Source organism: Girardinichthys multiradiatus, chromosome 14, assembly GCF_021462225.1.
Source record: "Girardinichthys multiradiatus isolate DD_20200921_A chromosome 14, DD_fGirMul_XY1, whole genome shotgun sequence".
Classification (NCBI taxonomy): domain Eukaryota; kingdom Metazoa; phylum Chordata; class Actinopteri; order Cyprinodontiformes; family Goodeidae; genus Girardinichthys; species Girardinichthys multiradiatus.
This window is the reverse complement of record NC_061807.1, coordinates 41850851-41977577: the sequence shown is the minus strand read 5'-3', so window position 1 is coordinate 41977577 and position 126727 is coordinate 41850851. Positions and strand designations below refer to the sequence as shown.

At 40.5% G+C, this 126727-nt stretch overlaps 2 protein-coding genes across 8 annotated transcripts; one reads left to right on the top strand and one right to left on the bottom strand.

Moving 5' to 3' along the window:
• Positions 1-9769: 9769 nt before the first annotated feature.
• Positions 9770-60366, bottom strand: mtm1 (myotubularin 1). Of its 4 annotated transcripts, none has more exons than XM_047386122.1 (16): positions 60250-60366; positions 43154-43234; positions 37068-37140; positions 31448-31542; positions 27704-27814; positions 26423-26524; positions 25746-25829; positions 25397-25546; positions 24426-24614; positions 21795-21977; positions 21528-21683; positions 21394-21441; positions 21119-21211; positions 20485-20598; positions 18876-19052; positions 9770-13729 (listed from the first exon to the last, which is right to left on the bottom strand). In XM_047386122.1, the coding sequence occupies exons 2-16, from the start codon at positions 43208-43210 to the stop codon at positions 13538-13540; spliced, it is 1824 nt and encodes a 607-aa protein (XP_047242078.1). In that variant the 5' UTR covers positions 43211-43234; positions 60250-60366; the 3' UTR covers positions 9770-13537. The 4 variants fall into 4 exon arrangements, with proteins under 4 accessions (XP_047242078.1, XP_047242076.1, XP_047242077.1 ...); XM_047386120.1 differs by having other exon boundaries at positions 9770-13732; positions 60250-60364; XM_047386121.1 differs by lacking the exon at positions 60250-60366 and adding an exon at positions 54507-54531 and having other exon boundaries at positions 9770-13732.
• A 12725-nt stretch (positions 60367-73091) lies between these two features.
• On the top strand, positions 73092-122146 carry LOC124881104 (histidine N-acetyltransferase-like). 4 transcript variants are annotated; one of them, XM_047386609.1, is made up of 6 exons: positions 73092-73265; positions 92579-93000; positions 116032-116254; positions 119262-119486; positions 119607-119950; positions 121107-122146. In XM_047386609.1, the coding sequence occupies exons 2-6, from the start codon at positions 92912-92914 to the stop codon at positions 121333-121335; spliced, it is 1110 nt and encodes a 369-aa protein (XP_047242565.1). In that variant the 5' UTR covers positions 73092-73265; positions 92579-92911; the 3' UTR covers positions 121336-122146. The 4 variants fall into 4 exon arrangements, with proteins under 4 accessions (XP_047242565.1, XP_047242567.1, XP_047242566.1 ...); XM_047386611.1 differs by having other exon boundaries at positions 73095-73265; positions 92579-92716; XM_047386610.1 differs by having other exon boundaries at positions 73095-73265; positions 92579-93564.
• Positions 122147-126727: the final 4581 nt, after the last annotated feature.

Here is a 126727-nt window from a genome sequence, read left to right as displayed (position 1 = left end):
GTGGCTGTCCTACCCAGATTACTCCAAGAGCACATCCACAACTCAGGAGGCCACTTTAGGAAGAAAAGATTGTCATGATCTCTGGTGCTGGGAAAGGATTATAATGCAGACAATAACTCAAATGGAGCAGGACTTAAAAATTAAAACAAAGGGAAATGTACAAGTCTTGGCATGAGAACAGGACATGGAACCAGAGTGCAAATGGAAGAATCCAGCAAAGAACAATGAAGCCAGGGAGATAAAAAAAAAAAAACTGAGGAGGAGTGAAGAGTGACGTTGAAATCAAGTGTCTAATCAAAGGTATGCAGAAGGGCTGGCGGATGATCCTTGCAGAGAACTGAGGGAATGAGACAACATAGAGAGAACACAGAGGGAGATTAACTATATATCTACAAACCAAAAGGAAAAATGTCTCACACTTACGTAAGAATCTAAACCAAAATACAATAATAAAAGAACACAAGAAAGAAGAAACTCAACACAAAGAAATAAACTTATATGGAAAGATCTTAACTACATTATTAACCAAAAAATGATCAGAATGCAAACACAAATGAAAACCAAAACACAAACATCAGTGGATCATGACAGAGACATGTCTCTGTCTCCTCTCAATCAATGGAGACCAACTGGCACAGTATTTTAGATCTTCTCTCCACATCCTGTCCACCATGCACACATGTCACAACAGATGTAATATCAGAATACCTCTCTATGTGGCAGGACTTTGACTTGTACCTGAAGTTTAATGTGTAGAGGTTGAAAAGTAAGAGAGCTCAAAAAGGCTTGGCAGTGGGAGCTACTGCCGAAGTGGGGGTACAACATAAAAAAAAAAAAAAGATGGACTGAACTTATATAGCGCTTTTCCAGTCATACAGACCGCTCAAAGCACTTTACACTAGAGCCACATTCACCCAATCGCACTCTCTAACGCTCACACATTCATACACCGATACACAGATCGGTGGGCAACTTGAGGTTAAGTGCCTTGCCCAGGGGCACACCGACATATGGCAGGAGGAAGCTGGAATCGAACCCACAACTTGGCATAGAAGGCAGCATAGCAGAAGCAGCTGGAGTGGTAGAGATGGAGAGAGCAGTACCAGAGGTGGAAAAGCCACATTATTAAATCCGTTGTAATATTGTTATAGAATTTTGGATCTATTCAGATAATCCTCCACAGATTGAGAGTTCTTCACAGCAACACCCTCCCACTACTCAGAAAGCATGTGGAACCAGTAGCAAATCCCCCTTAAAACTTCCTTTTAACAGAAAGCAACCGTCAGTTCCCCTATGGTGACAAAGCATCTAAACTATGCAGTGAACTGAAGAGAGGAAGTGACATCTCCTGCTGTACTGCATGTACGGTTTATGGACATATTTGTGATCTGAAACAAATTAAATCCTTGTTCAGGGTCTGTTTTACAGCTGCAGCATGTCATACTCTCTCATCCATTTTTTTTTGTACTGCTGTGTTAATTTCATGTATACAGAGCAACATGCTGATAGCCTCCTGCCAAGATACTTTACCATTTAAGAGCTGGAAAGGATCTTAAAACCACATTTACACAAAAAACATGCCAGATATCCAGAATAGCATTTTTGCATCCACAATGGACACTTTTTTGATCTCAAACATCCTTCCTGAGAAAAACAATGTAATGTTTTCCATTTATATTTTCTGGGTTTGCTGTACCAATCCACAAATCATTCTTAGAATGAATGAATCGTAGCTGAAACTGAATTCTTATTAGGATAAACTCGCCCCATATATCTAAAATTCAAATGGCAATTAGAGATGGGTGTATTTATGTATTATCAAATATTAAAATTGCTTTCCATACTGACTTACTGCTAATATTGGACAGCTTCTTGTGATAGTGCCCCAAACCAGTAGCTGTTGCAGTTTTCTCTGCTTTCAAAGGTGCAGTGTCTAAGCCAAACAAATCCAACTAGGTCTCATGAACATTCCTAGTGCAAAAGTGCCCTTATGCATGGTGGTGGGGGTGTCATGATTCAATTCAATTCAGTTTATTTATATAGCGCCAATTCACAACACATGTTGTCTCAAGGCACTTCACAACAGTCAGGTACATACATTCCAATTAATATTAACAATTGAACAGTGCAGTCAGAGTTACCTTTTTTTCAAATTGGATAAAAAGTTTTTCTATCTAAGGAAACCCAGCAGATTGCATCCAGTCAGTGACTTGCAGCATTCCCTCCTCCCGGATGAGCATGTAGAGACAGTGGACAGTCACTGGCGTTGACTTTGCAGCAATCCCTCATACTGAGCATGCATGTAGCGACAGTGGAGAGGAAAAACTCCCTTTTAACAGGAAGAAACCTCCAGCAGAACCAGGCTCAGTGTGAGTGGCCATCTGCCACGACCGACTGGGGGTTTGAGAGAACAGAGCAGAGACACAAAAAGAACACAGAAGCACTGATCCAGGAGTACTTTCTATGGGAAGGAAAAGTAAATGTTAATGGATGTAGCTCCTTTAGTCGTTTCACCTAGAAAGAAAGAACAGATAAACTCTGAGCCAGTTTTCAAGGTTAGAGTCTGAAAGAGAGTACATATAATTAGTTACAGTTAAGCTCAGTCAATTGCCATGTCTAGGAGAGAGAAAGGGTTAAACACTATAAGACAGGGCTATGTGGATCAATGGTAGAGGGTGTTGCCAGCAGAAGCTCGGATGATTCCCCTCTCCAGAAAGGTGTCACTGGTAGACACAGAGCCAGGCCAGGTGTAGCTTCTAGGAAGAGAATAGAGAGAACAAGGTTAAAAGCTGAAATAACAGCAAATAATGCAAAATTGGAGAGTAGTGTGAGAATGTAGCGAAGAGGGTGAAAGTAGTCATTATGTCCTCCAGCAGCCTAAGCCTATAGCAGCATAACTACACAGATAGTTTCAGTTCAGATTATTTAGTTAAACGGCGCTTATTTACAACAATGTCGTCTCAAGGCACCTCACAAAGGGTCCCACTGATGGTCATCGTTAAACTAAAAACCACAAGGATTGGGATACCTCTCTCTGTCAGACTGATTATAACCTGGGGCATGTTGGGCATGATTTGGGCATGTATGACACCCACAGGTACTGGAAAACCTGTCTTCATTGTAGATGCACCAGACGCAGACAGAAGCTTCTATGCACTCATAATGGCCATAAATAACATATAACTTCAGTAATTTTTTTTAAAGAATTGAATGCAAAAGATTATGTAGATTTAGAGCCAAATATACACATATGCCCACACTAATATTTAAGTTATTGTTTAGCAAGCCGCACCTTGACCAAAGTTCTTCTTTGTATCCATAATAATCTTCTAACATAAGTTTAACTAGAGATTTAAACACCTTTCCAGGCAAAATTGGTAAGAGTTCATTTAAATATGGAGATTTACCTGAATGGAGTTTTTAGATGACCGGGTGAGGTTTGGGCTTTGAGAAGGCCATTTCAGAAACTAAATGAAGGCTTCATCTGGAGTCACTAAGGCAACCACTATGAGCAGCAGTCTCAGTAATGATGCCCAGACTTCCCTCTCCTTAGACACTTCCTGTAGCTCCTCTGGGGGAAGCCTGAAGCGTTACCAAGCCAACAGAGACATAGTCCCTCCAGAGTGTCCTGGGCCGTCCCCTGGGCCTCCTCTCGGTGGGTCGGCCTGGACCAGTCAATGACATTAAAGTTACTACTGGTGTACTGGTGTCTGAACTGTTAGATTTAATTTTACAGCTAGCATGCATAGATACAAAGCAAAGAAAGCTCAGAATCAAAATTCCAGTCAGAACAATTACATTTAATAAGAAATATTTACACTTAAGACATAATTCAGGAAAAAAAACTGAAAAGAAAAGAAAATTTCAAAAAGAAATATTAGAAATGTAAGCTCTTATTTGTTGATGCCCCATAATTCCTACATTTCCACAACCTGAAATCATACCCATGACATCACAGCTGTCACACTGAGCTGAATAAAGACAGATGATATCTGAGTCACTAAGGAGCCATCTCAAAGCCAAACATGCAGCATGACAACAGGAAGCACTTTCTGATTCCCTTAATCAGAAAGAATAGGAGCAAATACAGGTCCTTCTCAAAGTATTAGCATATTGTGATAAAGTTCATTATTTTCCATAATGTAATGATGAAAATTTAACATTCATATATTTTAGATTCATTGCACACTAACTGAAATATTTCAGGTCTTTTATTGTCTTAATACGGATGATTTTGGCATACAGCTCATGAAAACCCAAAATTCCTATCTCACAAAATTAGCATATTTCATCCGACCAATAAAAGAAAAGTGTTTTTAATACAAAAAACGTCAACCTTCAAATAATCATGTACAGTTATGCACTCAATACTTGGTCGGGAATCCTTTGGCAGAAATGACTGCTTCAATGCGGCGTGACATGGAGGCAATCAGCCTGTGGCACTGCTGAGGTCTTATGGAGGCCCAGGATGCTTCGATAGCGGCCTTTAGCTCATCCAGAGTGTTGGGTCTTGAGTCTCTCAACGTTCTCTTCACAATATCCCACAGATTCTCTATGGGGTTCAGGTCAGGAGAGTTGGCAGGCCAATTGAGTACAGTGATACCATGGTCAGTAAACCATTTACCAGTGGTTTTGGCACTGTGAGCAGGTGCCAGGTCGTGCTGAAAAATGAAATCTTCATCTCCATAAAGCTTTTCAGCAGATGGAAGCATGAAGTGCTCCAAAATCTCCTGATAGCTAGCTGCATTGACCCTGCCCTTGATAAAACACAGTGGACCAACACCAGCAGCTGACACGGCACCCCAGACCATCACTGACTGTGGGTACTTGACACTGGACTTCTGGCATTTTGGCATTTCCTTCTCCCCAGTCTTCCTCCAGACTCTGGCACCTTGATTTCCGAATGACATGCAGAATTTGCTTTCATCCGAAAAAAGTACTTTGGACCACTGAGCAACAGTCCAGTGCTGCTTCTCTGTAGCCCAGGTCAGGCGCTTCTGCCGCTGTTTCTGGTTCAAAAGTGGCTTGACCTGGGGAATGCGGCACCTGTAGCCCATTTCCTGCACATGCCTGTGCACGGTGGCTCTGGATGTTTCTACTCCAGACTCAGTCCACTGCTTCCGCAGGTCCCCCAAGGTCTGGAATCGGTCCTTCTCCACAATCTTCCTCAGGGTCCGGTCACCTCTTCTCGTTGTGCAGCGTTTTCTGCCACACTTTTTCCTTCCCACAGACTTCCCACTGAGGTGCCTTGATACAGCACTCTGGGAACAACCTATTCGTTCAGAAATGTCTTTCTGTGTCTTACCCTCTTGCTTGAGGGTGTCAATAGTGGCCTTCTGGACAGCAGTCAGGTCGGCAGTCTTACCCATGATTGGGGTTTTGAGTGATGAACCAGGCTGGGAGTCTTAAAGGCCTCAGGAATCTTTTGCAGGTGTTTAGAGTTAACTCGTTGATTCAGATGATTAGGTTCATAGCTCGTTTAGAGACCCTTTTAATGATATGCTAATTTTGTGAGATAGGAATTTTGGGTTTTCATGAGCTGTATGACAAAATCATCCTTATTAAGACAATAAAAGACCTGAAATATTTCAGTTAGTGTGCAATGAATCTAAAATATATGAATGTTAAATTTTCATCATTACATTATGGAAAATAATGAACTTTATCACAATATGCTAATATTTTGAGAAGGACCTGTATAAAATGTATATCCACAACTTCTCAGTCACTACTGCTTTCATTTATTCCTCCTAACTCAAATATTCTATACTAAGGTAAATTACAAAGAGAAACAGGTTTTGATTGAGCTAACTACATTATAGTGAAAAATAAATAAGACAATTACGTCTCTCCTTAAAAAGATAATTTTGCAGCAACAATCATTTGTTGTAGCTACCTAAACCTTCCATCAGGCTGCATTCCCTGATCCGCTCATACAGACTCCAGCGATAGCTCAGAAACTCCATCACAGTCAAATCTAATTGGGACTTTTGTTGTTCTGTGTTAACCTTCTCAGTGTCTGCAGAAGGTGGCAGTGGTGAGCATCTCTTGTAAAACTCCCATTTGAAAGATGAAGAGGTAGAATGTAGGCAGGCAAATAGAACTCAGTGCTGGTGATGAAAGTTAGACAGCTCAACATCTGCGTGAAACAGAAAGGCACAAGTAAACTAACTTATTAGCTAATTGAAAAGTTGACCCGGGAAGTGAAAATAAGAATTCCTGCAATCTGGTCAGTGTGAACACATGTGACAACCGTGGAAAGGAATCACGAATCTATGAGTAGATAAGGACATTTTGTTTGGGGGGTGGGGGTTACATTTAAAAGAAAAAGCACTTACAAAAGGAACTTTCTGTTCAACGTGTTAGCAAAACTGTAAACCTGTTCATTTTTACACAGTTGCAGAAGGGATCAAAATAAAATCACCTTACTAAACAATTTAACTAACTTCACTATCAATCTTTGATTGTGGGAGACCTTTAGAGCTTTAACTGTAAAAGTCAAGAAGAAAAACATAATTCATGATATGATCTACTCAAAATCCCAATTTTAAAAGTTCAATTCAAAATATCTTGTATTACAAAATAAATCAAAACATTTTTATCTTCCTCTGGATGCCTTCAGTGGCAAAGCAGTCAGCATTAGTATGTCTGAGGTGTTGGTCATTCTTATAGGAAACAAGGCACGGTGTGGCTCCTGATCTAAAGAACATTTTATAATAAGGAATCATGCTATGATCTGAGGGGTAAATGTTTTAGAATCATATGTAGTTTTAACCTTCTGGACTCATCAGAAAGCCAAGGCTTCTGTAAAATTTCAAGGTAGGTGAAATATTTGGGTAGTTGTATAAACACCACTAGAAGAGGAAGAAACAGGACTGTGTGGCAGCTTTACCTTTGGGACAAACAAAGTTGAGCATCTGTCCAACTGTCCAGTTTTAGTGAAACATCTTCCTCTCAGGTTTCTTTTTATGTGAGATACCAGAATAGGACTGAAAGCTGTATAACCCTCTAAAAATATATATTGTTTCAACAGTACAATTTCCCCCCTCTCCCAGGTAATACACATCCAGACCGGTCCAACCGAGGCCATCTACCAGCCTCAGTTATTTGTGAATCACTTTATCCAGAAGTCAACCTAGTCACTGTTAACTAAATCACATCATCTGTTTACACCCTGTCTTCTGAACTTCACTTTTTGCATATATGTTTGATAACTAGATCCCAACACAAACTTTGGTTTCTACAGACAGGTGAGTGCCAATATTGAAAGGACAGAAAACATTACCAGTGCTAACTGCTAGTACCATGCTGACCTATAAACACTGCATTCATCTCACCACAAGTGCTCTACATCAGATAGGGATGTCTTCTGAAAATCACTAGGAGCAGCCAAACAATGGCCGACATCTAAGGAAGGTACAGTAGGAAGGTCTTTAATACTAAAATATGCTTCTCCTCTCTAACAATATATGGACAAATGTTTAGCAAATGTGTAACTAGTGACAGTAAATATAACTGGCAAAAGGAGAACTTACACCATTAACATCAGAGACAGCTGTCAGAAAAATAGAAATATTGAAATTGAACCAAAACATACAAGAGGTCATCTGATTGGTTTACACCTTTTAGGGTAGTGTTTATTCCAATTCTGGCTTCACTTGATTTTTAAAAGTCCTGCCATAAGTACCCTGGTTCGAATCCAACAGCCTGCCACTCTGGGTCCCTGAGCAAGACCCTTGGCCCCAGAATGCTCCCCGGGCGCCGCACAATGACAGCCCACTGCTCCCTAAGGGATGGGTTAAATGCAGAGGACAAATTCATTGGAATGTACAACTGCAAAGCAAATAAAGATTATTATAATAGTTGAATTTTCATGATAGACTAAGAACATGCCATGATATGTACAGGTCCTTCTCAAAATATTAGCATATTGTGATGAAGTTCATTATTTTCCATAATGTAATGATGAAAATTTAACATTCATATATTTTAGATTCATTGCACACTAACTGAAATATTTCAGGTCTTTTATTGTCTTAATACGGATGATTGTGGCATACAGCTCATGAAAACCCCAAATTCCTATCTCACAAAATTAGCATATTTCATCCGACCAATAAAAGAAAAGTGTTTTTAATACAAAAAACGTCAACCTTCAAATAATCATGTACAGTTATGCACTCAATACTTGGTCGGGAATCCTTTTGCAGTAATAACTGCTTCAATGCGGCGTGGCATGGAGGCAATCAGCCTGTGGCACTGCTGAGGTCTTATGGAGGCCCAGGATGCTTCGATAGCGGCCTTTAGCTCATCCAGAGTGTTGGGTCTTGAGTCTCTCAACGTTCTCTTCACAATATCCCACAGATTCTCTATGGTCAGGAGAGTTGGCAGGCCAATTGAGCACAGTGATACCATGGTCAGTAAACCATTTACCAGTGGTTTTGGCACTGTGAGCAGGTGCCAGGTCGTGCTGAAAAATGAAATCTTCATCTCCATAAAGCTTTTCAGCAGATGGAAGCATGAAGTGCTCCAAAATCTCCTGATAGATAGCTGCATTGACCCTGCCCTTGATAAAACACAGTGGACCAACACCAGCAGCTGACACGGCACCCCAGACCATCACTGACTGTGGGTACTTGACACTGGACTTCTGGCATTTTGGCATTTCCTTCTCCACAGTCTTCCTCCAGACTCTGGCACCTTGATTTCCGAATGACATGCAGAATTTGCTTTCATCTGAAAAAAGTACTTTGGACCACTGAGCAACAGTCCAGTGATGCTTCTCTGTAGCCCAGGTCAGGCGCTTCTGCCGCTGTTTCTGGTTCAAAAGTGGCTTGACCTGGGGAATGCGGCACCTGTAGCCCATTTCCTGCACACGCCTGTGCACGGTGGCTCTGGATGTTTCTACTCCAGACTCAGTCCACTGCTTCCGCAGGTCCCCCAAGGTCTGGAATCGGCCCTTCTCCACAATCTTCCTCAGGGTCCGGTCACATCTTCTCATTGTGCAGCGTTTTCTGCCACACTTTTTCCTTCCCACAGACTTCCCACTGAGGTGCCTTGATACAGCACTCTGGGAACAGCCTATTCGTTCAGAAATGTCTTTCTGTGTCTTACCCTCTTGCTTGAGGATGTCAATAGTGGCCTTCTGGACAGCAGTCAGGTCGGCAGTCTTACCCATGATTGTGGTTTTGAGTGATGAACCAGGCTGGGAGTTTTAAAGGCCTCAGGAATCTTTTTCAGGTGTTTAGAGTTAACTCGTTGATTCAGATGATTAGGTTCATAGCTCGTTTAGAGACCCTTTTAATGATATGCTAATTTTGTGAGATAGGAATTTTGGGTTTTCATGAGCTGTATGCCAAAATAATCCATATTAAGACAATAAAACACCTGAAATATTTCAGTTAGTGTGCAATGAATCTAAAATATATGAATGTTAAATTTTCATCATGACATTATGGAAAATAATTAACTTTATCACAATATGCTAATATTTTGAGAAGGACCAGTATATTGCCAGGTTTGCACATGAAGACACTGGAATCTTCAACTCTGAAACCTGTAGGCAATGCTGCTTTCATGAATTACAATGTATAAACAAAGCCTATTAGGATAACTGCAGTGCTCGATGAAAGTCTTCACATTTCTTTTTACATTTGATTACAATAGGACTAACATGTCCTATCGAAAAGAAATATGCAATTCATTTTTCTCTCAATCTACATACAGACCATTTTTTTTGTTTTAATAAAAAACTACTTTGTTGAAGCACTTTTGAATGCAATCAGTTCAGTTTATTTACATCGCGCCAATTTATAACAAATGTCTCAAGGCACTTTACAAAACAAAAAAAAAAATGATGCAATTTATACAGAGAAATATATAGTACATCCAATCCAATTATACAAATCAATTCAAAGTCCATTACATTCCAATTCGATCCTAGTTGCAGTCATGTTCAGTTTATTATTCAGATGGGTAAAAAGAGTTCTACAAGTAAACCCGGCGGGTTAATGACTACAGAAAGCCGTCCAGGTGGTGACAGTGGACAGGTGATGGGATGGTGTCATTAACTTTTCAATCACAGCCTCAAGTCAGCTTGTTTCAACAAGCGTGGCACAGCTGCTTTGAGGTACATTATCCCATTGGTTAGCATTATTAGGCAGCTATTTATTTTTAGATCTTTCCAAATGGACTTAAATCCAAGCTCTGGCTGAGACAATTAAATACATTTCTGCTCTTTTTCATGGGCTCTACTCTGGCCGGCTCCACTCCACTCAGCCCATTTTGTCACCGTTTCCATTACTAGCTTTTCTGGCCCAGTACTGGGTTTTTCGGTATTTGCTCCGGGTTGAAATGAGAGTGCTGTTCACTGATTGGCTGTGAGCGTGTTGAGCCGTATGTCAGTGGCATGAGAAAGTGTTCACTGAGGTAGAGGACAGAATGACAAGCCACGGATTTCGTTTGTACTTCAAACTTGTCTCAAGTGTGATAGGTTCACACCGAACCATAAGACAGTAAGGGTTAAATAATAGTACAGCGCTGATGGTTGGAGGCGGGGCTTCCTGCCATAACTCAAGCTGTCAGTGAATCATTGGAAACAACAGCTTTCGTGTGGAGTGAGATCGAGCGGAACGGAGGCAAGAATGAAAAACGGCCATTAGAGACTGAAGTCCTTCCTTTGTCATTTTGAATGTGAGCTTCAGGTCACTCGTGTTGGAAGATCAATATTTGCCTTATTCTGAGGTCCGGAGAACTCTGAATTTCTTTATATCTGGCTGCTGTCTCTATGCGGACTAAACACCCAGTTCCAGGAGAAAAACACTGTTGGAACTGTGCTCATCAGACCAGATCATTTTGTTTCAATTGGTCTGATGATGTCTAAGGCGCATTTCTGCAAAATGCAACCAGGTCAATATGGCCACTCTATCAGGCTTGTCTAGTAGAATACATTAGCAACGTCTGACCTTCTGGATGTTTTTTTCAACATGGGAATACTGACGCCCTGCCTTGGTGACTACTGGGTGTTCTTGGTTAATTTCCTTACCAAGGCCCTTCTCCCCCAAGTACTCAGTGAGGTCGGGCAGTCAGATCTAGGGAAGGTTACTGGCGGTTGCAAACTTCCACTTCCAAATAATCAAGACCACAGACCTTTTTGGGATGTTCAAAAGCAGCTGAGTTTTTGTATCCTTCATTAAATGTGTGCTTTGATACAATCTGGTCTCAGAGGTCTACAGACAGTTCCTTTGACTGTATTGCTTGGTTTATGCACCAATATGAATAATCAACGATGAGACATGGAGCCTAGTGTGTTCCATTCGAAATCCCATTCAATCAACTGACGTTAGCACACATGGAGTCCAATCAAGCTGCAGAAACATCAGAGCAATGACATTTCTGGGTCATTGCTCTGATGTGAACAGGATGCGACTGACCTTGGGTTTAGGTTTCACACCAAAGGCTGTAAATACTTGTATATGTAATTGTTTTAGTTTTTTATTTTTAATCAATCTGACAAAACAAAATTAAACACTTTTTTTCCCTTACACACCGATCACACCTAAAGGCAATTTTACTAGTCCTTTCACCCAATAACCACTGAAGACAGGCACCAGACCCCAACCCCCTCCGCCCTCCCATGAAACCTTGCAAGGACAAGCGGGCACATCCAATAGATGGATGAATGGATTTATTTTTCTTTCACTCTGTCATTATGGGGTTTTCTGTGTAGAACTTTAAGAGAAAAATAACTGAATCAATTTTGGAATAAGGCTGCAATGTAATAAAACGTTCAAAAACTAAAGCGCTGTGAATACTTTCCATATACAATGTCCAAAAGATCATCTGCACATATTTCATTGGGCTTCGACAGAGGAAAGGGGTAAGCATGTTATTGCTCAATAGTTGTTGGAAATAAATACCTGACTAGCAAACATCATAGGATAACCAGAAGCCACTAATAAAAAACACACAAGTCATCTCTAACAATATTAGGTGATTAATTGGAAAGTATTAAAATAAATTACTTCATTTTAATGATCGTGTAAAATTATTTCCAGTTAAATGTACACATTTGATGAAGGAAAAAAAACATGATTTATGAAAACAGAATTTTACAGTTTTCAATCAAATCTGTTTCTTTTCTGCTCCAACACTGAAGCTTGGCTGCTTCAAACATTACTGACATGGTAAAGGGTCAGGGCTAGATCTTTCATTTAGAAAACTATACAAGATTGTCCAGAGCCAAGGGCCACCAATATATGTCTGTAAATCAGAAAATAAACTGTGTAACCGCTGCGCTCACAGAGCTTAATTATTTCTGATTCTGCTCTGAGTGCAGAGCTGAGCTAGGTACAGTCTTTTTCAGACAAAGCCCATGGCCCTAAAACAGGGAGCTTAAACATAATTATCACCTGTGCAGCTGCTGGAAGCTGAAACATCTGCAACTGTCCAGAAAAATCTGACATCAGTACAAATTTTACTGTATGGAAGCTCAAATATCCCTATTCTGGTAAATTGCTTGTGAAGCACATGTAATCAGTTCCCTTTCATCTGAGGTTCCAAAGTGCTTGTGGGTAATCTTTAATTCTGCATTCAGTGGCCTGCAGTAAAACCACAACCAGGATGAGAAACAGCTTCCTCTCTGCTGACAGCCGTAGAACCAAACAAAACCCCTGAAAGTCCCTTTACTCCAAAATAATACAAAAACTTCAGAAAAGTCTGTAGGAAAATACAAACAGTGTAGGAATACATGTGTAGGATGAACTTCCTGTATAGCTCTGGTGGTGAGGAAGAACTAGCTAAATTGCATCACCTGTTTAGGATTACTGTGACTTGCCAACAAACTAGCAGCTGGGGCGATTAAAAAGAAAGTGTAGAAGTGGGAGTGGTACCTCAGAGAGCCCAAAATACCAAGACCTGTACCAACAGGAAAATGTGCTGAACCTTCACAACACCGAGTTGTCTTTGTTGTTAGCTGGTCTGAGGACACTCAACATACCAAATAACAGTTTCCCTAAACTGTCTCTTATCATTTCCCTCATATAATCATAGTCTCTATCAGTTAATATATTATTCATAACCAAGTAGTTAAAAGCTTCTGATGAACTAAGTTATGTTAAAATAAATGATGGTTTGGGATAAATAAGACATTTTAGACCTGCAGAGGCTGTGTGTGTGTGTGTGTGTGTGTGTGTCCTGTCCTCTCAAGCCCTTAGACCGCAAACATTGAAATTCTTCAAAGCTTTGCTGTGTAACGTGTGTATAATGTGTATTTAAAATATTCTGTTAAAAGTCTAATAGGATACATTTCATAAATCAAACATTTGACTACTTTTCTATTAGGTGCAAATGAAAATAATTAGCATTCTTCGTTATTCAAAGGTGGGCTGTTTTAAAAACAAACTGAGACACTGTGCAGTGTGTGTGTGTGTGTGAGATTTAGAAAAAAACAGAAAGTCAGAGAGGAGCATCGATGAAAGAGGACATGAATAGTGCAATTAGAAAAGAAGTTCTGCTTTTTGTCTGTGAACAATGTCCTTCAGAGTGGAGTCTGTAGGTGTGTGTATTGCTGTGAAGGTGTGGAGGCTGTGGATGAGGTGGTGTTTGGGGTGGTGCTGTTAGTAAGCTGATAGGAAGAAGAGGAGTCGGACAACTGAAGCTGCTCCAGTTTCTTCAAGTATTCTTCTCTGAGGGCCAAAAGCTCCTTGTACCGCTGCTCGACTGGACTCTGCTGCTGAACACACACACACACACACACACACACACACACACGTACATTAGTACATAGCACGTCTTTAAAACACCTGACAAATTCTATAGCTGTATCTTCGGTATTTTAGCATTTCTTTTATTTTCTTTACTTAGTGTTTAACCTGAAATCTTCAGTGGATCCATTTGTCCATTAGAGGAAGAACAATCAAAGAATAAAGTAACATTTAGCATCCACTGTAGAAAAACTGGTATAAAATATTTTCTTCCCCTGACAGTAACTGTTAGCTCATTTTCCCCACAGACAAACAGTAGAGTGACTATCTGCAAACATGTAGCAGTCTTGAATAGGAACTGATGGCCAAGGCTTGAAATAATCCCTCCAGGGTATGATCTGAACAACTTCAAACACAAACTGTGTGATCTTTACGTTTCTCACCATCTACCTTCACAGTAATTAAAAGGCCCTCTTTGACTGGGCCACCTGGTTAAACGTAATAGTAGTAATGCTACAGCTAATATGAGGTGGTTGCACCACATCAACTGATGAAGACTATTCTCTGCTAACTGTTCAGCTTGTGTGTACGTCAGCTTCTTATTAACCAGCCTGATATTCATGGGTTGGTTTAATCTTGAGATCCATTTCTCCATTTGTCCAACCTTCATTAAATGAAGTGTGCCAGTACTATATGATGTAAGACAGACCACATCATGATGTCCTGGCATTCCTTTTCTCCGTGTACTACTTATAGCCTAATTCCCCCATCTGTTGGTGGCTGGTCTGGCCTTCTTCTGCTGCTTGAGATATTCATTTAGCAGTTTGTTCCTGGTGGCCATCATCTTGATGTACTCCTTGATAGTATTCTCCATCGTGGAGACTGGCTTTGATACCAACTAGTTTTTGATGTACCTCCTTCTGCTTGGCATACAGTCTCAAGGTTTTGGACTGAATGCCAGCACCCTGAAAAGGTTTCCTTAAATAGATCACTTATTTCTCCTCCATTTCAATGTCTCTATCTGTTGCTTTTAACCAGTTTATGCCTGTGTCTCTCACTTTTCTGAAGGAGCCTATTGATCTAACAAAACCTTCTGGTTGCCGCAGTGATCCTATGTCCCCTCACCTTTCTAAAGTTATTTTGAATACCATTGGACCTTCTGTCCTGGCCATTGTCAATAACATTATTAGTGACAAATGTGGTCCCTGGGGCTTTAAAGCAAGCAGTTGTGCAACCTTTGATTAAAACAACAGGTCCTGATGCATCAATTTCTTTCATATTTCAGTCTAATCTCCAAACTCTCCTTCCTTTCAAAAGTAACATTTTTACACAATTAAATTCATTTTTAGAGAGAAATGGTATTCCTGAGGTGTTTCAGTTTTAACAGCACAAAGGGTTTGTAGCTACTGGCACTGGTCATTATGTTGTCCTAGTGCTTTTAGATCTTTCAGACCATTACTTGTAGAGTGGATTGTGGCATTTTAATTTCTCGTCTTGAGCATTGGGTTTGTGTTAAAGGCGCAATTTATTTAATATTTTTACTTTATCTCTTAATGAACAGCACTTTGGTCAACCACTTGGATTCGACTGGACATTACTCGCCTTTTGACCTTTTTGCACTGGCTGTGTATTTTAGAATTGATTTTAAGATTTGATTGTTCATTTTTAAATCTTAAAATAGACAGCCAGCCCGTTAGTGCTGTTAACTCTACATACTCCAGGTACATGCCTGAGACCTGCTAAACATTATCTTCTAATTGTTCCCAGGTCTAGGATGAAACATAGAGGAGATTGAACGTCTGCAGTAGGTGCTACGAAACTGTGGAATAAACTGCCCTTGATACATTGTAAAACCCCACATGTGAAAACATTCACTGACCTTTAAGCCTGTCTAAAGTGATGCTTTTTCTATCTGTGATATTATTCTATTTTCCTGTGTTATTCTAGGAGTTGTACATCTCTTTCATTAAGCGTGCTTCTTAAACGTAAACTGACTAGGTTGCAGTTTGTGCAAGAACAAGATATGTGTGATTGCCTTAAGTGCCTCCAACATGCCGTCTAGTGATTTGACTCCTTTGGTTGTGATGATCCTTTCTCTCTTGCACACTAGTCTGCCACACCAATTCAGTCCCAACAACGCTGATCTATATACTGACTAGGCTGATCAGTAAGTCCAGTGAGCCCTAAATGTGTATTCTTCCATTGCCATTCTTTGAGCTATGTTAAAACATGTGTTGTGCTGGATCTTCAGGCTATATTAAAGTGCATTCTTACAATAGGAAACCTTCAGAAACAGAAATCTAAGTTCCAGGGAAGGAACTATACTCCAGAATTGAGTATGTTAGCAAGGTAATATTTAGCAGATTTCTAACAGACTGCTAAGCATGTCTGATCCGTTGAGAGTTTGCAGCATTTTAAGTGAACCTTTCTGTCTCTGTTGTCTCACTGCAGGACTAAACAATGGGGATGTGAGCCTATAACCTACCGCAACGTCCAACCACCAAACCACTGCCGGCCCACCAACCGTTAACACATGCATACAGACAAAAGAGGTTGCAATGACAATCCTTTTATGCGCCAACTCTTTAACCTCCCGCGTTTCAGTAGAACCTTGACAACATCAAAGCATCTCACCCAATTTTCTGAGCTTCAATGACAAGAAAACCGATGTATTTTTTTCAGTCCTAACAGTAATTCACACACCCCTCTTCCAAACCTTGGTGATCTGGAACCATGTGGTTTTTTTTAGCCATGTCAGGTTGCCAAACTGAAACCAGTCCGGTCTAAACATGATCTGGTGAAAATAATCCATACTTTATTTTACAGCTCAACTACATTGTTGCAATTCACTTTATGTTGGGTTAAGTCAGGTCTCTAATTCACTCCTTCAGTTTGTTCAGAATGATGCTGCTAGTTTTTTAACCGGTACACACAAACATATCTCACCTGTTCTATCATCTCTCCACTGGCTGCCAGTGTGCCAAAGAACTGATTTTAAAATACTTCTCTTGGCTTTTAATTGACTTAATGGTCTTGCGACAATGGCTCAGGTGGTAGTGATTCGTCCTGTAACCAGTGGGTTGCCGGTTTGAACCCTCGCTCTGGGGTCTTCAAACCAGCTCAGTCGTTGTGTCCTTGGGCAACATACTTCACCCATCTTGCCTGCTGACGATGGTCAGGGCAGCTTTACTTCTATCAGTCTGCTCCAGGGCAGCGGTGGCTACAGTGTAGCTACGACTGTCAGTGTGTAAATGTGTGACTGAATGGATGGATGACTGATTGTACTTTAAAGCGCTTTAGGGTCTCTGGGGACTTGATAACTATACACTATACAAGTGCAAGCCAATTACAATTTTACCATTTGCTCCTTCATACCTCTGACCTGCTTCACTCTTGTGTTTCACCAAAGGCCCATCAGATCAGCTGACCAACTTCTGTTGGTTGTACCTACAACTAGATGGAAGCTCAGAGTAGACTAGGTCTTTCGGGTCATTGTGGCTCCAAAATTATGGAACAAGTTGCCATTAAATATTAGACAGACTTCCTCTTTTGCTATTTTTAAGTCTTTCTTAAAAACACACTTATTTTGGTGGCTAGTTTGTTCCTGTTTTTATTATAGTCATTTCAGTATTTGTAGTTTTATGTTTTATTTCAGCTTTTATTGTTTTTCATTCTATTTGATATTATTTATGTCTTGGGTACCCATGTCATCAAACGACATTAAAGAACCACCCCCTGACCGATGGCATATAATTCCCAAACCCTTTCTGGGTTGCTCCACGGAAAGAGGATGTAGTCCGCAGACATGGGGGCGTGGTGGTGATTGCTCCTGCTGTGGCTGACTGCATGCCGACTGAGCAAATCCCAAGCGCATTAAACACCGGTTTTCTCTTGAAACCTTTGAATCGTTCCATCATACCTTTGACTCAACAATAAGCTTTTTTATTTGTTTCATTAATAGCAGTATTTGATTTAGTTTAACCATTTAGAATTGTTGTTTGCCACACTGCTACCGAGATCACAAAACCCCATTAGAAAACAGGCTGTTTTCTAAGGTAAAGTTTCATTTAACCCTTCTAATTATGCTGGTCATAATCAGTGTGCACATTAACGAACATTTAAGGATGTTTTCTTGTATTCGGCCTAATGGCCTAAATGATGATTGTTTCTGATTAGAGAACTTGTTCGTGGCAAACACGCTAACCAAGGCAGCATTTTGTCTGTATAACTGTGTAGTTAAATGAATGTGTTTTCTTTACAGAGTATTGCATTGAATGCTAGATACTATTAGTAAACATGTCTTGTATTAGAATGGTGTAAGGGAATTAATGATTGATTTTGAACTGTTATTGATTATTGTTCGGCCCATTTACAGGTCAGGTTTTATTTCTACCCTTTAAAGAACATTTGAACTGACGGTGAGCTGGTAGGACCTGTTTTTTCTCTTTTTCCTGCGTTTGAATCCCGAGCAAATGGATTTAAACTTTGGAAAAACATAAAACACAACATAAAGAACTTTGAAACAAAGTCTTGAACTGAACTGAAATCCTGAACTGTATCACAAATGCTGTGAATATTTATTGTCTGGATATTGTTTATTGGGTTTTTTGTTTTAAAAGTTTGGTTCTCATTTCTCTTTTTGCCTGATTTAAACTTAATACATGATATTTTTTTTCTTATCCATTGTCTGAGGTCATTATTCACCTTGTTCAAAGAACTGTTCTTCTGCCCTCTAGTCAGATGCGTCAATCATACATTGTATTTTACATGGCCCTAATAGAAAAAATACTAATAAAATATTAGATCCCAGGTTACACTTGGTTTGATCTGTTTTCTAAATAAAATGAATTTGGATTAGATGTTAACAGCAGGGTGGTTTGATGGGTGAGGGACTAGGGTGACCCAAGCACCATGTTTAGCTAAATGTGATCATTCCATAATAATATAATTTACTATCCAGGAACTTCCAACCTATGATCAGAATCCTGCAACCGTATCAACCCTGTTTCACCTTAGAGTCACTAATGGTCTCTGACCAGTGCTGGCCATTATTGTGTGTAAACTGATGGCATGTTTTGGTTGGGAAGAAAACGCTCATTGCATTTACCTAAATTTACCAAAAACCAAGAAAACATCGAGGCACATATCAAACACGCATGCTGGGTGTCCTACCTGGTGTCTTATACGTGGGTTCCAGCGGATGTAGTAGTTTACCCACAACTCTAGGTGGCGCATGCTTGCCACGGGGTAGAGAACCTGTCCAGACTCTGGGGTGTAGAAGGGGTTCAAATAAAGATCCATCTTACTGTTGACCAGAGACCACAGAGACGTGGTCTTGGATCTCAGGTCCTGAGTGAGAGACAAAGAGGGATTGTTTAAAGAACGGTCTTCAGTACAGGTAGGTATACAACTTTAAATATGTTGAGATTTCTTTGTGGAGAAACTAAAAACATTTTTAGATGCATGGTTCGATAAGACAGGCTAAACCTAAATAAACTGAAACTGTGTGACATGTGTGAAATACATGTACTTGGTGTGTGAGAGTATAGAGGAACAGGAAACAACTTCACACACCATGTTAAAATGAGAAGATATTAGTTTAAAGGAGCAGAGCCTGCTAACGATGACTGAATATGATAGAGTCAATGATAAACACATCCCATTTTTCAATTTTCACCTTTGCAACGTATTTTACCTTTTACCTGTTCACACAGTCTCAGTACAACCATTGTACGTGTGTGTGTGTGTGTGTGTGGGCGGGGCCCTAAGACCTGTTGTTACGGTACACGAATACAAACTACTTAAATAGGTGATCATGACTACTGTTTTTGAACAATAACTGTCAAAGTAAGATTGATAGGCCCTAATATAACTTAATTTTGGGTGATCGGTCGATACACTACCGGTCAAAAGTTTTAGAACTCCTTTCTCATTTCATAGTTTTCTTTATGTCTCTGACTATTTACATTGTACACAGATTCTCACTGAAGGCATCAAAACAGTGAATGAACATATATAGAATTATGTAGCAAACGCAAAATTATAAAAGAACTTTAAATGTGTTTTATATTTTAGATTCCTTAAAGCAGCCACCCTTTGCTGTAATAACTGAAATATTAAACTTTGACCGTCTCTCAATGAACCTCTAAGAAGTTATTTCAAGACTCTTTAGAAAACCATTCCAGGTGACCACCTCATGAAGCTCATGGAGAGAACGTTAAGAGACCACAGTCGTAATCAGAGCAAAGTGTGGCTATTTTGTAAAAATCTAAAATATATATTCATTTTTATTAATAATTATTAATTCCATGAGTGTTCAAATACAGTTTTGTTGCCTTTGGTGAAAACCAACAATGTAAAAAGCCATGATAATAAAGGGACTCGTTAAGTGAGAAATTTTGGCCAATACTGTACATGTGAAAACCAATCTTATCCACTGATCTTATCTACCTCTGCAAAGGTCTGAAAATCCCCCACCGTCACCTTTTGCTCTGCTGTGAGAGTGGGCTGACTGACCCGCCAGGTCATGTCTGCACATGCGAAGTTCACAACTGTTGACAACATAAGACTGGAACATTAAAGGTGTGTGTTGCGATCTTATGACACCTGACAGTGTCAATTATTAAGAAAATCATTATCGGCCAAAATCAGAATCAGCAGTTCAGGCTTTTTAAAGATCGTAATCATGATCGGTCAGAAAACTGCAATCAGTGCACACCTAGTAATAAGTTGAGTTTTTTAGCGAAGCCCCAAAAAGAAGGAACCCTTGATGGATGCTTACATGTTGGTCTCGTGCATTCTCACAGTTGTAGAGGAACGTCCCAAAGCGACAGTTGTAGAGATGATCCAAGATCGAGAGCAGGAGGTGCTCATTGAACTCAAAGGCTGTAGGAAACTGAGGGGACAGAATCAGGTTACAGGTGACCAACAGACATGTTTCTATGCTCCTGCTCCCTAAATTCTCTGTTAACCTTTATAACCATTCCACAGCCACAGCTTAACGGGTCACGAGCAACAAAACTTTCTGTCTACTGAGGCTAAAATGACCCACTGGTACTTTACACTAAAGGTACGACAACATTTAGCCTTTTCCATTTTGTCTTCTGAAAAAGGTCCCAGACTCCTTCTAGCTTGTTAAATCTTACCATCTGCCCAGAGCCAACTAGAAAACTCTAGAAACTGTTTTCATCCACTTTGTTGAGTCAAACTCTAACTAGTCTAATTAATATTTGCTCAATTAAGATATAAAACTGTTAAACTGTAAAAGTTTACAGGAGAAAAAAATCTTCTCTCCATAACTTCCTCTGTTATGATTTGCACAAATACATACAATTCAATTCATCTTACAAAAGATCAAATAAGAAACGCATATTTCTTCCTGAGAGCATCTAGAAAATGACTTGTGTTTAACAAACCTGTTTGGTCATCTGCCACACACAGTCAATGAACTGAACAAATATTGGTGATCTGTCCTGGTCTGCATGGTTTTTGTCACCGTGACCTATCCTCTAAACACACAAACACACAAATGATTAACAGTAAACCGAACTTTAGTTTTAATCAGTCATCTGTGCAATCAATCAAAATTAAATTCATTCATGTGGATATTTCTTTGACATATAATAAGTATGATGAATTTCCATCAACAGAATGTAGAGCACTCTGTAAATGCACATATCAGACATCTTACTGATGCAAATTTGTGACCAAAGCTGATCCATTCCTTTTCAATCAGGACCTACAAAGAAAAAAAAGCACATTGAGTGTTTGCCAGTTCTTTGAAGATAAGGAAAATCCAGCAGTTTTCCCTGTGGAGTTACTAACCTGGAATCCCCTTAGAGTGCGATAGTGGCTGTCTAGCATCAGCATGGCCAGTGAGGTAAGTTGTGCAGTCCGATCCCAGCCATCACTACAATGTACCAGAACTGAATTCCCACTGGAAACCTTGTCTGCCACTTGGATGGCCCCTGACAACACCAGCTACACACAAGGAGCTTTCATTACATGTTCGCAAATACTCATTTTTAACAACAGTTAAGGTAGTGTCCTTCAGAAAAAAAACATTAAAACTAAGATTTTTTCAGTGCTTACCTTGATGTGTTCTAACCAGTGTGTAGACTCTAGACTGGACAGCCAGTGAGATTCCTCCACATTTGGGTAGACAATATCTTTGAGTTTCTTAAGGGACTCCCTCATGACATGAATATTCTGAATGTCCAGAAAGACAAGCTCAGCATTTACGTATTCATCCCCTTCATAGCCCCCTCCAGTGGCCTGAAATTGCAAAGACAATGTAGATCTAAATTAACATTAGCAAGAATTACAAGAACATTTTCGGCAACAATCCCCCTAAGGGCTGAACATTCACGGCTTTTATTAATGGGTTAATGTGATGCTAGACAAATGGTCAGACCATCAGCAAAACCTAAAGGATTCTCTGAAACTACTAAAATACATTATGAGTCATTTATAGTTTTGCTAGAAGCTGAAAAGCTACATAAAAAACAATGTTTCCAACTGGCTAAAAATGGGAAATCTGCTCCATCAGAAGAAAATATTTGACATTATTTTTAACTTCAAAATTAATAGCAGTCATTTCTCTTCCAAATATCAAGTCAACAAGGGAGCATCATGTCATGTGTCAATTCTGTACCTTACCATTTAGTGTGGTAAACTGGTAGTAACTATTAGTTGATTGTAAGGTAATGGTTTAAAAGTAAAACGTTTTACTCAGTAATCCTGTCAGTGAGATGTGGAAACACTGCCTGTGCATAGAGGAGGCCTAATGCCAACCAGCTGCACCTGTACAGATGGATTGGCTGAATGTTAATGAAAAGCCACATCAGACACATCTAATCATGGAAGCCCAGCCACTCCACGACTCAACAAAGTCTAGTGAACTGATCTGTCTCAACGTAGCAGAGCTCGGTCTAATGTGTGTTATCAAAGAGGATTGGTGCACATTAAATGTTCTACCATGGCGGTCCTGTGTGTTTTCATATAAAATCGCTTGGCCAGCGGGTCATACACACCTCCCTTACGGCTACATTAAACCCCCAGCTGTGAAGCTGGCCAACCCTTACTAAAGTTGCACATTTCCTGAGCTGATACATCAGCCACCTTCCTGACCTTCTTCACAATGTCCATGAATCTTTTCTGGGGTCTTCCTAATTTCCTCCTCACCAGCAGTTCCATCTCCAACAAACTCTTTCCAATATATCCACTATTCTTTTTCAGAACTTGTCGAAACCATCTCAACGATGTCTCTCTAACTATATCTCCAAAGAGTGTGAGTTTGAACTCATCTGCTTTCACTACTTCTGCTCCTTCGGACCTTCCTTACCCTCATTCTCACATATGCATTCTGTGCTGCTTTGCTGGCATCCAATCCTCTTCTCTCTAAAGCAAATATCCATCTGTCACATGAAGGGGCTCAGAGCTGATTTCTGGTGTAACTCCAGCCTACCTTGAACCCATCAGTGACTCAGACTGCCACTGTCTCACTCTCTTCATTCATGCCCTGTGCTATGCCACATTCTCTGCCACTCTTGACTTCCACATGCAGTGCAACAGTTCCTTATTGGGCACTTTATGCTTTTTTTCTACATCCTCAAAGACACAGTGCAGCTCACAAGACCTCTAAAAATTGCATCTCTGAAGCACTTTTTAGACATGAAACCAAACTGCTGCACAGATCTGAACCTCTAGTCTTAGCTTTGCTTCAACCTCTCTTTCCCAGAGCTTCATTGTGTGCCATCATCAACGTTAACCCTTTGTAGTTAAAACTCAGCACATCTCCCTTTACGTGAACATTGGTTCCAGCACACTCCTCCTCCAGACAGTTCTTCTCACCACCTTAGCCGTTTCCACCCTCTTAGCAAAATTTACAACCATCTGTCTTTCTGTGTTCCTCTACTTTACACTATACCTACCTCGGACATCCTGGTCACCTGTTTCCATTGCCAACGTGTCTATTGAAGTCTATGCCGATCACAATTCTCTCCCTTCTAGGGACACCTTCTATCCCCTCATTTAGTATCTAGTGCCACCTCATCGGATATCCAAACCGTGGTATTTATGCACTGACAACATTCAACAACACGCCCTCAACTTCTACTTCCGAAACTCTACTCATATCGAAAACGCTCTTCACAAGGCTTCATTTCAAGTTATATCTACTCCATTCCTCTTTCTATCTAACCCATGGGACAAACGTTAGAATCTTCCACTGACACTCCTGGTTGTGTTTCCCTTCCATCTGGTCTCCTTATACACATAAAATATCAACACTCCCTCTGTCCATCATGTGTCCCAGCTGTCTAGCTTTGCCTGTTATTGTTCCTTAATTCAAAGTGGCTACTCTAACTGTTACACTCCTGCCTTTCCTTTTGCCTAGCTCCTCCTTTTAACATGCTTTCCTCCTGTCCTTCTCATTGGTCTTCAGCCAACAGTAGTCCAATTTCCTTAAGCACCCTGTTGACCAACAAAGGAGGTGGTATTTTTTTGACACCAGATCAGGTTAAAGGCAGTTAGGTTTGTCATAGGCAAGCTGTCCTAAAATGTGATAAATATTTGTTAACGTTAGTGACAAAGAAAAAAAGCATTTTCGTGCCCAGGATGTTGTAAGACGGAGCACACAGTAACAGACCGTTTCATTTGCATTGCTGAAGTGTGAAACCAAGTTGGGAATTATCGTTTAGAGTACTTCGTTTTTCTTCTGACCTTGTTGGCAACTGCGTTGACGTTCGGCCGAGCATCATAAATAGTGAGCTTTTTTGTGGTGTCATTTGCCTCTCTGATCAGGTCCAGATATCGCTCATCATCTTTATTTCTTTTACCAGACATTCCAACAAGCGGTTGACTGCAGCGAACAATCACTGCTTGATTTTCCCGGTGGATCCATGACAGAACCTAGACCAAAAGCAAACATTGGACAGTTCTGGATGAAACAAGTATTGTAGTAACTGTACATGGCAACAAAAGGCATGACTCAAGTAACCTAACTCCTGTAAGGCATGTTGGAGACATCAGAAAGAAAAGCTGAGCATGATGAGCATGTAGAGACAGTCGCTGGCGTTGACTTTGCAGCAATCCCTCATACTGAGCATGCATGTAGCGACAGTGGAGAGGAAAAACTCCCTTTTAACAGGAAGAAACCTTCAGCAGAACCAGGCTCAGTGTGAGTGGCCATCTGCCACGACCGACTGGGGGTTTGAAACTACTGAAAACTATTCAGCAACTCAGAGAAACAAGGCAGGGCCCTTCCTAGTTTGTGCCTGGTGTGTTTCTGTGGGTGATGTCGCTATACTGGCTTAATGCATTTAAGTGTGAAGCAACCAAGACAATGTTTTAACTCCTCAAAGTCTGGGAGCAAATTTCTGCCTTAACAAGAGGACTTTGTGTCCCTAGGTGTATTTTCTTGGAAAAAGATGGGAGAGATTGATCAGGGCTTTGTCTCCAGTAATAAAGTCCCAGCTTCAATCTGTGGTGGCAAAGATGGAGAAGAGCAAAGAGGCATAGCTCCAGACTAACTGGTTTATCGCATCTTATTGCTTTTAGAGATGTATGTTATTTGACTTGTACCACATTGCTAAAAGCAGAAAAAAAGCTGGTTGAACAAAAACTATTTTTAATTCATGCATACTCTTCTTTCATACAGAATCTAATGCAGGAAAATGAACTCCAGCTCTTACCGGTATGCGCCCTCTCGACCGGAAAGCAGCCACTTTTCTAAGGTCTTCTTCTGTACATTTGAAAGGGACTGCAAGGAGATTTGGGTATGTGTCACACAGTTCATACCGCTTATTGATGAATGTTAAACGCCACTTGTTATTTGGTAAGCCCTGTAGGAGAAATATGAAATGATTAAAAACCAACTTCAACACAGTGCTGTTTAGATTTTACATAAACTCAAGTTAAGTCAAGTCTTGATAAACAATGTTTTTGTTTCGACTACCTCACAAATATAATACTTCACTTAAATAACTGGGATAAATATGCTAAAAATAAACAACAGACTATAACTCAAATCGTTTTATTTACCTGACGTCTAAACTCCTCCATAGCTTTGTAGACGTTCCAGCCATTCTCAGCAAACTTCTCCTGGTTCAGATAGGCAAACAGAGCCTGCAAAAAAGGAACCATGGAAACTCATTTTCAGTCTACATCTAAATATGTAACAACCCACGAGATCCAGGCAGCTTCTGATCAACTACCCCAACCACCCACCCAAAGCTACAAGCCAGCTCTCCATTCATGTTCTCTAATCTGCCTGATTCCATATGCTAGATAAGAAGAGAGAATGCTGGGGAGCTTGTGCATAACTAGATTAATAAAAAAAATACTTTACTTATTTTTTGACAGAACCCTGCGCTGATCTCATTCATGAGAAAACACAAACATTCTGTTTTAGTAGCTCAAGCCTTTTACCCTCATCTTATTTGGACTTCTGTCAGCCTTCAAGCCAAATATTTAATTGCACACCCAGTTTGACTTTTTAAGACAACAAGCAAACAAACAATGTATTTGGACATGATTTTAGATAGGTCTGCAAGGCGCCATAGGCAACACTGTTGCAGCAAGAAGGTCCTGGGTTCAAATCCATGGCTGGGGTCTTTCAGGATGGAATCTGCATGTTTATGCATGGCTCCCACAGTCCAAAAACATGATTGTTAGGTTATCTGATCTCTCTTAATGTTATCGGTCGCAGTAAGACTTACCAAACCATGTGAAAGAGGGAAGGCATATCTGAAGAGCATATCAAAGATTCCTCGTCTGCTATGGCCCTCCTGCTTCAGGGCGAACCTCAAATTCCTCATGTCCTGGAGACACAAAATCATGTACTACCATCATCATAGAAACAAAAACAGGGATAGACATTCATGTCTAAACTTTTGAATGTTCAAAGTGTATAAATTGGACTAGTTTGACAACTGATGTTTTTAATAAGCAGATCAAATGTTTTTGCTTCTGTTTTTACAGAAGATGCAGGCTTTCTGTCCACCCAGTATCTTTGTGCTTCCTAAAGTCTCCTTCTTCTTGAGAGCTCGCATCATCGCTGGTGTCCACCAGTGGGTCCTATGGTTGCAACAGGCACCAAGGACCTTAAGGCCACAACTCCTAGAAGCTACATTTTCAACAGAAGCCTAGAGCGTGGCCCAATCAGCTTGCAGAAATGGACAAGCTGAATCTCCTGCCCGTTATCTCCTCATCCTTCCTCGGAAAATGAAATAAACTTTCCCAGAGGTGGAAATAAAAGCTCTCAAAGAGGATATGCTGCTAGATATTCATACTTCATTGTCAGCACTTGCTCTGCTTAGCAGCACCATATCCAGCTCATTACCAGGTGGTGATCAGCTGACTGTGTCCAACACGATGTTGTGGATCTGATTATATGATTCTAAAACCTATTACTGGCCTTTGGCCCATGGTGGCTTGGTAGCTAATAAACTTATGGCTCACTCTGTGCTCGAACACAGAGTGAGCCCCAAGTTGCTGCCTCTGCCTCGGTAGGTTTGGAGTATTTCAGTATATATCCTGAAAACTAACTCCTAGTTTCTGCAGGATGTTCTGCTGTCACAGCAGGCACCAAGCTTACTCATGTAGTGACAGAGGGGCAGGGAGAGCAGGGCTTACAAGGCTGGACTAAAGGGCCTAAACTGAGCTGTATTATTACTGCCCTACATGCCTGTTATAGTGCTAATCAGATTTTATTTTGTGGGTCAGATAAAATTATGAAATGGGCAGAATTTTAACACGTCTGCCATAATACAAGGTTCTATAAAATATGTACAATCTTATTAGCTGTTCCCTTTGACAGGAGAGGATTTTCTCAGCCAAAGTTATTTCCCTCCGGAGGACGTGTAAAATATTTTATTCAGAACAAATTCCCTACAACTGTCAGAAATGGATGTGACAAAATGGCATTTCTCCAAACTTCTACATTTGGAGGCGTTTAAGTAAAACAAAAAAACAGATGAACAAAAGAGCACTGTGCACACCTTGCAGGTGATATCCAATCCATATGAGTTTTCTCCTCGGCTCGAAGCGCCACCCATCTTCTCAACTCGACTTATGACACCCAGAGGAACATCCAGTACCACTGGTACTTCCTGCCAGAGAGAGTGTTATCTCATCAACACAGAACATGGAAGGAGATAAGTTACCGTTCAGATACACTACTGATCAAAATCTTAGGGCCACTCTTTTAAACACAGCAGGATTATTAAACTCATCAAAACGACATCACAGAACATGGTTACTGAATTTATTTGAAAGATTTTTGTGCAACAAACTCCATAACGTAAATACTGTGTTTTTCAGAAGGGTTGCAATCGAGATTAAATCTGGATGTTTATAGTCAAGAATAAATAAAAATATTTCTTTATCAACAAGTTGATTTTCTGCCGTTTATATTAAGTGTTAATAATAATAATTCTTCTTTCTGTGGATGCTCTGTACATTAACGACCAATAAATGCTACTAGGTTTCCATTTTTATTCATTTTTCATTTTAATTTCATTGTAAGTCGGACCATATATATCTAGTGACAAATATTAATGTACAGTAAGTACTGTTTAAGAGTGCAAAAATGATTTAGTACAAACACAAAATAACAGACCCCATAATGTCTGTCTTATTATATTTTATCATTGATGTTGTCATTTTCTGTTACTCAATAAAATATTAACACTGTCTAATTGCCTGACGCTACTTTTCAACAAGCCATTTTTAATAAAATGCAAATATAAATGTAAGCATTATTTTTCTAAATACTGTTACTTATTTTACATTGTTATATCAGGAGATCAAAAACAAGCTCACGGGTTGAATTTAATTTATTTTACATCTTAATCAGACAGTCCTAATGGTTTCTAATGTTACTGGCATGACAAGGTGTTCCACACGGCACAGAGGAGGAAGCTCCATCATGATCTGAGGAGCTTTTTCTTTAAGCTGTCCAGTTCAAGGCTGTGCAGGGTCATCAAACCACTGATAGCTGTGCAGAGATGGTGCTGACATTATTCCTGTTGACTAAGGGTCCTCATCTGTGCAGTGATAACTGGGTCTGCAGAGCTTTACAGTGGGACGCAGATGCGATGAAATAAAATGACCTTAATTGCAAACGCCACACTTCAAATAAACGCATACATGAGTTGAGTTAACTAATCCTGACCTCGTTTGATGGTGTTCTGTTTGGGGGTAAATGAAACATTAACACTGTGTGTTTTATGGACAAACTCTGGATAGTTCACAGAGCAAAAGTCACAGCCTTTCCCCTCAAGGTGAATGCCCAGTCTGCTGAGTGTCTCTGGTGTACCCAGCAGACAGTTCAGCTCAGTGTGGACCTATATTGGTAATTTTCACCAAAGTATCTCACCTGGCATTAAACTTGATTATGTCACTTTCGACTTTGCTTTTTACGTAAGAATATTAACTGAAGGGTCAAGTTCCAATACTTAAAGCTTTCGGGTTACGCTGTAGTTTGTTCTTTACTGTCGTTCTTTTTTGTTCGTTAATTTTTTGTTTATGGAAGGTAAATAGATTTTCTCTCTCCAACCATCCTGTGGTTAAGTAACTAAGAGAAAAACTGATATATTTCATTAATATAAATTGTGGTGTGTAACTCCCTTATGGCCAACATCAGTTTCCTCTACTGTTATACTGGAGGGCTGTCCCACCCCTTCAACAAAATATTAAAAGAAAATAGATGTTGCTATGACCAACCTAACTGTGCAGTGAGGCTGAGGTCAGCGCATATATCAATAAGAACAAATTATTTTCGGTGTGTGCCTTTAAATCTCAACATGCTCGCTCAATACATGTTCTGGCCCGTGTTCAACTCTGACTCTCCTGCTCTGTCTCTGCGTTTGCAACCTGACAAAGTAAATGTAAATGAACCTCAAAACCAGCAGACAGGTCTTTTTCATCCAATCAGTATTCTTTGCAAATACTGCATTTGGTTGGATGAAAAACAACCCACCGCAACCAGCAAATCAAAATTCTGCACCAGGTGCAGAAATTACATAACAAAATGGAACAATTGAAGAAAAACACAAGAGAAAATAATAAAATAAAGACTTCAGTTTTGTAGCCTAATAATATTTAGTTAATCATATAAATATAATCACTTACTTTGCTCGTTTAAGGTCATATTTCTACATTTCTTGAGCAACTAAGTTAAAAGTGCTTTTGTCTTATTTTCAGGATTTTATTTCTTTCAGCTCCTCAGAGGTGATTCAGAACTCTTTTTGGTACCTAAAGACTGTTTTCCCTTATAATTGCACCATTTCCATGCATTATTTTATATTTACCTAAAAATGGCCTGTCAACATTTATTCACACTCTCCACAATAGTAAATGGAAAAGCCATCATTGGCGTTATGGCAAGGAAACATTTCTTGTAATTGGTGGCAAGCCTTTTGGATGTTTCTGGTATTTTTCACAAATTATCATTTACAAAAGGCACAACGTCTTTGAGTTTCGAAGGCCTCCTTGCATCACCTTAATCTTTAGCTCATTTCCCAGATTCTTTATCTCATTCAAGTCCGGACTCTGGGTGGGATGTTTTTACTTAGGAGAAACATGTTGGTAAATTAAAATATTGCTTTTAATCTAAACTTGCCAGGGATATTAATGTTTTGGGTTGACTGTAACTCAAGCTGGTGCAACACCTACAAATGAAGGTAAGTCTAGGGCAAAAGGACACTATATTGCCAAAAGTATTCGCTTACCTGCCTTGAATCGCATATAAACTTAAGTGACATCCCATTCTTAATCCACTGGGTTAAATATAACATTGGTCCACCCTTTGCAGCTACAACAGCTTCAACTCTTCTGGGAAGGCTGTCTTCAAGGTTTAGGAGTGTGTTCATAGGAATTTTTGAACATTCTTCTAGAACTATATTTGTGAGGTCATACACTGATGTTGGGCAAGAAGGTCAGGCTCTCAGTCTCCACTCTAATTCATCCCAAAAGGTATTCTATCAGGTTGAGGTCAGGACTCTCTGTGCAGGACAGTCAAGCTCATCCATACCAAACTCTCTTATTCATGTCTTTTCAAAATCTCTTGGTGTGAAATATATATATATATATATATATATATATATATATATATATATATATATATAAACATCTGCATTATGACACATTGTTGACCAGTTACACTATACATTTAGACCAATACAAGTTATTCGGTGTCAGTATCTCTGCAGACAAATAAACAAGTCTAAAAATATTTCTTACTATTACTGCGTGTGCACTGTCTACAATAATATCCTGTGTCTTTCAAATAATCTACATCTGGTCTGAAGAGATCATAACAGTCATCCAACGTTTTGGCCTGTGCTTACAAACTATGAACCTCTATAGCACCAGTGCTATGAGGTAAAAAGTTAACAAAAAACCCTGACATGTTAACAGGACAACCAAGAGGTTTATAACGGCCATCTGACAAAGGACCTTTGAACAGTTTTAGACGACCCTGCATATTCTTCTGAAGTAAATCCCACTGAAAAATCTGCAGATGGATGGCAAGGGAGGTTTACAACAACAGGCGAAGCCATATTTACCATTTGTTTCTGTATTGTACGAAGCATAATTCTAAAATTCTGTGTTGCCCACAGAAGACCCACAAGGAGACCTCGCGGACAAGTACGTCACACCAGCTATTTGTTGTCCTATTTAAACCAACTGTGTGTAGACTGACAGCCAGCACTGACAAATAAACAACTTATAAAACTTACAGCATCTGAGCTCTTGAAGTAGAGTCTGTAGTTGGTGATCAACACTTTCCCTTTCACAGCTCCACTGAATGGACACATGTAAATGATCTCTTGATCTGAAAGTAGACACAATGTCACATTAGTGTCATCTCTTCTCCATTTTTCACTTTGTGTACTGTTTGACCTTGTTATATATAAAAAACACAAAAAAAAAACAAATTAGGTATGAAAGAAAATCCCATGGTTACTTATTTCTAATTTTGCAAAAACAAAGTAGTAAAATAAGTGACAATAAACCCCAGTATATTCATAATGAAAATGCCACCGCTGTTGACACTTCCAGGTCATTTCACCCTGTTACCAGTCTCTAGCCGTGTTACGGTCTCACACATTCTTTCTTTTTGAATTCATCAAAAAATAATTTTGTTCTCATATATTAAGACCATAACATAAGTATGTTGATTTAAGTTGGTTGTAACAGTTTGGTTGAAGTTTTTAATACCTCCATCAGATTTAGGTTTAAAGTTGGGGTGGGTGATGGGGTAAGAACACTGTATCTGTGCCGCCCCCTGTCAGAATTAATAAAAGGTTTTCATAATGGTTGTAGTTGTTTTGTATTAGGTCATTCTTTCACTTCCTGTGTGAGGCTGGTTATTTGATCAGGTGACAGGAAGTACATGTCCTTTGTTCTTGTATCCAGCTAGTGGTGGTAGCTCCTGGGTAAAGGTTGTAAATTTTTCAAATCTTGGCTAAAGCAGGGTCCATTATTATGATTCTTATAAGAAAGTTTTGCAGACAATTTTTAAAATCTCAGCCATGTTCCAGTTGCAGAGCCATATGCAGGTTAGCATTAATGATGCTAAGCTAAATAGCCATGTGTTTGACCAAGGCCCAGTTTCAAGTCTAGATATTCATGTGCTTACCTTTAGTTGTAATGGCTTACCCAAGCTTTATGTTTGTAACCATGCTTTGTGTGTGACAGCGTGATGTTGGCATGTAAACCAAAATTCCATTGTTTTTTTTGTTTCAGTTTTACAGATTCCCGAAATAAATGCCAGGAATATGATTTCTCTGTTCTGGAGTTGATAGCTCGCAGCTTTGGCTCGTGATGCAACGTAATATCGTTCTTTTTCTGTAAAATCACATTCATGATTATATTAAGAATCCCCTACATAAAAAGGCCAAAAAGCATTTCTCAATAGATTTCACAGACTGGCCAAATTGTTTCAAGCAGAAGTGAAATTTAATATGTTGGTATACTTAAGGCTTGAAAAACAGTGTCTACTCAAAAAATGTATTAAACCTTTTAAACATAGCACCACCACTCAGGTAAAGTCCACTCTTACTGTATAAAATGCTTTTAACAATATGAAAACTTGGTACTAGCATTACCATTTGCAAAATCAGAGTTATCAGTATAACTGCAGCAGTTGTGATATATTTAATCATTTCAACACTACACTTTACCCTAGAATGTCTTCTGCATAACATATCTGCCAGGGATAGATTAATATCTTACAATGCACCCAGCATTCAGACTGTTGCGATATTATGGGCAGAGAGAATATTATGAGCATATTTAATTAGATTTAAAGAGAACCACTTGAAGTTCAGAATACTTTATACACTGAACAAAACTATAAAGACAAAACTTTTGTTGTTGCTCCCATTTTCCATGAGCTGAACTCAGAGATCTAAGACCTTCTCTGGGGGGGATCTAGAACCCACTCAGTATCGGGTGTCACCATCATTTGCTTCAAGCAGTGCAACACATCTTCACATAGAGTTGATCAAGTTCTGGCCTGTGGAATGTTGGTCCCTCTGTTTTCAATGGCTGTGTGCTGCATTTATATTTTTGTAAATTTTTCTGAAGCATCTATGGTAGATGGTTAAGGCTCTAACTGAGGTTTACTGTATTGATGCTAGAAAACAAATGAAACTGTTACAAAGAGCGCAAACATCCAGCTAAGTGTTTACTGACACACCATTAGTTGCCAGCAGGCATAGCTACCACTGAGGACACCGAGGTCCAGACCCCAGTATTTTTCTGCTGTGTATAAAATAAAAACATTAATCAAAACAATGCTTTCGAACGGTGTGGTTCTCTGAGTAGCTCCACCAGGTTACTGTAGGAGGCGGTGCAACTGTGTAATGCAGCCAAACTCAATTTCTACGAAGAAGAGTGCAGCTTTGCATACCGTATTGCTAAAATAAAAACCAGAAGAAGAAGAAGAGTGCAGCTGACAGTGAGATATAACAGCAGTAACTTGCTAAAAATATTCTACTTCAATTTCATTCTTCTCCAAATAACAGTTCACTAGTCTTCAGCCTTCATAACACTGTTTACGTTTAGTCAGAAAAGTTGTGTTGGTGCATTGTTTGTGAGCAACTTTGACAGACTAATGTTTCTATTTCAAGAGCTAATGTTTCCGTCCATTGAATTAACACACACAAACTTTTTTTCCCAAAGCTCCGCTTTGAGGGGAAGAATGTGATGAAAAGACAAAGGTAAGAGAGATAAATAGACGGCTGCTGTCCATCCGCTTCAGCCACGATGCGTTGCTGAGACCCAGGTCCCTGTGTTGTTCAAAACCAACAAAAACTGACTGGCCTTTAGTACATTCACTCTAGATTACTACTGGCCACGGATAGCTGTGTTAAGTTATTACAGTGATACCCAGGCTAAACTTAACTGCAAAGAATACAGTACAAAATTACAGTTTCACTATTAAATGTGTGCATTACTTAATAAAGCACGCTTTAATTAGGCCCGAGCAGGAAGCCTGCAAGGGCCTAATGTAATCGTAGTAATGTATTCTGGTGCCTCTTTGCGGGGCAATTTGGGGACTTTGCCAAGCCCTTAGATGCACACGATTTTAACCAAAAGTGTCCCCTGCATGAATTGTTTTCCCCTTAATGTCGTTGTCAGTGGGCGTGGCCAAACCTCCAAACGTGAGATAGGCTGAGCCGTAAGTCGTAGAGATCTGAAATTTGGCACACTGGTAGAGCTCCTCAAACCACGAAAAAAGTCTGTTTGGGATATGCCCTAAAACGCACAAGAAGTCGGCCATTTTGTATTAAAGGCTACATTTTGGCCATTTTTCACTTTTACTCACCTCGAACTTTAACGAACTCCTCCTAGGGGTTTTGAGCTATTGGCTTCATATTTTTTGATCAATATGCAGTTAAGGTATGGAGGATTAAAAGTTTTCAAAATAGTGAGTTTTCGACCATGATTAGGGGGCGGGGCCAGGGCACGAACTTGGCAATCATGCCCAAAGTGAAAAAATGCAATAACATTCCGAAAGAAACGTCAAATCACACCAAACTTGGCATGAAGGAGGACCTTTGGGTTCCCAACGATCCTATGGGGTCATATGCTGACATCATCTAAGCCCTGCCCCCTCAGACCAGGAAGTCTTTTTTTTTTTTCTGGCAAAGGTTGCTATCTGGCTGTCTACATTCAATCCGCCTCAAACTGTATCAGGTGACTGATAACTAGTTGGTCTTACTTCGTCTGAAGCACAGTGACTTTTCATAAAAGGGCGTGGCCGTGATTGCGCAGAGAAGTTTGACGTCACGCCATGGCCATACGTTTGGTTCTAATTTCCACATAGATCATCTGATCTGCATCAAATTCAATATGACTGTTCCTAGTCCATTCCACAAGAGATCTGATTAGATATTTGGCGTGGCCTAATTCTTCCAAAGCGCCCACTAGAAAAAAAAACCCAAAAAAAACAGCCCCAAGCCATTCTTTGTCCAAGGATTGTGAAATTCGGTACACATATGTAACCTCTCAGGACCTACAAAGAAGTCTCTTGGAGCGCTGGTCCAAACCACACAGGAAGTCGGCCATTTTGGATTGAAGTTGCAATTTTGGAATAGAACAGCGGCCTCGTCGGTGGCGTGTAGGCAGCGGTGCCAGGCTCCCACGGTCACTGCACAGGCTGAGCTACGCTGAGCTGCGAAGGCCTACAATGCTGCTTGCAGCTTTAATTATACACTGTTCAAAAAAATAAAGGGAACACTCAAATAACGCATCCTAGATCTGAATGAATGAAATATTCTCATTGAATACTTCGTTCTGTACAAAGTTGAATGTGCTGACAACAAAATCACACAAAAATCATCAATGGAAATCAATTTTTTTAATCAATGGAGGCCTGGATTTGGAGTCACACACAAAATTAAAGGCCACCACTCCCCATGTTTTTGCAGTGTGAACAATCAACATTCATATAAACTAATTCATGTCATTTAAGTAAGTTATCATTCTTGTGCTCCGAGTCCCTGCTGCTTCAGATTATGTGGTTCCCCATGGGTTCACACACACACACACACACACACACACACACACACACACACACACACACACACACACACACACACACACACACACACACACACACACACACACACACACACACACACACACACACACACACAAAAACATGTCACATTCAAGTCGCTTATGTTTTAAAAAAATGCTTCCATTTTAATTAAGTTTTGGTCTTCATTGTAACTGAAGTGCAGGTGGACCTCAGTATTTTTTAAAGTCTGGCTATGGCCCTGGCTGCCAGGCAGCTAGTAGCGGCTGAAGGAGAGAACAGCTCCAGTGGTTTCTTTCTGCTTGTAGTGAGGACAATTAGGCTGTATTTTCACTGCTTTCTGTTCGCGTCTGTAGCAACACATCAGAGCTGATGCTTTTAATTGCAAAGTAACTGATGACGACTTTAATGGTAATTTTTAAACAATACTAGCTATACCATTACTATACCCCAACGAGGCTAAAAAGTAAAATTAGAAATATGGGTCCCCTCATTTTCTATGAGAAACAAACCTCTTGGTTGAATGAAAATATTTCTAAATCTAAGTCTGCAAGAAGTTCAAATAATTTGAGTTTAACGGCAACTGTTACAAAACTACAATTACAAAACTGCAGAAACTTTATGCATAGTTTCCTCCAACTGAATAATATTTTCCTATGAAATTCTTTTCTGTTTCTTGTAATTCTGATCCCTAATGAAGGAAATAGGGTAGGTCTCTGAGCCAACTCCTAACCATCTTATAACCACATTCCCTTACAACAGACATGAACAGATTATAGAAAAGGAGTCATAGGTTGTCAAAGCAGGAACAAAACATTTGAAACAGTCAATTATGACTTGCTGACTGATTGCTCTTCTATAAATAACCAGTCTCATCAATAAACAGCCTCTTTAAAAACTGTTTTTTCTAGTCCTTCACATTACAGGAGGAATGCAAAGTGATTACAGCAGTACAGGTTCACAGCTTCCCCTTGTAGTCAGCGGTAGAACCTGAATACCTGAATGGTTCTCCCATTTGGATTGCAGACCCGCCATTGCGGGTTCATCATGTCAAAGCACCACTAACTAAACTGACCCACGCTGGGCTTAAGGCAGGCGCTAATTTTTACCCCTAAAGGTATCCCATAAGCAAATGATGAGACATGTCACTGTTTCACATATAAGTTAGTTTGAAGAGGAATTAGTGAAGGTCATAACCAGCAGTGGTTCATGCAGTTATGGTGATTCAATTAAAGAAAGATAGATTTAATTATTTTCAGCAGCAAAAAAATTGTATATGCTTAAATCAGCGAGAGTTGCTAAATCGTTACCTGTAATTCGATCTTCTCCTGGAAACAGAGAGACATCAGCCAATAATTCCATCTTAAGGGAATTTCTTCCAGTCTAAAAAGAAAACATTAAAGATATCAATATATTTAAACTTTATAAAATGACAATTGGGATTTTTGAGGTGTTTAGTCACTGAAAGATGCACATATATACAGTATCTCACAAAAGTGAGATATTTAAAAAAATCTTTTATTATATCTTTTTATGGGGCAACACTGAAGATATGACATTTTGATACAATGTAAGGTAGTCAGTGTACAGCTTGTATAAGAGTGTACATTTGCCATTCCCTTAAAATAACTCGACACACAGCCGTTAATGTCTAAACCACTGGCAACAAAAGTGAGTATACCCCGTAGTAAAAATGTCCTAATTATGCCCAAAGTGTCAATTTATTGTGAGCCACCATTATTTTCCAGCACCACCTTACCTCGCTTTGGCATAGAGTTCACTAGAGCTTCACACATTGCTTCTGGAATCCTCTTCCTCTCATCCATGACAACACCATGGAGCTGGTGGATGTTAGAGGCCTTGCGCTCCTCCACATTCTGCTTGAGAATGCCCTACAGATGCCCAATATTGTTTGGCTCTGGAGACATGCTTGGCCAGCACCTTTACCTTCGGTTTCTTCAGCAAGGCAGTGGTCATCTTGGCGGTCTGTATGAGGTTGTGATCATGTAATACTGACTTGTGGCACAGTTTGTGAAGGGAGGGGATCATACTCTGCTTCAGTATGTCACAGACAATTTTGGCATTCATGGTTCCCTCAATGAATCGTAGCTCCCCTTAGCTGGCAGTACTCATACATACTCAATACATACTTGTCTTTGTACTCCTCATCTGGTTGTGGCCACATACGCTTGACACCATATGAACCAAATATATTTATCTTGGTCTCATCAGGCCACAAGACATTTTCCAGTAGATCATGGTTTCGTAGTTCGCATGTCTTCTGCAAACTATTTCTTGTGCATCATCTTTAGAAGAGACAACCTCTGGATATGACGCTGAGCACATGCACTCAACTTCAGTCCTGTTAAACCTCTGCATGGTCTTGGCCAACGTGCTGCAACTCAGTTTCAGAGTGTTCGCAATCTTCTTATAACCCAGGCCATTTTTATGTGAGTTTTTTTTTTTTTGCCATGAGGTGTCATGTCAAACTCCCAGTGACCAGTACAAAAGTGAGAGTGATAACACCAAATTTAACACATCTGAGAACTTGTAACACTAACAAGTCACATGACACCAGGGAGGAAAAATAAGAAATTAGGCACAATTAGGACATTTTCACTTAGGGGTGTACTAACCTTTGTTGCCAGTAGTTCAGACACTATTGGCTGTGTGTTGAGTTATTTTGAGGGAGCAGCCAATTTACACCACTATACAAGCTGTAGAGCCTATATTGCAAATGATGAAATGACAAAAATACCAGTAGAACATGCAAAATGCTTCTCAGCAATGTAAGTAGTGTATGTTTGCTGTGATGCCAGTAAAGATTTTCCAGTCATTATTAAGCAGCGTATCAATAATTTGACATGTCATTTGTTGGTAAAATGTAAAGAAAATAACTTTTTTAAATGACAGTTTTTCTACATCGTCTTACTATCTTTATCTGCGACCGGGTCGTGGGGACAGGAGGCTCAGCAGAGACACCCAGACGTCCCTCTCTCCAGATACCTCCTCCAACTCCTCCGGGGGGAGCCCAGGGAGTTCCCTGGCCAGCCGAGAGACAGTCCCTCCAGCCTGTTCTGTACTGTCCCCTGGGCCTCCTCCCAGTGGGACGTGCCTGGAACACCTCCCGAGGAAGGCGTCCTGGAGGCATCCGGTATAGATGCCCGAGCCACCTAAACTGGCTCTTCTCGATGTGGAGGAACAGACACTATACTCCAAGCCCCTCCCGGATGGCCGAGCTCCTCACCCTATCTCTAAGGGAGTGCCCGGCCACCCTACGGAAGAAGGTACTTGAACCCCTTCACGTGAAGCAGGAACTCCCCTCCAACCTGAAAAGGACAAACCACCCTTTTCCAGTCAAAAACCATGGCCTCGGACTTGCAGGAGCTGATCTTCATCCCAGCTGCTTTACACTCGGCTGTGAACCGCCCCAATGCATGCTGTAGGTCTTGGCTAGAGAGGGCCTGCAGGACCACATCATCAGCAAAAAGAAGAGACAAAATCCACTGGTCCCCAAACCAGCCCTCTCCAGCACCTAGAAATCCTGTCTATAAAAGCTATGAACAGGATCGGTGACAAAGGGCAGCCCTGCAGTCAGTCCAACATGCACCGGGAACAGGTCCGACTTAGTGCTGGCAATGCGGGCCAAACTCCTGCTCCGTTGGACGGAAACCGAATGGCCCCTAATAAAGGGCCCCCGACTCCGTACACCTGGAGCAGCCCCCACAGGGCACCATGAGGGACAGAGTCGAATACCTTCTCCGGGTCCACAAAACACATGTGGACCGGTTGGACAAACTCCCACGAACCCTCGAGTACCCTGCAGAGGGTATAGAGCTGTTCCAGTGTTCCACGGCCGGGACGAAAACCACACTGCTCCTCCTGAAGCCGAGGTTCGACTATCGGCCGGACTCTCCTCTCCAATACCCTGGCGTAGGTCTTACCAGGGAGGCTGAGGACTGTGATCCCGCAGTAGTTGGAACACACCCTCCGGTCACCCTTCTTATGTAGGGGGACCACCACACAAGTCTGCCAGTCCAGAGGCACTGTCCCCGACCACCACGCAACGTTGCAGAGGCGTGTCAACCCTGACAGCCCCACAACATCCAGAGACTTGAGGCACTCAAGATGATCTCATCCACCCCCGAAGCCCTGCCACCTGAGAGCTTTTTAACCACTATGGTGACTTCAGCCTGGGTGATGAAAGAGTCCAACCCCAAGTCCCGCAGCCTCTGCTACCACTGAGGTATGCGTGACGCCAGGATTGAGGAGATCCTCGAAGTACTTTTTCCACTGCCCAATAATGTCCCCAGTCGGGGTCAGCAGCTCCCCATCCCCACTGTAAACAGTGTTGGCGAAGCATTGCTTCCCCCTCCTGAGGCGCCGGACAGTTTGCCAGAATCGCTTTGTGGACAACCGGTAGTCCTTCTCCATGGCCTCACCGAACTCCTTCCAGGCCCGAGTTTCTGCCTCTGCCACAACCCGGGCCACGACACGCTTGGCCTCATGGAACCCTTTAGATGGCTCAGGAGTACCACAAACCTACCACAGCCGATAGGACTCCTTCTTCAGCTTGACAGCATGCCTTCCTGCTGCTGTCCACCACCGGGTTTGGGGATCTTCGCTGTGACAGGCACCGCGGACCTTATGCCCACAGCTACGGGCAGCAGCATCGACAATAGATGTGGAGAACATGGTCCACTCGGAATCTATGTCTCCAACCTCCCCTGGAATCAGGTCAAAGCTCTCCCGGAGGTGGGAGTTATATAAATCCCTGGCCGGGGGCTCTGCCAGACGTTCCCAGCAGACCCTCACTATACGCTTGGGCCTGCCAAGTCTGTCCGGCTTTCTCCTCTTCCAGCGGATCCAACTCACTACCAGGTGGTGATCTGTGGACAGCTCAGCCACTTCACCAAGTGTCCAAAACATATGGCCAAAGGTCTGAAGACACGACAACAAAGTTGATCATCGACCTCCTGCCTAGGGTGTCCTTGTGCCAAGTGCACTGATGAACACCCTTATGCTTGAACGTGGTATTCATTATGGACAATCCGCAAAAAAGTCCACTAATGAAACACCACTGGGATTCAGATCGAGGAGGCCATTCCTCCCGATCACACCTCTCCAAGTGTCACTGTCGTTTCCCACAGCGTTGAAGTCCCCAGCAGAATAATGGAGTCACCGGGAGGGGCACTATGCAGCATCCCCAACAGGGCACCAAGAAGGCCGGACACTCCGCACTACAGCTTGGCCCGTAGGCCGAAACGACTGTCAGAGACCTGTCCCCAACCCGTAGGCGCAGGGATGCTACCCTCTCATCCACTGGGGTAAACCCCAACATGAGACGGGGGGCAACAAGCAAACCCCACCTCAGCTCGCCGCCTCTCCCCGCGGGCCAATTTAGAGTAGAAGAGAGTCCAGCCTCTCTCAAGAAGATGGGTACCAGAGCCCACACTGTGCGCGGAGGTGAGCCCGACTAGTTCTAGTTGATATCTCTCGACCTTACTTAGCTGCTTTTTTCTTGCCATAATACAAATTTTAACAGTCTATTCAGTAGGACTATCAGGTGTGTACTGTATCCACCTCCTGCACAACACAACTGATGGTTCCAACCCCACTTATAAGGCTTGAAATCCCAATTATTAAACCTGAAAGGGCACACCTGTGAAGTGACTACCTCTTGAAGTTCAAAGATCAAAGCAAAAGGTGGCTACTATGAAGAACCTAGAATATAAGACATATTTTCAGTTGTTTCACACTTTTTTGTTCAGTATATAATTCCACATGTGTTAATTCATAGTTTTGATGCCTTCAGTGTGAAGCTACAATATTCATAGTCATGAAAATAAAGAAAACTCTTTGAATGAGAAGGTGTGTCCAAACTTTTGGTCTGTACTGTATGTATAAATGTATGTGCATACATATGTATGTATGCATGTACACAAAGAAATACATGGTTTTATATCAGAACACTGTGTGTGTGGTCAACTATTCTGACATTATAATATAATCTGTGATTTTTCTTTCTGTTATCCTTCACCATGGACAGATATGTCCAGGGTCTTATAAAGGTCATCGGAAGACTGCTGCAGATGCAAGCTGACCAAAGACAGGAGGAAACAAACTTCACCTGTCCTTACTCTATCAGGTCAGTTCATATTCATTGCTGACTTGTATTAGTACACTCTGCATGCTAGCTGTGATAAAGCCCTACAGAACTGCAGGATGTGTTAATAATTTTTAACAGACCATAGGCTCATTTTTCATGAGCAGCAGTATTTCTACTTAGGTTGGCATGGTCAGACTCAAAGATCCATTCCTCTGTCTGCTCCATGTGAAATGTTATTGGAGAAGACCAAGAGATGTCACACCAAGAGATGTCACACCTTCTCTTTGAATGAAAAGGTGTGTCCAAACATTTGGTCTGTACTGTATATACTATATAGAGTTATATTTTAGAGTGTTGTTAGATTTCTATATATAAAGTCAAGAACAATCCTACAAGAGATGACATAGGATATAGAGATAACATGTCTTTTCATGAAATGTTTCTCTTTGGCTTCATCTTTTGTTAAACACATACTGATAACATGGGATCTGTGGTGTGTGGTTTTGTACACTTGAGGTATGATTAGATAATTTACACACTAAAACCCTAATATGAATATCTGTACATTTCCCAATATGTTTTTCGTTGTTTGAACAGATAAATGTGGGAACTTTGGGGTGCGGCGCTGATGGTGTAGGGGTTAAGCGCGCGACCATATATGGGGGCTACAGTCCTCGAAGCAGCCGTCCCGGGTTCGAGTCCCAGACCCGGCGAGATTTGCCAAATGTCTCCCCCTCTCTCTACCCCTCTTTCCTGTCTGCCTACTGTCAAAAAAAAAATAAAATAAAAAATAAAGGCCACTAGTGCCGAAAAAAATATCTTAAAAATCGTGGCAACTTTGGGCCTCTGGAAACAGAGGTCCACTATTCTCTTCTCAATATTTGAGCAGATGTTTTATTTTGCCATTTATCAAACAGAAATAATTTTGTTAATCCTAAATGACGTAAAAGGGGGAGCATTTCGTCTGATTTACATCGTATTTTCATCTTGGTTTCAACTGTATTGTTGGATTTATCCTTATGTCAGATGTTTGTTACAGGATTCAGCGGAGTCATACTGTACAGTATATATTAACTCTGGGGATACAGGTAATTAACGAGACTTTTAAATAGCCAACTAACACAATTTGCCAGGTACAATACCTTACAATATATGAAATCAGAAAAATTGCTGCCCAATGAGAATCAAATCAATTACATCCAGGTGGGTTTCAAGACTGATTATTCAAATTATTTAAAGAAAACGTTTCAAACAGATACACAAATCAAACATACAAATTCAACCTACACTAGAGATGTGAGAGTCCAAAGCACTGGAGTGGTACTCAGAGATGGGTGAGGCCATCGCTCAGTGAGGGACTTCCACTCTCTGTGAATTCAAAACACAGGCTTGGTGGTCATATGCAAACATCACTGAAGTACATTTATGATTCATATGTGTATTTTTATTAAAAAACGTATCTTCCTGAGCAGATACAGACAGCCTGGCTGGAAATCATTACAGGGCCTCTAAACACTTGTTTTATATGCTTTATTTCTGGTTCAGTTTGGAAAAGCAATGGTCACTCATCACCTGCTTAAAGCATAGCTCAGATTTTTGGTAGTGAGTTTCGGTTAATTAGTAACAAAAAAGTCCGACCTCCCTAACAGGAATGTTTTCAGGCTTTTGACTAGTTTGGCCTTTGTTTCAGCTGTGCACACCGGGACGGGATGGGGGAACGGGGGTATGGAAAGCGGGAAGAAGCGCAGAAAAAACGTGAAAGAAGTTTGAAAAGTGTGGGATCACTTTAAACTCAAGAGAAAAGAAAACACGGCACAGTGCCTGTACTGCAAAACTTAATTAGCATTTCATAACAGCATATCCTCCATGCTGCCTGAGCAAGAAACACCCGATATCGAGTTAATCATCAACTTGTGCTTCAAAAGCAAAATGCAGTTTACTGACAGAACCCTTCTGTAAACATTTGTGAGGGAGGAAACTGAAAGTGAGGTATGTAAGGATTATGATTATTGATTAATTAATATTCATCAAGAATTATAATTTAAAATAATAATTTGAAAAATATACATTTCTTAACCAAAAATCATCACTTACAAATAGAAATCAGAGATATCCTCTGGTGTTGTGATTATGGGCTCAAAGCTCTTTAATAGTTACAAATTATTAACCAAAACCACAAACTGTCATTGTTTATTCAACCGCTTCACCGAAGTTGGGGGAACTTCAACCTTGTTTTGACAGATAAATCACTCTTGCACGAAATAAACACAAATGCTTCTCTTAATTGTAAACATGAAGATTTATTGAAGCCAAATAATCCTGATATATATAATTAAGAGAAGCATTTGTGTTTATTTCGTGCAAGAGTGATTTATCTGTCAAAACAAGGTCGAAGTTCCCCCACCTTCGGTGAAGCGGTTGAATAAACAGTGACAGTTTGTGGTTTTGGTCAATAATTTGTAATTATTAAAGAGCTTTGAGCCCATAATCACAACACCAGAGGATATCTCTGATTTCTATTCGTAAGTGATAATTTTTGGTTAAGAAATTAATATTTTTCAAATTATTATTTTAAATTATAATTCTTGATTAATATTAATTAATCAATAATCATAATCCTTACATTATGGCGTCCCTGGGTGGGCCTTAAAATGACAGATACCACTGTTGCACAAAGTAACACATTTGTGATATCCTGGAAACTCTGTTGGGAGATTTGGTAAAATTTTGCAGTTGTAAGCTGGAGGATGTATCTTGACTAATATTGGCTCAATTCTACTGCAGAGAAGTAATAATATACTCCTAATAGTAATAATAGTTTTTCTAAGGTGCTTTTGTGGACGCAAGGTTGGACGTTTTGTGTAGTTTATGGTGAAATTCAACGTAAATTGCCAGCTTGTCAAAGCAACCCCTGCTGGCTTAGAGCTGTAGCGCAGTAAGTTTGTTGCCAGAGCAACCAAAAATTCCTGGCACAGTAGGAGGCATCCTACTATCTGCCGTTGGTGTAACTACAGCTATAACTAACACTCTCTCAGTCAGGGAGGAAGCAACACCACATTCTGGTGGCCATTGAGTGAATTGCAGTTGCACCAGGATTTTCTCCGCTGCCGACAGGCGTTTAGTGCCACCTTGTGGTCACTAGTGAGAATTACAGTTGCTGCCACAGAATTTGATAAGTTTTATTAAACACAGGCAGATGATCCCATCACCGATGATCAAAGGACATAGCTTGAGCTAAAATCAAGTTATTGATCAGTTATTGCCACTTCTGCTCTGAAATTTATGCATTTTTTCTGGGTTTTTCTTGTGTGTGTGAAGCGTGTTTTAACCAGACTCGCATAACTAACTTTAGTTGTCTAACTTGGTAGGTCCTGCAAGAAAGTTAATAACCCATAGTATGCATCACTAATATTCATTTGAAGCTAAGAATAGCGTTGAATGTTTTAGTTTTATTTATCCCACCTTTAAAATTTTATTTTAAAATTTGGGTTTTGTTTCAAAAATTTTTTTGTGTGTGCTAATTGATTTTAGCGATCATTCAAAACTAAACAGCTTAGTCTGTTTGTGTTACTGCTAATTGTCACTACTGGTAATTTAGTGGTCATTCATAGCTGAACAGCTTTGTTTGTTGTTGTGCATTTTGGCCAAAGATGGAGAAAACATCCCAGACTGCAGCTGGAGTTGTGAGTCAGGAGGGCCCCACAGAAATGCAGGCACAGCAAGCAATTGGAGATTTGATTTTATTGTGATCAGAGGAGCGTAAAGCTCTTAATGATTATAGCATTGAGGATTGTGAAGCAAGGATTCAGGAATTGCTCCAGGTCATTAAGAACCTACCAAAAGACACACAGGTGGCTGATGTGTTAGGACAGCTCACTCTTTTATATCAGCGAAGGTTCAGGTTGAACGTTGAACAGCGTTTTAAACTACAGTTTATGCTGAATAATACTTTGCAGACAGCAGAGGCAACTAGGTGTGAACTGTTAGAAGTGGAAGAGAGGTTGGAAGCAGCCAGAAGGTTGGAGGTAGCTGAGCGTAGTCAGGATACACCCCCATCCCCAGAGGACTGGGGGGTGGAGATAAATCCTGTCTCACAGTTTGAAACTTCTGAAGGTGAGCCACACGTGCAGCACCCTGAGAAAACCTTCCACACAGAGCCAGAAAACGTAGAAGCTGCTCTCCAGAGACAACCTTCCCAAGCTTGTGGTTTTGCCCACACATCCACAGAGTCCAAAACAGGTATGAGTAGGCAGATTACATTCAGTGGTACGGTGTCCCACCCCACTGTAGTAGACAGCCATGAACAATACCTGGCGGTGGACTCACTAGAAGTAAATGGTTCAGGTTTTAGGGGCGAGCAACCTTCAAACTTGACTTGCAGGACCCAGCTCTGCAATCCCTCATCTCCACCAAGGCGACATGAGAGCCGTGTCGGGGACTCAGGTGGTTCATACCACCCTCAACCGCTGCCCAGGACCCGATTCCCGGGAGCACAGGGCCCACCATTGTACCATGAGCAGCCTCCAGTGCCTCCCCCAAGGGTGAAGCCTGACACACGGGGGATGCAGCAGGAGTGAACCTTCAGTTGATGACTCAGATGGGCAAGCACCAATCCCTGAGAGTGGATCGTGCACACGCCAACTTGAGTCTCTTGCCCAAGACATTGAGCGTTTTGACCCTAATAATGAGGAATCAAACATTGATGATTATCTTAGGGAAGTCGAACGCTGCCTTTTAGACCTGTGCTGCCCATCAGCACAGGAAAAATTGAAGCTCATCTGGAAGACAACCAGGAGCATCCATGTTTTCATGGAGAGCCTGCCCCCTGCAGTCCGAGACCATTATTCAACCCTCTGCGAAGCTTTAAGGGAAGAGTATTCTGTGTACATGGACTGGGCCTCCACAGCACTTGGTGCTTTGGCTATCCAGCAAAATAAAAGCGAAGCACCCAGAGAGTATTACCAGCGCCTGAGAGCCGCTTACTTCCAAGGTGGTAATGCTCCAGGCTTAGAGGAGGAACTGCTTTTAAATCTCTGTTCCTCCACAACCTTCATGAAAGTCCAATGTTTTGTCCGGCTGATCCCAAATCAGCCAGGAGTTAGAAGTTTTTCATTCAAGGCAGCTGCGGTCTGGGCCTCGCCCGACCACTCTTTTTTCTAGCTTTATTGCTGGAGATTTTCCACTGGGTTCCCACCTCAGAGTTTTATGACCCTTTGTCAAGATTTGGGGCGATCAGCTGGTTGTGGCTAAAGGGGCGTGGCCCCACCGTTTTACCAGCTGATTGCTGTGATCGAGACATCAACACGACAGGAGGATTTCTTTCCATTTAACCCAAATTACACATTTTATCCGTAAACTGCTGGTTTGATTTTCATAAGACACTAAATGCATATACTGGTCCTTCTCAAAATATTAGCATATTGTGATAAAGTTCATTATTTTCCCTAATGTCATGATGAAAATTTAACATTCATATATTTTAGATTCATTGCACACTAACTGAAATATTTCAGGTCTTTTATTGTCTTAATACGGATGATTGTGGCATACAGCTCATGAAAACCCAAAATTCCTATCTCACAAAATTAGCATATCATTAAAAGGGTCTCTAAACGAGCTATGAACCTAATCATCTGAATCAACGAGTTAACTCTAAACACCTGCAAAAGATTCCTGGGGTCTTTAAAACTCCCAGCCTGGTTCATCAATCAAAACCCCAATCATGGGTAAGACTGCCGACCTGACTGCTGTCCAGAAGGCCACTATTGACACCCTCAAGCAAGAGGGTAAGACACAGAAAGAGATTTCTGTACGAATAGGCTGTTCCCAGAGTGCTGTATCAAAGCACCTCAGTGGGAAGTCTGTGGGAAGGAAAAAGTGTGGCAGAAAACGGTGCACAACGAGAAGAGGTGACCAGACCCTGTGGAAGATTGTGGAGAAGGGCCGATTCCAGACCTTGGGGGACCTGCTGAAGCAGTGGACTGAGTGTGAAGTAGAAACATCCAGAGCCACCGTGCACAGGTGTGTGCAGGAAATGGGCTACAGGTGCCGCATTCCCCAGACCTGGGCTACAGATGAAGCAGCACTGGACTGTTGCTCAGTGGTCCAAAGTACTTTTTTCGGATGAAAGCAAATTCTGCATGTCATTCAGAAATCAAGGTGCCAGAGTCTGGAGGAAGACTGGGGAGAAGGAAATGCCAAAATGCCAGAAGTCCAGTGTCAAGTACCCACAGTCAGTGATGGTCCGGGGTGCCGTGTCAGCTGCTGGTGTTGGTCCACTGTGTTTTATCAAGGGCAGGGTCAATGCAGCTAGCTATCAGGAGATTTTGGAGCACTTCATGCTTCCATCTGCTGAAAAGCTTTATGGAGAGGAAGATTTCATTTTTCAGCACGACCTGGCACCTGCTCACAGTGCCAAAACCACTGGTAAATGGTTTACTGACCATGGTATCACTGTGCTCAATTGGCCTGCCAACTCTCCTGACCTGAACCCCATAGCGAATCTGTGGGATATTGTGAAGAGAACGTTGAGAGACTCAAGACCCAACACTCTGGATGAGCTAAAGGCCGCTATCGAAGCATCCTGGGCCTCCATAAGACCTCAGCAGTGCCACAGGCTGATTGCCTCCATGCCACGCCGCATTGAAGCAGTCATTTCTGCAAAAGGATTCCCGACCAAGTATTGAGTGCATAACTGTACATGATTATTTGAAGGTTGACGTTTTTCGTATTAAAAACACTTTTCTTTTATTGGTCGGATGAAATATGCTAATTTTGTGAGATAGGAATTTTGGGTTTTCATGAGCTGTATGCCAAAATCATCCGTATTAAGACAATAAAAGACCTGAAATATTTCAGTTAGTGTGCAATGAATCTAAAATATATGAATGTTAAATTTTCATCATGACATTATGGAAAATAATGAACTTCATCACAATATGCTAATATTTTGAGAAGGACCTGTATATATATTTTTCTTTTATTATTATTGTTAGGTAGTCATTGTTATTCCCTTTGTGTAGAATAGTGCTTGTTAGTTAGGTGTTTGGAGGTTTTTGGACCAGAATAATGGTATATCAGGATAATTTGGCTTCAATAAATCTTCATATATATAATTAAGAGAAGCATTCGTGTTTATTTCATGCAATAGTGATTTATCTGTCAAAACAAGGTCGAAGTTCCCCCACCTTCGGTGAAGCGGTTGAATAAACAGTGACAGTTTGTGGTTTTGGTTAATAATTTGTAATTATTAAAACGCTTTGAGCCCATAATCACAATACCAGAGGATATCTCTGATTTCTATTCGTAAGTGATGATTTTTGGTTAAGAAATTAATATTTTTCTAATTATTATTTGAAATTATGATTCTTGATGAATATTAATTAATCAATAATAATAATCCTTACAGGTATGATAAATAAAAGGCAAAGTTTATTATACCTGAAATTTATTTGATGCGTACCTTTTTGAAAGGTAATAATTATTTTTTATTTCTTCTCCGTTTTTGCACTAAAAAAACAAGAGGAACTTGACACTTAAGTACACTACAAGGGTCCCATTTTTTCCTGGATAACATTAGGCTTAGTCAGTCATTTTCTATACTGCTTCTTCAATAGTGGGTCGCAGGGAAGCTGGTGCCCATCTCCAGTAGTCTATGGGTGGGAGGCATAGGGGTACATTGGGCTTTTTCATGTAAAAAAAAAAAAACTATAAATCCAGAACACAATTTGTAAGTGACACTTTATGCACTTTTTTGTTTGTCACCATTTTTCTCTATAGAGGCAGCTGGCAGCGTAATATGAGGGGTCAAAGTAACAAAAATTAACTTCATATGAATGGAAGGTGTAAAATGCTGAACATGGTAAAATTGAGAGCCTTAAAAACCAACACTGATTAATATCGCCTCTGTGAAAATTAGAATCCGTGTATTTGGAGATCATTAAAATGATAAAATGGTAAATATTAATGTTATAAAGATTAAGGTGATCAAATGTAACGTTACCCGTTTTCATTCACTACCTTGATTTTAGCGCCTCCATTTTTACCACTTCATGATACGCTTTCTGTGACCCTAAATAAACTTTTAAGATGTTTTTAGGCGAGAATGTAGCTTTGTTGAACTCAAATATCTACTCGGTTTATTAAGATTCCGCTTCATTTAAAAAAAAAAGAAGAGGTTTGCCGTTTCTCTGCACCAACTCACTTCGGCAGCTGTCATCCGACCGAGCAGTTTTCCCTCCCTCTTCCGGAGAAAGCGCCTGAATCCAGGCTCATCGTGTTGAACCTACTGCTGGGTTTAACTACTAGATAGAAGCGTGGAACCCACATTTGTCATTGTCTTTTTCCTTGAAGCATACCTTTGAAAAGATATACTTTTGTTTGTATACGGACTCTTTAGAAGAATAGGTTACTGCCTAAACCAGAAACCCATGGTGAGTATCAATGATTATTTGAGTTAAGTCCTTTGTTTGGTTGATTTGTTTCCTTGGACAGATACTCACCACACACAGTCTGAAAATAATCCTACAGCATTCCACTAATATTAGCAATTTTTGAGAGTGCTATATGGCTAGTTCTGGACCCCAAGTAACAAAAATGACACTGTGAGCCTGATGAATGATAAAACTGAAGTGGTAAAAATGGAGGCACTAAAATCAAGGTTGTGAATGAAAATGGGCAACATTAAATTTGATAACCTTCAAATTCAAAACATTAATATTTACCATGTTATCATTTTAATTAACCTCCAAATTTAAGGATTCTAATTTTCACAGAGGCAAAATTAATCATATGTTGGTATATACAGCACTAAATTTGACCATGTTCAGTATTTCACACCTTCAATTCATTTTAAGTGAATTTGTGTTACTTTGACCCCTCATACGTTAAGGGCTGAGCCTTTAACATGTTGATGCTAGCTGCTCTTAAAGTTGTGTTAGCTGCAGATGCTTTTTTGCTACAAATGTTTGTATGAACATTAAAGGGAGCATATAAAAAATCACATTTTTTAGCCCTTAAATACACTTTGTTGTGCACTTGCAGTTTGTAGGAGTGCAGAAAAGTAGAATTTAGTCTCTCCAGGTGTTGTAGATATATCTTTATATTCTGTTTGGGCATTTTTTTTCAGTCTGTTTATTTTTCTCTATTATCTGTTACATTTATCCAACTGTTACGCCACAGTATTTGCTGAGAAACAGCTAAATAAGGTCTTGGACTTCTGGCTAATCAATTATGCGTATCCACCATTTTTATTTCTCGCTGTGATTTTGTAGTTTAACACTAGCACTCCCAGGACCGTCAATTTGACGGTTTTGAAAGTTTGACATGCCATAACTCTGGGTTATTAAACCTCTTATCTTCCTGGCATTCTGACTTTTTCTAAACCTCTGTCTTTTGTCTTCTGCTCAAGAGGCATTAGAAATGCTTCAAAAATTACATGATTGTGATTCTGGGGTCAAGAGGGATTCTGACGACTCTTCGTCAGCATTCAGTTCCAGTGACAGCGGGTCAGAAAGTGAGCCTCCCCCGGCAAAAAACACGAGTCGTCCCGTTAGCAGGAGGTTGTGGCGCATTATTTCAAGGAAGTAAAAGACTAGCCTATGTATGTACGATTTTATCATTTTAGGCTATAGTTTATAGATTAGTAAACTAATAATCTATAAACTATAGCAACAGTGCCACAATCAGCGCAGGTTCAGAGATAGGGAGACGAGCCTGGTACCCAGTGCCCAGCTATAAATCCAGCAATCCAGCTCACTGGCAGCAGAGAAACTAAAAAACAAGGTACTGATAATGGAAAAAGAAATAAACAATACGTTAGGTCATAGAAATAGTAGCCCAATAACAACAATCTATTCTGCGCTTTACAGCGTTTTCATCGCAAGACGAGCACACACCTGGGAAAGAGGAGGAGATAGGAAAGGATGGCGCTGTGTGGACAGTGGTAGGGGAGGAAGAAAATACAGGTCCTTCTCAAAAAATTAGCATATCGTGATAAAGTTCATTATTTTCCATAATGTCATGATGAAAATTTAACATTCATGTATTTTAGATTCATTGCACACTAACTGAAATATTTCAGGTCTTTTATTGTCTTAATATGGATGATTTTGGCATACAGCTCATGAAACCCCAAAATTCCTATCTCACAAAATTAGCATATCATTAAAAGGGTCTCTAAACGAGCTATGAACCTAATCATCTGAATCAACGAGTTAACTCTAAACACCTGCAAAAGATTCCTGAGGCCTTTAAAACTCCCAGCCTGGTTCATCACTCCAAACCCCAATCATGGGTAAGACTGCTGACCTGACTGCTGTCCAGAAGGCCACTATTGACCCCCTCAAGCAAGAGGGTAAGACACAGAAAGAAATTTCTGAACGAATAGGCTGTTCCCAGAGTGCTGTATCAAGGCACCTCAGTGGGAAGTCTGTGGGAAGGAAAAAGTGTGGCAGAAAACGCTGCACAACGAGAAGAGGTGACCGGACCCTGAGGAAGATTGTGGAGAAGGGCCGATTCCAGACCATGGGGGACCTGCGGAACCAGTGGACTGAGTCTGGAGTAGAAACATCCAGAGCCACCGTGCACAGGCGTGTGCAGGAAATGGGCTACAGGTGCCGCATTCCCCAGTCCTGGGCTACAGAGAAGCAGTACTGGACTGTTGCTCAGTGTTCCAAAGTACTTTTTTCGGATTAAAGCAAATTCTGCATGTCATTCGGAAATCAAGGTGCCAGAGTCTGGAGGAAGACTGGGGAGAAGGAAATGCCAAAATGCCAGAAGTCCAGTGTCAAGTACCCACAGTCAGTGATGGTCTGGGGTGCCGTGTCAGCTGCTGGTGTTGGTCCACTGTGTTTTATCAAGGGCAAGGTCAATGCAGCTAGCTATCAGGAGATTTTGGAGCACTTCATGCTTCCATCTGCTGAAAAGCTTTATGGAGATGAAGATTTCATTTTTCAGCACGACCTGGCACTTGCTCACAGTGCCAAAACCACTGGTAAATGGTTTACTGACCATGGTATCACTGTGCTCAATTGGCCTGCCAACTCCCCTGACCTGAACCCCGTAGAGAATCTGTGGGATATTGTGAAGAGAACGTTGAGAGACTCAAGACCCAACACTCTGGATGAGCTAAAGGCCGCTATCGAAGCATCCTGGGCCTCCATAAGACCTCAGCAGTGCCACAGGCTGATTGCCTCCATGCCACGCCGCATTGAAGCCGTCATTTCTGCAAAAGGATTCCCGACCAAGTATTGAGTGCATAACTGTACATGATTATTTGAAGGTTGACGTTTTTTGTATTAAAAACACTTTCTTTTATTGGTCGGATGAAATATGCTAATTTTGTGAGATAGGAATTTTGGGTTTTCATGAGCTGTATGCCAAAATCATCCATATTAAGACAATAAAAGACTTGAAATATTTCAGTTAGTGTGCAATGAATCTAAAATATATGAATGTTAAATTTTCATCATTACATTATAGAAAATAATGAACTTTATCACAATATGCTAATTTTTTGAGAAGGACCTGTAGAGGGAGGAGTCAGAGCCAGAACGCGTTGACAGAGCGCCAGATCCAAGATGCCCAGACCTCGTTCATCTGCTTGGAGGACGCCGAAATGCTCATCCACGTTCAGGGCTGCAGTGTGGCTGATGCCCGCAGAGTTTTAGGAGATGATTCCTCCTCGGACATGAGTGTGGAAGAGCTGAAGGCATTTTTAGCACTAGTTTATGTCCCGGGAAGTGAAAGGGGGGCGTAACATGGAGCTGTCCAGCTTTTGGTCAGATTAGTAAAGCTTTTTTTGAAAATGTACTCACTAATCTGTATTATTTTTCAGTACTATTTATAAATAATAATAAAACATAATAGGTTTTGATCAAATACTATTATTAATTCTTGTCAAAACCATAATTTTATAGCGTTAATGCGATGACGTCATCACCGCCCTCGCATCCAGAATGCTCGCCATCAAATTGACGGGCTTGGGAGTTCTAGTAGTGTTAGAATTCTGGGAGTCCTAGTGTTAAACTCAAGTATTCTTACGCTGCAAGAGGATAAGTTTGGTTCGGTTGTTGGGTGTATTAACCAACACAAATCTTTACACCGTCTTCCAGCATCAGAACCTCTATGAAGTGCCTGGTTAAATATTATTTTTCATGGAAATCTCCCAACATCAGTGGGGAAATTCCTATTTCCCCACTGATGTGCAACAACTTCTTCAACAACCTCCACCATTATCAAGAAGGATTTGCTAAAAGATTAAAGGGTTAGTTCCTTCTTTCTATGGAAACGATGGACACAGCAAAGCGGTAAGCAGCAAATAACGATGAAATGACAATAAACTTTATTTTCAACTTGAATTTATTGTGTGTGGAGTGGATGTCCTGGCCACTGTGTTGATAGCAGCTGCATTGTTCCTTCTGCTTATGTCAGTGCAGTGTGCCGTTTTTAGCTCCTTCAGGACAGAACCGTTTTGCATTGTTTTTGTCTTGTTTCTGCACCGCTACATAATAGTTATCAAACTACAAAAGTGGCCCAACGGGTTAAAGTGCAGCGCTCTTAGACCTCAAGGTTGCGAGGTGTGAAGTGCCTCAGTAGCATTTAAAGAGATGGCACCAAAACAAGTTGCTCTCAGACTCACCTCAGGTTAAACAGTAGACTGTGGAGCTCCAAGAACAAGGAGTTCAGACCAAAGCATTGCAGTTCAACTTTATAGAGACCACAACTGAATCATTTAACGGTGAAAAGGAAGGATTGAAAGGATGATATGTCCCCTATAAAGACATGTGTTACAGCATTTTAAGCATTAAAAAGTTGATTAAAAGAATTTGATTTGAAATATTTGTTGACTTGCATTTTCTCTTTCATGTATTTCTATTACTCACAGAAAATAAGCCTAAATAGTGAAATAAAAAATCTGTACCATGTTCCAATTTTTTATCCAACTACTCAATTATTAGAATAATCAATAGAATACTCGATTACTAAAATAATTGTTAGCTGTGCAGCCCAAACGATAGCGTTAGTTTATGTCGTCCAGGAGGTTTATTACTTCACTGTTGCAGATAACATGAGCTTTACTGTCCTTAAGCTGTTCTCAAACATCAGTATTTTTTTCCTGTGTGTCTGCCTCAAGGGGACAGCACCTGCAATCAACCCTTCAATTTGCCATGTCGGCTAATGAAAGTCACAGGGGTTATTTTTCTGGATGCACTCGCCAGGTTGGCAGAGTTTAAAACTTCCAGCAGCAGCTTATTGTTTTAATGAGTTGAGTGGCTGCAGGGAATACATGTGATAATGTGAATAGGTCAGTTTTTAAACAATTATGACACAAATGAGCATATTTGAATGATTTTTTTTTTTAGTATCGATTAAATCGGAATAGAATATTTTGAAAACTCAAATCTGAACTTAAATAGTGTTCTCTAAATCTAAATAAATCAACTTACAGTATCTTGTCTACCAAGAAAAACACACTTGTCTGAAGTCTTGGTGTTATGGTTGTGCATCTCTGGTCTGTGGCCGATACAATACGCATCTCTATACATTTCAACGATCCGAATCATTCTAGATACATAGATGGGAAAAAATTATTTAATGCAATGTCCTTCCTTAATCTCACACAATGCAGTTCAATTCACTTATTTTAGGGCAAACAAAGTACTGTTTGATTTGGTTTTCAACAAGACTAAAAGAAATGATATTATAAAGTTCAATAAACCTACCGTATTTTCCGCACTATAAGGCGCACTTAAAAACCTATAATTTTTTCAAAAAATGACAGTGCGCTTTGTAATCCGGAGCGCCTTATATATGGATCAATTGGTTAATTGGTTGATCCATACTGGTTGTACACGGCGCTCTGTCAAAATGTTTCAGTACGACTGGTAAACTACAAAGCCGCACCGCTTGCAGCATTACGGCTACCGTAGTCAGGGGTGTCACCGAAGTAATAGCGGTAAACACCTGTACTGTGCTTACTCCTAGTCCAACACCACTTGTGTGTGTATAATGTTTGAATGTACTGTTGCAGGAATTGCCTGAACTATATGTGATTAGAAGCTCAGTGTGTGGGGTGTATGTTTCGTGTGTGTGTATGGAAGATGTTGACATTACTCCTCCGGACAGAGGTGGCGCTGTGTGCTGCTGTAGCTGAGAATCAAGAGTGAAGGAGTGACGTCGGTATTATTGTGTGTGTGGGGTGGGTAGAGACGGCGACCGGAGCAGCGGTGTATGAGTCTGTAAGCTCTGTGTTTTTACGTGCTGCAAAGTCATTAAAAAGAACCCCGAATCTCGTCAACAACTCAGTGTTTTGATGCTGTTTCTTCATGCTCAACTCAGCAACGTATGAGTGAGGGAGTTAACCCCGAGGAAACTAGTAACTTCGGCCCTGGAGAAAGCGTCTCCCCTGTGTCATCAGACTACGGTCAGGGGACAGAAACAGGAAAGGTTAACAGTACTAACGTTTGATTTAGTGCATCAAACTGTTTCTTTTACGTGTTTACTGAATCAGGGAAAGGTTCCCTTTCACGTTTTAACTAACGTTTGATTTCAACTTCAACTTCATAGACTCCAATGCATTCCTAACGTGCGGTTGGCTCTATTCAATAGAATTCTATGTAGAGGAGACCTTACCATGAGAGTGAATGGAGTTATCAGAACGCTGGTTTGTAGTGTATTAATAAAGTTTGACTGACTGACGTATCTGACTGTTTTGTTGACATTCTCTTTAGCACAGCTCCATCTAGTCGATGCATAACGCAACCCCAGTCAAACGTTTGACTGCAGTAGCTTCTATTCTATGCGCCTTATAATCTGGTGCGCCCTATATATGAAAAAAGTTCTAAAATAGGCCATTCATTGAAGGTGCGCCTTATAATCCGGTGCGCCTTATAGTGCGGAAAATACGGTAATTAATAATGGTAATATGATTATCAAGGAGAGGAATCATGTGAAAACCTGCCAAAAATAACTAGTTTTGAGGGTAAGACTGCATACCCCATTAGAACACAGGCCTTCATCACTGGACAATAAATCACCTGAAGTCACTTTAAGGTCTGCTATCTTAGGGAAGTACACCTTGACTAAACCTATGGTACTTAACCTCTGATGTTACCTAACAGGCAAGTCTTTATTTCACTGAGGAGTAGTTAAGAGCTCAGTATGAATCTGTGGCGAGTTCTTTGCTTTATCTCATATTATTTCATTTTGGATAGTTATGTTAAATGTCGTGGGATTACGGAATAATATCAAATATGAGGCCTTATTTTTCTAGCAGATCACCAATCTTTAAAAAAGCCTGAGCTGCTAATACAGATTTTGTTTTTTACTGATACAGTTTTTTTAATAACTGACACCGTCAGGTGGAGTGGGTCTCCACTCTGCCCGGACTTCAGGCTGGGTTTGATGCACGACGAGTCTGCTGTCAGACTGACCACCTGTAAGTGCTGCAGTACGATTGTGTGCACCTGTATCAGAACTTTATTGAATAAGGCCACTTGTTCTTTTAAACTGAAACCAAGGTCAGCTAGATTTGATATGCAACAAGATCCCAATTTCCCATAATTCTTTTTTTTGTAGTCTAGCTGTCATAAAATCAAGCACTTTACAGGGCATCAGTAGTGCAAATAACACAGTTGTTATCAGTCAATTTACTGATGATGCAAGCTTGTTTCTTTAAAAGGTGGTTAAATTCTACGTTAATAACTGTCGTTTACCAAAGGTTCTGGTCTCCATATTAATCTTAAAAAGAATCAACTGTTATAATTATTAAGACTAGAAAACACCAGTTTAAAACTCTGCCACCAATTTAGACATTTGTATAAAAAGAAACCAACCCTAGAGATGTTTCAACATTTCAACCCTGGAACATAGAAAAATAATAAAATAATACATTTACGACTCCTGCAATTGTAAAATTGGTGATAAAGACTTTCTACACTTTGTATGGAAAAATCATTTTAAGGGGTCTTAATTTGGAGGATTTCACTACCATAAACTACACTTTCAAAATCAACAGGATAAGAAATGACCAACCACTTGTTAGAATATAATTCCCCATCATGTTGTTTTCATTTTTGGAGGCCTAGACCTTCCTGTTTTGTTCCTATAATATTGAAAAAGCCGCCTTGGAACTTTCATCTTTTCACAAGTAAACACTACTGACATGGTATTCAATTTATAAACACAACTTAAGCCAACACAAGGGTTTTATATGGAATAAGGAATATATTCTGTGACAAAGTTTCAGTTTTTTTATGACTGAATTAAAATGTATTTAAGGTACATCAGTTGTTTAACTAAAATGGACATATGTATACTGAGCATACACTGCTACAATATTCCCATCACTCCAAAAGAGTTGTCCAGTCTTTCTGATGCCTTCCCTTTAAGCACTGTAAGAATTAACTTGTTGTGATTAATTGTGTTTAACTTATATTAGTTATTTACCGGCTATTAACTGTGTTTAAACTGATACTATACATATACTGGTTTGTTTGTGCATCTGTTTACGTGTCAGTTTTATTGTATATAATATAACTTCTCTTTACTTTGAATTCATACAATGTTCTTAGAGCTGAGAAGCAGGGCACAAATGTATTCTCCAGTCCTTCTATCAGTAGGTCTGCTGCAATTAAATACACACCTAAGTAGAACGTTCACACTCTTTTTTTAGTACATGCCAGTGAGCCCATGTTTGCAGAGGATGGCCTAAACACAGTATTACCATGTGGTAAATACCTTCATTACATATCTAGAGGTGTGTTCTCTCCCCACTCATCTTCTCCCAGTGGAGATGATAGTGGACTTCTAGAGAACACCCCACATTGCTCCCACACGCCATCCTCAGCAACACTGGGTTTGCTGTGGATCACTTCCGGCTCCTAAGAAGCATCTTTTCTCGGGACCTGGCCCGGTCCTCACACACGAACAATGTTTGGTTCCAGCAGAGACTGTACTTCCTACGGCAACTCAAGAAATACAACCTTCCACAGAAGCTGCCGGTCATCTTCTACACTGCCATAATTCAGTCTGTCCTGTCTTCGTCCATCTCACTGTGGTTTGGCTCATCTACAAAGCAGGAGAGGTCCAAACTCCAACGAACAAGCAGGTCTGCAGAGAGAATCATCCAGGCTGACCTTCCCTCCATACAAGGACTTATATAGGTCTAGGGTCGGGAAAAGGGCAGCTAACATCTCCACAGACCCCACACATCTTGGTCTCAATCTGTTTAGACTTTTACTTTCAGGCTGGTGCTACAGAGACAGTTTCCTCCCCTAGGCTGTCACTCTGATGAGCACAATGTACACCTCACAGCCATAGTAGTCGTCTACTCCACTGGGCAATAAATAAGCATATTTGCAGTACTACAACATGCTTTCCCTCTTTTTACACATTAGAAAACACATGTAAATACTACTCCTTGTCCTTATTTAAGTAATTTCATTTGTTTAATTTAAATACTGTATGCTTAGTTTATTGCTGAACAGGTATAAAGAAATCACAGTGTTGCTTTTTTTAGGCTGACAAGTACTTTTAACTTGTCCATAATGTCTTTAAGTTGACCTCAGTGAATCTTAACCAATCAGTGGAGGACATTGTTTTTCATATTGTCATACTCAAATTGTCATATGAAAAACTTTATTTTCTTTCTGCCCTTTCCAGTGGTACTGACATTTAAATTCAATACTTACGTCTAACACAATTAAATTCAATTAAATTCAATTAAATACTTACGCCTAACACAGAAAAAGTATACAGAAAAACACAACTCTTAAGAAAAGACAACTAAACTGATCTGCCGGCAAATTATTACAATTATTCTGAATATTAATTAGGTTTAAATCAAACTGTCGCCCAAGCCCAGAACAGTTACAAGTAGCTGGGTGAACTGATGTAAAATAACAAAGTACTCTCACTTCCTCAGATATTTCTCACTTGGTCAGTCAGCAGTTCCTACATTCAACATGGTAACAAAAAAAGGCAGGTGCGAGCGCTCTGAATGCACAAAGTACATTTAAAAACTTGGATCTGGTCAGAGAGGTTGTAGAAATAAACATCCCAGCTGCGTCTAACTAACGCACATGGGCTGGAGCAGCATTTACTGAACAGGTTGTGGTCAATAACCGCCTCTAAGCTGTGAGCATAGAGCCAAAAGGTCCGGTAGATCATTTAAAAATCCTTTTAAAGTCAGCACTCAGCTGCAGGCTCAGCTGTGGACCTGGACCAGGAAACAGCGAAGGCCTCGAGCAAACGACTGCTTGTTGCACTATAATTAAAACGTTTTTCTCGCTTTCAGTTCAGAAAAACAAATATCAAAGCTCTCCTCATAAAACTTTCTCTGGTCTAACATGACGTAGGGGAACTCAAACGTCTTTACGTACCTGAAAACTGCAATTGTTTTATGGGTAAATGTCGATGTGTTCCCTTCCAGCCACAGCACCAACTCACTCTGGGTCACGTGCGAGCTGCCACAGCTCGGATTGGCTGATTCGGGCTCTCCTCCATTACAACACCGGCGCACTTGACGGCGCAGAGAAGAGATGTCTGCTGGCGCGCCCCGCCTCACCTCAAGTGCAATGCAACCACGCCGCATGTGTGATATGATAGAAAACAAACTGTGGCGGTTCTAGACCAAATGTACTAGGGCGGCAGGGTGGGGGCAGTCTTTTTTCATGGGGACACAGAGCAAAAAAAATGAAACAAAAAACCCCCACAATATTTCATCGTTTAATATATTTAGTCAGCCACTTGCATCTCTTGAGCAGCACATTGCAGGGCTCTGATCTAGCAGATTAAAACTCTGACCCTATCTCAATACCGTTAAAACTAAGGATCAGGACCAGTTCTATCCCCTGTTGGCCTATGTCTAGAACCACCCATGGAGACAAACAGAGAGACCTGTTTCAACACCATTGATATCTATAGTGTTAGAGCTGTATTGTTTCTGTGGCCATTTTGTCAGGGGAGTAATGATTGTGGACCTTCCTGGCACCCTAACAACACCCCCCACCCCCGGGTTGGACCCATCCTGCACGTGGAAGGAATGGAGGGGTGTTATGGAGCAGTGTTTTTTTTTTTTTTTTTTACCTACAGTATGTGGATGTGTAAGCTTATTTTTCAATATTTGATATTTGATCTGTTTCAGATCCTTGTTTAAACTTAGTTTTCAGCAACATTTAAAAGCTTTTGTGTATATCTTTATGATTTAATTCTTCTTCTTCTTGTGGAGTGGCACCGCACACCACCTCGTATGGACCGAGTAAGCCACAAGGATCACCTCCACAATCCAATGTGCCAGCTGTTGCTTAGAAAGGGCCTGACCTTTCTGAGAGCCAGAATAGCAGACAAAGAAGCTGTCTGTCTGCTGAATGGTTGTTAAATGGTAAATGGACTGAACTTATATAGCACTTTTCCATCATACAGACCACTCAAAGCGCTTTACACTAGAGCCACATTCACCCAATCGCACTCACTAACGCTCACATATTCATACACCGATACGCAGATCAGTAGGCAACTTGAGGTTAAGTGCCTTGCCCAGGGTCACATTGACATATGGCAGGAGGAGGCAAACCCACAACCTTCTGATTGCAAGACGACTACTCTTCCTACTGAGCCACAGTCGCCTAACAATGCCTTGTTGTGGAGCGGACATACGCCTCAAGCACGCGGACAGGGCAAGAAGGCTCAGAGGGGGTCCCAGGATTGAAAATGGAAAGCTGGAGCGGCAGTACGCTGCCAGCCACTGCAGACACTTTCGGAATAAAGGAGGCATTAGTCCACAGTGTAACACTGGAGCCATCAAGGTTCCACTGACAACATGGCTTAGAAACAGACAGAGCATCCAATTCTTCTACCTGTCTTGCAGAAGCCGTGACCAACAGGAAGGCGGTCATCAGGAAGAGCCACTTGAGATCCATCCCCGTAATGGGCTCAAATGGGGAAGACTAAAGGGCTGCAAGCACCAGTGACAGATCCCACGCAGGGACCACAGGGCGCCTGGGTGGACACAAGCACTTGGCAACCCTCAGGAACAGCGTGACATCCCTATGCTGGGCAACAGAGCAACCACTGAACCCGACGCCAGTCATGGTTTGGCCCACACTGCCCCATAGTGGGAGAAGGGAGAGCCTGCCCCTGTAGAGGCCAAAACTAGAGCTGCAAGCGGCTCGGTTTGGGGTGGAGAATCCGGCCCCCCAGCCTGGAGAGGAGATCCCTCCTGAAGGAGAGGTGCATCACCGAGCCGGAGCAGATCCTGCACAGCAGCGCAAACTAGGTCCTCTCCAACCGAAACAAGGATAACAACAGAAGCCTGTGCCCCTCCTGGAGAACCCTCAGGAGCATCTGGAAGATCAGGGTGAATGGGGGAAAGGCACAGAGAAGGGTCTAGGGCCAATTGTACGCAAGTGTGTCGCAGACCGGCATTGTCCGACACTATCTGTCAGGGAGAACCAGAGGGGACACTGAACCACATCCCTGGACGCAAACAGGTCCAACTTTGGTCTGCTGAAGGTCACCCAAATGCGATTCACCACCTCTGGGTGAGGCCGCCATTCCCCTGGAAGCAGCACCTGCCAAAACAGAAAGTCCGCTTGCACATCTGCGGACTCGGAATATAGGCCGCCCTTAGAGTGTCAAGGCGTGGCACTGCCCAGACCAGGAGCCGGCAGGTCAGGGACAGCAGTCTTAGAGACCTGGACCCCTTGATAATTTATATGAAAGACAACTGTGGTGTTGTCCGACCGAACTTTTTGCGGACATCCCATCAGGATCCTCGAAGACTTCAGCACCACGATCGCCAAGAAATGGGCCAGCTTCAACAAAGTAAAAGCCCTGCTTTACAAAGATTGCATAGCCTTTGGTGTCCTGTGTCCAGCACACCTACAGGTCACTATCAATGTACAGACGCGTGCGCTTGACTCAGGTGAGGCAGAAAGCTTTTACTGTGATAACAAAAGTAAGTGATATCACCGGATGATTTAATGGTTTCTTCAAATTTTTATTTAGTGACAATTGGACATTCATTTGAAAGATAAACAATACAATAATAAAAACCCTTCGAACATTTTGGTTTCATTTTGTTGATACTGTTGGCAACCCTATATGTGTAGGTGTAACTCATTAACCTAGAGGGAAGCAACTGCATTACAAGTGATTGTTGTTACCTCGGTGATTTCATGCTTACTCATCTGGTTGTTGGTTTTTTTCTACTAGGTGAGTTTAGGAGTTGATCATAAAGTTCATGCGCCTCTGGGCAGGTGTTATAGTATTTCTGAGTGAGGGGGTTGTATTTGGTTTAATTTTTTATTGCTTTTTAGTGGACATTTCTTTTTCTTATTTCTCAAAAGTGCAGTCCGTAAACAGCAACAAAACGGTTTTAAGTTGCTTGTTTAACCTGTCTGATGTATTTTTATCTTACATTACTCTATTCCGAACTCTTAGTTCATGATGTTAAATGGCTGTTTCTGTTTGATAGGAGGGCTGGGGTCTACTCTCTTTGTAAGTTGGAATGTGAAAGGACTCAGTGGCCCTGTTAAGAGATCTGGCTTAAGTTTTCTCTCCCTCATTCCTTTTGAAACAGACAAAATCAGACTCAAATAGGTGGCATATCATTGTTGTTGGAAGGCTTATTCAAACCCCTGTTATTTGAATTGTGTTAATAATCATCAAGTGTTTATGTGCCTTATTGGGACTATCCTGCCTTCATGGCTACTCTATTCTATCCTTAATTCTGTGCTTGGACTCACATCATCTTATTTTTTGGGGGGCTTGAATTTAGTAATTTACTAATTCCTTGACAAATCCCTTCCTAAAATGTATCTAGGTCTAAGATGGCTAAAACTCCCATCACTCTAACAGATCAAATTGGTTGCAAAGATGTTTGGTGCTTCCTTTATCCAGAAACAAAAGAATTTTTTCTTTTTCCAGGTACATCAGTCACATTTGCGTATTGACTACTTTTATTTAGACAAATTATTAGTACCATTAGTTAAATCATGTGAACCCTCAGCAATTGTCATCTGAGACCATGCTCTTCTATTTTGATATTTGGAATTATTCCCAAAAAATAAAAATAAAATCATTTTTTATCCAATCTAATAAATCAGACTCCATATCACCCTTGCTTCTGTGGGAGACTTTTAAAGCAGTAATCAGTGGTAAAATGATTTCCTATAGCTCAAGAATATACAAACAAAATAAACAAAAACAGGAACTAGTGGATACAATAGGCGAAATTGACAAACACCCAATCTCTCATAATCCCAGACTCCAAACAGAAAGACTGAAATTACAAATTGACTTTGATATAATTTCCACAAAAATAGCTGAGTGCTTATTAAGACACACAAAAACCGTGCATTATGAAAATGGGGACAGAGCCAGCTGACTGTTGGCAATGCAATTAAAACATCAATCCGGACTCATCACCCAAATCATTAATATGTCTAACACAATAAAAACCAGCCCAGGTGAGACTAATAACACCTTTGCTGTCATCGTTTTAGCAGCTGCTTTGACCCACCTGCCGAACACACTCAGGAAACAAAGAAATATTTAAGATGTTTTATTGTAAAGAATAACTTTTGTTGAAATCTGGAACCAGGAACACTTCAACTGTGCAGGAAGGACCCCAGGGAGGTTAGAATGGAGTTGAGATATTTGATGATATTGAAGAAATTTTATGCTTACAGTTGTTGAGTAGATGAACCGCCAGGGGGGAGAATGAGGTGGGTCTGGGAGTGGAGAGTTTGTCCTTGAGTGGTGAACTTGATCCAGGATTTACAAGCTGCTTGCTGAAGATAAGTGAGTTCCAGAAGGAAGACCAGAACCATGCAGGGTGGTGAGCACGGTAGAGGGTGAGCAGGGTTCATTTACCAGTATCTTGAGAGAGGAGCCAGAATGCTGTCAGCTGGGATCTTGTCCAAAAGGGTCTCTGAATCATCGTAGGAGGCTTAGAACCACAAGGAGAACTGGAGTGGAATCCAGTGAACTATGCAACCTGGGGAGGAGCACGAACAAGGTAAGATTCTTTCTAGGGAAAGTAGTCAAAGGTTTCAGTGGGCTTGAGTTTACAACTGCAGGTTAACCCTCAGGCGCTGAAGTGCTGACAGCAGGCTCCTATTATGATGAGGCTTGATGAGGAACGCCTGTCTCACCCTCAGAGACCATGCTCTGGCACCACCTAGAGGAACCCAAAGGAAACAGCAGCCAGCAGAGGAGACAGAGTCTCCCAGACCCCAACATTTGCCCAATTTTATGCCAGTTTTTACAGGTCGGAAGCCCCCTCTGAAAACTCCCCCATGGAAAATGCCTTTAAAATATGAACTTCCCTTCAACTGATAATGTATCTAAGATTGCTGTTGATGCCCCAATCATTTAAGAAGAAGTGTTTGGACCCTGAGAAGGCCTTCGATCAGGTCCAATGGGGTTACTTATACTTGGTTCTTAACAATTTTGGTTTTTGCCGAAATTCATTGCATGGGTTCAATTATTATACAGTAGTCCTGCAGCTAGCATGGTCACCAACTCCCTCCGGTTCAAAAGCTTTACACTAGCCTGCCAGTGAGGCTGCCCACTATCACCTCTTTTCTGAATCTGAGTGATGTTTCGTTATTGGACTTCTGTGCTAGTTATGTTCAAGCATAAGGGTGTCCATCAGTGCACTTGGCACCAGGACACCTAGGCAGGAGGTCGATGATCGACTTTGTTGTCGTGTCGTCAGACCTTCTGCTGCATGTTTTGGACACCCGGGTGAAGACAGGGGCCGAGCTGTCCACTGATCACCACCTGGTGGTGAGTTAGATCTGCTGGAAGAGGAAAAAGCTGGACAGACTTGGCAGCTCCAATCATATAGTGAGGGTCTGCTGGCAACATCTAGCAGAGCCCTCGGCCTGGGATGTATTCAACTCCCACCTCCAGGAGAGCTTTGACCAGATTCTGGGGGATGTTGGAGACATAAATTCCGAGTGGACCATGTTCTCCGTTTCTATTGTCGATGCTGCTGCCTGTAGCTGCAGCCGTAAGGTCTGCGGTGCTTGTTGCGGGGGCAATCCCCAAACCCGGTGGTGGACACCGGCAGTACGGGACGCTGTCAAGTTGAAGAAGGAGTCCTATCGGACACTGGAGGGTGTGTTCCAACTACAGTGGGATCACACTCCTCAGCCTCCGCCAGGGTATTGGAGAGGAGAGTCCGGCCAATAGTCGAACCCCGGCTTCAGGAGGAGCAGTGTGGTTTTCGTCCCGGCCGTGGAACACTGGACCAGCTCTATACCCTCAACAGGGTACTCGAGGGTTCATGGGAGTTTGCCCAACCGGTCCACATGTGTTTTGTGGACCTGGAGAAGGCATTCGACTATGTCCCTCGTGGTGCCCTGCGGGGGCTTCTCCAGGTGTACGGAGTTGGGGGCCCTTTATTAGGGGCCATCCGGTCTCTGTACAAGCGGAGCAGGAGTTTGGTCCGCATTGCCGGCACTAAGTCGAACCTGTTCCTGGTGCATGTTGGACTCCGGCAGGGCTGCCCTTTGTCACCGGTCCTGTTCACAACCTTTATGTACAGGATTTCTAGGCACAGCCCAGGGGCAGAGGGGGTCTGGTTTTGGGACCAGTGGAGACCAGTTTCGTCTCTTCTTTTTGCAGATGACGTGGTCCTGCTGGCCCCCTCTAGCCAAGACCTACAGCATGCGCTGCGGCGTTTCGCAGCCAAGTGTGAAGCGGCTGGGATGAAGATCAGCTCCTCTAAGTCCGAGGCCATGGTTCTCGACCGAAAAAGGGTGGCTTGTCCTCTTCAGGTTGGAGGGGAGTTCCTGCCTCAAGTGGAGGAGTTCAAGTATCTCGGGGTCTTGTTCATGAGTGAGGGAAGAGTGGAGCGGGAGATTGACAGATCGGTGCGGCTGCCGCAGTAATGGGGTGCTGTGCCGGTCCGTTGTGGTGAAGAGAGAGCTGAGCTGAAAAGCAAAGCTCTCGATTTACCGGTCGGTCTACGTTCCTACCCCCACCTATGGCCATGAATTTTGGGTCATGACTGAAAGAACGAGATCCCGGATACAAGCAGCTGAAATGAGCTTCCTCCGTAGGGTGGCCGGGCACTCCCTTAGAGATAGGGTGAGGAGCTCGACCATCTGGGAGGGGCTCGGAGTAGAACTTTTTTTCTTTTAATTAGGCAACACCACCCTTTAACCTAATAGGTAACACAAATGGAAATATCCATACTCTTTTTTGTTGTTCAAACTTTGTTTTAACCCTGGTTGAGTTTACATGTATGTATTTCAAAACAGTATCATACTTAACAGAAAATTGTCCCACAGTTACCCTCAAGATAAAGTGAATTAGTACAACTTAACATATAACAGATTAAAAAAAACATCACATACCCGACTAGATTAATTAGTCCAATTTAGGAACTAGTTTTCAAACCTGACTCAACCAGTCCTGGGCGGAGGATGGTGTCCTCCATGAAGAATCACACACACTGTTAATGCTTCTTTTCTCCCTCTCGTAGAGCCATGCGTTGCAGCTCAGAATGTAGGAAACACTTGCTGAACCAAATGTATAAAATAAAATAAAATCCTTCCTAAACAAATGCATCATGCACTATATATTTTTAAATTGTTTTGCCTCAGTCTGTTTTGCTTATTATTGGATTTGGCAGTCAGGGCCATTTCTCTGTGGAGCAGGTACCAAAGCGCCCGTTCATGGCGCCTCACGGCATATTCACTGCCACAAATAGGCCCTCTATCTGTGTTGTCCTGCTTTCTAGTGTCTTCACTATGTTCACTTATCAGGAAAAGCTTGGTTTGATTGTGGCCCTCTAGATCAGAGGTCCTGAAATAAAATAGCAGGAAGTCCACTACCTCTATCATCCAGACACGTTGAGGTCTGAACATTTTAATTCAACCGACAAAAATAATTTATTTCATTTTTATTTAACATTTAATTAACACTATATATTTTTTTTAAACTACTGATCAATTTTTCATATCAAATCATCTGCTGAACAGAAAAGTGCAATCCAGTTTAAGTACCAATATTAAAAGCACTTTGAATGGCATAGTCGAGCTGGGTCTGTACGTCTTCGTATGACAGTTCTGCTCTTCTTGTTGTGCCTGTGGCAGGCAGGGCAATTTGCTTGACCTTTTCCTTAAGTTTTTGTCCTCCTTTTCCATCTAAAAGTCTTTCTGCCACAGCTTCCATGCACCCTTTGATGATTTCCTAGTCAGTGAAAGCCTTTTTGTGTCTAAAATCCACTGTAATCACAGTGAACACTGGTATGCTCGCTGCCGTGTTGTAAGAGACTGTGAAATCAGCTGTGTAGCGCGCTCATATTGTCCCCTCAGTTCATTTTTTCTCCTTGACCTAAAATCAAAACCAGGCAGATAGCTTTGGTTGAAATTCTTTTGTTTGGTTTCATAATGTCTGTTTAGATCTCCACTCTTTATAAGCCGAACTGCATTTCCGCCATCAGCTGGCTTGGAGTGTGGACCAGACCCACTTGACCGACATTGATGCCTGTCGTGCCTGTTCATCAGTCAGACGTGGCAGCCGGCAGGAATAAAATGTCTATATCTACATAGTAAATAAGAAAATGTTTTGTGGTCCGGACAAATCACTCTCTGGGTCAGGATTTGGATCGGAGTCGGGTTTGGGGACCCCTGCTCTAGGTTTTTTTTAGCTCTGCCATTATTTTAGTCTCTGAATCATTCATGTTAGCATCTGCTGCTCCTTGAGGCCGTTTGCATCAATGTTTCCAGTTTCACCTTTGTCCTTAATTTGGTCCTGTTTGTTTTGGCATTTGCTTCTGACAGATGATGCCACTTTGTTTCTGACAAAAATCGCTGTGTTTTTCAGTTGTTTTGTTAGGATATTACACTAAATGGACAAAGCCTGGCTACTATGCTGCTGCCAGCAACATGGTGTTAAAAGGAAATGGATAACATGGCATTACTGGAGGTCCAGCTTTTCCTGCTTATTTGCTTAAGAGGAAATATACCTCTAAACAATTGTGTTTCTACTTGGGGAGCGCAATTTGCCATCGATTTTGATGTAAATGAGTATCCTTCAAGAATTCTTATTTATTATTATTATTAATTGTACTTTTGTACTAAGTATTGATTTTAACAACCCTATTACTTTTGATGACTTCATAAACGCATTAAAAAACACATTTGATTATCTAGAAGTAGAAATGGATAAGAAGCTATGGAATTTGAAACAAAGAAACTGTTTGTATCTGGCAGAATTTGGCTGGAGCATCCAAGCTCTTAAATTAGGCTCCCATATTGAGTTACAAGTTCCCTTTTTCATTCATCAGAGCCCGTTCTGGTTCCCGAGTGTGTTTTCAAACCCGTGACACGTTCTTCCACAGACGAAAAGAGGTTCCGGTTCCTGAACTCTGGTTCAACTCAGGCATTGCAGAATACTTAGATCTTGTGCTGGAACTGTGATGTCACCCGTGGGTGGGTCGAGGCTGCAGACAATAAAAATAACAAGTACGGCTGCAAAGACGGAGAACATACCGTGTAAACATTTACACATTTTAGTGTGTTTTTGCAAGCATGCGAAAACACACAAAACATGCATTGTATGACCACTTGTTTCCGTTACATTTGGGGATGCCGAAAAGAAAAACAATGTACATATTATTCTTGCATGGAGTTGCTGCCTCCTTTTCTGTATTACATGTAGTTTATGGATGCTCTCTTTTTGCATTAAAAGGAACATTGCAAAGGCACACAAACTGAACCAGTTCAAGAGCGAGAGTTCCTTAGGTGGAAAAATGCTAAAGAAGACAAGACGAACTTGCTTGCCTACATGAACCAAAAGATTTGGAGGAATTTACATCCCTCACCCATATTGACAACCATCTCAAAGCATGTAACTTTGAAAAAATAAAGATATAACTTATACATACGGAGTGCTGTTCCCCAATCAACAATCGCTTAATCCCAGAAGGCGTCCCCCATTGTCTCCCGAACAAATGGAGATGTGTTGGAACCTATTCAGATTGGTTAAACATGTCTAACTCCTCAAGAATGCCACAGATGTATGGAAGCCAAAAAAAAGCCTCACTTGTGCGACCCAAGGTCATGACATTGCTTCTAGCTCACTAAGACCAAAAGAGAGACCCCGCCAGTAGAAAAGGAGGTACTAGCAGGAGGAGCAAGTCAAGAAAAATCCACCTTTTTCTGCTTCCTGTCACCTTATGTCTTTCACAAGATACTTTACACTTGTAAGCTTTAGTGGATTCAGATGCTGAATGAGACTATGAAAAAATATATATCAGTGATTCCCTTGCTGCTGGTATCATCATTCCTATACTCCTCTTAGTACTGGTTTCTTTTGAGTGTCTGATTTAGTGCTTTGTAGACTAATAGCAGAATTTTTAAATCTGTTATTTGACAAACAGGGAGCCAATGTGTGTTGGTTAGGACTCTGGCAGCAGCAGTTTGAATAAGCTGCAGCTGCCGGATTGCAGCAGGTTAATTTAACAGTCTGTTTCTGAGGGAATATAATCAGGGTTAGACTAAGTTCTCTTTATGGAGCAGAAAACCTAGACATCCCCTGAAATGAGGGTTAATATACTCAGAGTTCAGGAATACCCCCGTTGTGCACTGTTTGCATCACAAAACAGCTGTGAGATGGAGGGAGACATATATGTGTGTGTGTGTGTGTGTGTGTGTGTGTGTGTGGGAGGGGGGGGAGGTGTTGTCACAGCGACACAGGCAACCACCAATCAGAGTAAGCGCTCCACATTGACCTGGGTTTTTCAGTCAGTCTTTATTTCTGCCATTCTCTAGGGCACATCAAACTGAGGTAAGTTCATTTTCAGAGTCTTTATAAGTCTGTTTCTGTGGTGAGAGTTGTTTTTACAAGTAAATATTAACCTGTTTAGTTCAGATGTTAGGCTATGCAATTTTTCATGTTGTATCGTACAAATGCTTACTTTCAATATGAAGACCCATGCATTTTGAAACACATCTTTTATTGTACTAGGCAATAAGACCCAGCCTGAAATAAAACAGGGCATGATTGGGCATAATTCTGGGCATGGACTGGCAACCTGTCCAGGGTGTACCGCCACCTCCTGCCCATAGACTGCTGGAGCTAGGCACCAGCTTCCCCACGACCCACAATGGAAGAAGCGGTAGAAAATGACTGACTGACTAAATCTAAATTAGTAATAGGAGTCATGGAGTAATGGTGACGGTAAAGGCAAGGCAAGTTTATTTTAAATGGACATTTGAGTAACAAGACAGTTCAAAGTGCTCAAGGTACCCCCTTCTTTAGTACTCCCATATCAGGCTGAAATTTACAAGTTGCTGCTGTTATTTAAATCTAAACAAGCATACACAACAGATTACCCACAGTAAGTATTTAGTACCAAAAACCAAAGCCAGTATAGAAAAGCTGTGAGTTAAACAGTAAGTCTACGCAAGATCCACCATTTTGTAAAAGAATAACTCTCAGTCTTTGTTTCTGTATGAATTTATCAGACTCCCACATTGTTGTGGGGGATTTTTTTCTTACACTTCTTTCCAATGTGGCGTCAGTTCATTGAGGTTAACACACAACTCTGTGTAGATCCTGTTAGAGTTTTCCAGTCAGATTGGGGCCTGGACTGTGACTGGTCCCTTGCAAAAGGTTGCTGGAAATGCCACTTGTAACACCAGCAAATTGCAGAAACAGCTATTTCAACAGAGTGGGTCACAATAAGGATGATCAGGTAACCAAGTGTTTTTCATTAGCAGTAAGAGACTGCTTCATCATTGTCTGCCATGTGGAATTTCTCTTGCTGGAAGCTACACCTGGCCTGACTCTGTGTCTACCTGTGATACCTTTCTGGAGGGGGGCATCGTCCAAGCTTCTGCTGGCAACAACTTAATGCTCACCTTCTACAGATGATCCACATGGCCCTGTCTTTCAGTGTTTAATCCTTTCTCTCTCCTAGAAATAGCAATTGACTGAGCTTTTACTGTAACTACTTATATCTGCTCTCTTTCAGACTCTGACTTTGAAAACTGGCTCAGAGTTTATCTGTTCTTTCTTTCTAGATGAAACGAGGAGCTACATACATTAATATTTACTTTCCCTTCCCGTAGAAAGTACTCCTGGATCAGTGCTTCTGTGTTCTCTTTGTCTCTGCTCTGTTCTCTCAAACCTCCAGTGGGTCGTGGCAGATGGCCGCTCACACTGAGCCTGGTTCTGCTGGAGGTTTCTTCCTGTTAAAAGGGAGTTTTTCTTCTCCGCTGTCGCTACATGTTCATCCAGGAGGAGTGAATGCTGCAAGTCACTGACTGGATGCAATCTGCTGGGTTTCCTTAGATAGAAAAAATTGTATCCAATTTGATTAAATAACTGAATCTGACTGCACTGTTCAATGGTTAGGATTAATTGGAATGTATGAACCTGCCTTTTGTGAAATACCTTGATACGACATGTGTTGTGAATTGGCGCTATATAAATAAACTGAATTGAATTGGAATCTGTTGTGGTTTGGTTCACTTGAGATTAAATTAAAATAATTTTATGTTCTGGTGCAAAAGACAAATAGAATTCAAAAGGATATACGTTCTGTTGAAAAAAATTCAGTTCTATTATTTACAGCTATCTCTTTTCATGAATACAGTTCATGTTTTGATTATTCAGATTTTGCTAGACAGGGACCTTTCAGAGAAAACAGGGGGACTGTACCGGAACCATATGTGCCTTTAAATGTTCTACATCTACAACTAAATCAAATATTGAAGCCTATGTTTGTCTGAAAATGTTTTCATGAGCAATGCAGATGCAGATGCTTCTTTCAGCCTTGGGGGCTAAGCACCCCTTAGTTTTTAATCCTGTCCTATCTAAAGGAGTCCAAATTAAAACTTGTGGCGGCATGACCAAGGGTTCCAAAGGTACAAGAGCACTTTTTAGCTTTGTAAACATAATCTTTTAACCAAAAGTTTTAGATTTGAAAGCAGACCTTTATAAAACAATTTGATTAGCAGGTTTTACAGTTTTGCTTTTAAAAGTCTTTAGGGATTTCATATAAAATCTTTTTTGTTTGCAGTGTAAAGGGACACAATTCCCTTTAGCAAAGGGGATTCAGGACAATGGAGAACAAGGCTGAGGCGGATCATGGGACCGGCAAGCGATTTTGGTTCTGGTCTGTAGATGACCTGATGGGGTCTTGGTTGACATTGAAATACTGCGAACTTGAAGCGTCACTCTAATAGTGACGTAGGCCTTGCGGTGGGCGGGGCTAATGTTGTCTTCGGTGGTTCTCCGACAGAACCGGTCTGACTGCCTCTCATTCATCAGCAGGACGGTGTACTTCGTGCAGCATCGTGATCTTTTCTGCCATTCTGTCTGTTCCGGCATCTGACACCGAGGACATCGCCGCCGGCCATCATCCGCGGTAAGAGCCGAGCAGCAGCAGCGTGCTGTGGAGCATTGATCGGGCAGAGAATTGATGGTTTAGCGCTGTCCTTTAGGCCTGGCTATGAGAGGGAAAATTACCAGCCATAGCATCATCACTGCAGCATCTCTGCTGGTGCTTTCATTCCAAACTCATCCCATCTCTTTCATTGCAATCCGCTGCAGCTATCATCATTCCCACGGAAGAAACGCAACAGTCGTCAATTCAACGCTTTTCTGCATTTAAGGTCATCAAATGTAATTTAGGTCACTACGGTTCTATTCAAACCATCCGTTCTGTCTGCCCCGTTTTCATGTAATATCGAGAAACAAGAAGTTGGGCCGATAGAACACGTTGCATGTTATATAGAAATACAGTATGGTTGCTGGGGTTCTATTCCACAGACAAACTGTGTCCGAATTTCCTTAAAAATGTTTTTTTTTTTTCTTGTTGCTCCATCTCTCTGCGTAGCCAGTCTCTGTTTATGCAAACAACGCATTTAGCTATATGGAAAAAGAGAAGAAGCTTGTTAATTTAAAGGTGCAACAATGTCAGCAAAACCCATAATAATGTTCAGTAATCAATTAACAGTTTGTCTACAATAACCAGCGTTCATTTACCTAGAAAATTGATTTAGAATAGCTGCGTACTTTTTGGAGGTAATGTTGTAAAAAATAGAATAAAAAAAAATAAGTTTTAATAAAACAGAGTAAGTCAGCTTTAGTTGAAAACAGGTTTTTATTTCCTCAAAAATAGAAAAATGTGTCTTTTTTGCGTGAATCATTTTCAAGCCTATCTAAGTCTATGTTGATGCTGGGATAATAGTTCAATTTGACCTTCTGGGACTGGACTGGCATGACCTTTCCACATAAATAGTCAAGAAAAAAAGCCAGAATGGCCACAAGATGAATAAAATAGATATACTGAATAATGATTGCTGGGAATATATTTATGCAGTTAACAGAGGCATAATAACATTGAACCACAAATATTTAGGGCATGTGATTTATTAAACCTACCGGTACATTTAAATTACACATGTTCATCAAGTACACACTGCTGTAGGAACATCATGGAAAATGCATTGAATGTGTGAGACTGGGACATTTACTACATGTATTTCCCTTCTTTCTCTGCATCGTTTCCTTTCCAACAGCTTGTGAAAATCTTACAAATACGTGTTAATCTATTTACCCTGCTGTTCATTTGTTTAAGCAGTTTACCTGTCTGCTGATTCTGTTATCCAACTTTAAAGTTTGGGATCCTGGCTTTAAACAGCTTTTGTGACTGGAACAAAAAAAAAAAATGAGTCCAGCATTCTGGAGAGGTTTACATCCCTGTTTCTGTGTTCGCTTTGTCCTAACTTTTCAGGGTGCCTGTAGTCATTGTGGAGCTACACCACAGACAGGCCCTCAGTCCATCTGAGGACAACAAGAGAGGGACACAACTGAGCATGCCAACACTCACCCATAGGGTCAATTAGGAATCACTTATTAATGGGCGATTTGTTGGAATTTGGGAGAAAGCATGGAGGGTGATTATAAACAAGCGACCTTTAATCCGATCAGTGTTCTGCCAAGCACATTTACAGGGTTCCTACAGTCTTGAAACATCTAGAAGTGTTTGGAATTTGCTTTTGTCATTTTTCCAGGTCTGGACGAGTATGGAAAATGGTGTATTATTCCAGACTTTTATGATTTGTCCATGTTCTAAAGGAAAAACTCTGATGCGGCTTAAATGTAATGCTTTTTCCACTGATTATGTTAACTGATACGTTTCATCTTTAAAATGTCATATCACACCTTGATTTTAACAATCTAGGCAGTTCTGGTTTTTGACATGCTGACCATATGCACATTCCTTAAAAAATAAAAAAGATAAACTACGAGCTGCACGGTGGCACAGTTGGTAGCACTGTTGCATTGCAGCAAGAAGGTCCTGGGTTCGACTCCTGGACGGAGGTCTTTCTGCATGGAGTTTGCATGTTCTCCCTGTGCATGCGTGGGTTCTCTCCGGGTACTCCGGCTTCCTCCCACAGTCCAAAAAGACTGTTTGGTTAGTTGGTTAATTGCCCTTAAGTGTGAATAAATTAGTGTTGTTTGTCCTGTGTGTTGCCCTGTGATGGATTGGTGAGCTGTCCAGGGTGTACCCTGCCTCCTGCCCATAGATTGCTGGAGACCCACTATGGAAGAAGTGGTAGAAAATGACTGACCGACAATTAAACTACCTGTTTGGTTTGAGGATAACTTTAAATCCAGGTTAAACTGGACCCAAGGTTCCTAAAATGGTAAACGCACTGAAATGGCATTTTCTGCAATTTTTGTGAACAAAATAAAAAGATGCTAAGATAAAACATTGGACTTAAAAGAATCTGCATTTAGTTTAGGATATTCATTATTTTGACAAGTCCAATAGTTGTGCTCAGTCAGTCCAGATACCACAAAAGCACTGAAATGACTGAAAACCATGCTTTAAAAACTGAAAGTTAAAGTTAGTTGATTGTGTTGTTTTATTATTTCTGGAACCTATGGACAATAGGACCCTGCTACTATTCAAGCACATTCAAGGTTATTGTTTATAAACACTTAAGGAAAAAGAAAATCTGAAAATTTAGGTCTGGAAGAGCATATAACTTTGTGCTAAAAACTGGGTTGGAACCCTGCATTCCAAAAACCCTGGTCAAATGAGAGCATCTCCAATCATTACTGTTCTTTTTAGCTTTGAACTTAATGAAACTATGGTCTGAAGAAAGCTTGTTTCATCTTCATAAAAAAAAAAAAATCACCTTCTTTTAACAAGAAAAGGGTTCATCAAGAAGCTGGGGATACCTGCTTAGCTCCATGTGAAAAACCACATTATGTTAACATGTTATGTTTTCATAATTCATGTCATTTAATTAGAAGTCAAAATGAGACTGAGATCTACAGATGCAAAGAGAGGTCAGGAGTGAAATTTAAATTTGACAGTTGCACAATAAAAAAAATGCCTTATTGAAAAGTTAAGAACTTTATCTCATACAAATGAGCTAGATCACTTTGGGGCTGTAAATTTAATTCTGGATTTCCAGAAGAGGTGTAAACAAGATTTAATTCAGCTTTAATTCATTCAGGATTTTTGTGAAATGATCTTTGCTGGTGTAGAAAGCTTACGTAGCTCTCAGAATAACTATGAACAGGCACAACTCTAAGGAGTCTGATTGTAGATGTTGCTGTCATTTTGTAAATGCAAATGTAGTCGTATGCAAATATATTTGTTTTTTAACAAATGACTAACCTAAAGAAGGTGACTGAAGCACAATTGTTCAAATTATTGTTAGCATGATCAAATTCTTTAAAGATAAACAATGGAAAAGTTTCTTACATGAAGAGATTCAACTTGAGGAGTTGTGGGGGATTGTAGTTTAGGCACGAATGTTAATTGGGATGTTCATGTTAATTGGGACAGAGGCTCATCCTGTGGTTTGCAAAGATACAAATAACTCCATGAACAAAGCTCCGTGATTTCCCTACTATGTAAATCCCTCATAGAAATCTGCAGTAGGACAAAAAAAATGCACCATGTACTGTAAAACACCAGATATCAGTGTATTTGTTAGTTTGTGAAGTCTTGGTTTCCATATTTACATTTTTTTTGCTTTCATTTTTTTCACTTATTAAAATGCCATTCACTATAAATGTGCCATCAATTTGTACTGGCCACTGCAGCCATCTGTTTGGGTGTGATGTGACCTTTGTTGCCAATGCTCCCATCCAGCGCCATAGAAAGAGAGAGTTACGACACTCTTTGTACTCGCCGATAGGCGGTCACGTGGTTCATGTAGCTCTCAATAGTTCCAAACATCCCAGCGGTGTCAGTCAGTTTGAACGGCTTCAGGTGCGACATAATGCAAAAAGCGACTTTTTTCACTTTTTACACATAAAAAGGAACTGATTACTGGTTACTAAATCATAATTTGAAAATCCTAACAGAACTGTTCTGTGTATTGATGCTGATATGTTCCAGTAATAATTCCTTATTTCTTGTTCTGTCTTGAGATAGATTCTAATATCTACTTCAACTTCACCCATGACTAGCAAATGCAAAATTAATAACATAAAACAAATGTTAAGTAACAGTCCTGCTGTAAATATCAACTTTGTGAAGGTCTTAAAATAATTTTGTTCAAACATCTTGATTCAGCTCTTATTATTTTTAAGGACAGAAAAATGAGATCTTGTTACCTTTGTGGTGCTTTGTATGCCACAAGGTTCAGCAGTTCACTTAAGCCATTCTCGTGTGGTTTACCTGGAAAAGAATAATAAAAAATGACTCATCTTCACAATCACGTTTAATGATATTGTCCCCATTTATGTGGCCGTCGTTGACAAACACTCTATAACTTTAACTAAATTAACCATGTCAATATCAGAGTATTTTTCGAGATGTCCTAGTTCAGTAGCTGGAATTACAATAAAAATTAGAAAATTATCAACGTTAAGAATGTAAGCTGTAATGGACATTTTAAAATGCTGAATCAGACACAATGAGATAGACCCGTCTAAACCCGCCATGCTTGCAATGAGCTAGCGATATAAAATATAAACTGCGATACAGAACAGTCAACTAAAGCTTCACAATAGCAAAATAATGTTGTATTTTCATCAACTTACCCAAAAAAATCCTTCCGAAACACCAAGAATGAACTATGTCCAATGCTGGAGCTGCTGGTGTTTGGAAATATTAGCAGCTCCATGACCCACGTGACTTCCACATTCCATTCTTTCTATAGAGGTCAATGGGAGTGTCGTAAGTCTCTCTTTCTATGGCGTTGCTCCCATCTTCCTACACAAACAGCCACAACAAAGAGAGTGGCTGAAACACTCATCGACAATGTCCCATCAGATGTCCTTGAAACATAAGGACATCTAAAGCGAACTGCCAAACCTATGAGTTGGAAGCTGAAAGAAAATCTGTATTCATTAAATCAGTAAATATTTTCCAACAAAATTTTTGTTCTGCTACCTTTACGATTCAGAGACAAAAGTTAAATCTTACAAGTGAAGTCCCACCCCCTTAACCTCAAGTTCTGAGTCCCAGCCAAGTTGACCAAGCATGTAATTTAATTACAAAGTTACAGTAAGTCATTTCTTAAACTTAAGAATGCTTTTGTATTTTTTATTTGAGAAGAAACAAGGATACAAATAGATTGTGCTTCATTAGGTTCTGTGTTAATTTTTTTTTTTTTCACAGAATAAAAAGAACCAGTAACAGTGTCTGTTTAACATGAGTTAATAAATGATCAAATACAAAACACAACAATAATAGTTATTATATCATTAGTACTAATTATATTACTATTAAAATACAATAAATCAAAATGGGTGGCTAGGCAAATAGTGGGAGGTTTGGGTGGGAGGAATATATGACGTCTAGGCTAAAGGAACCTGGGAGGCTAAAGGAACCTGGGGCAGAAGAACATGTGTCTCAAATTACGGAGCTAGAAACGACATCTGTCATGTTGATCAATTTATGACAAATTAGATTTTCACATCATTAACAAAAGCGTACGACTTTCTCATCTTGACACACTTCCAGTTTGAACTAATTTTAATTGATAAATGAGAGTGATAAGTGTGACATATACACTAGACACAACTGATTTTTGATCAACTTTAAGGGTCAGAATGTCTCCCATGGTAGATCAGCAGTGTGTATGAGTGTGTATAGAAAACATGAGCAGCATCTTAATGGAAGGAGATAAAATCTTAAAATGTGACTTGTGGAGGCAAAGGTATGGATCAGGCATTAAAATCTGAAAAGTCTGATGTAGCATAGGTCATTCTAAGTTTGTCACAGTATAATAGTTGCAGTTTCAGCACAAAATATACAAGAAACATGTCTGAACTGCTTTTATTTAAAACAGAAATGCTGCAAATATTAATAATAACGATAATTTAACACATATATGTAAAATACTACAAAAATAATAAATAATAACTAAAATAATACAATTATTATTAAAATATTTATTTGCTTCAGTTACTGCGTTACTAAGTGAAACACATTATATAGATTGATTCCACACAGATTGATGTTTTAAATTATGATGGTTTTCAATTTACAGCCAATGAAAACATGACATTTAAGATTAGAATATAACATCAGACTATTAAAAAAGCATTTTAGATGGAAAAGCTTAATACCTCCTTAAAATTAATTTTTTAAAGGTATTTTTAATTGGACAAACAAGCCTTATCAGAATGCATAGTGTAGTTTATTGAATATGACCATAGGTAACTTTACTTTACTACAGGACAAGAGGGTCACTACTATTAATTGGCTACAGAGGGGACCGAATTGTGATGCCTCCATCATTACGCCTAGAAGTCACCGAGATGACCAAGGCAAAAAGTATTTCCCTGGGAGAATCTTTAAAGAGGTGTTTATTTGTTACAGTCAAAAAATTCCACAGACTGCAGGAGTTCAGAACAAAGCTACCTCACAGTAAATATCAAATCTGTTCTACAACAGTGATCGTTGCTGTTTCTGATCCTTCTTCACTCTAATTTACTTGTCAGTCAGTCAGTCAGTCAGTCAGTCATTTTCTACCGCTTAATCCATAGTGGGTCGCGGGGTAGCTGGTGCCTATCTCCAGCAGTCTATGGGCGAGAGGCAGGGTACACCCTGGACAGGTCGCCAGTCCATCGCAGGGCTAATTTACTTGTCTTTTATTTAAACAAAGCATTATAGTGTAGCAATAAAAATCTAAATGTAAAGAACAATAAATGATTTCGAGGAACATAAGCACATGGAAAAATACACTCACCGGCCACTTTATTAGGTACACCTTGCTAGTACCGGGTTGGACCCCTTTTTGCCTTCAGAACTGCATTAATCCTTCATGGCATAGATTCAACAAGGTACTGGAAACATTCTTCAGAGAGTTTGGTCCATATTGACATGATGGCATCACACAGATGCTGCAGATTTGTCGGCTGCACATCCATGATGTGAATCTCCCGTTCCACCACATCCCAAAGGTGCTCTATTGGATTGAGATCTGGTGACTGTGGAGGCCATTTGAGTACAGTGAACTCATTATCATGTTCAAGAAACCAGTCTGAGATGATTCGTGCTTTATGACATGGCGCGTTACCCTGCTGGAAGTAACCATCAGAAGATGGGTACACTGTGGTCATAAAGGGATGGACATTGTCAGCAACAATACTCAGGTAGGCTGCGGCATTGACACAATGCTCAATTGGTACTAAGGGGCCCAAAGTGTGGCAAGAAAATATCCCCCACACCATTACACCACCACCACCAGCCTGAAGTGTTGATACAAGGCAGGATGGATCCTTGCTTTCATGTTCTTGACGCCAAATTCTGACCTTACCAAACGAATGTCGCAGCTGAAATTGAGACTCATCAGACCAGGCAACGTTTTTCCAATCTTCTATTGTCCAATTTTGGTGAACCTGTGTGAATTGTAGCCTCAGTTTCCTGTTCTTAGCTGACAAGAGTGGCACCTGATGTGGTCTTCTGCTGCTGTAGCCCATCCGCCTCAATGCATTGGTCAACATGCATTGGTCAATGTGTTGTGCATTCAGAGATGCTCTTCTGCACGCCTTGGTTGTAACGAGTGGTTATTTGAGTTACTGTTGCCTTTCTATCAGCTTGAACCAGTCTGGCCATTCTCCTCTGACCTCTGGCATCAACAAGGCATTTCTGCCCACAGAACTGCCACTCACTGGATATTTTCTCTTTTTCGGACCATTCTCTGTAAACCCTAGAGATGGTAGTGCGTGAAAATCCCAGTAGATCAAGTTTCTGAAATATTCAGACCAGCCCGTCTGGGACCAACAATCATGCCACGTTCAAAGTCACTAAAATCACCTTTCTTCCCCATTCTGATGCTCGGATTGAACTGCAGCAGATCGTCTTGACCATATCTACATGCCTAAATGCATTGAGTTGCTGCCATGTGATTGGCTGATTGGAAATTTGCGTTAACGAGCAGTTGGACAGGTGTACCTTATAAAGTGGCCGGTGAGTGTATATGTCCTTACATATGACCTTTTACACCATTTTTACACCCTTTACACTCAAGTACTAAGTAAAAATGAGAAAAGTTAGGAAAATTTGTTACTACAAAGAGGGAACAAAGAAATAAACCATAACCAATAAGATGAGGCAGTGATATCACAGTTCAGTGTGAATATGTTTAAGTACCAAAGCATTTTGAGGCATTTGGAATGAGGCCAAAGCTAGTTCAAAAATAAAATATTTTAGTAAAATAAAATTTTAATATTACTTGCTAAATTAGAAATTGATAACCTTTGGACAATTGATTCTTAATGTTATGTAATCAGTCATCACAGGCCGTGATGGATTACTAAAAATGGAGGCTTAAAGTGGATCTACTTATAATTTGGCGAACCAAGAAATGATGTAATGATGTCCCATATGTACTTTTAGGTATCATTAATACAAATATTAATGCATGTATAAGCACTGACAGCGCCTTACAGTTGATCTGTGTTTAATTCACTTGGTGAAATAAAATTTGTTGTAACTTTAAAACAACCCTAAACAAGTAACTAGCATCAAGGCTTAGAGGCCTATTAGAACTCAAGCAGTTTAGCATCACAAACAAAGTAAAACACAATGAGAATAAACAACTTTTATATTGCTTTGCCTTAAATAAAATATCTCAGCCCAGGCACAACCTCTTACGTGAATCGTTATGGTGAACTGGAAGATGGGAGGTAAAAGAGGCAATTAAAGTTGCGTGGCAGGCAGTGGATCTCAGTTCAGCCGCCTACGGAGTAGTGATTGTTTGGACTGGACACATGCCGGGTCTAGATAACCATCTGTACACGCAGCTTCTATGCTGTTTTTTCTAAGGCAGGGAGGGGGAAAGCCGCGTCATCAACGTCATAAGATATCCTGTCTGTTATTGGGGAAACTCTGGCTAAGATTCTGTCTGTGCAGAAGCTCAGAAAAAAAGATTTAAGACAGTTAGCCTTAATTCCAGCCAGTTTACGGTCACCAGATGCATAAACAACAGACCACACATGACATTTTGGGATCCAAGGTTCTTCGGAGAATAATGCTGCACACCACAATTTTGTATTATGATCTCATGGGGATTCCAGCTGTGACTCCTCCTTCCTGGGAGTTGTGTTGGATATTGGGTTAATGCTCTGGGACTCAGATTGTTTACCAGTCTCTTTTCTTTGTGTAGTTCAGTGGTTTGTTCTCCATCCATGGCTGGGCCAAACACTGTATTTGTTCATGCTTTTATTCTCCTAGGGGTGTGTTTTTTGACGCACATCTGATGATACATCCCTTACCCTTCACAGCAGCAGTAATTCAGAATACCACAGAGATTTATACAGAGCTAGACAAGCAGTGACGAGGAGAATGTTAATACTTCTGTCAGGGGACATAAGGGGTTTGTTGTGTGTCAGATGTTGTAATTTTGATTAGGAGGGGTTGGCTCACCATATTGTGTCAACCAGACACTTCTGTTGTGACTTTACTTCCTTCTAATTTTAATTGATCATTTACATTTAGCAACACACGCTTATGTAAACAAACATCATTGCGTCTCTCCTTGGGGCAATAACAGTGGTGGCACTTCTAGCATACACCTAAACAGCCCTGACAAATTTAAAAGGAATGAGCTGAAGAGTAGGACTGAATCAAGAGTTTTAAAACAAATTTACTGTATAATAGCCGTTAGCCAACACAGCTTAGAGCATAGAACAACAGCGGCTCTGCTTTTCCCTGTTAATATGTATTCCCAGAATGACAGGTCATATTCAGGGGTGGGTAGTAATTAGCTACATTTACTCATTTACATTACTTGTGTAACCTTTGGAAACAAAATACTTGTACTTGAAGGAGTAGTTTTAATGCACCATACCTTTTACTTCTACTTGAGTAACATTTTATGAGGTAATGCTACTCTTTTAAAGTTGTCCCACTCCCTCTTTGGGCTCTGCTGACCATAATTGTGTCCTTCAGGAGCCCATTTATAAGACTGTTCTGAAGAGAGAAAAGCCTAAGACAAAGGAAATAAAAGTCTGGGCTGAGGAATCAGCTCTCTTTGCTTGAAGTGCACTGATTGGGACATTTTAAGCAATCATGTGGTGATGATTTGGACTCACTGGTGGATGTGATATGCTCTTAAATCGTGTTTTTCAGAGACAAAATTATTCCATGTTAGCGTGCTAAACCTTATCTGAACAACAGGCCATGGCTTACCAAATAAGTCTTGCCTATATAAGCAATCACCTGCTTTTAAAGAGGGAATGATCTCTGATCTGCATTCAGCCAGAAAATAATCAAGAATTAAAAAGGCAAAACAAAACTACAAATCTTAATTGGAGAAGAAAATGGTCATAAACAAACTTGGTTCAGTCTGGGCCAGCAGCAAAACTATTACAGGCCTTTAGAACCAACACAGTTACACTCAAGTCTCCTTAGATGGTTTTTATTCTGACCTGGCTAATAATTGGCTGGGGTGGATTCTGTATTTTTTAACAAACAGGACACAGAGACTGAGAATTAACAATTGTCTCAGGTTTTAAATGCACTTCCACTGGGTCATCTCAAGGTTCTGTGTGCTATCACCTCTACTTTTTATTCTGTATGCAAACATGTGCCAGAACAGGTATAACAACAGATTCGTCATAAAGTATGCTGATGACTTTAGAATTGTTAGTCTGCTCTAAGGAAATGAAACCGCCATGGCCCAGTAATCAATGACTTTCTAAAGTGGTGTGAGGAATCTTATTTTTATCTTAATACTGATAAGACAAAAGATATGATTGATTTAGAAGAAAAACTCACATTCACAAAGTCATTCTTACAATTACCTTAAGCCTGTTTTAGATGACAAATTGAATTCTGAATAACTGTGAGGTAGTGTGCAAAAAGTCACATCAGCACCTCTTCTGCTTGAGGAAAGTCTTCCATTTTAATATTGACCAAACCATACTGACTCTTTTTAGTCATGCTTTTATTGAATCGGTTTTATCTTTTTCCCTGGTGTCGTGGTTTGGTCACACAACTCTTTAGCAGGTTGTGAAACTGTCATCTAGACTGATTGGAGAGCCCCAACAATCAGTTTAATCTCTGTACAGCAGGCAAGTACAGCGGATAGCCACTTTTGTTTTAAAGATGACTTTAACTCCCTTCATAGGGAGTTTCAGCTTCTTTCCTCTGAAAGAAGATTTTTTTTTTTTGTCAAAGAATTTTTTCACTACTAGAGGCCTTTATTTTTGACAGTAGGCAGACAGGAAGGAGGGGCAAAGAGAGGGGGAGACATTTGGTAAAGGTTGCCAGGACTCGAACCCACGACAGCCGCTTCGAGGACTATAGCCTCTATATGTGGTTGCATGCTAACCCCTACACCACCAGCATCATGCTGGTAGAAGACTTTTTTGGCTATGTTCGCACTGCAGGTCGTAAAAAACAAAAAACAAAAGTCCGATTTTTTCAGAAATGGGACTTTTTTTGTGTGGTCGTTCACATTACTTTGAAAATGTTGCGGCTCCAAACTGACGCGCATGTGCATAAGAACAATACGAGCATCCTCAAGCGCACAACAGTAAACATGGAGAAATAGGTGTTCTGGTTTAAGTGAACAACAGAAGCTATTTACTGTCAGCGGGTGCTGTGTGGGAAACACGTGAATAAAAGGAGTGAAACTCTTTATTGTTCCGTTTTAGGGAGATGTGACTGCCAGTTCAGCACAACTGTTTGGATGTGGAGGCACAGCCAGCAATGGTGGAGCAGGGATGTTAACAACTTCACAGAGACCCGAGTTTATTCAGAACTTTATCATGTCGAGGGCAACTTTTAATCATATATGTCAGCGCTTCTCCTCTCAATTCCACAGGCAGAGGACTTGATGTAATCTAGTGTATCAAACTGAAGCAGGGGCAGATCATCACATGCTCAGTTACCTTGATAGCATTTTAAAGTCCTCTGTTTGAACGGTTGTATACGAATTTTACAATACAAACTACGCCCCACATCCATGCAGTTCCTATGAGACTTTCAATTAGACTTGACTAAAGTTTTATTTCTGTTTATAAATGAGCTCTAACGTCTCGCTGTCTCTCCATTGTGCAGTTCTATTCTAGCCCCCCATCTGTTTGCTAACTGCTACCGTTTCATGCTGGGTGGCGTAAAATTGTGACGAATGCGACGGAAAGAGATATCAAAGTCACACCTAATCCGCCTTGGTTGTTCTCACTGGTTTCAGATTACAAAAGATCAGATACGAGTCGGATTCAGGGCCACATATGAATGTGGCTCGAATATGTAATGAAAAATTCAGATATGAGCGTTCACACTTGCTTTAAATAGCCTGACTTGATCACTTGACCCCAAAAAAAATCTGATTTGGGCCACATTTGCCTGCAGTGTGAACGGGGCCTTAGGAACAGACATTTTAAAACAGTTTTGTTCTGACTGCTGCTACTGAACTAAACAAGCTGAATTGATACTGCCACTCTAAATGGATTTTGATGGATTTAATGGATTTTAGATTATTTCGGTTTTATGGTTTTTACCCATTGGTCTTATAAAAATGTTATTTCTCATGTCTTGCTGTCCTCTTCTGTGTTGTGATTTGATTTGATTTATGATATACTATTGTACTATATGTACAATTCATTTGAATGGTTCTGGTTGTGATCCTTGAAAACATGACTGTTAGAGTAATTGGTCTCTCTAAATGGCCCTTAGTCGTGTGTGTGTGTGTTTGTGTGTGTGTGTGTGTGTGTGTGTGTGTGTGTTTCTGATTGTGCGTATTTCACCAACAAAGAGGACATTTTCATGGTCCCAACTTTGTTTTTGCTAGGTTTTAGGATTAAAGGGTGAATTGAGTTTAGGTTATATGAACTGGTAATAGTTAGATTTAGTGGGTACGGTTAGGGTTAGACCATAGAAAGGGTTGAAAATAAATGGAAATCATTAGAAGTCAATGAGTCAATGCAAGGTCCTTACAACATATAGGAGAGAGAGTGATTGATTGATTGATTCTATTTTCTGAAAATACTGCGTTGTCAGGACCCGCTGCTCCTTGTGGGGACCAAAGCCTGCTTCCCATTGGGGAAAATGCTGTTCTTGGGTTAGTGGTTAGGTTTAAGACTAGGTTTAAGGTAAGGCATGTACTTGTCATCTGGTGATGGACTGGCCACTGAATTACTGCTGGAGATAGGCACCAACTCCTCCACGACCCTGCAATCACAAGCACGTAGCTGTAGACAATAATTGGATGGCAGTACGTACAGTCAATGAAAGTACTTTGCACTGTTCCAACATGTGTACATTACCTAATGTATGTATTTCAGTAGCTTTATGTTCAATTCAGAATTGAATTCTAAAGTACTTTATTAATCACAAAGGGAAATTAAATGTGTTAACTCATATTATACAAGTTTCTTCAAAGAGTTGTTGTAAATGTAAAAAGGCTGTGGGCCGCTTTTTGTCTAACAACGGATCTGAAGAAGCCTGTGAATGAAAACACTCTTTTTTTTACGACTGTCTCATCAAAAGGATGCTCAGGGTTGTCTGTTTTTATGTTATGAAAAAATTAGATTTGGAAATGTATGTTTCTTTAGCCTGAATTCGTCATTTTGTAATTATGTTATTTATTTTGGCAATTTTTTTATTTTTGTTTTTTGAAATATCACAAAATCTTTCTCTGTCTGATTAACCACACATTTAATCACAAGTTATGATGAAACACTTAAGGATGAAGTTAAGGCTTAAGAGTTCGTCTTCAGTACAGTCGGACTCAAAGCAGATGTCTGCCGGACATGTCCACGTAAAGCTCAATCAAGTCCTCCACTCAAAAACGTGCTCATCCTTGTCTTCATGGAGCTTGTTCCTGTGCACTGGTGTAGTGTCTTGTTGGAAAGGGGGGGGCGCTGTCTCCAGATTGTTCCCACAAACTTTAAATTTACAAAATGTCTTTATGTGCTACAGCTTTGGGAGTTCCTTTCATTGGAACTAAGGTGTCAAGCCTAGCCCCAGAAAAACAGCCCCACACCATAATACCCTCTGCACCAATCTTTACACTTGACAGTGTGATCAGGAAAGTACCATTGTTCTGGCAACTGCCACACTAAGGCTCATCCATTTTATTGCCATAGATAGAGGCCGGATTCATCATTCCAGAAAAAATATCTCCACTAATTTAGAGTCTAGTGACAGCATACCTCTGACTGGGAAGATTTGAATTAACACCAACAGCTGACTGGGAAATATTTGGTAGTGTGAAATTATTGCACAGGTAGCATTGGAACAGATGAATTCAACAGCCTGGATGGACAAGCAGATACTATTGGCAATATAGTGTGAAATCAACAAATTCCGGTGTTCCAATCACTTCTATGGCTGCAGGTAAATAAAGTTTGGGGTGGAGAAACCTGCCTGGCCTGCACAGAATCCTGACCTCAACCTTCTTGAACACCTTTGGGATGAATTAAAGGGGAGGCTACAACTCTGGTTATCTCATCTTGCTATGAACACACTCCTAACACCTTGAGGAAGATGTTTACAGAATAGTTAAAGTTGCTGTTGCTGGAAACGGTGGGTCCATCAACAAAATAGACCTTATAGATTAAGAATAGGATGTCAGCAAAGTTCATATACATGTAAAAGTAGACGGACAAATACTTTTGGCAATATAGTGTATAAATCTTTGCCCAAGTTATGAACATAGGTGGGAAAACACCCATAAGGTTTTGATGGCTTGGACTTAGTTCTTCCATTCATCTTCTGTTTACAGTTGCGTCACTGTACAACACCACATTGAGGGTCGTCAGCGCTCCTCCTTCATGTGTTCTGGGGGGAAATTCACATTCTGATTTTCATGCACAGTATAGAAAATGGCATATTTTGGTCCTATTTACTAAAATATTTAGAAAGGTAATGCATATTCATACTGCATATAACATATATTATCAAATTATACAGTTCTTTCACAAATTAAAATAGTCTTCATGTGACCTGTAAGGCATCTTTATGATGCTGATGATCCCTGCGTAAAAATGTTTTGCCTCGCTATATGTAGACAGGTTTTTACACACGTGGAACATTGCATTTGTTACAGAACCATGTGGCTCATGGGAGGTTCTGGAAGAGACAATAATTAATGTTTGAAGATTTGATTTGCCAGATTAAAATTTTGATATAGTTTCTGTTGCTTGCTTGTAGGTGTGGAAGCTAAGAAGGTACAAGAGTACTTGAGGATACCAGAGTGTTAGAGGAGAGCAGAAGTGATGGGTAAACAGCTTATGCAAGATGTGGAGGATGAAAAAACATTTTATGCAAGTTTGCAACTTTTCACTGACCAGAGGAGAAAGTTTGGATACTTGTCCAGATAAACAGCACAGTGGGAAGAGAAAGCATTTAGACTTAGCTGATGGCTGCACTGTTTCCAGGCAGGTACACTGACCCAGGTGATGTTACAATTCTCAGAGGAGACATGAAATAAATCCTGGTTAAGTTTCCTGAGCACAAGGAAACAACTGTTAGGTAATCACTTGGAACAAAGAACATGGAAACTATCAAGGAGCCAGAGTTACTGCAACAAAGGTTCTGGAAATATGGAGCAGCTCAGCTGGTCCTCTTAAGCATAAGCCAGTAATCAGCAGAATCCGAAACAGGTGAACCAGTTGGCTTGTTGAAGCTTGCTCCTTGAGGACATTAGCAGCAGGAGAATGAAGAGACAGGGAATGGACAGAGTGAGGGAGAATTTAGAATGCTGTATTGTTTAGCTGTTATATTCCAGGTTTTCAGTATTTCGCACTTGCATGCAAACTATATTTTTAGCCTGTTGTATGAAGTCTCAGTAGACTTGACAAAAACAACAGTTCCCAAGATACTTAAAGTCCCAATTGGTGTTTGAGGCATTTTCTGACTTAGGTATTTGGGGCTGAAGGCAAGGATGTTGTAATAGTTCCTGATCACATTAAAGTGAGAAGGAACTAATTTAAAACCTGCATTAAGCCTTTAAAAATACCATTAGAATCTGATTTCTTAACTTAAAATATTTTACTGAAAAGCCAATTTGTTCACATTTCTGTGTTTTATATTATTCATTCCCTCCTCACAAAATCTGCAGACATCGACTTGATGTAAGGTAATTGTCACACATCCAGCAATAATAATGCACACAAGAGGAATTGTCCCGCAGGCCACATTTGTCTGCAGCGTGAACGTAGCCTTAGATTAGGTTTTAACAAATTTAATTTTCTAATTTAGCAAATAACCTAAACTCCAGATTTGTCTTAGTCCTTTACTCCACCTAAAAAAAAACCAAGTAAAAGGATTGTGCAGATTTTGTTTAGTTTGCATTTACTCAAAATCGTAGCCTATATCCAGAGAACTGGTATAACATTTCCTATATAATGCTATTAATAAATGACATAAAAATTATGGGGCTGTCATATAAAATTAAACTATAAATCAGGATTCATGGACTGAACTCAAGCTACTATCATATGAGCTCCATGTCTAGGTGATGCTCTGTTCTTACAGCTTCTGCTTTGCATAGATCTCAACCTCCTCAGTCAGATTATCACCAACAGTGGTTGCAGAAACTGAAAGTGGACATGTTGCAATCAGTAGCCACCTCCTTTAGATAGATGACTATGACCTCTATGACCTGTATGCCAAGAATGACTAAAATGGCAACAGCATTAGAATCACCAGAATAGTGCTTCAGAATGATAGCCAAAGTAGACAAGGTGATCATAACTGAAGCACATAAACTAGCAGAAGGCAACATTCAGATTTTTTGGAAAGCTTGAAAAGTAGAGTGGCATCCAACAGGCAAACAACAACTTTGAAGACGCTACAGAAGGTTAGCAACAAACTAGTACACAAAATAAGAGAAATATGGACATGCCAGTAATCAGGTACCCACTGGTATATTAGTTAGAAAACATGGAAGCCACTTTTATCAAGACCAGCTAGTCCACCATTCTGAGACCATATAGGCACATTTTAACGATGGGTTCTGGAAAGATTTTTCCAACTTTTATTTTATTCCAAACTTTATTTTCTGGGACATTTTTAACTAAGCAGGCTTTTTCTTGTCTGATTTTCCACAATGTTGTCCTAAAACAGGGAGTTTGTGGAATCCAAAATGCAATTAAAAGCAGGCAAATCATACCAATACGGCATAATTATTAGATTTTTATATACAGTAATAGTATGGTGTGTTAAGGAAAGGATATACAGTAAGAAAACAAAAGTTTTCAGCTATAACATCAAATCTAATGATTCAGTAACAGCAATTTCAGTTTATGATCTACAGTATGTAGAGTCGGTAGGTGTAACATTAAAACAAGAGAACAACAAGAATTTTCCTAACATAGACTTCCCACATTCACTCAGATTTGGAGCAGAGCAGAAACGTGGCAGCAGAACGGTAGCTTTCAGGCTCAAGATTGTTCATACACAATCTTAAAGGGATGTGATGCTTTAATTTATATCTTTTAACATGCTTTCAAATATTCTAACTTTATCTCTAAAATAGAACTTTGACAAGTCACAGTCTTGGTGGGTGTATGCACTTCATTTATAAAATTGAGTAATATTTCCACAAAAAATTGCAAATTTTATCAATGAATTTGAAGGCTAACACAAAAAAATGCTGCTGTCGTAAAATATATATATATAAGTAATCGGGAAATAATTCAATTGAGTTTATTTATGTAGTAAAAAACATCACAACAGATATTGTCTCTAGGCACTTTAAAAACATTAATTTAATTTTTTATTAAACCTTTATTTTTTTATGGATAAAGCACCCATTGGGATCAAGACCTCTTTCACAAGGGAGACCTGAACAAGAAAGGCAGCACATGTAAAGTGCCATCAATTTGACAAATAGACTGCCCGAGTTTTTACAGTAACAATATAAATTTTAAGAACAGTAATAATTTAAGATTTAAAACTCAGATACTGTTTGAAGAATTCGGTTGTCAGTTTCTTAGGTTAAAGCAGAAGGTTTTCAGAGAAACAAGTTCAATGTTGATGCTGAAACATTTCCTCACAAAGGAGAAGAAGCCTGACTGCAAAGCATGTGGACATGCTCACCTGTTTTCACTGTCATTTTAAACCTTTCAACCTTTAACAATCCTTTAAAAATATCTTTTGGAAAAAAAAAACATTTTATTTAAGAACCAATTCCTAAGTTATACAGTTATATTTAATATATTTAAACATGGGCTTCTTGAATATGACAGTATAATTCAAATAAAAAACAGGTAGCTACTTTAATTAATAAAAATCATACAATTTACATGCATACTGAGAAGGGAGCTATTTGGTTATTTGTTATTTTCTCTGCAGTTTCAACCCAGACTGTTACAGCATTTATGGTGGAAGAACATTTTAACCTCACTTTGACCATAGAGTGAGGAAAGCTCAGCAGATCTTCAGCACTTTGCAGCTTGTAGTGAGCCAGTACATTAAACCAGTATATGAAGGACTTTGTTCTATGTGATGTCTGGCATTAATGTCGCCCATCGGATAAGGAGCACACCGTACTCTCATCTGTCCACCAGTCTTATGTCCATATGGACGTCTTTCAAACCAACAACTCTGTTATGAAAGATGTATGTCATAATCAGAATCAGCTTTATTGGCCAACACAAATGACAAATTTGACTTCAGTTCCAATCTTATCCTCAAATTGGATAAAGATCCCACATGACCGCTCAATATCAGTTATAAAACACAGATTTTAAAATGCCACAAAGACTGAAAAATAATATTTCCTCATATTATGTACCCTGACCACACTGGATTTATTTAAAATTGGTGTGCTATTTGTAATACAAGAATACCCATTCATCTACACCTATTGCAATATTCCAAATAAAACGTTACTTTAGATGCAGAAAAGGCCTTTGACAGATGTAATTGAAAATTTCTATTTGCAGCTTTTATGCAATATTGATTTGGACATAATTACCTGTCATGTATCAGAATATTGTATAGCTCACCCAATGGCTGTGTGAAAACAAATGACTGGATTTCTCAGAGCTTCAATCTTGACTAAAGTTCAAACAGGGCTGTCCTCTCACTATTTGCTTTATTCATTGAAAACCTGGTTGCTGCAATGCATCAAAATAAAAGAACTGAATCAATCTGCTTATATGCTGATGATGTGTCACTTTTTCTTGAAAATGCAACCTCCACTGTTGCACAGAAATTAAACTATCAGTTCGATTAAATCAAAGGCCCTACCTATCTCCTCTAATATTTAAATCACTCCAACCATTCTTTTACAGATTGGTGATCATTAGATACCTGGGTATCAACATTTCTAACAGACTGAACGACCGGACACAATGAAATCATATCCCATTACACTAACCCCACCTTCAGTCGGCTGAGCGGGATGTGCTGAGTTCTTGCAAGAGTGGCGCGTAAGTATAAACATGGCGGCACACTAACAAACAACTATCCAGCTCAGGTAAAACAAGCCAATAAAACCTAGCCAAATATCGACTGCAATTTCAAATATTAACCATTGTGTTCTTTTCCTCTTCAACAACAACCTGGATGAGGAAACTGTTGACAGTCTGCGGAGCTACACTGACGAGTCTTTTCAGAGAGTTTTAATGGGAAAACCACAGAAACTGGATGCCACTCCAACATCAAAGTGGACATTGTCTGAATGCTCCGGCAGTACCACCACCGCACCAGACAGGTACTACAAAGACATTTTAAACTATCGACCAGAAGCTTACCAGCCTCAATGCCAGATTGGCATTGGTAGAGGTCCTGCACAAGGCATACCAAGCCCTGTGGGAATCACTGGAGTACAGCCAGGAAAAAGGTGGCAAGAATAAGATGGCTGAGAACAAGACACTGAGGGAAAGTGTACAAAAACTCACCGAAGGATAATGCAGTTCTCTAGAGACAACTGGAAAACGAAAGAGCCCATACTGGATATTCAAGCGAAAAGCATGAGGGACAACCTTCTTTTCTCCAGCATTCCTGAGCACACAGAAGAAGCCCCATAGGCAACTGTGTGAGATATCCTCGAGCAACAGCTCAAGATCCCAAGTGACGTTGTGAAGACCATCACATTCCACTATGTGCATCGTCTGGGAGTGAAGCAGCCTGACAACTGTCTCCCGAGACCCATTGTAGTGAGTTCAAACAGAAAGAACCAGTCAAAAGCTGCAGTAGGGAACTGCATGGTACGAACGTCAGTGTGAACGATCAATTTCCAAAGGAGATCCTTGGTCGCCGACTCGCTCTTTTTCCGGTGAGGAAAAACTTCATTGCGGAGGGAATGCGCGCTGTAGTCACTGTTGACAGGCTTTATGTAAATGGTCAGCTGTTCCAGGATCATTATTTTGTGGCTTTACTAAATTCAGCAGCGGGTAGAATTAAACATTAAGCACTGATTAGATGAAAGGTTAAGTTAATTGGCATTTATTAGCTGAAGTTAAAGTGCATCCCATTGTGATTGTAATTCTGATGTGTACAAGTCCCCAGACACCAGTTTTTTAAATTTTCTTTCACTTCCAATTCCTCACCAAGATGTGAACAATCTGTCCCAATTTCTCAGTCATACATACATGCACACACACATAAAAACAGGAAGGCAATACAAACTTAGGCCCTGCTTACATGACACCTTTTTCTGGAAAACAGAAAAGTTTTTTTTGAGTTTCTACAGTTTGTACACACGACGACAGTGCATGTTTTCTGTGAAAATGTTCGAATTTGAGAACCGGTTCTATAGTGTAATGGTTTAAAAACGCCCTTGTCTTCGTTGTCGTGTAGACGGGTAAAATGGAATCTTTCTTATCGATAATCCCTGGCTTATGCACTGTATGACTAAAATCAGTAGGAATTAATGCACACGCTCACAACGTAATAGCTGCCAACCAGTTTAAAACCCACAGAAGATGAACATATCAACAATAACAATGGCGGATTGCAGACTACTTACTTGTGCTGCTGACTCTTTAGTCTAATGATGGTTCTCCAACGAAGTGCTCATTTTCTCACCCATTTTGTAAGCAGGACGTGTTTGCTCAAGTTGAATTTCAGAGAACATACCAACAAGTAGGAGCGAGGCAGGTGATTGTAATTAAATCATCATATAGACATGTTCACAGAACAGAAAAAAAATCCCATTCTCAATGGATCTTTGTCATGTAAATGGCCTAAGTTTAGACCTCATATTAGTTACTGATATAAATCTAATACAATTTGTCATATGGAGTGTACAAGGAATTGAAAAGAATATTAAATACCATATAATCAGATCAACTAGAAAAACATTCTTACTTCAGGAAACCCACATATCCAAATCTGGACCAAAGGCACAAATTACACCAGAATTTCCTCATTTTTATTTAGCTAGCTATAATTCCAAACAGAGAGAAGTAACTACTTTATTTAATAGGTGTCACGGCCTTTCTGTTTCCAACCCAAAATAGTTCCAAAAAAAAAGGTCGTCGGTGGCAACAAGTGGTCTAGTTTCTTGAACGCACTTCCGACTTTATTGTTTGAAAAATATCCTTTTATTTCTTGCAAAATTATAGGCAAAATAATAACCAAAAAATTCTTACAACTTTGATGTAAACGAAAATTGGCTTAAACTCATCTTACAAGGACAAAAAGTGTTCGAAAAGTGGTAAAAAAATTATTGTAAAAAACCTCCCGTCATAACACCGGACATTTTTTCAACAAGGCCCGCACAGTGTGTTCTTAATCTCTTAAATTACTGGGAGGGTCTTAAAAGTTACCAAAGAAATCATAATAATTCCAAACAATTAATGTTATATCATCGTTCCAAACAGACTGAAATATATTCTAACAACCTACAAGTAAATAGAACTTATGATTTACAAAATTCAACATAAATGGACACAACAGAAGGATACTGTTTACATGCGAAGACGGGATATTTGATCCAGAAGGGAGATAGTGTATGTAGTTATTAACATAAACAACAAAGACTGGTATCGCTAATGTATACGGTCCAAAGGTAGATGACTCCAACTTTTATCACAGTCTCTTTCCTCCATTTTAACACAGACTGGCACAGCACCTGTGGTGGAAGGAGATTCTAACAATGCAGAGGTAGACAGACTGAGCAGATCATCTGCTCTTTGTAACTTGCAGTCAGTTTATACTCTACATGAAATATCTGTATGATGCCTGGCAGTCATGTTACCCATCAGATAAAAAGTTTACCTTTCTCTCACCTGTCCACCACTCTTACTCCCATATAAACCTCATTCTAATCAGCAACTCTGCTAATACTGTATCTCTTCTGGTGTCCTCTGGGAGGTGGCAAAAGAAAAAGCAGCTGAACTAGAACAGAAAATAAAAAAAATAGGGACGACTTATGCCATATCCCCCCCAACAAAAATACATGACAGAAGAAAACAAAAATTTGAACTCAGTAATAAGTCTAGCAAAGTTCTTTCAAATCAGCTGAAAGAAGAAAAGATAGCAATTTAAACAGTAAATGACCGTAACAGTAACCCTAAATAAATTAATAAATGTTTTAGAAATTTGTATAAAAATCGATACCAATCCCTCCAATTCTGATATGAATTTTTTAATGAAGTTAATCTTCCTAAATTAAACGAGGAACTGAGAAAGGCTCTGGAGTTACCTTTAGCAGCAAGTGAACTTCATGAAGCAGTTAAAAAGATGCCTAATGGCAAAGACACAGGACCTGATGGCATTCCTGCAGAGTTTTACGAAGAGTTCTGGCCACTGTGGGGCCCCACCTTCCAACAGATCGTCACAGAAATTCAGGAAACCTCGGCATGCACTCTAAACATGAAATGTGCTAACATATTTCTTATCCTTAATTTTCTTTATTTAAAGTTTGGATTTTCATGGGCTGGATCTGAAGATGCTCCGATGCCACATTGTGTTGTCTGCAAGGACGTACTAGCTAACAATGCTATAAGATCATCTTGACTACGGCGTCATATTGAGACCAAACACCCAGGATTGGTGACCAAGCCCTGATAAAACCATCAAGGGTCACACCTCAGACATGGGAATGAACAGTTGCTGGAATCTATTCGTTAGACCCCTCTTTTCTTCATCTAGCTGGACGAGTCTACTGCCGTCGCAAATTGTACTCAATGTATTTATTGGAGCCCCTGTTGTCGAATATGTACTGATTGTGCACGGGCAACAGGTGATCATGGTGCATTTGGAAGGGCTGCATGAGCAGTTTGGAAAGTACTTGGAGAAAAAAAACTGCGAATCAGTAGGTTTGAAATCCATTCTCATTTCCACTGATGCACTAACAGTGCAAGAGAAAGAGGCCCTTGCCGAGCTGAACACTAATGTGGACATGAGTGAAGTGTTATTCATGCACTTCTGGCTCTCTGGGGAGACTTGAGTTCCCATACCTCTCCAAAAAAGCTCTACAGGTCCCATTCAGATCTACATACCTGCGTGAATGCAGTTTTTCCATGTTAACTTTGATCAAAAACAAATACCGGTCAATCCTGCAGGTAGAGGAGGCACCCGTGCGCTGTGTAGTACAGTGTTTAAGATTCTAAAACAAAACATTTTACCTGGTTAAATAAAATAGTATTATCCGAGGATTTCAATATTTATACGCAGTAATTTGTTAGTGGAGCTAATGAAGGGTACACAGAATCTGAATTCTTAGACATTTTAACATTAAGCAAAAATTTTTTTTCCATATTCTGTTAACCATATTCAAAAATGTCACAATATCCTTTGTAAAAATTCAAGATTTGTTTTTTATTACGTTTGTTTTGGCCAGTTTAGGTTTCTCAAAGTGGAACTAGTTATGCTGGATTGGCAATACTAGCATTTTTACTCGTCAACACTAGTATTTATGTCTTACCTTGACGAACAAATATTAATTTACAGCACATTGCTGCATCGGCTGCCAGTGCTTACTTATTTTTCAGTCTCCCCCTCTCTGCTCTTCCTTTTCTCTTTTGCTGTCTCTGTGTCTCTGCACTGCTGTGAAAGACAACCTCAGAAAGAGAAAGGAGAGGGCAAGGGGGTGCCTGTGTTCAGTCTGGGAGCTTCAGTGAGCCAGATTCCTGAGTGAGCTGTACGAACGGCCTGGATTGTTTATTTAAACAAACAAGTATGACCTGAACCAAGCCTTTGGTGCTGCCCCTTGGCAATAGCTGAGTGGGCCAGGCCAGTGGGAAATGTCCCAGTGCTCCCGATGGCCACCCCTGGACATATGTGACAGGAGTCAGTTGGACCCTCATTTAATTTAATATCAGTTTAGAAATTCCAGCACCAAGACCAGAAACCAACAAACTGTGAAACAATAATCACAACTATGTAGTTTGAGCTGTTAAAAGTCAATTTGACAGCCTGGCGCTCTGTATAAAAGTGGGTATACCCATCAACACTATAATGCACAGTTCCCACATTGCTTATAGATTTATGTTTAGGGAGAGTACATATTTCTATTTATCATGACATTGGCAATTTTCTCAGCTTTACTTTAAACCATATTTTATATAAATTGGATAAGACCGTTTGTGACAGATGCATGATCATCTCAAAATGGAACAGCAGAGTTTTGTTGACATAACTCAATGCATAGTGATGGCGCCTGCGTGAGCACAACCCCGATTCCAATGCTCTGTAGATTTACACATCTGTGTTCATCAAAACATTTTACACTACCACAAACACACATGCAATCACCGTGGGGGTGGAGGGGCTGGCCTCGGGGGTCACAGCCTGGTCAACTTTTATTTCCATCCCAGCACCTGTGCTGGTTTAGCTGGGAATAAACATGTGAGTATGGTTTGGGGGTATGAGATCGTGCCATTGGGGGAATGGTGGGGGGCTGCCCCCCCATGGTGGAGTGTTGTTTATGTTTGTAGGTGGGGCTTGTACCTAAGTGGTGGGCTGGCCGTGGGCCACAGGGCCTGCGCAGTGCTTTGGTGGGTATCCCTCCCAAGGGGTAGCTCACCAGATAGAATTGTAATGTGACCTCCCTACCTTGGTCCTTCTGAGTTCTGGCTGCCCCTGTGGGCTAATGCTTGCCCAATATTTTGGGGGACCTGTGGGAGGTCTCCCCTGATTGGTGCTGGGCAGCCTTTCTGCCGGGGGTTGGTGGGGGTCTTGGGCTGCCAGGGGACTGGGTCTGGGCTTGGCCTGAGCCGCAGGGTATGGGTGTGCTACTGAGATTAGATTCAGTTCCCCATCCTAGTACCACAGCCATACCCTGTCACTCAGGCCGTGCTGTGCTACTGGGATGGGGTGCGGTTCCCCATCCCAGTAGCACAGCACAGCCTGAGGGGCAGGGTATGGCTGTGGTACTGGGATGGGGTTCGGTTCCCCACGATTGGGGGGGGTTCGGCCACCCCCCTACTCTGTGGCCTAAAGACTGCTGCATCTATGCTTCACTGATGACCTACCTCTGTGCGGGGCATGTCCTGTGTATGTCACATTTTTGAATCAGCAGTTACTGGAAGATTTATTGAAACTTTCTAGGATCATTTGTAATTTTCCAAGTAGAGAACATGAGTATATTGGACATAATGTCAAGAGTGTTACAGTTTGTTTGAGAGACTCTATAAAATGGGGAATTGGTTCTCACTCAACCTCATCATTGTCATTTTATATAAAGCTTGTCATTGTAGGAATGTCACCAAATAAAGATGGGTTGTACCAAATGAGTTCAGGCAATTCAAACACTTATCTGTTGGCAAATGACTGTATTGATACAAAGAAGAAAAAGAAAACAAAAACAGACCAATCTTCTACAACTGCTCAACTTAATTACAAAGTGCATGAACATACAGTACAACAAATAAGAAGAAGCGAAGACTTCTGGGTGACGCCAATCCAAAATAAACTATTTTATCCTAGATCCCTAACAAGAACTAGTAAAAACTATTTAAAGAAAACCACAGTTCATTCCTGCAGCTTATGTGATACAGTGTGTACAACTATTTACAAATGACAGATAATATACAGAATTTACAATAAACACTAGTTTTGAGGACAGAATGAACACGGCTGCTGTCATAGGCCACCACTGGAATTCATGTTTCGCATTAATCAATCAGCTGCTTATACTCCTTAGATCAGACCCCCTGTGATGGCTAATGGCCGAGCCAGCAGAAGGAAACCTGACGATTTTCCATGCAAAATAAATCCTACAAAGACCTAAGAGAAAAGTATTAAGCAAAAAAAGAGACTAAACAACAACCAGGGCATTAACAATTATATCCTAAAAAAATGCAACAAATTTTTGAAGAGATTCTGTTTTTGTTTTTTTATAACCAAGTAGTAATGAGCAATATCGTGCTACCACACCCATTTTGGTCTGTCAGGTATTCTACTGTGAATACCAGCTCAAAGTGGCGTGGTATAATAAAACAATAGATAAAAGAAGTAATTCGAGATATGGTTTTCTGGAAGAGCAAGCTTTGCACACATATATAGAACAAACACACAACAACTTCTCTCCAATATGTAAGAATTTCTTAACAAACTAAACCAACTCCAGATTAAAATATTTCAATCAATAAACTCTTTAGTCTACTTACTCAACTAACTACTAAGTAAAAATGAAAGAATAAGGAAAACTAATAAACTACAAAAAAGGAAAAATAAAACTATAATCAGTAAAAAGATGCAATGCTATCACAACTCAGTGTGGATATTTATGTTTAAGAACCAGGTTTTCTCTTGAGGAATTTGGGGTAAGGTCAAATTAGTTTTAAAACTAATTAAAAACAGCATTTGTTCCAACAATCAGTTAACAATGCAAATCAGAAAGGTAAATAAAACATTATTTAAAAAAATAATATATAAAGAATGATTTACAGAATTAAAAATCGATAACCTTTGGACAATTGATTCCTAATAGTTGTTCCTGCTTGATTGGAGTTGACCCTCACAAGAGAGATGAACGGAAATATTTTGACCGCCCTAATGGCAGGAGTAAGGACGTTACATCTGGGTCTAGTGGTGAAACCAACACAAAAGAAATAGCCTTTTTAGCAACCCTCCAAGCTTCACGTGTACTTTAAATATAATTAATCCAAATATTTCTGTGGATATGAGGGCCAGTGGCGAGCTATGTTGTGAACACAGTGGAGCTAATAATGGCTACCACACTCCTGTTCTGGTTCCAGCTGACGCCTTCCCTCCTTCACTCCAGACCTCTCCAGTGCCTCATTCTGCTTCTTCAGCATCTCCCAGTGGTCTACAGCATAGAACAGCTTTTACGTCCTCGCCAGCAGCAGCAGCTTCCACGTCCTGGCCAGTAACAGCAGTCTCAGCACTGCCATCTTAATTTCCTGCTCCGTCATCACCTTCTGCCCCGTCACCATCATCATCGTCACCATCTGCACTACCTATTAAGCCTTCTACGGCTCCACATAAGACTTCTGTTCCTGTTCCTGGGTTCTCCAAGGAGATTGAGAACAACCCTTCTCACATTCCTGTTCCCAGCTTCTCGGAGGTGGTCCAGGTGGACCCGCCTCGCGTTCATGTTCCCAAGGTCTCCGACAAGGGGTTCCAGTTGGGCTTGCCTCCATCTCATGATCTTGCAATGTATTCTGTGCTCTCTCCTTATCTGAAATGCCTACTCTCTGAATCTTTGATTTAGACTAATCAAATTTCCTTATGGTAAATGGCCTGTAGCCACAGCTGCCCTGGGGCAGACTGACAGAAGTGAGGCTGCCATACAATTGGCGTCACCGAGCTCTGTGACCACCATCAGCAGGCAAGGAGGGTGAAGTGTGTTGCCCAAGGACACAACGACTGAGATAGGAAGCGGAGGTTCAAACAGGTGTCACCAAAATCTGACCCATCAGAATCTGTGACTGCAGGGGCCGACAGTTTTAATTTCTCTGGATACACCTCTTGAAGGGAGGCAAAGAAGAACACTTACGTTAACTGCGTAAGCACTGATACCTCTGAATTTGTAAGCTTCACAGATTCTTGTAACATTTGTTTCCCATCGCATTGACAGTGAAAATATTGTGTATCTTTGTGGCTTTGAAGCTAAACACTGTTTGCCAAACATGCATTGAATGCCTGGGTGCTGTCGTTTGAATATGTAAACCGACTGTAGCCCTTCAATAAATTGCTAAACTCTTAATATATGACCCCAAGTGTTTTAGTGGAGCAGGGGGAGGGGGTTCAAAACTTTTTAAAAGGTTCTGACACCTCCTTACTACAGTCATGACTCATTTAATATGATATTTGACCATCAAATTACCAGAATCACACAGCTCACAGTATATAATAGCCAGCAGAATATATGACCTTACCGTACATGGTAAAGTTTTGCCATCCTCCTCTTCAGAAAATATACAACACGAATGACCCTTTAATTACAAATAAAACACTTTAATACTTTAATAACTGTAGTAGAATTTGAAACAGTTGGTAATTTTCAAATCTTTTCTATGGACAGTCACGTCATGATGTGTGATTTAGTTTGGTGTGTGTTTACTGGTGTGTGTATCAGTCAGGTGTTTTTTCTGTTTCCTTGTTTACTTCAGTTAGTGGTTATTTCTTGATTCTATGCTTCATGTGTTAAACATTTTCTTATAGATTTGTTAGCTAGTCTAGGTTCTGCTCTGTTCCCCATGTTCTTATCTTCCTAGTTAGTTTATTTGTTCCTGTACTCCTTGTGATAGTTTGCTTAAATCTGTTTCCCCTGGTTAGTTATGTAGTCTAGTTTCCTGCCCAGTTCATTGTGTCTCTATTTTTCCCCCTGCTAATTATTTTCACCTGTCCCTCAGCCTCCCTGCAAACTCTGTCCACACCTGTTTTATATCCCTGCTGATTACCTGCCTCTCAGTCCCATTGTTCCGCACTCATCTCCCTCTCATTTAAACTGGTCTGTGTTCATTGTTACCTGCTGCTTCCTCATGTATGTCATGTTCCTCCACAAGCTCTTTTTGTTTCCCTGTATCGTGCTTACCAGGATTTTCGTCTGTGGTTTTGTCCAGTGACTTTGTAAGTGCTTTTCTACGAGCCTAATTAAAAGATTGAATTCACAATATGCCGAGCCGTAGTACCTGTTTGCATTTTTGTCCGAACCCACACCAGACCTTGACAGAAGGAACAAGCAAAACTCAGGACCCAGCAGACAGGGCGGCCAAGCTACTTGGGTGGATCCAGCAGCAGGAGGACGACGCCGGAGCTCTATATGGGGAGGACATAGAGACCCTGCCTTGTCCCCTACTGTTGGAAGAGTTGAAGGAGGTTTTTGGAGGATCCCGGCTGGTGCTGTCGCCACCAGGCTACGAACCGGGCGAAACCGCTCCGCTCACCCTATGCCATCATCAGTTGCTTCCTCCTTGCGCCGTCGTCACCTGCCTTCCACGCTTGCAACGTTCGCTGCTCAGCTCTCCTCGTCCGCAGCGCCCGCTGCCCAGCTCTCCTCGTCCGCAGCACCCGCTGCCCAGCTCTTTACGCCCGCAACGGCCTCAGCCGAGCCATTCACGCCCACAGCGGCCTCAGGCGAGCCATCCACTTCTGTAGCATGCTCAGCCACCGCCAAGTTTCCTGCGGGCTTCTCTTCTCGGCCATGACGCCGTCGCCATCGGAGCTCCGCTCCTCTTCGAGACTGGACCTCACCATCTGGTGACTCCAGCCGAGATAGGGGGTCATGGTCCGGGTCTCCAGAGCAGCCAGGGACTAATGCACATGCTATCCGTCCTCCAGGCAAGCCTCATACTCCTGCATGGATTCTGTCTTGTTTGGCTGCAGCTTCAGCTGCCTACTTTGACTCTCGCTGTCTGGATGCAGCTGAACACCTGGCTACAAACCCCCACGACTGTGAATCTTTGCTTTTGGCACTACAGGAGGAGTTTCAAGATCTACTTGGTTCCTCAGCAAACCTTCATGGCCCCTCAGTAGATCTTCACGGCTCCTCTGCAGATCTTCACGGCTCTTCGGCAGATCAACACGGCTCCTCAGCGGATCTTCATGGTTCCCCCATGGATCTTCAGGGCTCATCTGCAGTTTCTCAGGACTTCAGTGGTTCCTGCACCATTTCCCAGAGTTTCGGTGGTGCTGTAGGTCATTCAGATGCTCCAGTTCCAGTTTCCGCTGTAGGTCAGACAGATGTCTCAGCATTGGCCCACCAGTTTCTATGTCAGTTTTCGAGTTCCAAGAGGGGTTCGAGAGTGAACCTCCTCCAATCCAAGTTCCAGAGTCCCGAGAGGGGTTCAAGGATGAACCGCCTCTCATCCAAGTTCCCGAGTTCCGAGAGGGGTTCAAGGGTGAACCGCCTCCCATCCAAGTTCCCTAGTTTCAGGAGGGGTTCGGGGAAGAACCGCCTCTAGCTAAGCCTCCAGAGCACCAGCATGACAGTAAGACTTCAGACTCCAATACGGATTTCAAACCCCGAGACTCTGTGACAAGACTTTCTGACTGACTCCAAGGCTCCAGACTCGCAGCCTGACTCCAAGGCTCCAGACTCTCAGCCTGACTCCAAGGCTCCAGACTCCAAGACTCCGGAGTTCCACCGAGGTTGACTCCCTGACCTAGTTCCTGGAGGGTTCTCTACGCTCCGCAGCCGACCTCCAGACTGGCTGTCCCGAGGGTGCTCTATTCTGCTCTGCCGCCCAGACCTCCTGCTCCGATGGTCTTCTATGCTGCTCAGCTACCGCAGCCCTCCCGACAAGCATCTGCGTGGGTTCTCCTGGTCTAGGCGCCAACCTCCCACACTCCTGCTTTGAAGGTCCTCCACTCTGCTCGGGCAACCTCCTGGCCGAGGGTCCTCTACTCTGCTCGGGCCCCCACTGGTCGTCCAGTTTACTGCCTGGTCATCGCCGGTTGCCTGACAGCCGGCTCCTTCGCCGCAGACCTCCAGATTGTCAGCACCTTCGTCGCAGACCTCCAGACCGTCAGCTCCTTCATCGCCGGCCTCTAGACCATTAGCTCCTTTATTGCCTGCCTCCAGGCCGTCGGCTCCTTCGTCGCCGGCCTCCAGACCATCAGCTACTTCGTCGTCAGCCTCCTAACCATCTGCTCCTTCGTAGTTGGCCTCCTGGGAGTGAATTTTCTCTCCTGTCCCATCCCGCTCCCACAGAAAAATGTCTTGTCCCATCCCAATCCCAGGCCAGCATAAAAAAAAAAATCCTGTCCCATCCCACTCCTGGTAAATTGACTCCCACTCCCATCCCGCTCCCATTTAGAACGACTCCCACTCCTGGGCCACTCCCATTTTTGTTTTCTTCATTTAGTCTTTTGGCCATTTCTTTAAAGGACCAGTTAGGTAAAGTAAAAAGAATAATATTGAATAAATAATAAAATATCAAATGAGGAAACAGACCATGCCTATCTTAGTTGAATAAACAAAATGTACATAGTTGTATTTTACTCATTTATTAAGTGATTGTTTCCTTTGAACAATGACATCACTTTTATGTTTCAAGTTGCTGAAACAAAAGAAAAATGCACCTAGCAAGAGAACTGTACTTGGTGAACAAAAGTGCAAAAAGGCATTACCTTCACAATTTAGAAACTGTACCTCAATGATTCACAGCCCTGGTCCTCAGGGACCCCTTCCCTGCAAGTTTTAGATGTGTGTCTGCTCCAGAACACCTGATTCAAATTCTGACATGACCTCCTATACAGGTATCAAGAATGGAGGGTCAAACTGGACAAAATTAATACAATAAAATCATCATTAAATAAATAAATGTTGTGAATGTCCCATAAGTGAAGTAAATATAACATGAAAGAAATGTAACATTAAATGTGCCATTAAATTAAAGGTACCATTTATTTATTTAATACATCATTAGAAATAATAAATGTACCATTATATCATGAAATGGACTATTATGCAATTAAATGTGCCACTGAATAATTAAGTATAATATTAAAGACGACATGACCTAGTTAGTGGTACACTTAATATTTAATGAGGTATTAAATAAATTGTACATTTAATGGTACATAAAATTTCTTTCTATTTCACAACATATTTATTTAATATCTTCCCTTGATGAAGCCTTTCCCCTCTACTGTGGCAAAGGCTCTTAAATCTTTACTGCACATGCAAGCAATTTTGTTGCTTGGATTAGACTTGACACATGATGGTACTTTTCGTTTGACGAATGAAGAGCTGCAGGGCTGATTCAATCCAGAATTTGCCTTACAAGTGTGCCTTAATCACTGGTGTATTTAATTACGACTAAACACGTTTTACAAGCAGCATACTGTGCGTTAACACCGCTACATTCAACTCTCCTGAACTTCGGTAATATTTGCGACTTTCCTGTCAGCTCTATGAGTTTAATAGATAAGTCCTTACTTCTGATTTTACGTTGCAAATCCAATTTTACCACGTCCAGTTCTCCACCTGCGTTTGCTCCCTCCATTCTGAACGCAGGTGGAAAACATCAATCAGAAGCACTGTTTGCTTGTGGGTCGTGTAGTTCGTTTGTCTCGCATTATAGTATATGCTTCTTGGAAAAAAACTACAAAAGGCGCCGTCGATCCAAGGTTTTTGTTCTTAAAGTTGATAAGAAAGTCTCAGTTTTACATTTCCAAAGACAATTGATCCTAGTTTGTTTTCCCTCCTATTGGTTAGCTCCCGCTCCCGTCTGCTCCCGTTCATTTTTTATCCTGTACGTCCCAATCGCGTGATCTTTACTGATGCTGTCTCCCATCCGCGGGATTCCCATGGGAATCCCGTGACCCGTGGGATTCCCGAAAAAATGTCAACCTCTACTCTGTATTTAAACTGGTCTGTGTTCATTGTTCCCCGCTGGTTCCTCATGTATGTCACGTTCTTCCACGAGCTCCTTTTGTTTCCCTGTATCGTGCTTACCAGGATTTTCATCTGTGGTTTTCTCCAGTGACTTTGTAAGTGCTTTTCTACAAGCCTAATTAAAAGATTGAATTCACAATATGCCGAGCCCTAGTACCTGTTTGCATTTTGGATTCGAACCCACACTAGACCTTGACAAATAGAGCTTATCCATGCTCTCAATTATGCACAAGCAGGTTATACCACAGACGGGACTCCAGTCTGGGGCATAAAATTAAAATAAAGGCTACATTAAAAGCATGTGTAAAAAATGTTTAGTGGATGAAAGGAAGATCACCAAATGCATCATGTAGTTGGCAGTTATCAATAATTACACATTTATATTTTAAAGGTTGCACACGGGAATGTGTATGTTTCTGTCATTAAGACATGAGGATGGAATTTGTATTTTTACCCTTTCTGATAGTGATCTAACAGAAGTCAACATGACTTTCAACACTTCTTTACAATGGTTTAATTGTTCACCTCTGGAACTGAAGACTAGTCTGGGTCAGCCCTTTATGCAAATAAATAAATAGCCACAATCTTACTATCCTAATACCTCACCCAGTCAGTGGTGTCACTGTCACTCTCAGAACTCCTCTCTGCCTTGTTCTCTCCGCAATAGTGGCAGAGCATACTGAGATCATCTGGTTCAGATTTGAAATTGATTGTAATTATTTTGTCTTGTGACAAACAAAAAGGAATGTAACTATGCATAATATGTAGCACTTAGTCTTGTAATGCTTAAATCTTTTATTTGGATAAGCTGCTGTTGTATGTTACAATTGGTGTTAACATTAAAGTAGTTACAGCATTAACAATGGACCTTTCAAGGCCTCTTTTGCGCACCTCAGTTAAAATTAATGTTAATATTGATGTTATCCTTTAGAAAGTAAAGCATGACAAACATAGCATATTATCATTACTTTTTCATGTTTATAAATGCACACATTTAGATATAAGATATCTCCGGAGTTTTCTGCAGTAGTTTATAAAATTGTAAACATACATGTTTCTCTGAGTAGAGTCATTGCAGTCTCCATTCTGTAGGCATCCACTGCCTTGGCTGAATTGTCAAAGATTGGTGACTCATCTGCCAGCACGTATTACATATTATTGTAATGGTTACCCTGGTTTGTTCTTACAAGCCTACCAATCAAGTCCATACCAATCAACTCAAATGGGAGTTTAGTTTGTAGAAAGAAAGAAAGAAAGGAAGGTTAATAAAAAAATCTTACAAAAACATGACTAAATAGTAGGTAGCTACAGTAGGATCTGGGTCATGATATATCGTGTAATAGGCGTAATAGGACATTGTTATGAAGAATTTGGTAATGTGGTTAAATATGCTGAATATTACTTTAATGACAGAGACTTCTTTTATTAAAATGAAAAGTAAATATTTACCTTGATAGGCTTGTAATCTGTTCCAGCCTTGATATCTGCCGTTTTGCTGGCACACAGTTCACTCCGATACCTAGGGTGGATAATATATTGTTTAAAGCCACACTTAATTTATTGGTGCATGAATAGTATCTTTAAGAATTTACTTTAAATGTTAGAGAGGGTTTGTTCAGTAAATAATTCTAATCAACAGTATGAGCACTGAAGGACCATTTGGTTGGAGGATTTAGTTGAGAAACTAATACTTGTAGTCACAAATTGGTTTAAACCTTCACTTTTCCCTATATAATAACATGTTTTTTTTTAGGAACGACAAAGTGGTAACATAAGGACGCATTTTCCCATCTTACTGTGCATTTGACATAGAATACATTTATCAAGGACAAAACATAAAAAACATGAAGGAAATAAGAAAAAAACAACATACCCACTTGTTGAGATTGTTTGTCATCAATGGCCAATAAAACCTTTGTGAAATTGAATCCCTGCTTTTTATTTGGCCATAATGCGCACCAATTTCACTAGCGTGAAACTGAATATCAAGTCTGCCTCGGATGCCCCACAGACAACTTTGATTTCTCTGAGCCCTTGTGTCGGATGTAAAACTGCTGGTCATCTAAGAGCAAATATAATATTAATTGAAAAACTATAGTGGTTTAAAGTAGTAATACTTGTCAATTGAACTAAAGTTTGCATATTTACGTGTCATGTAGAATTACCTTCCACGCAAAAGTTCGCTGCTCGTCTTTTTATCACATAGTGCTGATATTTGTCGCAATGTTCTAGAAACTCGTGTCTTAAAGTACAATTAAACGACTTGTATTTTTCTGTATGATCAACTTTCGCTTTTTTGGGGTCTGTGTCTAAATCCTTAAAATATGGGCTATTTTTCACTAATTGACAACAGAGAAAGTTATCATGGCCCAGTCACCTTTTTTTCTCTGTTGGCGTTTTTGAGACCTTATGAAATATTAATGACCTTTGCAGTGGATTGGTGCTGAGGTAGCACAACTTTAACACAACTAATTAAATATAACATGTCATTAAATAAAATTGTTACATTAAATGAGTCCAGACTGTAGTAAGGAGGTGTCAGAACTCTTTAAAACAGTTTTGAACCCCCTCCCCCTGCTCCACCAAAGCACTTGGGATCATATATTAAGAGTTTAGCAATTTATTGAAGGGCAAACGACAGCACCCAGGCATTCAATGCATGTTTGGCAAACAGTGTTTAGCTTCAAAGCCAAAAAGATACAAAATATTTTCACTGTCAATGCGATGGGAAACAAATGTTACGAGAATCTGTGACGCTTACAAATTCTGATGTGTCAGTGCTTACGCAGTTTATGTAAATGTTCTTCTCCCTTGTCTTCAAGAGGTGTATGCAGAGAAATGCACACTATCGCCCCCCACAGATTCTGATAGGTCACAGATTTTGGTGCAACACCTGTTTGAACCCCCGCTCTGTCTGTCTCAGTCGTTGTGTCCTTGGGCAACACACTTAACCAGCCTTGCCTGCTGATGGTGGTCAGAGGCTCGGTGCCGCTGATTGTATGGCCCAAAACATTAATATCCCTTGCAAGTTAAAATTGAAAGCGATATTTTAATTTTACCAACATGTTTCTCCTGTCCTGAGTAAAAGTAAAAGGCAAATTTCATAGAATCCCTCCCATTGTGTGAAATGAGCTAAAGAGAAAAGTCATAGTAAGGAGGCTTTCAAAACTCTGAAGGCATGCTCTTTCCAAATGATAATACGACAAACGTACATGAAACATCCAAAAGGCTTGTAAGCAGTCATAAGAAATGTTTTACATTGCTGATAGTTCTTGTGTGAGAGAAGAAGCTCCCCAGTCTCACCTGCTACTGCTCGACAGTTAGGAAGCTGGTGATCCACTGACAAGTGGAGGCCGACATTGTGAGCTTCTGGTGGAGGATGTCTGGGTTGATGGTGTTGAAGGCCGAGCAGAAGTCCACAAACAGGAACCTGTGTCGTTAGGTGTTCGAGGTGGTGCAGCATGAATTGTAGTCACAGATTGACTGCATCAACTGTTAACCTGTTTGCAAACTTCAGGGGGTCCAGCAGGGGGCCTCTGATGTCCTTTAGAAGCTTTAACACCAGTCGCTAAAAATATTTAATGACCACGCACGTCAGGGTGACATGCCTGCAGTCATGTAACCCAGTGATGGTGCATTTCATGGGGAGCGGGATGATGGTGGAGCGATTGAAGCACGAGGGAATCTCACACAGCTCCAGAGACTTGTTGAAGATCTGAGTGAAGATTGGGGCAAGTTGGTCAGAGCAGGTTCTTTGGCATGAGGAGGAACATTGTCAGGTCTTGGAGCTTTCCTGGTCTTCTGACGTTGAACAAGCCTATTTACATCTTCCTATGAGATATTCAGTCTAGGCAGGGGTCTGAGGAGAGAAGGGTGGTTGGTGTATGGGAAGCTTTTGCATTATAGTGAGATGTGGATGAGGGTGGTGAGAAGCGTTAATGGCTGTGAACGAGGATTCTGTTGAGGGCTGGGTTATGTGCTACTGTAGTTAGTGATGTTTTTCAAACATATCCATACTGCTGTGGCATTGTTGGCTCAGACACTGTTTTTTAGCTTCTCACTGTAGCTTCTCTTAGATGCCCTGGTTTGTTCCTGGCCTGCTAATACTTGGCCCAGTCACCCCTTCTGTAAGCCTCTTCCTTGATCCAATGCAGCTTCCTCCGATGCAAAGGGAACCATGATTTATTGCTGTTGTGTGTGCGAAGGGTCTTGGTCTGGATGTCCTCAAAAAGACTGATGTAAGAACTGACAGTTACAGGAAGTTTTTTTCAAGTCACAGGCCTTCAACATTTGCTCTGACTACTCCGTCCAATTCCTAGCAGTCCAAACCACAGGCTTGGAACTTCTACATGTATGACTATAGGTTGTAACAAGATGAAGCAGACAGTAATCAGAAAGTCTAGAAGCGGCCATGGCGACAGCATGATGCATCTTTTAAAGCTGTGATACAGCGGCTCAGTGTGTTTTATCCATGGTGGAACGCTGAAAATGCAGTCTGTATTTTAAAGCTTGCAGCCTGAACACAAAATGCACCCACCACTGTTGTTTTTATAAATAAAGAGAACACTGTAATCATTTTTAATTAGCTTTATGCCTGGATAAAATTTGTATTGTGAAGATTTGCTATTTTAAAAATAGAGTCACAAGCCCCACTTACTATGTTATTGCTTACGCTTCCCTGTATTGTGTAACTGGATCCTCCGGATACAATAGAGGTGGTTAAATAAATTAGATGAGCCAGTAATGAGTTAAACAGACAAGCCAGACCATTTTGAAGAGCGCAAACATCCAGCTAAATGTTTATTTACTCAACAGTAGCTACTAGGCAGCTAGTAGCAGATGGTGGAGAGTGCTATTGTTCTATTAGTTTCATACTGCATGTGGAAGATGCAGTTCTCACTACATCTGCAAAAAGCCTTTCTTGCACAGTTGTAAAGTACAAATTAGAGTTACATTTAACTCAAGTTGTTCTTTGATAGTTTTAATATTCATACTTAACTTTCACTGCCTCGCATCTGCAGCAACACATCTGAGTGAAGGCGTTTGGTGGAAAATCAAAATTGTCAGGTTCTTTGAAAGCCCGGCCTTTAAATGTTGTTTTAATGATAATTAAAGCTGCAAGCAGCATTGGGCGGCTCTCACAGCTCAGCGCTGCGTCGTGACCACAGGAGCTTGGCATTGTCGCCTCCACGCCACCGTCAAGCCTGTCGCTCGATTCTGCACGTCGCCGCTAGACAATATCATGAGCAAGCTTTCGGTCATGTCAGTTCTGCTTCGGCAAGAATCATTCAAAATTTTGCAGAAAACTTGTTTAGTGGCGAAGGATTGTGCTTTGAAAATCAACTAAGAAACTGTTCATATGGTTGTCAGTGGGCGGGGCACTAAAGGCACCTTGGTGCAACCTGTTGACCTAACAGTCATGTTTTTGGACTGTGGAAGAAAGCCACAGCACCTAGAGAGAAATACACCAGATGAACATGCAAACCTATGCAGAAAGACCAGCTGGGATATGAACCCAGGACCTTGCTGCAATGAAATCATACTACCAACAGCAGCACTATGCAGCCCCCCAGATTGTGAATCTTTCTGTAAAATAAGAACATAAGCTTAATTTTATAATCAGTAGACTGTTCTAAAATAAAAACAAATCTGATCCATCCTCATATAAAGATGGTTTAACCCAACCTGGCTCTTGCCACAGAACAGTTCCTTCTTCGTTATGTGTAAAGGAAACTCTGACCTGGGAAAGAAACCTTTTGAGCAGTTTTTTTCAAAAATTTCCCCATATTTATGTGAGATCTCCTTCCATGCAATGGCTGTGGTCAAACCAAAGGAGCAGACTGAACATGGAAAAGAGCTTGATTACAGCAGCTGCATCACTGCCAAGAATGACAGAAATCAGTAAAGCACAACCACAAGTTTCTCACTAAAATAAAAGAGCAGCAAGACTTAAATGAATTCAACAATGTAATTTCCAGTGTTAACAGTTTCATTGTTGTTTGGTATCCCTAAAAGATATTTTAAGGAAGTTGTTTAGTAGAAATCAAGTTAAGGGGGTGATTTTATTCCAGTTAAATACTTGTACAAGCTAGGGAGTACTCTGCTAAAAACATTATCACATTACTCAAACAATGTTGAGAACCATGGCACTGGAGAGCTGAACCTGGACAGCATTTGAATATGATGAGAACTGCATCATGTTTTGATACTGCAGGATTTAGACTCACAGAATCTAATTACACCCAATATTCATTATCCAGGAATAGAACCGTTGTTTAATAATAATAAAATTAATTATAATAATAAAATTATTATAGCTAGTATCTTTAGGAAATTGCGTTCTCTCTAAAACTGTATTTTTTTCAAGTGCTATTGTTTGCGAACATTGTTTTGTCGTGTACTAGAGAGTTTATCTTGCTCTGGATAAGAATCTGCTGCGAGTCACTGCTCACAAATTCCATTTGTGGGGAGTACACTGCCAGCCAAATGGAAAAAGCAAGCAGAAGCATGAGAGGATAAAAAGAACAATGAATCAATGAGTGCATGTGCGCGAACACGGGACAAAAACGGAAAAACAAAACAGCATCCAGCTCAGTGACAGGACAGGACCAGGCTATCCAGCCAAGGTCCTCTGAAGCATCAAAGAATGATGGGAAAATACCAGTGTCTGCAACGAGTAACTGCGTGTATCTGTTGTGACTAGACTTTGTTTTTACAGTAAATGCCATTACAGCTCACATGGCCCTTTCATAGTTTATTAGGACATGATTATCGAAGCAAAACCAATAATCTAACTATGAAAGAGCTATTCCTGCTCAATGCTTTGTCTGTCTTATAGTATGATAACAAGTGATTTAACTGTGTAAAAACGTCAAAAACCTATATTGCACTAGATAAAAACTCAACAATAAAGCTGCTATAGTAGTTTCTAAATTTGATGAAAGAGTTGAAAATGTAACTATTCTTTGAAGTACAGCAGATTTCAGGTATCCAATAACATCATTGGTGCTGCAACCTTGATAGTAGAATTTCATTGTGTGAAGAGTGTCTTAAATTATCGTAGACACAAACCTCCACCCATTCCTCATCCAGGCATTCATCATCCATTCGAGCAGTCAATGAGTAAGAGGTGGAGAACACACTGGACAGATCACCATTTCATCACAGTAGACCCAAATGTTGTTTAGGAAAACCTAGTCCTGAAAAAGTACCTAACTATTCTGTTCTTTTCAGTGTCATAGGATGTCAAACACATAGCATATTATTCTATTTTTTAAATAAATAAAAAAGATTTCAGTGCTTTATTTAGCATGCAGACCACCTTAGAGTCAAGAACGGAAGCTGCGAAAAAACTGAGGCTCAAATGGATTATTCTACACTACAAAAGACACTCCACGTTTTTATAAATAAAATAAAAGGTTTTTAAAAACACAAGCTGTGTTTTAAATAAAACGTGTAGTGCAGACTAGTTCAGTTCAAACTAGACATTTTATTTTAATTTTGAATTATATTTAACCAAATGTAGTCCAGAGTTTTTAAAAATTGTGAAATAGCTCTTAAATGACAATGATGTTGACCACCATATCAAGGTGGTGACATAAACCCTTCACTCTGAAAATAAAAATAGACTATCCATGTATGAAATTCATGTATGTGTTCTGTTTTGTTTTACTGTATTGCAACATTACTCATGTGTGTTCATCGCGTAAACTATGCACGCACAAACTATCCACAGTCCACCACCGTGTAGTTTAACTCAAGTGAGCCGACACTTGGAAATACATGGTCAAGCCACCCAATGTTTGCTCTTGGATAAAAATGAGCTCCCACAGCCCAATGGAGCAGCAATGGAGGTCCCACCACTGTTGTAAGGGTGCTGCTGCAGGCATTATTCAATCTTCCTCTGAAACCTCCTATCACATCTATGCAGATGACATCCAGTTGAATATTTCTTTGAAGCTCCACCAGCTGGATAGGCTGTCTATTCTTGTCTAGTGCTTAACCAGGATCAATGACTGGCTTTCTTGCAATTTTCTTTTCCTTAATGCCAACAAGGAAGAGACCCGGGTCTAGATCCCAGTGAATTGCATACTAAAATTAAACAGATGGTGGTTTATTTTCACCCAGCAGTCAAGTCCAGTGTAACAAATCTAAAAGTTATAGTTGATTCATCTTTATTCTTTGACTTACCACAATAGTGTGTCTCTGTGACAACTACTTGCAGGTGCACTCTGATAAGACTGAACAACAATTATTGCCCCTGAGAACAGAATAACTAATATCAAGCAATATGCTGGTGTACTGGCCTCTTGTGTCAAACCAAACCTCCGAAACCTTGGTATTAATTTGGAATCTGTCATGTCATTGGAGTGCCATTGATATGTTGCAATGTTAATGTTAAAACTTGTTAAAAACAATACCAAGTTGTGGATAGATCAGAAACTGTTTTTTCCAGCTAAGAAATTCCCTACTCACAAAAATTTAGGGATATTTGGCTTTTGGGGGAAATTTCAGGATGAACCTAAAATGCACTATAAACTTTACAGGTACACTTAATGTGATCTTCTATAACATTTGAATGCACATGTCCAACTGTTCAATGTTTCAGTTCTTTATGCACAACTTGCTGTTTTCCAACAGTGAGTTTAACGGCAAAATCCTGTTGTTTCGTCCATGAATCGACCAATACATTTCTTCCTGGTTCAATCAGAATTGGTATTTAAACAGTCCTCCTCATCATGCTGTTCACATTTTGTCGTCATGAGATCAGGACAACAACTAACAATTAATCAGCAGTACCTCGCCATTGCGAGGCTTCAAACAGGATGCTCTCAGACAGTAGTGGCCACTCAGCTTAGAGTTTCACAGAGTGTCATCAGAAGGTTGCAGTAAAGATACAGAGAGACTGATCCTCAGCCACTGATTCTCGAATAGTTATTCTGATACTCAATTTCCAACCTCCAACTGGTTCAGTTTATTTAAATTCATTTTTATTTATATTGCACCAATTCACAACAAATGTCGTCTCAAGGCACTTTTCAAAGTCAATTCAGTCAAATCATACAAATTTCAAGTAGGGTACATACATTCCAATTAATCTCAACTATCAAACAGTGCAGTCAGATTTAGTTCATTATTCAAAATGGTTAATAATTTTTCTATCTAAGGAAACCCAGCAGATTCAGTGACTTGCCGCTGGTATGATTTACTGTTAGTTTCTTGGGAAGAGCTGGTCAGGCCGACGCTCTCATCTTCCAGTTGGAAGATAACTAATTTTTTTCACACATTCTGATTTTTGGGAGAACAATGTCTGCTGTTAGTGAATTAAAATTGTCTTGAATTATCATAACAGCACCTTAGGATGTTTTCCAACAAGTCATGGGGAATGTTGCGAATTTCATTTAAAATATTCACATTGTCACCCAACCTGTTGCTGTCCATGCTAACATTGCTGTAAGATAGGCTGCTAGATTCTGTGTTCCCAGCATCGTTAGCTTTGGGCTGAGTGGACAATATCTGGTAGATTTTCAGACCATAAGAATTATTTACTGACTTGTTTTTGGATTCCGTCATACGTTTTATTGCTTAGAAAACATTTACATGTTTAGGATTATATATTTGATGAATAAAAATAACCACTGGGAGGGCTGCAGGTCCAGCTCCATCTACTTTTCACCACATTGTTACTAAAAGTTACAATGTGGTGAAAAGTACCAGACACTAGTTTTGTGCACACACACCCATGGTCTACAGATTTTCAAGGCATATTTGCTGGACTCTGTGGACCACTGTCACATTTTCATTTTATGGTATATTCATATTTGCACTGAAGAATTGGTCCATTAGTAATACCTTTCACACATTCTGGAAAATTCAACATAGAAAGCTCACAAAAGGAAGTTTATGACGTTTAGGCAGGGGCTGTAGGATGTTTTTGCTCTATGACATTTAAAAACCATTTCCTTCACATTTTTGTCTCATCAGTTACTGCAGGATGAAGATTGATACCAACCTGACTCCACAGCTTCCTGAGGCCCCTTCCCAGGCTGGCCTACAGTTTGCTGTAGCCACTGAGGAGGACTTCGATGAAATTATGGCAATGAGCCAGGATATCTATGGTGGTCTGGACTACCTTCCCACCAGATACACTAGCTGGCTTCAGGATTCCAACCGCACGGTTATTCTGGCACGCAAAGAAGGAAAAGTGGTGAGTTTACCGACCCACATCTTTTATCCAAATACATCCATTCATCAGCCACATTATTAAGATCACCTCACTAGTACCGGTTTTGACCCTCTTTTGCCTTCAGAACTACCTGTTTTGGTTGTGTCATGGTTTCAGCAAGATGTTGAAAACATTCCTCATATGGTGAGGGCAGACTTTTTGGCTGTACATCCATGATGTTAATCTCCTGCTCCAACACGTCTCTAAGGAGCTTTATTGGAGATCTGCCATTGGTTTAAAGTGAACTCATTGTCAGGTTTATGAAACCAGATTGAGATTATTGGACCTCTATGCATTATACTGCTGGAAGTACTCAGGTAGCCTGTGGAAATAAAACCATGCTTTGTTAGTATGAAGGGACCCAAAATGTGACAGGCCGTGGCAAAACCAGGAACAAGTCTACCCGGGGTTGTTTTGAGTTATTTACAGATCCTGAAAGAGTGGAGTCTAAGCTTTCCAATGATGTCAAACTTGTGGAAATCGAAAAAGAATTGAAGAAGATACGACCATCTGAATGTAGGCACTCGCCAGACTACTTTTCTGAGAAATCCGCCCTGAAAGATTCCTTGTTTTCTCTCCCTGAAAGCAGGGCGGTGACAAAAGCTGCTAATTTGAATAACTTTAAATAGCCCACCTCCCCCAACTGTTTGTCAACAGAAGCTCCAACTAACTGCAACAGACTTCTGTCACTGAACTCATAGTATTTTTGTATGTAAAGATAATTTACAGCACTGCAATACATTTATTATTAAATTATTTATGTCTGCAAATTGCATCATGACTGCAACCTAATGTCTGCATCCTGGTGATTGGTTTGGTTTCCTCTTGTTTTTAGATAAGTCTCACTTAAAGTTCTAGTCTATTAAATGTTCTGCCTCAGGCCGAGTTTGAAATCCTATCTCACAGCAATTAGCAAAATATCAGGGTAATATGGATGTGTTCTTCATAATATGTAATATGAAATGTCCAAAGATTATTGTAGCATGCAGAAATATTGTTTATCAGTCTTCATTTTATGTGTGCAGGTATGAATAGAGAGCTATGGGCTAATAGCTTACACCTTTTGAATATGTGTTAATCTAGAAGAGGCTGGTGCTGCAGCTACTTAATCTGTACCCATCAAATTTTATGTCTGCAAACCTCTAGACTTTAATGTACCCAAGAAGAGAAATGGGCAATAACTTTGAGTTTGATCTTGTAATTTTGTTTTTACAACTCTATACACATTACAAATTGCCAAAACGCCAATGTCACAGTGTCACACCATCATCCTCTTCTGTGTGCTATTCTGTGTTGTGCTTTGTGGTGGTGGGGATGTAATGTCCTTCGCTTCATCGGAACAGAAAGGCCTGATCTTTGAATAAAGATAAGTCTGCCTGTCCGTGGCCAGTCCAGGTGCAGGCAGGGCAGGAACACAGACTACAGGGGGTAGAACTTCTGGGTCACACAGCAGCTGAAAGCTAACAGGCTCTGCGTCGCTGTGAGTCCTAGCTAGGACCACACCAGGTCTTTTGGCATCAAAGCTGTTAATAAAAGCACACAAAAGACAATTAAAATATTGCATCTCTTTGTTATTGACAAATACAGATTGTGGAAGTCTGCATAATGGATACCGGAAGTGCGGATAACTCTTGATCTGTGGGAGCTTTCGGAAGTAGGGACTCAGGTGTGCCTGCCAGTCAAACGTGTTGACTAACACCGTGCCATCTTCCAGTCCGACCAGCTGTGGGATGTTGAGGCGACTTTCAGGAGAGCTGTTTTCCACTACCTGTACACAGACGAGTGTTGACAAAATTGGTATGACAATACATTACGTTTTTTCTGCATATAGGTGTGTTTATAGAAATAAACATCTAAAACAAAACATAAAAGTAGGTTTTTGGTTTTTTTTTTTCAACCTCAAACTTAGATCAAAAATACACCCCCTCCCCCCACTCAAGTCGATTTTCACATTGTGAATGGGATACAGTAAATGCTAACCTTATGTAGCTACGCTAGCCAAAAAACTGTTGTTGTGACCACCGATCACCCAGCGCAGGGGAAAGAAAAAAAACACAACCTCAAGCTTAAATTAAAAATACAAACACAAACCCCACTCAAGTCAATTTTAATATGTGACTGGTCAGGTTTATGTGATTTGTACATCAGTACATGATTTATTTACAATATGATGCATCATAATAGTTTTTTTAAAAGTTATCAAACTCACCCCATGAGAAACTGAAAGATATTCCGGCAGACTTTGATGCCTCCGATGGAATAAGTTGTCCTGGCGTGTTTTCTTTTCCTTGGTGTCTTCTTGGTGGATGTGGTCATCGCTGAAGTTTCTAGCGTATGCCGGTTTGCTTCAAGATGTCCGATGATTGTCATGTCTTGCCACTCCCTTTCTGCTGCTAAAGAATCCATCCGTATGTTGTACATGAACTCTGGAGAAAGTTTGCGGCTACAGGACTGTGTCCCAAGTGAAGAGTTCTCTTTTCTTCTTCTGTAGCATTTACAGTCAAAGTTACGTATCTTTTCCATTTCACTGTCTGTTTTCCTCAAATGTTGTGATAGCAATAGCCGCCAGTCCATCGCAGGGCAACACACAACACACAAACAACCATACACACACTCATTCATACACCTACGGGCAATTTAGAGTGACCAATTAACCTAACAGTCAGGTTTTTGGACTGTGGGAGGGAAGCTGGAGTACCCAGAGAGAACCCCCACATGCACGGGGAAACCATGCAAACTCCATGCAGAAAGACCCCCCGCCGGGAGTTGAACCCAGGACCTTCTTTCCGCAACTGCGCCACCGTGAAGCCCCTATTTTATTTACATGTGTACCTATATTTATTTTTGTTAAAAAAATTCATACCCCTGTGTCTGTGCGTGTGAGAGTACAATACAAGTCCATACAAATGTGTGGTATTTGATTATATACATTTTTAATGTGGACTGTATAATTTTGGTCGTGTTTTCTTTTCTTTTTTTTCTTCCATAGATTGCTCTGGAATCAGCATGTGTGATCGATGATGGCGGGACTATGCTAGTGGAGGGTCTTCGTGTTGCCCCTCAGGAAAGAGGGAAGGGAGTAGCAGGAGTTCTGCTGCGCTTCTGCTCCGAGCTGGTCAAATCCAAATTTCCAGATGTAAAAGTGACCCGCTTGACCCGTGATGACCAGCTCGGGCCCAAGGACTTTGAAAAGTATCGCATCATAACTAAGCAGGTACAAACAACAAAACTAAACCTTAAAACACTTTCATTGTCTTTGTGTTAAAAATAATTGAGATTTAAAAGTGGAAACCATTTTTAAGAAATAAATGAATGAATTGACTGTACTCCACAGGGTATTCTGCTAGTGCGTTTCAGAGCTGAAGAACTCAAACTGCGACTTTGCGACATAATTTCGCGTGACGGCATTCATTCATCTGTATCCACACACCAGTCCTGCCCCCCTCCTGTGCGTCTCGATCAAACATCTATCCATCAGCTTTATCTTACTACTGACTTGATGCAGGGAGTGCTTCCTAATGCCACCGTCATTCAAGACTGGCAGCCATTCAAGCTTCTGCCAAGCAATTTCTCAATCCTACTGAAGAAGGACATTGACTGGATGGTGGATGATTTATCCAGTCCTACTGTGGCCAGCCTTTGTACCTTCCCTTTCAGGGTGCCCATTGGAGATGATTGGTAATTCTTCTTTTAATTCATGAAAATAAATAAAATAGATGGTTCAAACTAAGCATCATTTTCCACACCTTTTGCCTCTCTTTGGCTCAGTGTAAAGTTGTTCAAAATACTTTTTGGATATAATTAGGTGAAGAATTAAACATTGCTTACATTTAAAACTATATCGACACCCTTTTCTCAGACCGTTTACTCTTTGACTTTTGGCTATACAGACACATCTCAATAAAGTAGAATATCATGATAAAGTTCAATATTATTTTTCAATCATTTCAGAAAGTGAAAGTCATAATTTACATAGATTTATTACACATAGAGTGAAATATTTCAAGCCGTTGATTATGGCTGATGGATACGTAGTGAAAACTCCAAATTCAGTGTCTCAGAAAATTAAAATATCACAGATCGATTAAAAAATATTTATAAACAGAACTGTCAGGCTCCTTTGCATTACTGCATTAATGCAGTGTTGCATAAATGAGATCAGGCTGTGGTTCTGCTGAGGTGTAATGGAAGCCCAGATTGCTTGGATAGCTACCTTCAGGTTATCTGCATTGTCGGGTTGGAGGAATGCGACATTTGTAGCCCATTTGTAGGATTCATCTGTGCGTGGTTGCCAGCCTACGTCCACTCAACTTTCTATGAATATGCTTGGATACAGCCCTCTGTGAACAAACAGCTTCTTTAGCAATGAGAGTTTCAGACTTACCCTGCCTGTGGAGGGTGTCACCTGGACACCCATCAAGTCAGCAGACTTTCCTGTGGGGGTGTAGACCATAATATGTGTACCTTTTTTTTTTAAACTGGATGCTATGTAAAAAAATTGTATTTTCTGAGAAAATGTGTTATCTTTAACCCATAGTCATCAAAATGACCAGAAATAAAGGCTTGAAGTTTTTAACTTTATGTGTATCAATCGAAATAATAAGTTTCACTTTCTGAAATGAGTGGCAAAAATACTGAATGTTCTTTGGAGATGTATCTGCATTTTCTGAATACCAGAATAACAGATTTTGGCTATTCATAATGGAATAATGAAATTATACCTGCTGATTACATCTGCATATCTGCCCAAGAGACTAATGATAAACAAGGATCGTTTTATATATTCCGTGGATTGTTCATCACTAAGTAAATGTATTCTTTTCTTCTGACACAGGTATTACCTGAACATTGACATGTTTGGTAAAGACCTGAATTTGGCTCAGCAGCAGTTCCTGTGCCACCTTCAGCGCCACACAACCAACCTGAAGGGTCATGTGATGTGCCAGATATTCCTGGAGCCTGGTCTTTGGAAGCCTATGGTCGATTTCTGTCAGAACACTTTAAACGTAGACCTGGTGAAAGAGTACACTGAGCAATGTGTGGTGGAATCAGATCTGATCTAGTAGAAGGAGTAACCATGGTAAAGAGGGAAGAAGAAACAAATAGAATTCAAATACACTAAAACATTTTTTTCTCTGGACAGAAAGATAAAAATATATATTTTAACAAACTTACATTCTGATATATTTTATTCAATGGAAAGTGAACACAGGTGAGTGATTAATGCTGCATGGTTAAAAAAGTTTCCTGTAGGTCAATAGCACAAATATTTTTGGCAGGGTTATTTTAACCTGAACTTTACATAAAACACATTGCATGTAAATTTACCTCCAGTCCTCCATCTGAGAGAATAGAATTGATATTATTGTTGTGTCAATCTGTTTGAGAGTACAGAACAGCATAGTCAATCACTACTGTAAGACAATAATCTTTACCTTATTAGCTTATTACTGTATTTGATGTTAGCTCTATTTTGTACATCCCGTTTGTTTTAAGGGTTTAGGAGGAATGGTAAGATTTGTTTCACAGGTAGCAATAATTCTTTCTAGAATTAGTACAAGTGTTTTTTTTTTTAAGAGATAACAGTCCCTTTACCTCATTTCAAACCTTTTACTTCTGCTCTTTCTGTAAAAACTTAACCTTTATACATGTTTAGGCTGAGTTGGGTTACTAAGTCTGCACAAGTTAAAAGGCACTTTAATAAAACTTTGAAGGTGTTGAAATTTGAGATGGGATAGTTCAGGATCAAAGAAGAAGAAATTACAGATTCTCTTCATTTCTGTAGTCACAACAATAACTAGGGTTAGGAATATCAAATGGTGTGTGCATAAATAACGATGTTAATATGCTCTGATATAAATATCTTAAGTTTTATTTCATTTGGGGGCAGATGCTTCTTTCCCCGTTTTTCAAGTATTTTATTGTAAAATATGTATGTAACAAACCTAATGTAAAAGATTCATTTGATCGATAGTTTTGTGCTAGTTCACCTTTAACAAGTCCTCCGATCCAGCTTTATTTGTGTTCTAAATTCAGTTTAGCTTACTGCACTGCAGCTGATCCTTCTCTGTTCAGATTTGTTTAATCTCCTGTTTAGTAATACAATTTGGACGGAAAATTACAAAATTCAGTCTTATTTGGTTAGTTTTGATGGTTGGGGCTTGGGCCTCCAGGTAATATTATTTTATATGAAGCAAAATCAAAGGCAGGATAAAAAAAGACTTGATCCAACATTACCAATATGTTCCTCACAAAGATGGCAAAAACTGCTAGCTTGCATGCTACAGCTGGTTGTTGTCTCTGCTGCCCACATGCAGTCCGCATGCAGACATTGAGTAGTCAGTCAGATCACCTTGAAGGAAAATTTTGCAACTCTTCCTGCATCAAAAGCGCTATTAAAATGACAGCATAATGAGCAAGGTTCCGCAACCTAAAAATGTGTGGTGAGAGAGATACATGTGTACACACACACACACACACACACACCCTTTTCAGAAAAAGTGAGGGATATTCGGCTTTCAGGTGAAATTTCAGGGTGAACCTAAAATGCACTATAACCTTTACAGGTGAACTTAACATTTGAAAACATGTCCAACTGTTCAATGTTTCAGTACTTTTTGCACAGCCTGCTGTTCTCTAACAAGAAACTTAACGGCAAAATTCACAGCAGGTGTTTCATCCATGAATCGACCGATACATTTCCTGGTTCATTTAGAATTGGGATTAAACAGTCCTCTTCATCAAGCTGTTTACATGTTGACATCATGACAATTGATCTAACAATTAATCAACAGTAACTTGCCATTAGGAGGCTTCAAACAGGATGTTCTCCAACAGAAGGGGCCACTGAGCTCAGAGTGTCATCAGCAGGTTGCTACAGAGATACAGAGAGAGACTGGAAGAGTCACAGAAGGACGTACAAGTGGACGTTCTTTGGCCACATCCTACACTGATGACCACTTCATTGTGAACAGAGTCCCAGTGGAACTGGATGATGAATGCCACTCAACTCCAGGCACATTTAAGGGAGTTGAGAGGCACAGAAGTATCACATCAGACCATTTGAAACCGTTTACATCAGCGTGGTCTCTATACTAGATGAGCTGCAGGGTACCTGACCACACCACCAGGCACAAGCATCATCGTCTTGCATGGGCCAGAGAGCCTTTACACTGGACGAGGGACCAGTGGGCCTCAGTACTGTTCTCTGATGAAAGTTGATTCATGTTGAGCAGAAATGATGGATGCCATCGATGTTGGAGTTGTCAAGGAGAGCCCTATACATCAGCCACTGTTGTCACCAGACGAGCCTATGGTCAGTATAGAACAACCCTATACTTTGTGAATGGTACAGTGACAAGCCCGTACTGCCTGCATAATATCATTAATCCAGTCATGGATTACAATGCTTCAGCTCATCAAGCTTGCATCATCAGAGAATGGCTGCTGGAGATTGGGATACAATAAATAGAGTGGCCTGCACTTTCTCTAGACCTTATCCCATTGAAAAACTATGGAATCAGCTGATTCGCTGTCTAAAAGCTCGTAACTCTGTACCCCAGAACCTGAGTGACCCGAGGGCCGCCCTTCAAGGACAGTGGGATGCCATGCCTCAGCAGACAATAGGTCAACTTGTGAACAGCATGAGAAGTTGTTGTAAAGCTGTAATTGATGCTCAAGGTCACATGACACGTTGAGATGTTGACATTTTTTATTGTGGTCTACACAATCTTCAGTAAATTGTTTGAGATGAGGAATTCACCATTGCATGCTTCTGCTAAAATGCCCTACATTCATGATAGGATATGACTGTAGTGTGAATGTTTTATGTTTTCCATGAATCTCACCTGGAAGCCAAATATCCCTAAACTTTTGTGAATAGTGTATAGAGGAAGTTCTTTCAAGATTCTTTGGAAAACCTTTTTTGATGACTTCCTGATGAAGCTCATTGGGAGAAGGCCAAGAGTGCAAAGCAGTAATCAAAGCAAACAGAGGCTATGACAAATCTAAAATACAATATAAAAGATGTTTAGAGTTATTTTCCACTTGTTGTATACTACATAATGCCATATATGTATGTATTCCACACACACACACACACACATACATATATATGTATATGATTTTTTCTTATTTTTATTGCTTTCTACATTGTAGATACATAGTGAAGACAACACTATGAAGTACATGTATATAGACCTATGTAGCAAACACAAAATTGGAAAATCACCAAATATCTTTTATGTTCTAGATTCTTCAAAATGGTCTCAGTTTGCTTTAATCGCTTCTCTGCTCTCTTGGCCTTCTCGTGATGAGCTTCATTAGGAAGTCACCTGAAATGGTTTTCCAACCGTCTTGAAGGAGTTCCCTGAGGCAGTAATAAGATTAAAGATGAACCATTGAGTGAGAAGGTTTGTTCAAACGTTTGATTGGTAGTGTATGTGCACTGTTCAACTAAATTTACAGGAACACTTTGAAAACACATCACATATCAATTGGAAAAACAATCCTGCTGGATATCTGTACTGATATAGATGTGTTAGGAACAATAGGATGCCACATCATTTGATGAAAATGTAATTATCAACCCACAGAAGGTTTATTCTGAAGTCACCGAGAAATTTCAAGTGAAAACTAGCAAGCTAGTTCAATTTGCTGAAATGTCATTGCAGCAAATCAAAATGCCACTTAGTAGTTTGTGTGGGGCATGGTCCTTAAGAGATGATGGATGGTATCCTGAGACATCTTCTCCCAGATCCTGACCAGGGCATCAGTGAGCTCCTAGACAGTCTGAGGTGCAACCTGGTAGCATCGGATGGACCTAAACACAGATGTGAAAGAGTCATTGGTGCCTTTGCCAAACCTGTCAATTTCAGTGTTCTCTGGCAAATGGTAGTCAAGCTAATATGATGCTGTGACCACAGGGCCTACTAGAGGATGTCGGACCCTCAGGTCACCTTCATGACGTCTGCTTCTAGTGGTTTGGTCAGAGACATTCAAGCTAGTGGCCTTCTGGATGTCACTTTGTAGGGCTCTCTCAGTACTCATCCTGTTCCTCCTTGCACAAAGGAGTAGATACCGGTCATGCTGATGTGTTAAGGACCTCTGACGGCCCTGTCCAGCTCTCCTAGAGCAACTTCCAGTCTCCTGTAATCTCCATGGTCTTGAAACTGGCAATGGCACGTATTGATGTGCCATCCTGGTCGAGATGGACTCCCTGTGCAACCTCTGTAGGGTATCTCCTCATGCTACCTTTAGTGACCTGACCCTGGTCAAATGCAGAACTACTGAAAATCAGTCACAAAATGAGGAGGGAAAGAATGTCTGTGGTCTCCACCTGCAAAACCATTCCTGTTTTTGTTGTAGTCTTGTTGTTGCTTCTTTAGTTAACCTGTTGTTAATTTCATTAACACCAAAACAGCTGACCCTGATTAATAACCTCCTCCTACTTAACCAACCAGATCAATGTTCCAGAAGTTTAACAGACTTGATATTATTTTCTGATTAAAAGTGTTCCTTTGATTGGGTCCCATCACCAAATCAATGAATTTGGGTGTTCCAATCACTTCCATGGCTGCAGGTGTATAAAGTTTGACCTTAACCTAATCTGAACTTTCTTGAACACCTTTGGGATGAGTTACAGCGGAGGCTATAATTCTGGTTTTCTCATCTAACTATGAACACACTCCTAAATCTTGACAAAGATGTTTACAGAATAGTTAAAGTTGCTGTTGCTGGCAACGGTGGGTCCGTCAACAAACTGAACCTTATAGATTAAAAATAGGATGTCATTAAAGTTCATGTAAATGTTCAAGTACATGGACAAATACTTTTGGCAATTTAGTGTATGTATATATACACAACCCCAATTCCAATGAAGATGGGATGTTGTGTAAAACATGATAAAAACAGAAAACAATGATTTGCAAATCCTGTTGAACCTATATGCGGTTGAATACATTACAAAGAAGATATTTAATGTTCAAACTGTTGTTATTGTGGTTTTTCTTTTGCAAATATTCACTGATTGTGAATTAGATGCTTGCAACACATTCTAACAAAGCTGGGACAGGGTCATGTTCACCACTGTGTTTGTCACCTTTCTCATTAAGCGTTTGGGAACTGAGGACACTAATTGTTGAAGCTTTGTAAGTGAAATTCTTTCCCATTCTTGCTCGATGAACAACTTCAGTTGCTCACCAGTCCGTGGACTCTGTTGTTGTATTTGTGCTCCATAACGCACTACACATTTTCAACAGTAAACAGTTCTGGGCTGCAGACAGGCCAGTCTAGTACCAGCACTCTTTTACTACAAAGCCACGCTGTTGTAACATGCACAGAATGTGTTGCTTGAATGTTGCTCTAAAACCTCTATGTACCTTCCAGCATTAATGTTGCCTTCACAGATGTACAGTTACCCATGCCATGGACACTAAAACACTGCCATACCATCAC

Excerpts from the sequence above, each read along its gene's own strand:
- LOC124881104 (XM_047386609.1), top strand. The coding sequence starts at position 92,912 with ATGGGAAAACCACAGAAACTGGATGCCACTCCAACATCAAAGTGGACA. Across the intron at positions 116,255-119,261 it reads CACGCAAAGAAGGAAAAGTG|ATTGCTCTGGAATCAGCATG; the intron begins GTGAGTTTACCG and ends TTTCTTCCATAG. Across the intron at positions 119,951-121,106 it reads GTGCCCATTGGAGATGATTG|GTATTACCTGAACATTGACA; the intron begins GTAATTCTTCTT and ends CTTCTGACACAG.
- mtm1 (XM_047386120.1), bottom strand. The coding sequence starts at position 43,210 with ATGGCCTCACCCATCTCTGAGTACCACTCCAGTGCTTTGGACTCTCAC. Across the intron at positions 37,141-43,153 it reads TGGACTCTCACATCTCTAGT|ACTGGAAGAAATTCCCTTAA; the intron begins GTAGGTTGAATT and ends TTTTCTTTTTAG. Across the intron at positions 19,053-20,484 it reads AGAATGCACGAGACCAACAT|GACCTGAGATCCAAGACCAC; the intron begins GTAAGCATCCAT and ends TCTCTCACTCAG.